This window comes from Talpa occidentalis, unplaced genomic scaffold (assembly GCF_014898055.3).
Source record: "Talpa occidentalis isolate TD23 unplaced genomic scaffold, MPIMG_talOcc4v2.1 talOcc4.9, whole genome shotgun sequence".
Lineage (NCBI taxonomy): Eukaryota > Metazoa > Chordata > Mammalia > Eulipotyphla > Talpidae > Talpa > Talpa occidentalis.
Genome location: NW_023605305.1, coordinates 20,762,090 through 20,878,168, shown reverse-complemented (window position 1 = coordinate 20,878,168; position 116,079 = coordinate 20,762,090). Strand labels below are relative to the sequence as shown.

At 40.0% G+C, this 116,079-nt stretch overlaps 5 protein-coding genes across 30 annotated transcripts; 4 read left to right on the top strand and 1 right to left on the bottom strand.

Moving 5' to 3' along the window:
* The first annotated feature begins 5,580 nt into the window (after positions 1-5,580).
* On the top strand, positions 5,581-13,297 carry SFPQ (splicing factor proline and glutamine rich). Its single transcript, XM_037500066.2, is given in 11 exon segments — positions 5,581-6,153; positions 6,156-6,487; positions 7,104-7,292; positions 7,581-7,882; positions 7,965-8,060; positions 8,998-9,194; positions 9,291-9,375; positions 9,664-9,781; positions 10,122-10,170; positions 10,249-10,370; positions 12,820-13,297. Coding segments are annotated over 11 exon segments (2,100 nt in total). The 5' UTR covers positions 5,581-5,681; the 3' UTR covers positions 12,958-13,297.
* Positions 13,298-17,533: 4,236 nt separating this feature from the next.
* ZMYM1 (zinc finger MYM-type containing 1) lies at positions 17,534-48,250 on the bottom strand. 15 transcript variants are annotated; one of them, XM_037500061.2, is made up of 12 exons: positions 44,622-44,734; positions 39,156-39,324; positions 37,856-37,928; positions 37,407-37,656; positions 32,855-33,029; positions 32,556-32,768; positions 30,363-30,516; positions 29,402-29,539; positions 29,198-29,235; positions 27,122-27,344; positions 20,255-20,341; positions 17,534-17,683 (listed from the first exon to the last, which is right to left on the bottom strand). In XM_037500061.2, exons 1-12 carry the CDS (start codon positions 44,624-44,626, stop codon positions 17,619-17,621), a joined length of 1,590 nt encoding a protein of 529 aa, XP_037355958.1. In that variant the 5' UTR covers positions 44,627-44,734; the 3' UTR covers positions 17,534-17,618. The 15 variants fall into 15 exon arrangements, with proteins under 15 accessions (XP_037355958.1, XP_054547499.1, XP_037355961.1 ...); XM_037500062.2 differs by having other exon boundaries at positions 17,650-17,683; positions 20,297-20,341; positions 44,622-44,732; XM_054691522.1 differs by lacking the exon at positions 17,534-17,683 and adding an exon at positions 19,322-19,623 and having other exon boundaries at positions 44,622-44,739.
* Positions 47,851-83,562, top strand: ZMYM6 (zinc finger MYM-type containing 6). Of its 11 annotated transcripts, none has more exons than XM_037500045.2 (18): positions 47,851-47,956; positions 48,608-48,872; positions 49,584-49,750; positions 57,149-57,233; positions 57,686-57,935; positions 60,872-61,046; positions 61,139-61,330; positions 63,301-63,451; positions 64,231-64,346; positions 65,178-65,453; positions 65,622-65,772; positions 66,311-66,483; positions 67,552-67,699; positions 68,872-69,012; positions 69,410-69,447; positions 77,404-77,496; positions 78,932-79,076; positions 81,331-83,276. In XM_037500045.2, the coding sequence occupies exons 3-18, from the start codon at positions 49,658-49,660 to the stop codon at positions 83,160-83,162; spliced, it is 4,059 nt and encodes a 1,352-aa protein (XP_037355942.1). In that variant the 5' UTR covers positions 47,851-47,956; positions 48,608-48,872; positions 49,584-49,657; the 3' UTR covers positions 83,163-83,276. The 11 variants fall into 11 exon arrangements, with proteins under 11 accessions (XP_037355942.1, XP_037355943.1, XP_037355948.1 ...); XM_037500046.2 differs by having other exon boundaries at positions 48,608-48,897; positions 49,657-49,750; XM_037500051.2 differs by having other exon boundaries at positions 48,608-48,897; positions 78,974-79,076.
* Positions 83,563-84,840: 1,278 nt separating this feature from the next.
* Positions 84,841-89,844, top strand: TMEM35B (transmembrane protein 35B). Of its 2 annotated transcripts, XM_037498628.2 has the most exons (3): positions 84,841-84,981; positions 86,294-86,474; positions 87,902-89,844. In XM_037498628.2, exons 1-3 carry the CDS (start codon positions 84,853-84,855, stop codon positions 88,075-88,077), a joined length of 486 nt encoding a protein of 161 aa, XP_037354525.1. In that variant the 5' UTR covers positions 84,841-84,852; the 3' UTR covers positions 88,078-89,844. The 2 variants fall into 2 exon arrangements, with proteins under 2 accessions (XP_037354525.1, XP_037354526.1); XM_037498629.1 differs by lacking the exons at positions 86,294-86,474; positions 87,902-89,844 and adding an exon at positions 85,565-86,287.
* A 2,552-nt stretch (positions 89,845-92,396) lies between these two features.
* On the top strand, positions 92,397-93,401 carry LOC119236151 (platelet-activating factor receptor-like). Its single transcript, XM_037499825.1, has one exon. The coding sequence runs from the start codon at positions 92,397-92,399 to the stop codon at positions 93,399-93,401; it is 1,005 nt and encodes a 334-aa protein (XP_037355722.1).
* The last annotated feature ends 22,678 nt before the right edge of the window (positions 93,402-116,079 follow it).

The window sequence follows — 116,079 nt, the reverse complement described above, 5'->3', positions numbered from 1 at the left end:
TGAGAATTCAATATTAAGTACTACAGTGTCTAACATATGTGAAATGATCAATTAACTTTGACTATTAATATGTCATTGACTATTCTTGGAGGTAGCTATTTCTTTTATTAAAGAATTTTCCTTTGGTGTGGATATCAAACTTCTAACAATAGGGTGGGAATGAATAAGGTCAGATTTTACTCTAGAAATTTAGTCCTTATTTGAATCTTTTACAGTTAACCTGCATGTAGTTTACTTCTTGTGTGCAAAAGGAGGAAGTATAGCAGAAAGAATGTGAGTTTGCAATTTAGAGTCAGCAAGAGACAAATCCCAAGTCTTTCATTCATCAACCATGTAACACTAGAATTTACTTTTCTTTTGTAAGCTCCTTTCCTCATCTGTAAAATGGTAATCATAATTTCTAATTCATGGTTGTTATGAAGATTAAATAGATAATGGAGTGCCCTGCATCCCTGGTAGCCTAGGGGTTTGTCTCAGTGCTATCACTGCCACTGCCTGAGTTTGATCCCCAGCCAGGGAGCTGACCCACATGGTGCAGCAGACCTTTCCTGTCTCACCCATGGCTCCCCTCAGCAGTGTATTTCAGTAGATCTGCCTGTTCTGATCCCTACTCTGTCTCTGGTGAATCCTCACCCCCAACCCTGCACCTCTGGCCTATACCCCAGTTCTTGTATGCATAAATAAAATAAACCTTAAGAAAAAAAAAGAATTGGAATAACCCTTTAAATAATAATGTAGCAAGTAACATTCATTCATTATTTGTAGCATAAATTAAAAAAAAAAGTGGAACTGGAGAGACCTGGAATGTAGACAACTTGTTTTAGTCTTGTTACAAGGAAGAAATGAGATAGGATAAAGGGCAAGTGTTTGTGGTGGTGTTATTTTCGTTTCTTTTTTTTTTTTTTTTTTTTTTTAAGATGGTATAATGATCAAGGGCCTCACTGGTGGCGCAGGGGTTAAGAAACAACCTATGACGCTATCTGCAGCCACTGCAGCACGAGTTCAATCCCCCACCAGAGAGATACCCACATGGTGCAGCGGAACTCTCCTGGCTCGCCCGCTGCTCCCCTCAGCAGGGTATTTCGGCCCATCTGCCTGTACTGCTCCCCACTCTGTCTCTGGTGAATCCTCTTACCCCCTGCACCTCTGGCCTGTACCCCAGTTCATGTATGCATAAATAAATAAATCTTTAAAAAAAAAAGATGGTAACGATCCAGAAGTAATTGGTGAAATAGCAAGGAAAATCCTTGAGAAGACAAGAGGGGTAAGATCTACAAAACTAGGGTAAGGGGGCTGCCTGGTGGTGCAGGCGGTTGAGCCCAGCACTGTGAGGCTGTCTGCAGCCTCTGCAGCACAGTTTCAGTCCCGGCGGGGCGCAGAGATACCCACATTGCGCAGCAGTGGGTATCTCTCTTGTCTCGCCTGCTGCTCCCCTCAGCAGTGTATTTCATCAGTCTGCCTTTTCTGTTCCCTCTCTGTCTCTGGTGAATCCTCTCACCCTCTTGCAAATCTGGCCTGTACCCCGGTTCTTGTATAAATAAATAAATAACCGGGGAAGGTTTTCCCTTTGATAGGCATATCTTTCATGTTATCAGAAAAATAGAAGAGCATAAGTACATGTAGGCTTCTGGCTTCCCAGCTAGATAAGCAAGTTGCTCTTTTATGATTCTCCCCTTCTCAAAGAAATATATGATGAAGTCAACAGTTAATGTGGAATGAGAAAGTGTAGGAGTTTGAACAGAGAAAAAGTATAAAACATACTACTCCTGAAAGTGAAGTTACTAGGAAATTCAGTTAAGATTGCCAGGAAAAGTCTAATGCATTTTTTTTTTTTTATAGAGGCATGTTTTTCTTTATTTATTTGTTTGCTTGTTTGTTTGTTTTGTTTATACATGCACTGGGTACAGTCAGAAGCGCGGGAGGGTGAGAGAATTCACCAGAGCCAGAGCGGGGAGCAGAGCAGGCAGAAGGACCGAAGTACACTGCTGAGGGGAGCAGCGGGCGGCAGGGGAGGTCTGCGCGCCATGTGGGACCCTCCTCCGGTGGCTGGGGAGCAGCCGGGGATTGAACCGGCGCCGCAGAGGCCGCGGGCAGCTTCGCAACCCAGCGCTCTACCGCTGCGCCACCGGGGAGGCCCTCTAATGCATTTTTGAGGTGGTTAAGAATTTACAGTGAAAGCCTGAGCCCCAGTTAAAGAAGGTGAATTGTTGGGCTCAACTAGAGTTGAGATTTTACCAGGTGAGTAAAAGTGAGAAAGGAAAAAAAGTTATATGTGTTTGTGGGCAATTGTAACACCTAAACTGGGTGACACAAGATACAAATACAACAACAAGAGAGAGTGAAAAGCAACTCATCTACTGGTTTGGAGTTTTTTTTTCTTTAAAGATTTATTAATTTTTTTATACAAGCACTGGGTACAGTCAGAAGCGCGGGAGGGTGAGAGAATTCACCAGAGCCAGAGCGGGGAGCAGAGCAGGCAGAAGGACCGAAGTACACTGCTGAGGGGAGCAGTGGGCGCGGCAGGAGAGGTCTGCGCACCGTGTGGGACCCTCGACGGCAGCCAGGGATGGAGGCGCCGCAGAGGCTGCGGGCAGCTTCACAGCCTAGCACTCAACCGTTGCGCCATCAGGGGAGGCCCTGGTTTGGAGGTTTGTTTTTTTTTTTAATATTTTCAGCTGTTGAATTTCTTTTTTCTTTTTCTTTTTTTAAGATTTATTAATTTATTTATACAAGCACTGGGTACAGTCAGAAGCACGGGAGGGTGAGAGAATTCACCAGAGCCAGAGCGGGAAGCAGAGCAGGCAGAAGGACCGAAGTACACTGCTGAGGGGAGCAGCGGGCGGCAGGAGAGGTCTGCGCGCCGTGTGGTACCCTCCTCCGGTGGCCGGGGAGCAGCCGGGGATCGAACCTGCGCTGCAGAGGCTGCGGCCAGCTTCGCAACCCAGCGCTCAACCGCTGTGCCACCGGGGAGGCCCCTGGTTTGGAGGTTTTGATGAAGTAAAAGAATAGGAGTTAGTTACTATCACATGTGAACCAGAAGGAAAAAAGGTGATCAGTTGGGATATTTGAAACAGAAATTTTGCCAAATTGTTGGCAATAACAAACACAGAGATGACCACACTGAGATTGGGATGGCTACTATAGCATGGAAGGAAAGATTGTTGGAGAGAGGAGGCAAATATGTTGAATGATGTTGATGAACAGTGAGCCATGAGCTAATATTAATGGAAGAATTATTTACCAAAGGTAGGTAACAGCAAGTAGTCTTCTTTGTAACAAGACTGAAGATTAAAACAACATCCTGTTGGTTCTCACAAAGTGTGCTTCTCTGGGGGGAGCAGGCTGGCACTGCAACTGAACTCAAATAGCTTTCTTTGGCTTCCCTTTTTTTTTAAAGATTTATTTATTTATTTATATAAGCACTGGGCACAGTCAGAAGCACAGGAGTGTAAGAGAGCAGGAGCAGGGAACAAAACAGGCAGACTGAAGAAGAAGTACACTGCTGAGGGGAGCAGTGGGTGCCACAGGAGAGGTCTGCGTGCCATGTGGGACCCTAGCCTGGCGACCGGGGATTGAACGGGCGCTGCAGAGGCTGCGGGCAGCTTCGCAGCCCAGCGCTCTACCACTGTGCTACCAGGGAGGCCCTGGCTTCCTTTTTTTTTATAAGATTCATTTTTTCACGTGTACAAGAACTGGGGTGTAGACCAGAGGTAAGGGGGTGTGTGTGAGAGGATTCACCAGAGAGAGTGGGGAGCAGAACAGGCATATCTACTGCTGAGGGGAGCAGAGGGCCAGACAGGAGAGGTTGGCTGTGCCATGTGGGCTGCTCCCTGGCTGGCTGGGGATCAAACTCATGCTGCAGTAGCTGGTGTTAGCTTGATAGCAGTGTGTTTAACCCCTATGCCAACAGGGAGGCCCTGGCTTCCATTTTTTTTCCTGATCATTTTCTTTCACATGTTTTAGTAACTATCTTGGCTCTTAGAGAGTATAATATTCTCAATACACACATCAGTGCTCTTGGCAAGACTTTACCCTTAACTGTTTGTTTACAACACTGCCCACTACATGCTGGGTAGTATTATAGACTCTTCCGGTTTTGCCATGGTAACATTTGTGGGGCACTCCTTTTTGAACAGTGCCCATTCTATTGAATGGGCTATCACCTTTCTTATAGATTCTCATGGACATGGCCAAAGAAACAACTCAATATTTTCTTAAAGATTTAGAGACCATCTACATGTGCCTCTTTTCTTTCCCTTTATGTTGATCATTTTGGTGATTTACTGGAAGATGGTGGTTCTGGTTGAAAGGCTGATATTGCAATTTTTAAAAAAGATTTACTTATTTTATACAAGAACTAGGGTACAGGTCAGAGGTGCCGGAGGGTGAGAGAATTCACCAGAGACAGAGCGGTGAGCAGAACAGGCAGATGGACCGAAGACTCTGCTGAGGGGAGCAGCAGGCGAGGAAGGAGACTTCCGTTGCACCATGTGGGTATCTCCTTGGCCGGCTGGGAATGGAACCTGTGCTGCAGAGGCTGTAGACAGCTTAATAGCGCTGCACTCAACCCGCTGGGCCACTGGGGAGGCCCTGCAACTTTTTAAAGATTTATTTTTATTTATTTATGCATACAAGAGCTGGAGTGCAGGTTAGAGTGGCGGGGGTGAGAGGATTCACCAGAGACAGAGTGGGGAGCAGAACAGGGAGATCTACTGAAATACACTCGGGGTGCTGCAGGTGAGACAGGAGAGGTCAGCTGCGCCATGTGGGTTAGCTCCCTGGCCAGGGATTGAACTCATGCCATAGTGGCTGGGGATAGCTTGATAATGCTGAGACTTTAACCCTTGTGCCTCCAGGGAGGTCTGATATTGCAATTTTTAAGAATGTGTTCATAAAATGCTGAATGGTAGTGAAATTAGGGGAAAAGGTTAGAGTCCTCTTGTAATTTGTGTTTGTGTATCAGTCTGCAAACAAAAACAAAACCAGGATCTCTGTTCTGTTTGAACTGAGAGTACTCATATAAGCCTACTGGGAAGTTTATACTACTAGAACCGACCTGTACTCCCATGAGGTGCCAAAATGAAATCAATTTATAACTTGTACTGTTATAAATCAGTACAAGTTTATAGCTCTAATTAATATTGGCTCAGGTAGAGTAGATAGCAGGAACTCAATTTATGTCTTTAAGCTAAAGACCATCTGTTCTTTCCAGGAAAGGATACCAGCAGAGTGCTTATAAAGGCAATCTAGGAAGAAAAAGAGCCCTCCAACAGCTCTCCCCAGGAGCTGATAGGGCCCTGGCTATATGCTTTCACGGGAAAATTGATCTGGCAGACCCATTCAAATTTCTCCCAGCGAATCACAGTGGCCTACAGCCAACTCCTTTTGCACTCATTGGCCAAGTGGAAGCCTCAGCGCCTCCAAGCCTCCCGCCTCTTACTCGAGAACCAATAGGAAAGAGCAGCGCTTCGTAACTTAGTGTCATCCAGCATCGTACTTGCAATTGGCTAGGGAAGCGATCGATCGGGAAGTGGGCGGGGCCACGCCAGCTGGCTTATATAAGAAGAGGACAAAGGCGGCGCGCCGCCTGTGTCATCCGCCATCTTGTGCGAAGCAAGGTGGCCTCCACGTTCCCAGCGCGTCTTCTCCGCTTCTGCCTCGACCGCCCTTTGGTCCCAGACATGTCTCGGGATCGGTTCCGGAGCCGCGGCGGCGGCGGCGGCGGCTTCCACCGACGCGGAGGCGGCGGGGGCCGCGGCGGCCTCCACGACTTCCGCTCCCCGCCGCCGGGTATGGGCCTCAATCAGAACCGCGGACCCATGGGGCCCGGCCCGGGCCAGGGCGGCCCCAAGCCACCCATCCCACCGCCGCCTCCGCATCAGCAGCAGCAGCAGCCGCCGCCGCAGCAGCCGCCGCCACAGCAGCCGCCGCCGCTTCAGCCCCCGCCGCATCAACAGCCGCATCCGCAGCCGCCGCCGCCACAGGACTCATCCAAGCCCGGGGTTCCTCAGGGGCCCGGCCCGGCTCCCGGCGTAGGCAGCGCGCCTCCGGCGTCCGGCTCGGCGCCGCCCGCCACTCCGCCGACCTCTGGGGCCCCCACGGGCCCAGGCCCCACCCCGACTCCGCCGCCCGCCGTCACCTCGGCGCCCCCGGGGTGCCGCCGCCAGCGCCGCCGAGCAGCGGCGTCCCCACCACACCTCCCCAGGCCGGGGGTCCACCGCCTCCCCCCGCCGGCGGCCCGGGGCCCGGGCCTAAGCAGGGCCCAGGGCCCGGCGGCCCCAAAGGCGGCAAGATGCCAGGCGGGCCGAAGCCCGGCGGCGGCCCGGGCCTGGGCGCCCCCGGCGGCCACCCCAAGCCGCCGCACCGAGGCGGCGGGGAGCCCCGCGGGGGCCGCCAGCACCACCCGCCCTACCACCAGCAGCACCACCAGGGGCCCCCGCCCGGCGGCCCCGGCGGACGCAGCGAGGAGAAGATCTCCGACTCGGAGGTGAGCGTCCTTCTCGGAGCTACGCGTCGGTTCCCCTAAGATGGCGGCGGCCCCCCTCCCCCGTCCCCTTCCCCGCTCAGGCCTCCATTTTGTTGGAGGCCGGCAAGCGCGCCTGCGCGCGGGCGGCGGAGGGCGGGGCTGCAGCCCCCGAGAGGGGCAGGCGGCGTGGGTCCGCGAGCCTGCGGCGGGCGGGTGGCCGGGGGAGGCCGCGCAGAGACGCTGTGGCGGACCTTCCTTTCCAGCCAGCCGGTCCTGGGAGCGGGGTGGGAGAAGGGAGTGAAATAGAGGGTTGGTAGCGCAGAACATGTCGGCGATAGCTGCGTTTTTGTGATTTAATACTTCGCTTGCGTCGTGCAGTTTAGTCTGGGGCACAGCATTTGTGTTTGGAGAGGCTTGTGTTAATTCTCGAGCATTCTGGATGGTTAGGTCAGATTTGATGTTAGTGTAGTCATTGTGTTGGACATCTTGCAAATGTAGTAGAGCCCTTGACTTTATCTTAAACGAAACCGATGAGGGACCCTGTCGGTAAAATCCATTTGAGAAAAGCGCGTATTGATGGGTTTGTCTTCTTTCGAGAGGTTCTTGAAATCTCAAAATTACTTTTCTTTTTCATTAGGGGTTTAAAGCCAACTTGTCTCTCTTGAGGAGGCCTGGAGAGAAAACGTACACTCAGCGTTGCCGGTTGTTTGTTGGGAATCTCCCTGCTGATATCACAGAGGATGAATTCAAAAGACTATTTGCTAAATATGGAGAGCCAGGAGAAGTTTTTATCAACAAAGGCAAAGGATTCGGATTTATTAAGCTTGTGAGTTCGATTTTTATGTAGACGTAAAAGCGTCTTTTTCTTTGTTGCTGTGAACCTGTTGGTTTTTAAACTGATACGTTAATCTTTAAAATTTTTGCAGGACAGTTACAAGTCCATAATTGCTGGTATCTATAAGAGGAGGTGGGGGTGGGTGGGAGGGTTCAAGCATTTAACTGCCTACCCTGAATGCCAGGGAAGTTTTCTTGGTGATGCTTGAACTGAGTGGGTGGGCTTATGGCAAAAATTAGTCAATGTGGAGGTCATTAAAAGTATGTCTGATACTTTCAGGAATCCAGAGCTTTGGCTGAAATTGCCAAAGCTGAACTTGATGATACACCTATGAGAGGTAGACAGCTTCGAGTTCGGTTTGCCACACATGCTGCTGCTCTCTCTGTTCGAAATCTTTCACCTTACGTTTCCAATGAACTGTTGGAAGAAGCCTTTAGCCAGTTTGGTCCTATTGAAAGGGCTGTTGTAATTGTGGATGATCGTGGAAGATCTACAGGGAAAGGCATTGTTGAATTTGCTTCTAAACCAGCGGCAAGAAAAGCATTTGAAAGATGCAGTGAAGGTGTTTTCTTACTGACAACGTAAGTTCTTGTACTTTTTCTAATTACTCTGAGGAAGTTTAACTTAGAACAGAATTAAGATGGAACCATTTTTTGTTAATAGAACTCCCCGTCCAGTCATTGTGGAACCACTTGAACAGTTAGATGATGAAGATGGTCTTCCTGAAAAACTTGCACAGAAGAATCCAATGTATCAAAAGTAAGATTTTTTTTAAAGATTTATTTTTATGTATTTATGTATATAAGAACTGGGGTGTAGGTCAGGTGGGAGGGTGGTTGAGCAGATTCATCAGAGACAGTGAGGAGCAGAACAGGCAGATCCACTGAAATATATTGCTGACGGGGGGGGGCAGTGGGTGAGACAAGAGAGGTCCACTTTGCTCTGTGGGCCAGCTCCCTGGGCAGGAATTGAACCAGTGTTGGAATGACTGCCTATAACTTGATAGTGCTGAGACTTAACCCCTTGTGCCACCAGGGAGGCTCACAAAAGTGAGATTGATTATACTTTATTTGTTTTTTTAAAGAATTATTTGTACATACAAGAGTTAGGCCAGAGATGTGGTGGGTGAAAGGATTCACCAAAGACAGTGGGGAGTGGAACAGGTGGAACGCCTGAAATACACTGCTGAGGGGGAGCAGTGGGTGAGACAGATCTGCTGCACCATGTGGGTTAGCTCTCTGGCTGGGGATGGATGGAAGTCATGCTGCAGTGGCTTCCAATTGCTTGATAGTGCTGAGACTTAACAGCCACCAGGGAAGCCCTTGAGATTTTAAAGATACTATTTAAATGCTTAGTGTTTGTTTCTGAAGTTGGGTCCATTTCATATGCAATCTTGTTTTTTGCCTTACAGCAATTGTGTAATGTGTAGGAAACCTCACTTTTAAGGATGAGGGAAAAATACAGGAATTTGGCTGTAGGGAAACAGAATTGTTATATTGTAATAAGAAAGGTAGCATTTATCTTTATCTAGTGCCTGTTTTTTACACTATTCTGGGATATAATTTTTGCTTTCAAGATATTTTTATAAATGAAGGTGGTCTTTGCCTTTTTGGTATTCCTTCTAAATGATAGAGAGTGGAATCAGGTAATATTTCTTGTGTGCATCCACAAATTATTCATGTTTGTATATTTTCAGGGAGAGAGAAACCCCTCCTCGTTTTGCTCAGCATGGCACATTTGAGTATGAATATTCACAGAGGTGGAAATCCTTGGATGAAATGGAAAAACAGCAAAGGGAACAAGTTGAAAAAAATATGAAAGATGCAAAAGACAAATTGGAAAGTGAAATGGAAGATGCCTACCATGAGCATCAGGCAAATCTTTTGCGTCAAGGTAAAAAAACCTGTGAAGTTTGCTGATATGATCAGTTGATTTTTGAACTTAATAGAATCACACTCATATGTTTTCAAAATGTTTTTACAATGTTAGATCTGATGAGACGCCAGGAAGAATTAAGGCGTATGGAAGAACTTCACAATCAAGAAATGCAGAAACGTAAAGAAATGCAATTAAGGTAAAATCTTGTTAATCTAAACTTTCTGCACTAAATATAGGGGAAAAGGTATACTTAATTTGCTAGATGAGTCAGATGAAATATAGAGGTTAAATATTTAAGTATTAAAGTGGAATTAAGTGTCAGATTTTCTTAGGGCTATTCCATTGAACTCACTCCTTAGGGCCTTTGTGTTGGTTTGCTGCAACCTTGCTTTTCTAGACCTCTTAAAAATGACCAGGTTTCTTCAAACTGAATTTAATAAAATGTAGGTAATATTTTGCTTTATGTGCTTGATAAAATTTATAGACAAGAGGAGGAACGACGCAGAAGGGAAGAAGAAATGATGATCCGTCAACGTGAGATGGAAGAACAAATGAGACGTCAGAGAGAGGAAAGTTACAGCCGGATGGGCTACATGGATCCTGTAAGTAAACTTTTACTGCAGTCCAATTGGGAGTTGTCTAACAAAACTTGTACGTACCCAAAATAAAATTTCATAGTTGGAAATTACATTTCACCTTACTGCCATGTTTTTTCTTCTTACAGCACTATGCTGTGGCTGATACACCTTGGGTTTTATCTTGGTTGTGCCAAAAAGTTTCTTGGGAAGGAGTTTTATAGATCTGATGATGAGTTTTAACTTGTGTCAGAATATTCACTTTGTAAGGTTGTCCCTTGTTTTAGTTCTGGAGATTTCTTCGTGCTCAAGAATGCTTGGTATGAGTATAGTACAGATATATGAAAGGGTTTTTTTTTTCTTCCAGAGAGAAAGAGACATGAGAATGGGTGGTGGAGGAGCAATGAACATGGGAGGTAAGCGTGAAAATTTAATTAGCGATACTTTGAGAGTGGTATTCTGGTTGAGTTGTAATCAGCATTTTTGTTTCCTAGATCCTTATGGTTCAGGAGGCCAGAAATTTCCACCGCTAGGTGGTGGTGGTGGCATAGGTTATGAAGCTAATCCTGGAGTTCCACCAGCAACCATGAGTGGTTCCATGATGGGAAGCGACATGGTAATGTATCCTGTGGGACGTAGTACAAAGGAAATTCTCATTTTCACCCACTTATGTGTGTGTTTTTTGTTTTTTTTTTTTTTTAAAGTAGGTGACTGGACCTTTTTTAGTTACCCTATCATGTAAATCGTAATATTGAGGAATACTTTGGCAACATAGAAGAACTCATTGTGTGGTAACCTAACAGATATGGTTGCCAATGAGAAGTCACTGCTGTTAGCAGTATGTGGAGTTATCTTTGGCAATAAGTAGAATTAGGTGTTGCTTTCCATTATATTGCTTGTGTACTCTTTTGCACTCTTGTGCATAGCAAATCCAAATTCCCAAATATAGATAACGTACCTGATTATTCTACACCCAAGTGAGAGTAATTAAATGGCAAACTGTCATTCATTAAGCTGGTATTTGCCATAAGTATGAGTCAGGCTTGTAGTTTGTAGTTCTAGACATGTTTTAGTGATGAGTAAGTCTTTGACCTGTATTGGTGTGGCTTCTACCCATGAAAAGGAAATTGTTTAGTGTTTTGACTCGTCGTTTCCCATCTGTTGGGCCTGTCTGTAGGTACACCTTCAAAATAAACGGACATCTCTGTTTTGCTACAGGGTAGCAAAGATCAATGACGACTTTAAGCATACCAGTTGTGTGCATTTCGATGTAAATCTTCTTGATGGTACCATGTTTTGGCTGTACAGAGAGCCTGTCAGAATACTTTAGAACAATCCAAGTGAAATGGTCTGAGTTGGCTGTGTTAGGGCTTTACAAATCTTAGGAGAACTGAATATTGGTTTTAGAAGTGGGTTTAGAGAAGAGTACATTTTCATAACTGAATTGATTCTGATTAGTTCTCTTACAGGCTTTTGGCAAAGGAGGGAAGATGCAGCACAATATATGTAGTTCACTGGATTTATCTTACAAAATAGGGCCATAAGAATTTAGCATGGGGCCTCATCTATTTAAAAATCTACTTAATTCTTAGAATATCATAAGTGGTTGGGTTAAATATGGTATTGGCTTTCTTCAAGTTGAACTTTAAAAATTTATGTGGGTAACATTTGGTTTATATGCTTCTTAAAAGGCAAAATTGTAGGTATGTAGCTAACCTGTAAATTTTGACTTCGCATAATGTTCCCACAGTAAAGGTTCTGTATTTCATGTAACATAGGTAGCTTTGGTTCTAAGATTCAATAACATAATCATGAAATCCTCAAATTTTTCTTTGGAGCTTTTTGAGATTTAAAGTACATTGCGCTCTAAAACTTTAAAAATTTTAAGATTTTGAAAATTCGTTTACAGGATTGAGATTTAGTCTTTTCAAGTAGTCCTTACACTTTTTTTTCAGAAAACATGTTTAAATTATGCTATAGAAACATTTAAACCCCATGACATTTAGACTTTTGTATTTTGTGTCCCCCCCCTTTTTTTTTGGTCTTATGAAGTAATATGCTCAGTAACTATTTAAAATGGAATTTGAATGATAGTTCAAGCTGCTATGCTTGCATATCTGTAGGGGCCTTCTTTGTGGGTACATAGGTTTTTCTAAGACCAGAAGTACCACTAGACGGTATTAGGAAGTCACTGCTTTATTGCAGTCTCTTAGGCTTGGTGTTATGTTGCCTGGGGAATAGCCCAAGCTTGGACTCATAGCTAAGTGTCAGTGGGCTTTTCAGACTCCTACAGGGAAAAGTTGGGCTGATGATGAGGGTGGGCTGTATGTTCAATTTATTACAATACAGAATAATACTGTGAACATATAATTGGCTCTGGTTATGTAGTGATGGCTCTGAAGGTGGTATGTACCTGTGAAAATATGGCAACACTATTTTAATCAAGTTACTGTGCTGGTAAAGTGACTAAATCATTTAGTCTTTTATGCTTTTTCTTTTTGTAGTCTGGTAGCATTTTATTAAAACTTTGAACCTTTTAAGATTTCTGCAACTTAGCAGATGTGTCTTAAGATCTTGAAAAGCACAAGGTTTCTAATGCAGCACATGCCACTAACTGGTGAGTAGGTCTTTGTCACTTCATTGAGTGAATTGGATCTGTCTGGTTGGGCTTCTTAAGGCTTACTTGGAAATTAAATTTCCTGTTCAGACTTTGAGAAGTTTGTAAGCTTTCCAACGGGTTAATTTGATGTGAAATTTCTTAAAACTCATTTTGGAATGGGTTTTCACATCTGTACTAATTCTTAAATTTTTTAGCACTACAGGGAAGATCTGTTCTTTGAAACAGGTGTATGAGAATGGCTCAAGTGGGAACATACCACAAGGCATGTATTATCGTAAACTAATTTTCAAATTACCCTTTTTTCCTTTCTATGTTCCCGGTACCTGTGGATCGACTCATTGGTGATTGTATCGACGAACGTTGACTACGGAACCTTCTAAAATATTTACTTAACACACATGGACATCAACTACATATAATGAACTGTTAATTACTGTTCCAATAGCGTACTGAGCGCTTTGGGCAGGGAGGTGCGGGACCTGTGGGTGGACAGGGTCCTAGGGGAATGGGGCCTGGAACTCCAGCAGGATATGGTAGAGGGAGAGAAGAGTATGAAGGCCCAAACAAAAAACCCCGATTTTAGATGTGATATCTAGGCTTTCATTCCAGTTTGTTTTTGTCTTTTCTTGTTTAGATACCAATCTTTTAAATTCTTGCATTTTAGTAAGAAAGCTACCTTTTTATGGATGTTAGCAGTTTATCGACCTACTATTTGTAAATGGTCTGTTCGGGGCAGGTAAAATTATGTAATGCAGTGTTTGAAATGGGAATTTTTTTTCCTTTTTATTTCCTTTTTTTTTTTTAAACTGTATAATGTCCCTCAAGTTATGGCAGTGTACCTTGTGCCACTGAATTTCCAAAGTGTACCAATTTTTTTTTTACTGTGCTTCAAATAAATAGAAAAAATAGATATTGATCTTCAACTTTGCCATTCATGCTTCTATGCACATTAGGCTATAGGTATTCCACTTTGAAAGCATGAGAGTGTCTAGGCGTTCGAATGGCATGTGCCATTTCTGGGAAATATTTGTAGGCTACGTATTGCTTTCTACAAATAAGTACCCCCTTGTTTTTAAAAAGAAGAAATGCATATTGAAGTAGTTCGATGATTGATTTGTTTGGCATTAGAGGAAGCAAGTTGGTGTTAAGTATTTTTAAACAGTTATGTAAGCAAAGCTGAACTGTAAATCTCCATTCAGGAATGTGTATTAAGATTATGGAATGGGTGTAAGACTGTTGGTAGAGGGAGAAAGCGGGTATGACTAAATGGATCTTTTATTGGCCTTTTGACCTATCCTTTCCTTAAAAGTTTTGAAGAAAAAGCGGGAAGATAATTTTGTTGCATTCCCCCATTCTTGTTTTTTAAAAAGAACAAGTCCCAAGCCCTACAAATGGCTTGTATTGAACCTTCACATTTGAATTAAAGATTGTTAAACATGAAGTCTTTTCATGTATTACTTCCAGCGATTTATAAAGATGGAGTTTAGTCCAGAAAATTCAACTTGAAAATAAGTCTAGTAACAAAGTAGATAATACATTTGCTAACTTTTACGTCTCCTTGTGCTATCTCTGTTGGGCGACATTGTAGGACTATAAAAATCTATTTCCTTTTCGAAGAGCTAGTGGTGATTGTTAATAAATAGGGTTGCAGGTGACCATTCTTAACTGTAAATTTGTTAGTTTTTCCATAGTTTCCTTTTTATGTCGCACTAAATTTGGAGATAGTTGCTTATGCCACACTGTACAAATATCTCTTCTTCCCACCATAAACGAGTGTTTCAATGGTGTTGTCAATTTATTGTCAACTTCATTGACTCTCCTTCAATTAGAATAAGATTTCGACTTAATGTTAAGTAGATCGGTATCGTTGTCTGTGGGAACCTGCTTTCCCAGTGTAAATTTGTTAGCAGAGGAACAACTTACTAAAAGTAGGTAAAGTGAATGGTTTGGCTTTGTTCTTAGTTATGTTTCCATTCAAATTTGTACATTATAGAATTCTTACTATGGAATGTGTCTTCCTCTTTTTCACCTCTGTTGTTGGTGCTAATTGGCAAAGTAAAATTCTAAATCAAATCTTTGTTAAAATGCTGAAGCTAGTTTTGTGCCTGATTACAAAGGGATACCTATTGTTGAAAAAACAGCACTTTCTGCATAGGAAACTGGATAATACTAAAAGTAAAACACTAGTGGAACATAAGGCATGTCACCAAAATACGGTGGTTTGACAGGTATATGGTGTGCTAATTAAGGGAGAGAATCTCATTAGAAAATGTTCATTATTTCTGTTCACCAAGAGACTTGGAAATATGGGTAGCTCTATAATTGTATCAATGAGGAAGTTTTGTCCCAAGTCATTTTCTGTATTGGAAACAAGGGTCTTGATAAGAAAGGAGTCTTGCTACAATTTGATTGAATTGTATGGTAGGGACTCCACTAACTATAAGAAAATAAGGGGTGTTCATGGGACACCCACAGAGGGTGAACGTGAATGTGGGGGTGGGGGCTGGTGGGGAAATGGGAAAATCTGCCTATAAAATTAATGTTTCAGTTTATTTTTCAGATTACATGCCTTTCTTTATAAGGGATGCTGGCACAGACCCCTAAAATAAGCTTTTGGTAGTACTGTACCTTTGAAGAGTGGTGAAAGGATGCTAATGGATAATCTCCTGAAAGTTGTGTCTCTTGATAGCCATACTTCCTGTGGGCTGTAGAATTGCTGAACGTTGTTTAGCAAGTTTGCTTAGTTTCAACTAAGTTTTGATTTTCATCATCACTGAAACAGCAGGGTACCAAGGGTTGTAAGCTATTCAAATAGACTTTCAATAAGTCTTGGCAATGTATATGATTAGGTTTTAATCTAATGTGAACTCAGATCATCTTAAAAACGCAGTTTCCTAAGCTGACATAAACCTGGGTGGGAAAGGGAGAGGAGTACTTTTGATTGAAGTATTTTAGCCATTTTTTCCCCTCATTTAAAGGAACTACCTGCCCCCAAATCCCCCTCTTCTCCCCTCTCACATAATTTTGTCTTAAGAGGAGCACTGATTATTTTAAAACTCACTCCTCCTAATCTTTAAAAACTATATTCTCAGAGACCCCACTGTATTTAAGAGGTATCTTACAAGCTTAACCCATTGGCTATTGGCTCACAGTATTTAGTGAAATGATCCTCTTGGCTTAGAACACTAAACAACTAGTACTCTAAACCCCACCACTCTATAGATGTTTTATACCATTAATAAAAAACAGGTAATTTGGGAAATTGTAATGTTACGCCTGTGCAATTCTAATAAGTGGCATTTTATGGCAGATAAAAATTCAGATACTTGGCTTTTCTTGGGCAAGCCACTAAGTAGTGGCGGAATGTTTTCTGGTGTTCTTGGACTGCAATTATGCACTATTAAAGTAGTGGCCTGCTACATAACTGCATTTAGCCAGCATTTCTGCAGTGCGTAACTGTGAGGAACGTAGTACCGCAAATGGCAATGGACATTAGGACCCGGATGTAGTATTCCTGCTTGCTCCAAGATTCTCATTGCCGACTGCATACAGGTAGGTAACAAGCAATATAATCTAACTTGGTGACTTGCTATGTACTTTTATTCCGTGGGCATTCTGACATCACACTTCTGACAATGAAATTACAGTGCAGCGCCTAACACTTGTATGGTAAAGCTAGCATTTATCAAAACTGCGTGGGTTTGGGTTTAGAGCTGTAATTTGTGAGGCAGAACACAGTGCTGTTGCAGTTCTCAGATAAAAAGTGCAAACTTGATTCTTCCGTATATCTGACTCAGTTGTGTGGTTTTCTTTAGTTGCATTGTAACTGAAGATAACATGGAGCACATCGATGGTGTGGGGTGGGAACCAAACCATACTTGGGTAGTGCTTTTAGCATCTTGACATGGACTGTATAGCATGTGATAATTAGTCTCTGTTGTAGCAAACTGACCTGCCCATAGGTCAGCAGTTATCAGTAACTTCAGAATGCAATATTGGTAATTCTGCAGGGGGAGTGAATTAAGACTAAAAGGTACAGTTTTTTGTAATGTGAGTTTAAAAAAATCGACTCATGGGAACACCTTTGTTACTAACTTGGGCCTAGATGGGAATCTAACGTGAATAGTTTTGAGTTATGTGATTTGTCTGAATATGTCTATATGCTCTAAACCTCTGGGGGAAAGTGGTGTGGCACGTTGACTTGCCTACAGTTGTATACATGTTGGGAATCATTTCCCAGTCATAAGACCTCGTCGTTTTCTGTAGGGTCACTGCAAATGTTCAGAGTAGCCGTTTGATTTTGGTTCCCTTAGCCATGGGGATGTGACATTATGATCCAAAATGTTTAATTATCAAAAAATATCTTCAAAAGCACCTTCTTATGTTGCTTAGGACTTTTAAGGTTGCATCACCTGTTGTTCCAGACCTCAATTCAACTTAACTTGGGTCTCTGAACTGGTTTGAAGTTAGCATGCATGAGAAACAGCTTTCATTATAATGTCTTCTGCTCTATAATTGGAAAGTTTGGTTTACTTTGCATAAATGTTGGTGAAAACTCTTCATGAATGAGAATTTTCTTCCATTGTATCCAGAAAAATGGCTTGCTCTTCGGCAAGCAATTCACAAGGGTGGGGACAGAGTTGTACTTTAATACGTAGTCCATTCAAGCAAATGATACTTTACTCTTCTGATAGATGAAAGAGCAAGTGGTAACTAGTTTAGCTATATACTAATAACAATGCTGATTAAATACAATACTCAGTATTGGTGACACACGTCACTAAATTGGCATACAACCGAAGGGGTTTTCTTGTGGCAAAAATGCATTAACTCAATGGCCAACTGTTGCCTACCGTGATTTAGAGATTGAGTGTTCTTAGAAGTAAAAGCTCAGGATTATGTCTTCACAGTCATTAACAATTTTAAGAGAATGTACTTTGTAATGTATGAACTTCAGGAACATCATTGGGGGTGGGGGTATAATTTTGCTTCATTCTGCTTATTTCAAGATAGACTTTTTGCACTTTCAAATGAGAAACCTGTGACTTGGGTCAGTTCTTACTAGTTATAATTTGTATGTAGCTACAATTTGTGAATATTAGTGCAGAGGGTTTTCTAAAAATCAGTCAAAAAACGGAATAAATGGGTTTCAGTAATAACACTATACCGAGGTGCCTGCATTGTATTTCATAGTCTTTTTCTTGTTACAAGCCAACGTTATTTTTAATGAGAACTGTCTGAAGTTCAGAGGTGTGATGCCAGAATGCGTTTTCGTACTGTTAGGCCCTTGGAACAGATACCGGTGCTTTCTGAAAGATAAAAGAAATGCAATGGGTGCTCTTCAAACAAGGTTGCAAACCTGCAAGAATGCATAATAGTCTCACTTTTCCCCAATATAAGAGATGCGTGTGACTAGTTTTGGACGTTTAACCTTAATGGGGGGTTGCATGTCTCCTATTGTTAATCATTGTCAGCTGCAGTGACATGATCCACAGTCCTGCATTTACTGTCTTTCCCTTAATGATTTTGGACAGGTTTTAGAGAGCCGGGATGTTGTTCTGGGCCTTTATTTGGTTTTGGCTTTAGCTGATAATGTTTCAGTGCTCTTTTAGCTAGTGCAGTTCTCAAATGGCTGCCTATTAGGGAAAGAATTTAGAGGATTTGACTGCTCCTAATCATCTGTCATTGCTGCTAGATAATGATTGGCAATTTTTAAGATTCAACTGTGGACATCCCACAGTTGCTGGTAAACCATCAAACATTAAAATAAATGTTGCATTTGAACACCAGTGCTGAGATTTTCTTTGGAGGGTGAAAAGAGGGGGCTGGATGCAGAATAGGACAATCTGGAGAAATGGGTAAAAGAATGCAAAACGATATAGTATCCCTTATGGATGGTACATGTGCAACAGGGCACTCTATTCCTATACCCTTGGCAGTAACTGATAAGCAGGGAGGAAGAAAAACCTGGAACTTGAATTAAGGCTGATCTTTCTGGTTTTTGTGTACAGTGGCCCTTGCCAGGTATATATAGTGAAGGTGAATATCTTCTCCCTCTGAAAAACTTGGTTCCTTGCTGTTCTGATAAGGCATAGTTTCCCTGCCCTAACTAAAAGCTCAGTGAGGACTTAGAGGGAAAGGAGGCAAATACGAGGATAACAACTGCAGTGTTGTGTACTGTGGAATGGGGAGGGCACTTTTGGAGGACTCCTGCTGAAGGTGGTTCAGTTCACCTGAAAATGGAAGGCATTCTTGAATGGGGAACAGGGTATGTGCTTTTCATTTTAAAAAAAAAAAAAAAAAGCTTATGTTAAAACACATTGGGTAAGGTAAACGTTGTCACATACCTTCACATAAGGGATAGTATATTTGGGATTGCAGTCAAACTTCATTGTGCTCAGACTGGTGAAAATAGTAGTTAGGCTTTTGTAATTTAAAGACGATAGAGTACTCATTCTAATTCAGGTGACTATGTAAAATAATACTAGATTTTTTTTTCCACCCCATGAAGCTTCTTCCTATTTTTAAATGCTGTAACTTGCCCCCAATCTTTGTCTCTGAAATTTTACTCTTTAAAATTTGAAGTTAACTAGCATTTTCAATCCTTTCTACCCTTGTCTTTTGTATTAACAACTTCTTATTATTCTTTAGGTAAGAATGATTGATGTTGGCTGATAATGGAGTACTCATTTCACTTGAAGTAAGTTTAACTTTAAATCCATTTCAAGTTCAAGAATTTTTTTAACCTAATAAATAGAAGAATAGTTGTCAACTCATTGGTAGGAGAGAAAGTGCTATAAGTACACATAAGAAAATGGGAGACTAACTTTGTTGTGGCCTGGGTCTTTCTTAACCAATGACCAACCCAAAACAAACCACCCCCACTGACTTTGGACCTAATTCTGTGTTTCAAAATGTTAGCGTAAAATTGTAAAGCACTAAAAGTGAATAAAAAATACGTCTATTAGCATTTTATTTTAGTAAAAACTGCATTTTGGGGCCTCCCCGGTGGCACAGCGGATTGAGCACCGTACAGTGATGCTATCCGCAGCCTCTGCAGTGCAGGTTTGATTCCCGGCTGGCGAGGGAGATTCCCACGTGGCGCAGCAGACCTCTCCTGTCGTGCTTGCTGCTCCCTTCAGCAGTGTACTTTCGTCCTTCTGCCTGTCCTGCTCCCCGCTCTGTCTCTGGTGAATTCTCTCATTCTCCCGAGCCTCTGGCCTGTACCCCAGTGTTTGTATAAATAAATCTTTAAAAAATAATAAAATTGCATTTTTAATGATAGGTGGATATCTATTCTCAAGACATCACACAGCATGAATCAACAAAGAAGGAAAACGACAACTTGTTAGGCAGAAGAGGTGTCTAGGTAAGTTGTGTGATTTTTGCTTTGTAAACTGCCTTCGGAAGGACTCTTGTGTTAGTACAAAATTAACTACTTGTGTTGGAATATATATTTAGTGGAAATAATTTCAACAGCCTTCTGAGTTTGTGAGCCAATAAAGCTATTTTACAAAAAGGTAACATGAATATTAGGTGACCCTCGTCTAATAAAAATTTTTTATGTAGCGGTAGTTGTCACTTCAAACTGTCATGATAAAAGTTTGTAACATAAAAAGTAGTACGAGGGCTGTATGTTACACCTAAGGAGAGGGTGCCAGTTTAATTTGATCTATTTAATGTTAGAGGTCTGCTTTTTACAAAGATTCTGGTTCCTCCCAAAAGTTATTGTAGAAAAATGGAAGCCAGATTTAATCAGCAATAGCTGGGTAACAGGTGTGATGTTAAATTAATCTCTATCTTAAAGAAGCCTTAGTTATATAGATCATTAAATAGTCTTAAATATCATATTTCTTAATATTCAGTGTTAGGGAGCTTACTTGATGTTGATAAATGTTTGAAAACTGGTAACTGGTTCTTACATCTTTTGGAGTGATCATGTCCTTCACTTGGCAGGATGATGTGACCTGTCCAGAAAACCAGTGATGAGGAAGAAGGCAAAGAGGAACAACCAACCTAGTTGTCACTTATTAATAAAGGCATTTTTAAAAACGAGATGTTTGTTTTGGTTTTATTTCTAAGCAGGAATTTAATTTCTTAGTTTTTCTTACTATCAGCTGGTTTCTAGGTGACATGAAAGATGTTTCATGTACTAGATAGGAACCAAATTGGCTAATTTAGGACTCAATCCTTGATCATCTTAGCCAGAACTATTTTAACTTACTATTTACTAATCAACTTGTTCTTGACTGTCCCTGATTTAGTTACCAGTAATTTAAAACTGCTATCACTCTAGGTTTTATTCATGAAACCAGCGTGTTTAATTTAGCAGTTAGCCACATGCTCCTTCTTGATTAAGTGTAACAATTTTTGATCTTGTTTCTGTGTGTTACCAAAAGCATTACTATATAATAGTTATGGTCATTCTCAACACATAGCTTCACAAGCAGACTATATATTGCCTAATAACCATATTTTGGTTACCCTGAGTAGCATTTTTTTAAAAAGAGAGATTGATTTATGCATGTAAGAACTGGGGTACAGGCCAGACTTGCAGGGAGTCACCAGAATGGGGAGCAGAACAGGCAGACTAAAATACACTGCTGATCTCCACACACTCGCGTCCTCTCACCTCCCACACCTCTGGCCTGTGCCCCAGTTCTTACATGAACAAATCTTAAAATACACTGCTGAGGGGAACAGCAGGCAAGATAGGAGAGGTCTACTGTGCCATGTGGGTATCTCCCTGGCTGGCTGGGGATCAAACTCACGCTGCAGAGGCTGCAGATAGCTTCCCAGTGCTGCGACTCAACCCCTTTTGCCTCCAGGGAGGCCCCTAAGTGTAAAATTTTAGAAACAAAAACAGGAGGAAGACCTTTAGGATCTAGAGCTAATAAGAGTTCTTAATTGTGAGGCTAAAAGAACAATTCAAAAATGGAAAAATTAAGGACTAATATATAAATTCTCAAAGCTCAACAATAAAGCATTCAAATTTAAAAACAGGTAATAGGCAAGAACGTTTCACAAAAGCATCTACACATGGCCAATATGAACATGCAAATAATTTCAACACCTTTATCCTATGGGAAATGCAAATTAAACATGAGTTTTAACTACATACCTACCAGAATGGTGTAAAAGAACAGTGACCACCAAATGCTGGAGATGCAGAGAAACTACATCACTGATGCATTGCCAGTGGGAATGCAAGTATATACTCACTCTGCAAATAGTTCTTATAAAACCTAAACATGCAATTACCATACAACCCAATGATTGTACTTGAGGGCATTTAGAAAAATGAAAACTTACATTCACATTTAACATGCAAACATGTTCATAGTTTTATTTGCAATAGTCAATACCTACAAATAGTCTTTTGTGTTAACTGACACAGTAATAATGCTACTTGGATGAACAAGAATGAAGTATTTACTGAGCCACATAATTCAGATTCTAAGGATACTATGCAGAGTGAAAAAAGCCAATCCCCAAACATGATTCTGCTGATTTTTGGAAGGACAAAATTACAGGGATGTATAGATGAATAACTGCCAATTGTTAGGGACAAAAGGGAAAAAAGGTGGGTGAATTTTCAACAGTGCATCACAAAGGAAATTGCATAGGTGGAAATATTCTGTACCTTGACTATGGTGGTGGTTAAATATACACATGCACATACAAGTACCTGTAAGTCTGTCTGTTGGACTGTATCAATGTGTGATTTCATGTTGTGATGTTCTATTATAGTTATGCAAGATGTTACCATGGAGGAAAACTGGGAGAAATGCAACCTTTATATTTCTTACAACTTTATGAGAGTCTGTAATTAACCTAAAAATAGTTTAGTTGGGCCTCCTGAAGCTGTTTGCAGCCTCTGCCAGGGAGCAACCCACATGGTGCAGCAGACCTCTCCTGAATGACTCACTGCACTCAGCAGTGTACTGTCAATCTGCCTGTTCCCCACTGTCTCGTGAATCCTCTCACCCCTCCACACCTCTGGCCTGTACCCCAGCTCTTGTATGCATAAATAAATAGTAATAACTGGTATCATTCATAGCTTATTTCTGATATTTTGGGGAGTATGGTAATGTCTTAAGCATGATGTTATATATACTTTTGGATAGGGCTATACATATATTATTCTTACTAATAATTTCTTAAGGAAACAACCTTTTCATTTTAGCAAAGTTTTAAAATCAGGTGCAAATAATGCTTTACCAAATGCTTTTATAGTACATTTGAGATATAATTTTAATTTATTAGTTTGTTGTCTTTCATTAATAAATTTCCTAATACTGAAACACATATTCCTGGCATGAACTACAACAGGTAACAATCATTTAAAGAAAATGTTTATTAAGGAAACAACCAATATAAGTTGAGTAACAATACAGTGAACTCCCATGTACCCATCTACATTCAACAACTCTAACATGATGGCCAAGCGTGTTTCATACTGGTCTTCATAGTCCACCCTCATTCACATATTATTTAGAAGCCCCAGATGTTACCATTTTATCAATACCAGAGGTATTTATCTCTATAAAGGGCAGTTACTTAAAAAAAAAAAATGAACACAACCACCACTATATCCTCTTAACAATTGCTTAACATCAAATATCCAGAGTTCATATTTAAAGTGGGATTCAAACATTTCACACAATGGAACTGACATGACCCCCACTTTAATCTGTAGGATCTTTGCCAGGCCTATTTTTCCTTGTAAATACAAAGTGTTTATCCTCTGCACTCTCCCAGGATTTGGATTTTGCTGGTTACATCCCAAAGATGTTGTTTACTATGCTCCTCTATCCCTCTGTACTTCTAGTAAATGGGTTAGACCTTAGGATTAGACCTGAGGTCTTGACGACACTCAAGGTCAAATTATTTTGACAAGGCTACTTCATAGGTGTCCTATCTCGGAGTCCAGTCAGAAACCAGAAACCACTTCAGTTATTTGAATAGCAAATTGTTACCCAGGTACACTAAAGAGCTAAACAGAAAGGAAGAACCTGCATGATCATATAATCGATACTATTCAGTTAAAAATAAATTAGAAACCCATGTATAAATCTAAGAGCAACATTGAGTGGAAAAAGCAAATTGCAGAAAGATATACACAATGCAACTTCTATAAAATTTATAAACGTGAAACAAGTCTATGTATTGTGTGAAATGATACATGCATGGAATGATGGACACCAAATAACCATGGCCTTTGGGGAAAAAGAATGTTATTAGGATAAGCCATGCAAGAGAGATTCAACTCAATCTGTAATATTTTATTTCTAAAATAAAATTGTGGAATATGGCAAAACATTAGGCTTTAATAGTATTAAATCTTAATAAGCTCTTTGTATTTTTATGTGTTAAGGTCAGCCACAATTTTTAAAAAAGTAGAATTGATAAATCTAAAAGCGTGTCTGAAAAACAACTAAATGAAATAAATCACTAGGTTGGCCCAATCAAAAAAGAAAATGAGTATAGAAAACCGATGAAGAAAGTTATAGTACAGGTCTATATAGAGGAGATTAACAGAATATTTTTTGTATCTCAAAATACAGGTGAAATAAACCTTAATGAAACAGTTGCTCTTTCCAGAAAAAAAAGTTACAAAAATTGCTAAAAGAAAGAAACGGGAAAAGTGCCAGAGAAATATTTCTTAAAAAAAAAAAATCCAGGCACAAATATTTCTTCTACTAAATTCTTCTAAATCTTTGAGGAACAGATTTCCTTTGTTATCTAGACTTTTATAACATAAAAAAAGATAGAGTTCTTTCTCCTGGGGTTACTTGAAAAATAATCGATTTCCATGAAATAGATTGAGAATTCTTACTGTGTCAACAAAAAACACAACACTATTTAAAGTTCTGTTTAAAATGTGATGGTTCGGAGAAAAGGAAATACAAACAGTTCACAATCCCAAACTTATAAGTGAAAATATAAAATTCACTGAAATTTAAACTGTAGATTAAAATACCATTATTCAACTAACAGGTTGGCAAACATCAAAATGTCTGATAACACTGTTCAAAAAGATGCAAAGAAAGATGCTCTCATACTTTGTTGTTGGGGCTGTAAATTGACAATCTTTATAGAAAGCAATTTGCCAATATTTGTCAAAAATAAAAATGCATAAATCTGATAAAGCAATTCCAATTGAAAAAGTTATCTTGCATTAAATCCATCATGTGCAATATGACCTATGTATAAGGTTATTAGATGCAGCATTTCTTGTAATAGCTAAAGATGTAAGGAATGAAAATGTCAGCAGGGACTGCTCAAATACATTATGCTCTAGCTGTACAATGAATTGTATGCAATTGTAAAAAAGAATCAAAACACTCTTTATGTACCTATATGGGACAATGTCAAAAATACTCTGTCATGTAAAAGGTAAGTTGAAGAACAGTGCAATGTACACTATCATTTATGAAAAATATCTCCAAAAGGGTATTTAAGAAATAGAACACCTTCAGTGACGAGTAATCAGGTGTCAAAAAAGAAGACTTTTCATTATCATTCCATGTTTTCTGAATTTTGAACCCAATGAGTGTTACAGGTTCTGTTGAAAAAAATTTTTTCTTTAAAGACAAAACTTTGAAATAAAAACTGTGACCACTGAATACAAATTTCTTCTGGGTAAATTCAAATTAGCAAGCACTATATTTCTTTCATTGGATGGATAAATTTTTCCACAATTCCACTCAGTCTTTCTGGCTCCATCAGTTTATTTACCAATTCCTGTTCAACAGCCATTAGGGCCAGGCCACTAAGCTTCTGTTGTCCCATGGTATGACATAAATATGTTTTAAGACGAGGCAGAGTAGAAAATAAGTGTTCAGCACTTGCTGAAGTAACTGGCCAAGACAATGCAATATATAATAGCTTTGATATGCAAGGAATATTATTGTGAAGACCATGTTGAATAAACAAATAGCCAAGACTAATGAAGTTAATACAATCATAATCCATAACAAAATTGAGCTTTGCATACTGTCGGTAAAATCTAAGTTCTGGGATGATGTCTGCATCAAGTTTATAAAATTCTTGAACATGTTTGGCTGTTGTTTCACTTAATGGCTCATTCCATTTAAATAACAGTTCTGAAATCTGCTTCATTTTGCAGTAATCAAACTCTGAAAAACATAATTTTAAATTTTGTAATACACTATCCAATCCTTGGTGATAAATACTAACTTTATATAGCTCTTCTGTTGAAGTAGGGAAAAACATACTATCTGAATTGCCAAGTTCTATTGATTTCTGAATTTTTCTTCTTTTCTGACAAGAAGGTCTTTCAACTTCAAAACCTTTAGAGGTTATTTTTTGACATATTTCTTCTGTTCCATCCCAGATAGTTTTGAAACAGACATCATTTCTTTCAGATGCTAAACATTCCAAAATTGCTTCTATTTTTGAAGACAATGAAAAAATATCTATGGTTTCACTTTGAAGTTCTTTGGAAAGAATTCCTGTAACACTTAGCACTCGATAAAGAAATTTTAAACAAAAGATAAACTCAAATTTGGAAATCAATGCCAACAAATCACTCAGTTCATCAGCCAAACTTGTGTTTGAAGAGTGGCTTGATACAACTTCTAGTGTTTCAATAATCTCTGGAAGACCCTCAATCACAGAAAGTAATGTACGATCATGGACTGTCCAACAAGATTGTGATATATGTTTCTTGCATGTTTTGTTTTGATTTAGCTTACAAATCTTTTGAAAATTTGCAGACATTTCTCCAGACATATGAATAGTATTAAACAAGTAATTGAGAGTATTTAGAGCACTTCGAAGTTCTTTTACTTCTTTACAAAACCTAACTACTGTTAAATCCAAAAAATGTGCATAACAATGTACGTATAAAGCTCTTGGCTCTTCTTTTTTGAATTCTGCTGCAATTTTATTAAATTTCCCCCTCAAATTAGTGGTACTATCATAGGCCTGGCCACGTATTTTATTCAAATCAACTCCAATTTGCTGCAGGTAAGTTTTGATAGTCCTATGTAAATTGGTCCCAGTTACCTCTTCAATATCTATGAAACCCAAGAATCGTTCTTTAATTAAGATAGACTTTGCTGTTTTATGTGGATATCTGACACAAATTGAAAGTTGTTCTTTAGTGACACAATCGGTTATTTCATCACATATTATTGAAAAAGCTGAGGAGACATTGATCTCATTTACAATATCTTGCAATATTTCAGTCTTTATTATTTCAATAATATCATTTTGAATCTGTGCGCTATTGTAGAAGTCAACTTGTGAATTCATAAGTCGAAATATTTCTTCTCCTTTATCTTTTGCTCTGATTTCTAACAATTCTAAAAAATTGCCTTTATTCACAGATGAAACAGATTGGTCATTTCCTCTTAAGGGTAAACATTGCTTGCCAAAAAATAAGATATTTTCAATTATAAGTTTCAGGTACTTTTTATTTCCTTCTATCTGTTTAGAATTGATAGATAAATTATCATTGCCAGTTTCATCACAAAACTGGTATTCCCTCCAAAATTGTAAAGACTTCAAGTGAATTTCACTTTTTTCATGCTTTCTGAATTTTTCCAGTGTTTTTTTCCAATTAGAAATTCCTTGGGCTGCAAATGACTCTCCTCCACAGGTAAGAGATTTTTGGCAGAACAACTGGCACGAGTAACAGAATGTCACATCCTTTTTAGTACTGTTTTCCAAATGCTGAAAATTTGAACACCAAGATTTTTTAATACTTTGTGATTTACCTTTAAATTTTTGTACTTTGGACGTAAATTTTGGTCCATCACTTATTTTCACAGATTTCACACTGTGTGTAGAATTCTGGTTTGACACTTGATCTTTTTGTACTGCTAAACTGGAGCCAACTACATGTGGACTGAGTGCTGATGAAGATGGCGAAGGGCTTGATTGTTCCATACCACTATTAGGAATACTACCACTTGATTCACTGGGTGAACTCTTAGAAATCTTTAAGAGAAAATCATAAAATAATGTTTGCTTTAACAAATTTTCAGTATCAATTAAAAATCAAATACATCTATTCTAATAACAATAAAATGAATGGGTAAGTTACAATATAAGCTCCACTAGGGGGAAACATTAACAATTAATTATAATTTGCAACTAGATTTAGCATTAAATATTCAAAGGATCTTTTGGATGAAATTTTAACAATTTTTATTTCTCAGGTGACTAGAATTGCTTAAGAAACATTTAAAAGGCCTCCTTAATGGCACAGAGGTTAAAGACACAGTGCTATGAAGCCATTGTCAGCCACTGCAGTATGAGTTTGATCCCTGGCCTGCTAGGGAGCAACCCACATGGCGCAGAAGACCTCTCCTATTTTGGCCTCTGCTCCCTTAAGCAGATCTGCCTGTTCTGTTCCCCACTCTTCTCTGGTGAATCCCCTTCCCCCACACACACCTCTGCTCTACCCCCTAATTCTTATATGCATAAATAAAATCTTTAAAAAAAAAAAAAAAAAGAAGGGCCTTCCCAGTGGTGCAGCAGTTGAGCGCTGGGCTGCGAAGCTGCTCGCAGCCTCTTGCAGCACCAGTTTGATCCCTGGCCGCCAGCGAGGGTCCCACATAGCGCGCAGACCTCTCCTGCCGCCCACTGCTCCCCTAAGCAGTGTATTTCGTCACTCTGCCTGCTCTGCTCTCCCCTCTGGCTCTGGTGAATTCTCTCACCCTCCCGCGCTCCTGACTGCACCCAGTGCCTGTATAAATAAATAAATAAATCTTAAAAAAAAAGAAACATTTAAAATTAGTAAAAACCAGGCCTCCCAGGTGGCGCAGCAGGTTGAGCGCCACACTGTGAAGCTATCTGCAGCCTCTGCAGCAAGGGTTTGATTCCTGGCCGTCCAGGAAGAAAACCCACATGGCCTCGCAGACCTCTCCTGTCTCACCCGCCGCTCCCATCAGCAGTGTATTTCGGTCAGTCTGCCTGTTCTGTTCCCCTCTCTCTGGTGGATCCTCTCACCATCCCATGTCTCTGACCTGTACCCCAGTTCTTGTATGCATAAATAAATAAATCTTTAAAAAATTAGTAAAAACCTAGAGGAAGAACTATGATTAATAACATTTCTATTTAAATATTCTTATTAAAAATTTCAAGTCAAATTTGAGGATTGGGAAATTGAATGTGAACATCAAAAGATGTTGCTCTATTTTTTTGAGCTCTAGGATCAAACAGGAACAAATATGCTCAAATATGCATTAAAAGATAGTAGCAGGGGCCTCCCCTGGTGGCGCAGGTGGTTGAGCGCCGCACTGTGAAGATGTCCGCACCCTCTGCAGTGCCGGTTTGATCCCGGCTGACCGGCGAGGGGCCCACATGGTGTGGCAGGCCTCTCCTGTCACACCTGCTGCACCCCACAGCAGTGCATTTCATCAGTCTGCCTGTTCTGTTCCCTACTCTGTCTCTGGTGAATCCTCTCACCCTCCCGCACATCTGGCCTGTACCCTGGTTCTTGTATAAATAAATAAATCTTTAAAAAAGAACAAAAGATAGTAGCAGGCCTCCCTGTTAAGTCTCAGTGCTATTAAGCTGTCAGCAGCCACTACTGCAGAATTTCAATCCCCTGCCAGGGAGCTAACCCACATGGCACAGCACACATTTCCTGTTTCACCCGCTGCTCCCCTAAGCAGTGTATTTTCGTAGGTCTGCCTGTTTTGCTGCCCACTCTGTCTCTGGTGAATCCTCTGACCCCCTGCACCTCTGGTCTATACCCCAGTTCTTGTATGCATAAATAAATAAAATAAATCTTAAAAAAAATTAAAAATAAAATAGTAGCAAAAAAAGTTAAGAATAAAACTTACATCTGCAATGACATTTGCTGTTACTGAAGAAACTGTATCTGTTAAAAGAAATTATACATAAATTCAAGATCATGTAACAGTCTAAAAAAAGCATTCTAAGTTGTAATTGCTTATATCAGGCAACACAAAGAAAACAGACTATAGGCATATTCACCAAGTATGGCAAAACAGTGTCCATGTCAACTATTTTCGTATCAATTTTACCTTGTAAGACCTCCGAGTTCACAACAGGCAGGGCAACATGTGCATCGGCCAATGACACTATATTGCTTATAACTGGAGTTGTAGCTTCCTTTGGAGAAGGGAGCTCCCTTGAAGCATCCTGCACCATGGAAACATTTACTGATAAAAATAAACAGAAAGCGTTCTTAAAAATTAGACAGAACCAATCAATCAGAAAGCACTGTTTAATAACAAGTGTTTCAAAAACAATGCAACTACTCAATAGTAGGCAAGTGCTGGGTTTGGCAGTTGACTTTTATTAGTGCTTAAGGATAGACAGGTTCTTTAGGAGGACATCAGTAACATTAAACCGATAATTTACATTTCTCATTGTTTTATGTCTTTTACCTTTGCACACAATTTTCCAGTCCTTTTATACAATTTGCTTGAAATTTCAAGCAAATCTTTACTGTGAAATTACCCATGAAGATAAGAAAAGGCTCCTACAGAATCTCCTACTGGTATCATTTTTCACTCTTTCAGGAGTCACAAACCATAACAATAATGGAGCTAGAACCATCTCTAAGCTATACTGCAGAGATTCAATAAATAGCCAGTTTGCATGATGTAGAAACCTTACAAGCATCATTTAATCTATTGTCTATGTAAACATCTCTACTGGTCCTAAATGAGGTTCTTTGATGGAATACATGTTGACCCTGGTTTATTTGTGATCTTTAAAGTGTCTCCTACCTTTACTTTCTGAGAAAAATAAAACTAACAGTTCTGTATTTACAAAGCAGAGCCAAGTACAACATTCTATATTCTAATACAATAGTTTTTAGAAATAAATATCTCTGCTAGTAGTGTAGCCTTCTTTTTATACAGTACTGGGAAACATTTCCTTGCAATAAGTTTTGGATTATTTTGACTTAAGCCAAAGAAGAACTGTAAAGTTCTTCAAAAGTTACTAAACCTCTGATGACCGCTAAACAAACATTACCTGTAGAAGAAGTCATCTTAGCTTTACTGTAAGAAGAGAAACAAGTAATAGAGCAGAAAAGCTCTGTCTTCCCCAACTCGTTGGTAGTTTCAATCATTTCATCTGGGGGCTTCAATGATTTGCAAAGAACAGGTGTAAGTGTTTTGGCTGGCTTCTGTTTAAAGATTAAAATAATATTCATATTCCTGGTATATGACACATATTGTTAACATATTGTAAAAGAAAGCATATACCCATTACCATTATTTAGTTGAAGTATGACAAAGAAGCCTCATTTTTATACTTTTTTGCTAAAAACCAGAAAAAGGCATTATAGACTACAATGACTATAATGAAGGAAATTGCTCAATTAACTAGATAACTACCTGTGTTATTTATGAGATGTAATAATGCATATGCAAGAAATGAAGAAAGTTATGGGATGCTCATCTTCTCAATCAGAATCAACTGATAAACATCAATTCAGGATAATTTTCTATTTGCACTAATAAGCCAGAAAAGGGTGCTTCATACACATTACAAGATACTACAGGAATTGCTGTTTTTCTAGGCTAACTTCATGGTAAAAATTGCAGCCTACTAGGTATTTGTTCACAGTAAGTATTAAGTGTGCAAAGGAAAAGGGTATAAACTGTGAAGTTCATCACCTATTCTTTCTAGTGAAACAAGAATCATCACTTCTGGACTTAAGTGAAGACTGACTGCAATGAAGAAATACAACCGCTTTTGGGAGTGCAAGGTATAAAAATAAATGAAATTATTATACCTTTTATAGATTTTTTTCTATGAAATAGAATATTAGCAAAGGAACAATGAAACAAAAGGCAGAGTATAATTTTGAAAATTTCTACTCTCATCTGTTACTAGTTAAAATTTTTATATTTTGAAAATACCCTAACAGTTGACCAAATATTTAATATTAAGCAACAATAGTGGTATAATCTATAACTAATTTATTATCCATGTGCAAAAGCTAATACATAATTAATACATATTATTAAGATATGGTTAAGACAGTTACAATTATACCAAATAATTCTCTTTTAAAAATGTCATCCCATTCAGAATCATAAACATTTTTCTATTCTTAATATCTCACTAACAATATGTTGTTTTTTTTTTTTCCTATATCACAATCTCATGATGTCTGATATGCTGGACACAGGGTTATGTGGTACTTTTTAATTCATTTACTCAAATTATCCTGCCCTATCATACAGGCTGAATAACTGAGTATTCAACACAGGTTCTTAAAAACAGAATAAGATCTATGTATTGAATATGAGGGGTAAAGAAAAAATATAAGTAGGGCCTCCCCTGGTGGTGCAGTGGTTGAGTGCTGGGCTGCAAGGCTGCCCGCGGCCTCTGTAGCACTGGTTTGTTCCCCGGCCGACGGTGAGGGTCCCCCCCGACCCCACACAAATATATATATAAGTAATGGCATTTTTTGCCTTTGGAAGAACTTTCAGACCTTTAATTGTCCCAATTCTGGTCCCAGGGCAAGATATTCTCATAGTATAGATTTTCTGCCATAGAAAGGATGTGGCTCATGAATACCCTATTTGAGCTGTGGCTGACTGAGACTCCCATAATCCATTGTTTGTTTGAAAGGAAGAATTTATAGGATAAAGTTGGGTCTTTTTGGGTCACTTAGTCCACCAAAGCAGGTTCAGCTTGTTCTCAGATCTACCCAAAGTAAGGGGTTATTTCTTATAGTTTTATATCTTCCTATGACAGATTCAGAAAAAGCATGTGACATTTTTGATTCATCTTCATCTTGCTTAGGTGTAAGAATTAAATACACAGAATTAAAAATACTTGTGGTTGAGTCTTACTGACCAGTAGACTCTTGTATTTAGTTGTGATTTATAAACAAGTGTCCACCTGCTTTTCTGTTCTTCAAGGTAAGATGATCACCTTGAGTTTCTTTAGGAAAAATCTCTATACAGTCTTTATTATGAATTGTCCCGCAAGAAGAAACTGCCAGAAGTCTTTTATTTCATCACCTTTATCATCTTGCAAACTAAGGCTATTTTCAATGGCACTAAAATCTATATCCCCACATTTCCAAAAAGTAAGAGAATTCACAGTCCAACTAATGAAAGGAACTCAATCTTTGATTTGTCATGAGCCTTATGCAGTCAAACTCAAATGGAATGGTCCTTACTTTATGCAATAAAGCTTTATCCATACCTGCTTATATGCTGCTATAGTCTTTGAACTATTAAAGTAATGAGACTGTCCTTCCATCTGAAGTATATGAAATGGATTAGAACTAGTATAACAATAAGCTCCACAGTTCTCACAACAGTTCATGATGAGGTTGTTAACAGAGTGAAACTTTGAAAAACAGGCATTACTGCAAAGACTATGCTTCACATTCTGGTATTTGACTTCATACTGAATCTAGGATTAAAAAAAAATTCCATTAAAAACTGGTATTTAAGCAGATTAATCAGAGTTTCTAAAGATTAAAATAAACTGCAACTTACAACATTGGTCTTCTGACACATGCTGCATTTGGTTAAAATGCTACTGGTACATATAGTAACCAGTGGTTTTCGTTTTTCTTCATATGATGAAAGACAAGATTGGCTGCAAAAATTTTTGCTAGAGGTAGTATCTTCCAGCTGGACACTGATCACATCCTTTAGATTTAAAATGTCTCTGAAAACAAATTAACAAGGGTACCATTAAGTACTTTACCAACATTACAATCTCTTTTCATTGGTAAATTACTCCCTCAATGGATCTGCTCCCATTTGTTTCATTTAGCCTTAAGAACTATGACACACTGGTATCATCAGTCTTGAAATAAGAAAGCCAGAGTTTGCAGCAGTGTATTTCAGTTGATCCACCTGTTCGACTCTCCACTCTGTCTCTGGTGAATCCTCTTACCCCCACCCCCACCCAAACTCTGGCCTACACCCAGCTCTTGTATGCATAAATAAATAAAAATCTTAAAAAAAAAAAAGAAAGCCTGAGTTTGGTATCTACTTCCAGTAAAATAATAATTGGAAAGTCACTGAAACTCCTTAAGTATTAGTTCCTCTAAATGTCCCCCTACTGAGTATTAGTAGGAATTATAAAACACACAGAGGATGCAATTTTGAGGATTACCTAGCCTCTACCAATTGACATTAGGGACAACAGAATGATTACATGTTCATAAAAGACCAGCTTCAGAATTTACAGCACAAAGGATTTCAAAGTCTGAACTACAAATCCCCAAGATACTTTCAGGGGACCTTGAGATCAAAACTAATTTCATAATAATATTAAGATGTTATTTGCCTGTTTTAATGTGTTGACATTTGAACAGATGGTGCAAAAGCAACAATAGGATTCTATAATTCAACTCCCAAGTATATACCCAAAATAACTGAAAACTGGTACTCAACAGGGACATGTACATGCTTTCCTTAACAGCACCACTCACATTAGCCAAAAAAGGCAAACAGCCCAAGTGTTCATCAACGAATGAATTGATAAACAAAACAAAGTATGTGCATATATATGGACTATTATTCTGCTACAAATAATAATTAACCACTGATATATATGCTACAACATGAATGAAACTCAGTAACATTATGCTAAGTGAAGACGTAAGATACAAAAGGTGTGATACCATTTCCATGAAAAATTCAGAATAGGTAAACCGGTAGATAGAATGCAGATAGATGGTTGCCAGGGGTTGAGGGAAAGGAATGAGAGAATGGGTGTAAATTGCTTAATGGATAAGGTCTTTTACTTTGGAGTGATGGAAATGTTTTGGAACTTGACAGAGGTGGTAGTCATACACAATATAAATGTATTAAATGATACTAAAATAGTTTTTGTTATATGAATGTCACTGTATAAACTGGGAGGGGGGAAAAAAGGAATGGTTGGTAAAACTGCCAGAGCCTTAAAATAAAACAAGGCAGTGGTACCAAACTGCACTAATATTTGTGTTATTCACTACCATGTATTTGCTGTAAAAATTATTCACTTTATTATTATTTTTTAAAGATTTATTTATTTATGCATATAAGAACTAGGGTACAGGCCTGAAGTGTGGGGGGTGAGAGGATTCACCAGAGACAGAGTAGGGAACAGAACAGGCAGATTGACTGAAATACGCTGCTGAGGGGAGCAGTGGGTGAGTCAGGAGGTCTGCTGCACCATATGGGTAGCTCCCGGCCGGGGATTGAACTAGTGCTGCAGTGGCTGTGGATTTCTTCATAGGTTGAGTCTTAACCTCCTGCACCACCAGGGAGGCCCCAAAATTATTCACTTTATTAAACTTGATCCTTGAGTACATCTTTTAAATATTCTATATGATGAAATGGGACTGACATATAAAGTATTTCTCCTTCACACTAAAGTACAATGATTGTCTTAAGGAAAATATAATTTGGGATGTTATAATTCACAATCTGAGTGAGTTACTTTTCCATAGAACAGTTTTACTTAAAAGAACTATCAGACAAACCATTACCCAGAAGTGAGTTCAATCTATGGCCAGCCAGGGAGCTACTCACATGACAGCAGACCTCTTCTGTCTTGCCCGCTGCTCCCCTCAACAGTGTATTTCAATCAGTCTGCCTGTTCTGTTCCCCACTCTGTCTCTAGTGAATCCTCTCAACCGCCCCTCCCCACCCCCCACAACCTCTGGCCTGTACTCCAGGGTAACATATGTCCTTTAAACTGCAATTTTATGATCAGTGACTTGGGAGTTATGAAAACACAGACCATGCAACAATATACCTGAGTATATAGGGGCTGGATAATCAGAGGAGGGGAAAGAATGGTGTGGGAATAGACAAGAGGTACAGATATTTGAGGCAGACCTTGAAGATAGAAAGAAATTAGTCAGATGAGAGGAAGGCAGAAAAAACTACATCAGCAGAAGCACAGAGGTTTGAAAATGTTAACTGTTTCTTACTGCTATTAGCATGCTAGACTGCTGGCTTCTGAGGCCTTATAAATCAAAAAGTGCATTTTGTTAAAAGTGCCTAACATTAGCTTAAACAAGGGTTGAGCATGGATTTGAACAATTTTCCTATGGAAATATTATAGCATTAATACATGGGCCTATTTTGAATTGGGATACCACTATGTAGAAAGGATACTTCTTGAAGTCATATCTTTCTAACATGATTTAACACGTCATTTTCAAACTATCTTTCATTTAATTCATGAAGCAGAATAAAAACTGCACTAACTCAAAATAGATTTTAAATCATTGCTACAAAACAAACCTCAACAATAATTAGCTAAAGTCTTAAGTGTATATTATTTACTGTAAGAGGCTAATGAAAATAGAATCAAAAAAAGCTGTGGTAAAAAAACATAGATTACTCTGAACAAAGGAAGATTTCTCCCAGCATAAGCATTACTACCACCTTTCCACCAAGCTATAAAACAGTATTTTATATAAAATAAAATTTCTTTTTTCTAGAGGAAGTAAAACTTGTTTCATATTTTTGCTCATACTGAATTTCTTTGCCTTATAACACTAAATCTTTCCTGTTTTTAACCCTTTCAATCTGTCTGGGAGAACTGCAGAAGATGTATAGTAGGTAAACTCCAAACAGCAACATGATACCTTAAGTTCTCAGGGCCTCAGTTTCCTCAAAACCAAAAGAAAATGTTTGGACTGGATGATCTCTAAGGTCCCTTCCAGTTTTATGATTCTGCAGAGGAAGAAATCAGGCTGAACAGAGTGCCATACAGCCCAAAGCAAAAAAAGAGAAAAGACAAAGTAAGTACTGAAAGACTGAAAAAAGCACAAGAGCAAGGTAAATAGAGTTATAGGGAGTAAGACTTGAAGCAACAAATAACACCTAAAGCAGCAGTCAAACAAGGAGCTGAAGCAACCAGTAAAAAGGGGTTGTAAGTTTAAGAGATAGTGAAGGCTAACACTTAACTGAGTCTTAGTAGATGCCAGTGTTGTTCTGATAACAAATATATTACTCAATGTTCATAATTCTTATGTACATTTAACAAAACAGATCAGAATGCTAAGAAAGAAATTTGCAATATTTTCAACTTCAGTAGGTATGTGAATCAAATGGGGATAAATGCAGCTCTGATTCAGTACGTATGGATGAGACCTGACATTCTGCCTTTCTAACAAGCTCCCAGATGATACTGACATAGCTATTCAAGGGATTACACTTTGACTTGTACAATGTAACTCAAAATGGAGAAAGCAAGATTCAATTTATGGCAATCTGATTCCAAAACAAGACATTATTTGAAAGGAATTCATTATATTTAAAGTAAATTGGTAGCCTATGTGTTTTCTTGCTTTGAAACAAAGACATTTAAAATGCAGCATTACCATTTATGAGTACTAACAAATAGAATTATAATATGATAGGACTCTCAAGCTGCTGATCCTTAATACTTCTCAGGGTAAATTTCAAAGTTCTGGACATTTTTTGCATTTCATTTTGAAATAGCAACTATTTCTACTATAGTAAATAACTACTATTTACTTTCTCTATACCTATGTGACCTTACATACGTAAAAATTTAGCAACTAAGAGCTAAATAATAATAGCTCACAGCAATCTTGAAAAGATTACACATATACATCTATGTTTATCTAGGGCTATATAATAATTCGAAAGATTTAACCAACTTCATTTACCATTGTAAGAGACACATATATAATTTTATACCTTGCAAGATCCAAAATAACTACTTAAATTTTTAGTAGATTGCTCCTTATAGAGTTAAATGATAAAATAGAATGGACATACAATAATTCCATTCATAGAAAATTTCAGATGAAAGGAGTAGTAGAATAAGTTTAGGAAGTTACATTATTTGAAGTAGAAGAGAAACAACTCACATTTTAATTTCTGTAAATTTCTCAATAAACAAAGAAATTATGAAGAATATATAAGAGACTCTGAAGCAGGAAGAGCTTCTTTTCATTAAAACAAGTTAATACTTCTGAAAAAAGTGAAAATGTAGAAAATTATAACCAAGCCTCTCTTCAAGATCTATGAGGGAAGTAAAGGGGAAAACTCAATTAGAATTACATACTTTGAACAGTTTGAACACGTTCTCTTGGAAAGAGCTGGTAAAGTGGCAGATGAAATGTGTTCAGAGATGCACAGTGTAGAGCAGAAAAGCTGAGTAGATCCTTTCCTCTGATAAGCAGTTTGCCCCTTCTGGAGGATTTTTTTACAACCAGAACAGGAGACCTGAATAGTTGTGGTTGAAACCGAAGGAAGCATTTTATTCATGCCAGATGATGCCAGAGAAAGTTGAATGCCTGTAGTCAACTGTGAAGCTATATACACAAAACAAGAAGAAAAAAAGTGTTAATGTTTACATAGATTAAGTATGCATTCTTTCGTTTCTTTTCTAAGCTACTTCTCCTAAACTTGAAACAAACAATGCACTATTCAAAGGTATTCTAAAATATCAGAATAAACTAGCTCTCATATTGGTCAGGATAAATATGATTAACTTAAAAAAAATTCTATTACCACTGTCTGAAAACGTAGTGTTTATTTTCAGTTCATTATCCTGAGTTTTGGGCTGTTGGGCTTGACAATACTCCTAAAAAAAAGAGTTGAAAATAGTGAATACAATGTATTTAAGAAACCAGTCATTCAGTAAAGAGTGATAAATTATGCTCAAGTCTGTTGGGTGAATTGTACAATTGAATTGACGTGGTACACAGATAAGCATTCCCCTTTTGGTACCATTTGGCTAATAACATGATTAGTAGTCATACTCAATGAGATTTATTTTTCTTACTTGTTCTAATAATCATCTAATTATTACTTTATGAAGGTAACAATTTCATAAAGACCTTAAAACACAATAATTGTTAGTTTGGACTTTCTAGATGGATACCATTCCCCAGAGTCATCAACTCAATAGGAGTCATATCCTTACTTAATACTGATTTACTTAACGCCATCTCTAAAAAAGAATACTAGAAATAGGGCCCCCGTGGTGGCGCAAGGGGTTAAGTCTTAGCACTGTCAAGCTATCAGCAGCCACTACAACAGAAGTTTGATCACTGGCTAGGGAGCTAACCCACGTGGCGCAGCAGATCTCTCCTGTCTTGTTTGCTGCTTCCCCTTAGCAGTGTATTTCAGCGGATTCATCTGTTCTGCTTTCCACTCTGTCTCTGGTGAATCTTCTCACCCCACTGCACCTCTGGCCTATACCTCAGGTTTTGTATGCATCAATAAATAAAAATAAATCTAAAAAAAAAAAGGTACTAAATTTAGCCAAACCCATAATATCCTAAGTAACACTTTCATCAATCTAAAATTCCAATTTCAAATATAGCATTCTTCCCTTAAGTCACTTTTTTTGCATATAGGCTTGTTTTTAATGATACTTAACCCCATATATCTTATATTTTTTTATTAACTGCTTTGGGGAAATAAGGATTTAAGACTTTTTTTTTTTTAAGATTTATTTATTTATGCATACAAGAGCTGGGGTACAAGCCAGAGATGTGGGGGTAGGGAGGTGAAAGGATCCACCAGAGACAGAATGGGGAACAGAACAGGCAGACTGATGGAAATACACTGCTGAGGAGAGCAGTGGGAGAGACAGGAGAGGTCTGCCTCGCCATGTGGGTTGCTCCCTGGCCGGCCGGGGATCGAACTCGTGCTACAGAGGTTGCGGACTGCTTAATAGTGTGGTGCTTAACCCCTTGCGCCACCAGGGAGGCCCAGGATTTATGACTTTATACCAATTGAGTAGTAAATGCACAACTAAAACTTACAACACTGTTCTAGAAAAAAGAAAATGTCAAATATTTACCTGAGCGTTGTCCGGTTCCATCTTAATTTCATTCAGATTTCCCAGTTGTGGTGTCACTACCTTGTCACATTCACCCTCTATCAGTGATTCTTTCATTTTAGTATCTGATGCAAAGGAATCATCCGGTTTCAAACTAACAGGTGTCTTCTCGGGGAACAGTTTCCATATTCTTAAAATAAAATGTGAATTAATAGAGTCTGATTTACAATCTTTTTTTCTTTTAACTATGGTAATTTACTGGAAGCCCAAAATGTGTTTAGGCTAGTTCATGCCAAGATTCCTGGTTTCCTTTCCTTCATCCATTATTCCCCAATATAGTTTTGCATTATACTTCTCTGGTAGATTTATCTATATGCTTTCTTCTAGGACTAGTCTTCTCTTGTGTTAACCCAGGCATAAATATAGTATAAACCATATTGATTATATAAACCAATGCTTCAAACTGCATCACCATAATCTCAGTTCTTCTCCACTATGCATGTGCTCTTATTGTTCCTTCTGTGAAGTCATTTCTGTCTATTCAAATCCTATTCAGCTTCTAAACCAACTCAGTTCCAGACTAAAGAATAAAAGAATAAAAGACTGATAAAATTCAGGCTTAACAGAGTAGTTTTAGCATTCCAGACATTCTCCCTACTCAACTATAAAATTAACAAGCTTTAATTGGTTTTTTTTAATATCTTTCTTTCTTTTTTTTTTAAAAATATTTATTTATTTATTCATTTATTTATTTATTTATTTATACAAGCACTGGGCACAGTCAGAAGCGCAGGAGGGTGAGAGAATTCACCAGAGCCAGAGCAGGGAGCAGAGCAGGCAGAAGGACCGAAGTACACTGCTGAGGGGAGCAGCGGGCGGTAGGAGAGGTCTGCGCGCCATGTGGGACCCTCCTAGGCCCAACATGCTTTAATTGTTAATTAAAGCTGAGGGCACTTTCCAGGATAGAGCAGAGGGAAAAACCTCAGCCAGAAAGCTTGAGCAGGAGACAGGAGTCCTAGGTTGTCCAAGTAGTTTAGAATGCAAGAGGCACAATCTGGAAGAAAATGGGACAGAGAAACAAGGCCCTTAAGGCTCTGCATAAAATATTGCTCATTTCTACTTACTAGCTGACTCCTAAACTGCATCCTACAGAATAAAACTCCAAAAAAACCTAGCAGAAAACAGAAGTTAGGAGGCTAAGTTGCTGAGAAGAGATTACAGCAGAGCTAAGAACAGAGCTGAAATTGAAGTTCAGCAAAGGAAGAGGGTACTTGGTAAAGACCTGTACTTTCAGCACAGACTCCAAGTGATAGGAGAGAGGGTGATACCCCAGGAGTAAAGATCACCTTCTAGAAGATGAGGTCAACCAAAATACATCAGTCATCAGCGCTAACAAGGCTTAGTAATTTTAACCCTCTGTAGGATCTATGTAAGCTGCTACCTGTCTACTATCTGCCTGCCTAAAGAAATTTAGTCCCTTTGGAGGAAATGCACCCAGAATTTCTAAAATTATTCAGCCTGATGTCTAGTATACAATAAAAATTTATGGGGAAAAACAAAACTGACTAGACACCAAGGGGAAAATGAAAACAGAAACACCCATGGGTGGCTCAAATTGGTATTATCAGGTGAGGACTTTGATATGTTTGAGAAAATAGAGAAAAAGATGGAGTTGAGTAGAAAGTCACGTAAATTTGAGAACTGGAAAATAGGGTAATTAAGAATTCAACAGATGAATTTAATATCAAATTAGCAGACTAGAATTAGTAGAAAGTAGTCAGACTGATACATAAAAGGATAAAAATACATATAATTCAGGAAATTGGTAGGACATTTCAAAAAGATGTAATATATATGTAAACAGATTCCTAAAAGAAAACAGATAATACAGAAGAAAAAATACTTGAAATACTGGCAGAACAATTTCACACAAATGAAGAAAGCCATCAAACCACGTGAATTCTAGGAGCTCTATCAATATCCAAACAACTACAACTACAATATCCAAACATACAACTACACATGTCATAGTCACACCAGTGAAAAAGAAAAATAGAAGGCAAATCTTAAGAGCAGCTAGAGAAAAACGAGATATTAACATCAGGCAAACAAATATAAGAATGAAGCAATGGGGCCTCCTCGGTGGTGCAGCGGTTGAGCGCTGGGTTGCGAAGCTGCCCGCGGCCTCTGCGGCACCGGTTCGATCCCCGGCTGCTCCCCGGCCACCGGAGGAGGGTCCCATATGGCGCGCAGACCTCTCCTGCTGCCCGCTGCTCCCCTCAGCAGTGTACTTCGTCAAACTGCCTGTTCTGCTCCCTGCTCTGGCTCTGGTGAATCCTCTCACCCTCCCGTGCTTCTGACTGTACCCAGTGCTTGTATAAATGAATAAATAAATCTTTAAAAAGAAAAAAGAAAAAAAAAAAATGAAGCAATGAAGGCCAGAAGGCAATGGAGTATCCTCAAAAATGCTGGAAAAAAAAAATCTACCTAAAAGCCTGCAGTTCGTAAAAATATCCTTCAAAGCTGAAGATGAAGTAAAGATATTTTCAGATATATGGAAATGGTGAGGATTTGCCAGAAAACGTGTACTATTGAAATGCAAAGGAAATTCTTTAAGCTAAAGCAAAATACTTATGGAGATCTGGTGTAAAGACTGGAAAGAAAGAAAGGGCATCTCTGGTGGCAGAGACCATTGAGCTCAGCGCTGTGAAGCTGTCTGCAGCCTCTGCAGTGCGGGTTCGATCCCGACAGGCTGCAGAGATACCCGTACCCACATGGCATGACAGACCTGTCTCGCCCGCTGCTCCCCTCTGCAGTGTATTTCAGTCAGTCTGCCTGTTCTGTTCCCTGCTCTGTCTCTGGTGAATCCTCTCACCCTACTGCACATCTGGCCTGTACCCTGGTTCTTGTATGCGTGAATAAATAAATCTTTAAAAAAAAAAAAAAGATTGGAAAGAAAGAAGTAAACCATCTTTATTTGTGGACAACATAGTTGTGTATATAAACACCCCTAAGAGGGGCCACCCTGGTGGCACAAGGGGTTAGGCACAACACTGTGAAGCTATCTGCAGCCTCTGCAGCAAGAGTTTGATTCCTGGCTGGCCAGGGAGCTACCCACATGGCGAGGCAGACCTCTCCTGTCTCTCCCGCTGCTCTCCTCAGCAGTGTATTTCAGTAGATCTGCCTGTTCTGTTCTCCACACTGTCTCTGATGAATCCTCTCACCCCCTGCACCTCTGGCCTGTGCCCTAGTTCTTGCATGCATAAATAAATCTTTAAAAAAAAAAAAAAAAACCTATGAAATTCTCTCTTCTTCCCCAACAAAAACTACTAGAATAAGTGAATCAAGCAGGCTCATAGGAAAATATAAGGTCAATATTTAAAAATTTCTTCTCTTATCACTTCCCTTCATCATTGTACAAGAGGCTCTAGTCAGGTCAATAATGCAAGAATAAAGAAAATATAAATATTGAAAAGGAACAAGGAAAATTGTCATTATTTATAATGACATTTTATACATAGAAAATTCAAAAGACTCTCCAAATGTTGGAATTGTTTTTTTTTTTTTTTTTTAAGATTTATTTATTTATTTATACAAGCACTGGGTACAGTCAGAAGCACGGGAGGGTGAGAGAATTCACCAGAGCCAGAGTGGGGAGCAGAGCAGGCAGAAGGACCAAAGTACACTGCTGAGGGGAGCAGCGGGCGGCAGGAGAGGTCTGCGCGCCATGTGGGACCCTCCTCTGGTGGCCGGGGAGCAGCCGGGGATTGAACCGGCGCTGCAGAGGCTGCGGGCAGCTTCACAACCCAGCGCTCAACCGCTGCGCCACCGGGGAGGCCCCAAATGTTGGAATTGTTAAGTAAATTCAGTAGGGTTGAAATTTAAAAATTGTATTTCTCTGTACTAGAACAATGAGAAATAAAATTATTTATTTTAAATGATCATTTTTATAGCATTATAAAACATCAAATATATGGGAGCGAATCTAAAGAAATTTGTCAAGACCTGTGCACTGAAAACAAAAGAAAGCTGAAATTAAGGAAGATCAAAATAAATGGAGAGATACAGCATACTCAATATTGTTAAGTCGCTTTTCCCCAAACTGAGCCAGATCAAAATTCCAGCAGTTTTTGTGAAAGATGCAAGATGATTATAATGTATATAAAATATACAAAGAACCTAGAATAGCTAAGACAATTTAAAAAAAAAAGTTGAATTACTTATTATAAACCTAAGGTAATTAAGACTGTCTTGCACTGACACAAGTACAAATAAAATAGCTAGTGAAAGTGTCCAGAAACAAGTAAACTGACACTTCTTATTAGCTTTTCGGCTACCTATTTCTACATTATACTTGGCAAAGATTCTTTTTATTCAGCTGAATTCTATAAGCTATTTTATTGGCTGACAGGAAGCCTGGAGGCTTTTCCCAAAAACCCAAAATGTCCACGTTTACTTTTGTAGCAATGGGGAGCCACTAATTATTAAGTATTGGAGTTACAGAGATAATTAGGACACCCCCACATTGAAAATACTCCAGCCCAGAATAGTATAATTGCAAAACTATGTAAGTATATGCAGGTTACATAACAGAAATGAGGGATTATGGTCAAATAAATCTTTTAGAACGTTAAATCTGAACTAGGTTTTACAATGATGGGAGGTATTTCAGGTAAAGGGCCAGCATGTGCAAAAGTACACATACTTATTTTTCTGTAAGGAGTGGGGTTTTTGTTGGGGATAAAATGACGAGTGTTAGTGGCAGGTAATTGAAAAGGCAGAATCAGGAAGTCCCTGAACACTAAAAACCTTCCACTTAATCTTGTAGATCAGTAGCCTTAGGTATGCAGGGAAACATTTTATGTATAGCTTGTTTTTTAAATTAAAAATTACTTAAAACACACTTAACTGCCACATGCCAAATTTTAAGTATTATGGCGATCTCCCAAGCATTTATGCTAGACTAGCAAAAACCTCGAGAAAATAGTTTCTCCTGCCATCTGGGTGACTACAGTTCAATTCTTCATACCTGTGTCACTGATGAGGAAGGACAGATACCTTTCCTTTTGGATGCTGACCTTTATATGTGTTCACTCACAGAAAACCCTAGCAGCAAACCGACTACTTTAGCAAAGGCATCTCTAATGCGCTTTCTTCCCCCTACGAGTGGAGTGGGTAAAATGTCTAGTCAGGGCTAAATGTAATGGAGTGCTTGTTATCAATTTTAGGGGCTGTCTTAAACATTTATGATGAGGGCTACAAGTCATCGTCAAATGTTATCAGTGATTCAACTCGCAAAGAGACAATTTTCCACTTGTTGACTTTCAAGCTTTCGGCTCAGTTTAAACGAAAAGTATGCCGCGACTGCATACTGAGAAAGCTGTAAAAGCTACCGTTTGCAAACATAAAACCCATGCATCAAAAACTCGCAATCCTGCAACTTCAAACAAAACCCTGGACGTGAGGAAAGGGTGTAAGTAACTTCACCTCATCCCAGTTTCCAGTCCGAATTCATCCAGTCCCACTTTTATAGTAATTCTTCACTCCTAATTGAGGGGACATTCTGTTTGCAACCCTAGCTGCAAAAATGCTATGATTTTAAATTGGGGGGGCGGGGGGGGAAATCACTGCTCAATGAAGGCGCGCCACAGGTATTATCAAGATCAATGCTTTAGAGACGGAGGCCGCGTCGAAACCAAAGGCTGAAAGCCCAACAACCACGCAGGAGCAGAAAGCGGCGAGAACGCTCGAAAGCGGGGGGCACGGACCATGCCCTGCCGCGGCGGCCGGGGCTAGAGGGGGCGACAAACCATCCGGCGGCCTGACCCGAGCTCCCGACCCTCACATGGCGGAATCCGCACGCGGCGCCGGGTCTTTAGAACCCAGGCCCGACCGGACACTGCTTCCTCCCTACGACGGGCGAACACTCTCCGGCCCTCTCCGCTGAGATACAGAGAAAATAGACCAAAATCACGCCGCTGAAGTAGGCTTACTAATTTCTCTCATGGACGCAACCCAAGCGACACTTCTCACAGGAACTTCGGCGCTAAACGGTCTCGCAGGCCCCGCCCCTTTCCCGCCGTGCTGTGCGCCTGAGCATGCGCAGCACCACCGGCCCGCCTGGGTCCTGGTTGCCAGCTTTGGAAAGGGTGACTTGGGTTAGGGGTAGGTCAGGGGGCGTGTGTTGGGGGGTGTGTCTCTTAGGGGTGATTAACCTTTGAAGCCAATCGACAGGGTAGCCAAATTTGGACCCTTAAAGGATAGGGCAATTAGATGTTCTAGATTGGGGAGATGGCTTTATTGGCAAATGATGTGAATCCTTTGTCCTTTAAATGCTTTAAATGGTATAATTGCTATAGAGTAGTACATCGTAGCCTTAAAAAGACAAGAAAGACAATATTAGTATAATGCCAGGGACATAGTAAATTCCTAGTAAAAGGAATTATCCCGCAGAGGTAAGGGCTTCAGGCTTCTTCCATTTTAGGGGGCTCAGCATATTAAAATAATCGCAAAACAATGGCAAAAGTCATGGTGTATTTTAAATGCTGTAATTTTAACAAATTACACTTTTAAACACCTGAAGAAGTGTACAGTCAAATAATTGTGCTAGTCGTAAAGTCATAATGAGTCATAGGGCAAGCGGATAGTTTCTAGGGTCACAATAGAATAGGAAAAGCCTGGGAGGAATAAGGAAGGCACCAGAGATAAGGGCAACAAATTCCACAGGTAAATTGTTGCTAACCCACATGGCACAGCATAACTCTTCTGTCTTGCCTACTGTTGCCCTCAGCAGTGTATTTCAGTAGATATGCCTGTTCTGCTCCCCACTCTATCTCTGGTGAATCCTCTCACCCCCACCCCACACCTCGGGCCTACACCCCAGTTCTTGTATGCATAAATAAATCTTTTTAAAATTTTTATAAGGAAATTGTTGCCACAAGTGACAAGCTGGTTCTAAAATGTACATGACTAAGGACCAAAAACATTTAAGGTGATTTTGAAGAGTGGAGGTAGGACGGAAATTTTTTTCAAGCTTTATTATAAAACTATGGAAATTAATAGTGTGATATTAAAAAGAATAGAATACATAGACAAAAAGACTAAACCCATGCATTTAAAGAGAACTTATATATGATAAAGAGAGAAATACAGAGCAGCTGGGGAAAGGACAGACTATTAAAAATAGTGCTTAAGTAGTTTAACATTAACATGGAAAAAATGAAACCTGACTTACCTCACACTATGTACAAACCTCAATTTCAGGTGGCTTGTCAATCTAAATGAGAAAGACAAAGTAATAACACTTCTGGAAATTAATTGGTAGGAAAATATTTCTTAACTGGATACAAGAAACACTAAGTATAAAGATCTTCATTTTCCTCAAAAGACACTAATATTCAATAAAAGTCATCCATAATATATATGAAAATGACAGACAATCCAATACAAACATGGGGAAGATAATTGAACAGGCACTTCATGTAAAAGGATATCCATATAACTGAAAACATAAAAATGGAGTTAACCTTATTTGTAATCTGGAAAATCCCATTTAAAACATCTATGAATCCCACCACAATGGGATTAAAAAGATGTGCAGTGATAAGCACGGATATGGGGGCAAATGCAGCTCTCCTATGCACTGCAACTTTTCATATATGTAACAAACAGTCTCACCGCTAAGTATCAACCTAGCATATATGCCACAAAAGACAAGAATGTTCATAGCAGCATTACTCCTGAAAGCCAATAATTTGAAACTCAAATGTGCACCAACAGCAAATGGTTAAATTATAGCATATTCTTAGCACGGAATACTATATAGTTATCAAAATGAGCAAATGACAGCCTCATAAATCCAAACAATGTTGAATAAAAAAATAATAAATCTTTATATTGAACAATTAATCTTGTTTTTATCTCTGAGATAAAAACTTGTACCTCTTGAAGTTGTGGTCAGAAGTAAGTGTTCCCCGTGAAAGTTTCCTGTTTGACACAGGGTATCAAGGAGGGGCCTTGAAGACATGGACTCAACCATTGTCACTTGTATCCACTAATGCAATCCTGATGAGGACCTGCTTTTTGTTGTTTTCCTTTGAAATCCAACCCTATTGTATTTGTATTTAAAATTTGTACACATTTGTATGATAACCTGCACCTTGTGGTATTTGGTACTTACTCTAAGAAAAACCTTGGATTCAGACCTTGCAGTTTTTATATCATTGTATTGTTTTGTTTTTTTAAATAAATCCTAGCGGTTTGGTCCAAATCCCATTACAGTTGTATAAAGAAATAAAATTTTGTACTTATATTATTAAAAATCACATTTTAAAAAAAAAGAAGTGGAATGAATGCATGTCAAGTCCTTAAAAGCACTTCACTTAGTGAATGTCAGTTATTAATTATCGTGAAAATATCGTGAAAGGCAAATAATCCTTTCCTTGCCGTAGGGGTCTTGGGACGCATCCCCTCTGTCCCATTAGGTGTGTCCCAGGTGGCAGGAAGGGGCCAGAAGGTGAGCGCTGCAGGCCACCTTTCTGCAAAATTGCATTATGGAAATAAGCAGGACAATCACAGCCACATCTAGAAAAGGAATAGTGAGGAGAACCTCCCAGCCAATGGGGGGCGCTCACAGCCAACTCGGTGGTAACAAGTGGAGCTTTCCAGACTCCACCCACTTGACTCCTTAAAACAGGGGCTGCTGGGAACTAGGGGCGGGGCAGAGCTGTCACATGCACCTTAAAACGGCTGAGAGTGGTTTGTTGGGCCTCTGTTGGCTTCATATATCGCACACTGCTCTGGTCAGCTGATGTTACCTGCTGGTAGGACAGAGGGCCCCTGCCACCCGCTAGCCACTAACTGTTCTTCTCCCCTCGCTTGGCTCTCCTTTTCCTCACTCCCTATTTAAATCTACTTTTGGTTCTTGTTCTGTAGTCTTAAATATAGCGGTTGAGTACACTTACATAAACAAGATCACCCCCTTTCCCCCATAACAGCGTAAAGCCCCTAAAAGCTTTTCTCGTGCCCTTGGCTCTCCACTACCCTCAGCCCTTTCCTCTACCTTTTCACAATTGGGTCTCGGTCTCTTTAAGAAGGCAGCCATAATTGAGGAAAGAGGAATTCTGGGAAGCTCCACTCAGCTCTTGCGGAGCATGACGGGAGAAGAGGGCGGAGACAAGGGTTGCGCATGCGTATGGTTGCCCGAGTGGTGTTGGGTTGGATCAGGCCGAAGAATCCCCCTAAGAGCAAATAATCCTTTCCCTGCCGCAGGGGTCTTGGGTCGCGTCCCCTCTGTCCCATTAGGTGGGTTCCAGGTGGTAGGAAGGGGCCGGAAGGTGAGCGCCGCAGGCGACAGCAGGAGGGGCCGGGCAGGGCCGGCGCACGTGACGAGGCGGGCGGGGGCGGGAGCGCGCCCGGCAGGCTGTGCGGCGGCTGCTGACGGGGTGCTGGTCTCCCCGCTGGTCTCCCCGCAGTGACGCGCCGGTAGGCGTCCGTGCTTCGCGTGCTAGTGCTCCGCTGCAGCGTTGCTGCATGCTACTAGGTGACGGCCGCGGATTTGTTGGGGACGAGACTTTTGGAGCACAGGCGATGCTGGAGGAAGGAGCGCCCGTAGAGTGCTGCACCTGGGGCAGGCGGCCAGAAGTTACCTTCTTCCACCGGGGATTTTAAACCAGTTACCTGCTCCCATGCCTGGGTTCATTATGTGGATGAAGACAACTTTAGGGAGCTGCTTTCGTGGTTCGGGTTTACTATGTCCCTTTTAGTACGTTTACTCTTACTGGGGGGGAAGTCTGCTAAATACCTAATTGAGTTTCTTGTTTACAGGAAGGCTACTGTGAAGCAGAGCTCAGAGGGGTTTATTCCTGGGCACGACCGACCCCCCTACTCCTCACCCCCCACCCCCAATTTCCTAAACCTGAAAAGTGCCTGAAAGGAGCAGGCGTCCCTGTGGCTCACTCTTGATGGCATCTTTGGCCCTGATCTATCTATAGGCTAAGAAATAGGGTCCTATAAACGCCTCCAGTGAAGGCTGTTAGGAGTAGGGATGGGGAGCTTGGTGTGCCTCAATATGAAAAATAAAAATTGAGGTGGGCTTACAAGTACTCGTTCTCATGGAGTGAAAGTGTTTGAATCCTTTCTTCTAGCTTGGTGACTTTCCCCCAAGTCTGCCAGTCTAATTCCGTTAATGAATTTCAATATGTAAAAGACCAGAGTGTGTTTTAAAGCTATTGGGGAAGTGGGAGCTACTACCGGAAGACTTTTCTTAAGTGAAGATAGCTGCTAAGGAAGCAGAGGACAGGAAGAAGGGAGAATGGTCATGGCCCCAGAAGAGTTGTTTTTAAAATAAGCAGACCTAATGCCTGCGCTCAACATAAAGCTTTGTAGACAAACGTGGGGGGCGGGGGGGGGAAGGAAACCTGATTACCAATCCTTTATGTTGTGTTTTAGGAGTCCAGCTAGCCATTATCGTGAAGAAAATCTTTAGTTTTAGACTGAGTATTTCCTTTACATAAAAAATTAGAATGAAAGAACCCTTGGATGGTGAATGTGGCAGAGCAATGGCACCGCAGCAGGGGCTTCTGGACAAAATTAAAGAAGAACCGGATAATGCTCAAGTAAGCATTTCATCTTTACTTAAAGAAATTTTCTGTTCCTTCTTTTCTATCTGATGAGCTGAAATTTTTAGTTAGGCAGTTTGGAGGAAACTGGTTCCCGCCCCCCCCCCCAGTTAGATTATTAAATAATCCCTCCCCCCAGTAAAAAAAGACTTGGTTTCTGTGTATTTCTTTTTGTAAAAGTGTCTTGATACCTTGTATCTGGTAGTATTTTCTCTTGTGTCTGAGGCTCTGGGAATGTAGGAGTAAGCACAGTCAACTTAGTCTCTCTCCTGGTAGAGCTTACAAGTTATCAAGCAAGGGAGATATTACACAAGTAATTGGTTAAATAGTATATGTATTACATATATATATATAATATATAGAAAAAGGGACAAGTGGTCTGGAAGAAAAACCTAAGATGAGGGATCTGACCAGTTTTGAAGAGGGAGCTGGGTAGACTGTGGGAAAGCTAAGCAAGGGAAAGCTTCCCTAAAGGAATCTCTGTAAGCTGCATTGTGAAGAATGAATTGAATTGACTAGGCAAAGGTACAGAGGTGAATGTTCTGGACAGAGACATTTGCATATAAGAAAGCACTGAGTTGGAAAGGTGCATGGCTTTTGAAGAACTGCAAGACCAGTGGGCCTGGAATAGATATAAAAATGGTGAAAATGATGATGGTAACAACAATAATACATAATTTTAATGTGCAATTTATATATCATAATGTGACATTATCAATGTTATCTTATTATTTTTAATACTTGTATGTGCTTAGATTGTGTCAGACACCATTCTCACAATCATATTATTTCCACTCTACAGATAAGGACACCACAGTATGAAGAGGTCAAGCCATTTACCACAAACCCCACTGATCTTTAGTGGCAAAGACTGGATTCAAATCCAGGGCCTACACTATTCAACTTATAAGGCTCTGTAGGTAGTTTGAGGCAGGACGTTGTGATGAATTTTGCCAAGAGCAAAGGGAACTCATTGTAGGGTTTTAAGTGGGCAAATGAGATAAATGTGCAGTGCTCATTTGGAACCCAGCTTGGCAATCTGTGGAATCACTGTTAGTTGATCGTGTAACCTGGTAGTTGCTTTGGCAGAAAATAATTTTTTTTTCTCTTTTGATAATTCTTTTGGTTTATATGTGGTAGCATTTACTTTATTGCATAAGCAAAACAATAGTATGAAAAATATGAATGATAAATAATAAAGACAATATTTTATTTCTCAGACCATATCAAAGGTAGTATCATTTTAGGGCAGGGATGCCAAATACATTTTGTCTTACTCATCAACTCCATTTCTTCATAGAGTGCTGTGCTGAGAGGTGTACTGAAGTGTTTCTACAGAATGGGGGATGGAGAGGGGGGAATGACAGTTACTTTCCCTCATGATGGAAAATTCTTCCTCTGTCAAAAGTAACCATTTGTTTGCCATGTTTTGTGATTTCTGTCTTTTAAAGTATTTTTTTTACCCTGTCTTCCTTTTCTTCTCTCATCATTCCTTATTTTCACTTTTACAGCAGTTTCCTGCTTTTCTTCTTCAGTCACATACCCTATCAAAACACTGTATACTGATGCCATTATATTCTTTATAGATCTGATGACATCACTGCCTTTAAAGACCTTGCCCCTCATAAACTTTTTGGTGTGACATCCAAACTATGTTTAGGCCTTTGTTTGTCTCTTCTGTATAGTTAGTCATCCTTCTCACCTCTTCTAATCTATGTACCTGTAGTCTATTTGCATTTTATTCAAATATATGGTCTGTTGAGTTTTATTTCCTTTGCATTGCATATGCCACTTTTGTATGTGATACTCTGAACAAGATAACTTGGCAAAAGTTTTCTCCTCTCAAGATGTAATATAACTGTCACTCAGAGTTAGCCTTCTCTCTATTTTCTTTTATTGTGTAGTACTTTCACATTTATTGTGACATCCGGAGACCAATGAATTTTGTTTTTGTTCAAAGTCTGGTCTGAATTCTCAGTTCCTGGCACAATGACTGGCACAAAGTACATGCTCAAGAATTGGAATAAAAGCCTTTGTTTCATAGATGAGGAAACTGAGCCTGAAGAACAAGTGACTACATGAAGGTCCAATGGCAAAACTGGAATGCAAAACCAGTTTTTAAATTCCACATCTAATACTTCTTTCATTATACCTCACCGGTAGTATATAAATTTAGCAGACATTGTGTTATGAGTCAATTAAATATTCTTTCTGAAAATAAAAATAGCTTACATTGTAAATTTAAGTCTCTATGGGCTTTCTCAGCAATTTTTGGTTCATATATGCTTTTTCATAATTGAGAGTATGAGCTATGATTTAAAAAAGCCTATTGAGCAAATAGGATGTGCTATTTTCCATATTATATTTGGATATTGGAAAATAGGAGACATAATTTTTAAATGTTTAAAGTGTTAAATATTTTCTCATATGGTAAAAGTCTGTTGTGGATATTGAAGTTATAGTTGAACTCTCGTTCATCGAGTTTTTATTCCTGCTTACTATAATCCATAGCACTTTTGAACATTGTTATAAGCAGTTTACTTAAAGAATCCATTTGATGATCACAACCTAAAAGTTAAGCAGTGTTAGTATTCCCATTTTACAGATGGAAGCTGAGATGGAGATAGTAACTTATTAAAGGTTACACAATTAGTAGAGAGTTGAACTAGGACTTGAACCCAAACTCTTAACCAGGGTGCTAAGTTGTGTTATAACCAGGGTGCTAAGTTGTGTTAGCTATTTTGTATTCACAAAAGCGACAAAGATGAAAAGATCAGGTTTCTTGTCAAGAAAAGAGATAGTGTAAAGGGAGTAAGGTATGGGAATGAGAGAGAAAAGTACTTATTGGGAAGCCCTTTGGAACTAGGCTAGGAGGCTCTACTTCAGGATAGAAAGCTGGGAACTGGATTAATGTAGGGTTTCAGAGTGGCTTCAAAGTAGTGCCCCCATCAGCAACCTCCGTTTTTACCTGGGAACTGAATAGAACTGTGTTTATTCAGCCCTTCTCCACACTTACCAAATCAGAAAGTCTGGGACTGAAGCCCAACAGTCTGTTTTAACAAGACCCCCAGGGAGTTCTGATGCCATTGAATTTAGCAACCATTGGCTTTAGGGGTGACTATATAAGAAAGTTAGTCAAGGGCACTAAAAATGAATGTAATGAATTGAAATAATAGAACCAGAAGACAATGAATGTATCATCGATGTATCATCGATGGTGTTAGATGTATCAGAGTGACAAGTAAGATGAAGCCTAAAACTGTTTATTGGATTAGGCAATTGTGAGATGATTGATTATCTTAGAACAGTTTTAGTTGTGTGGGTTCAAGAAGGGAAAGTGAGGAAATAAAGAACAGAGTACCTTCTAAGTTTGCTTGAAAAGAGATGAGAGTGTCAAAGATTGCTTATCAAGGGCAGTTCCTAATGGAACAGGTTCCTTATAAACTGAAAGGAGGATATTAAGATAAAGGTGGAGAGAGGCTAAAGATATGCAAAGATAGTTATGAAGTGCTGAAATAAATGAGTGGCGTGGGAAAGGGCTTGTGAATGCAAGCACTCTTTTTAGTCGTGGCTAAGCAGATTGCATTTTCCTGCAAGATAGGCGGACTCTTTGCTGATCAAGTTGTAGATATGATGGGGGAAGAACTGGCATGATGAGGGAGTTCTTAATGCTTTTTTTCCTTAGTGAAATTGAAATATCACATGTGGGGTTGGTACTTGTGAGTGATAAGGTTTCCAACATTTGTGATGTAAATTGTCTGGGGAAATGTCATAAGCATATTAGAAAAATATAGTAATTCAGTGATAAAGCAAATACTTTTTTTTTGCCAGATAACTAGATAATTATATCCATTTAACATTTGACCCAGAAGCAGCAGAATACAAATTCATTTCAAGTGCAGGTGGAACATTCAGCTACTTTACTATATCCTACACCAAAAAATAAACCCACCAAATTTAAAACAATTGAAATCATACAGTGTAGTTTTGCTAATCATAGTAGAAATCAATAAAATAGAGACTAGTGGAAATTAAAAAAAAATAGAAATTATGCAAGGCACTTCTTAATTACTACAGAAATTAATGAAATTGAAAAAAGAAAGATAACAAATCAATTGAACCCAAAGATTAAAACAACAAAATAATTTTTTATTTAATATTAAGTGTTCTTTTTGTAAGTTGAAAATGTATTTGGATACTTTTAACTTTCCTCTTTTAGCAAGTGCCAATAGATAACTATTGTTGTTTAAGTATTATGTTTAAGAATATCCACTTTGAATTGAATGGACTTGAATTTTGAATTGAATGGACTTGGATCTATTCATTTAATAAATATTTATGAAATGGCATATTTATGAAAATGGTAAGAGCTAGCATTTTTGTGTGCATATAATATTTAGCTTTTGGCTAACTGTAAGAGACATCATGCCCCATACGTTATTTGTATTAAATCATTTGCCCCCTGCTCCCCATAACAACCCATAGGCTAGATAATATTAGCTTTACTTTATAGGTAAGGAAATAAAAAACTAAAATTACATAACTTATTTAAGAGTCAAGATCATGTCTGTTTCTGTCTGCTGTCAGAACCCATGGTGTTAGATATTAAACAAGTTACCACCCAGATAAGTATGAAATGATGTATTATGACCAGTGCCATGAGTGAAAGGAGATGGGTGGGACCAACAACAGGGGAACTTAATTCAAGTTAGAGGCTTGGGTTTGCTTTCATTAGAGTAATTATTATGTTGTATTTGTATGCATGAGATAGCACTGGGTTCACTTCAGAGATTTGATTCCAGTCTGTGCACTTAGTGTCTTTGTGACCTTGCACAAGTTACTGACTAGCTCTAAACTTCACTTTCCTCATCTATAAAGAAGGTGTAATAGGCCTACAGTATTGGCAGTAGCGTGTTTGGTGCCATAATGTACATGATGAAATGTGGTAAAAGAATGCAGTGTTTCCTAGTCTTTGGCATTTAATAGCCCAAAGAAATTTCAAAAACAACTTTGACAACTGATATATCAGTCATTTGCTTTGCTAAATATAGGGAAATTATTACCAGTTCTTATTACCCTTGTTTAATAGTAAGACCATTTATAAAACCTCTCTATTTTGAAACATGTCAGGCTGTTTTAACACCAAAATAAATAAATAAATAAATAAAGTGGGATTTGTTGTGATCTCAGAATAAGGGACAGTCTTTCTCAAGATAGGTGTATAAATTTTAAAATATTTTTGGAAGAACTGGGGTGTAGGCCACAAGTGTGGGAGGTGAAAGGATTCATCATGGATAAGAGTAGGGAGCAGAACAGGCAGATTTACTAGAATACACTGTAAAGGGGAGCAGTGGATGAGACAGGAGAGACATATGGTGTCCCACATACACCATATGTGGGACAGCTCTCTGGCTGGAATAGAACTCAGGCCATAGTGGTAATAGTGCTGTTACTTAAACAGATCTCTAGGCTACCAGGGAGGCACTGGTGTATGTATTTTAAAGTTAAATTTAATTTTAAAGTATTTTAAGGGGTGTGTGAAGAATTTATTTAGGTTTTGATATATTTTATGTGTAATGAGCAGATTTCTCTGAAACACTTCTGCATTTTCTGCCATTAATAGATATGACAGCTGTTGGCTAAAATTACTAATTTGATCCAAACTCAGTCATTCAGAGTTAATTTCAATTATTGCTCCCTTATAAACCTAGCCGTTAAAAAAAATTTATATATATTTTACATTGTTCTTCCTTTTTGTACAGTGCATGCTTTCTCTTTTCAGGTGTAGTCCCCACAAATTCCCATCACCAATTCACCAATGTACCATCACCATAGTCCGTTGTGTAAGAACAGATTCCCACCCCTGTTTTGATCCTTCTCTCCTCCCTTGCAGAGTGTCTCTGAATAATAGTTGCCTATTAATTTTGTTTTTTGATTTATTGTAATTGTTTTTTTTCCTGATCCCTTATTTGGTTCCCCTACATTCCTCCTGTGAGCGAAACCATCCAATATTTTGCTTTTTCCTTCTTGCTTATTTTACTGAGCATAATCCCTTCCAGCTCCATTCATGTTGCTGTGAATGGCATGAGCTTATCTTTCTTGATTGCTGAATAGTATCCATTGTGTATATATACACCACATCTTCTTGATCCAGTCATCTGTTTTTGGGCATTTAAGTTGTTTCCATGCCTTACTTATTATAAATAGTGCTGCGATGAACATAGGGGTGCAGGTATCCTTTTGAATTAATGTTTTTGTGTCCTTTGGGTAGATTCCCAGGAGTGGAATTGCTGGGTCATATGGAAGTTCCATATTTAGTAGTTTGAGGAACCTCCACACAGCTTTCCATAGTGGTTGGACCAGTTTGCGTTCCCACCAGCCCTGTAGGAGAGCTCCTTTTTCTCCACATCCTTGCCAACCTTTGTTGTTTCCTGTTATTTAAATATGTGCCATTCTCACTGGTGTATGGTGGTGTCTCATTGTGGTTTTGATTTGCATTTCCCTGATTACAAGTGATGTTGAACATTTTTTCATATACCTATTAGCCATTTGCATTTCCTTTTTGGAGAAGTATCTTTTTAGCTCTTCTTCCCATTTTTTGACTGGATTGTTTACTTTGTTTTTGTTGAGTTGTATGAGCTCTTTGTAGATCTTTGTGATCAGTCCCTTAGTTGTATTGTGTGCAAAAATTTTTTCCCATTCCGTATGGTATCTCTTTGTTTTGGTTAATGTCTCTTGCTGTGCAGAAGCTTTTGAATTTGATGTAGTCCCAGCTATTCATCTTTTCCTTCACTTTTTTTTTTTTTTTGCTTTGGGGGATATGTCTTTAAAGATGTTGCTGAGATGTATGTAATGTAGTGTTTTGTCTATATTTTCTTTCATATATTTTACAGTTTCATGTCTTATATCCAAGTCTTTAATCCATTTTGAATTAGTTTTTATGCATGGTGTGAGGTAGTAGTCTAGCTTCATTTTTTTGCATGTAGCAGTCTAGTTTTCCTAGCACCATTTATTGAATAAACTGTCCTTGTTCAATTGCATATTCTTTGAATCCTTGTCAAAGATTAGTTGTCTATAAATATGTGGGTTTATTTATGGATTTTCTACTTGATTCCATTGGTCTGTGTGTCTTAAACCCAGCCTTTTAAAAGCTGTATATTACTGCTATGTGTTAAGATTATATTTGAAAAGCATATGTTATAAAATATTCTCCATTTGTGAGAGGTCCTCTTTATAAAGATTAAATCTTGTCTAAAAACTTGTAAATTTTGACTTTTCAGGTATTTCTAGAGATGATTATCATTAGAATTAGAAGAGATGAGTATGACAATTATTTTTGCTTGATTTTCTAGAGTACTTGGATATACTGTAATCATTTCCCTTTCTTTATTTAAGGAATATGGACACACCCAAATACCAAAACCTCAAGAAAGTGAACTGAAAATTAGTGCTGTGTTTTCAGTCAGTGAGAGTCCTCTTGGTAAGAAATAGAACTGCATAAGTTCAGTGCAGTTAATATTTGTTATGTTTTGAAGAATAGAATTGAAGAAAGTAGCATCTCTTGTCTTTCTCTTCTTTTAAATATAGCAACACTATTTGAGGGGTGGGTAGTTTGGGCTTTATGAGCATTTTTAAAGTGGCATTGAATAAGGGATCAGAGTGTGGTGCATATAATAAGGAGACATTTCATGAAACTACTGTTTTAGTTATTAAAAAAACACACATATGTATGTGTGCATGTCGTGGTTTATATTGTGGAATATAGTTCTCACTATGGTTATAAAGTTTGAAACCTCCAGTTTTGGAGTATTTATTATCTCGTTAATATTGTACTTCAGATTGAGGGGATTTGTCTTAAGAAATAAGAGCATGCATGCGTTCCTGTTGATACTAATACTGGTTTTTTTTTCCTCTTACTTTTTGCTTTTATAGCCCAGCAGTTGACTCCTGGCTTTCAGTTTTCTGTTGCCTCATCTGCTCCAAATATATTGGTTCCTTCAGTTCCGGCTGTGGCTATTCAGGTTTTTTGTACTGGTTGTAAAAAAATGCTTTATAAGGGACAAACTGCTTATCATAAGACAGGATCCACTCAGCTCTTTTGTTCCACGCGATGCATCACTGGATATTCTTCACCAGTCTACCTACCACCTCTTCCCAAGAAAACCTGCACAAACTGCTTGAAGTATAAAATTCTTAATTACAATCCTTTTACTTTACTACTTTAGTGTGTATGTAGTTCAATTCAGACATGCTATTGCTACCTTAACACATTCCTGTGGGAATAGCTTTTTAGCTAATGGAGAAATTTTGAGAAAGTATTGCCTAAATCAGTTTTTCTATCGCTTTTATTTTAAATTTTACTCTGGAAGGAAGTAACAAGCCATTTGTCAACTTTGCAGAACCACTCATTTATCCTGCAATTGTAGATAACCACCATGTATAGTCATTTGTTACCTTGAAATTTTTTCAAGTATAGAATAAAATGAAATCACTCTTATAACAGTAAATGAAAGTTATTTAATTCTTTAAAAACAACAGCAAAAAAAAAAAAAACACCTCTGGCCACAAAAATTATGTGTTTATTTTTTAAAAAACTTTGTGAATGTTTGTTGGGGTTGCTTTATAGTAATGTATAGATGCAGAGGAGAGTGATACAGCCACAAAATCATATGAGCTTTTCTCTACCTTAGTATACTTGAGAGGAATTTGGCATTTTTAGCTTATTTCTGTGGTAGTCTAATTCCATGAATCCAGGGCATTGTCATTAGTCACTAATCTAGAGTTGGAAAAGTTAAGGGCTTGCTTTTAGATCATTTCTCTATCACTTATTAGCTCTGCGACTTTGGACATGATTTGTAACTTTTGTAAGTTTCAGTTTCTTCATTGATAAATATTATCTATTTCCTTGGATTTTAATGAGAGTGCTAACACAGGGCCTACCACACAGAAAATGCTTAGCGAGTGGGACCCTATTATAATAATAAAATTAATATTATTAATTTATTATTGCATATCATTACTGTATGATTTGTAGGCTCCTATTTTGTTTGTCTTTGGAAATATATGACAGTTCTTTATCTGCTTGGTCTGTTGGCTTTAGGTATCTAAAAGTAGATTCTACCAAACAGAACTAAGTCCAACTGAAAGGAAAGGGGAATTTTTAAATACTTAAATATTCAAATTTAGTTTTGTCTAGCATGCTTTTCTAATACCTTGCTTTGACTCTTTTTGTGTCATACTTATGAAACTTACCTGTGAGATTAAATTTAATTTTCTGTTTTTAGATAGCCTGTCAACATATCAAATAATAAGAAAATGAATGAAAATTTAAAGAACATAGCATGAGTAGCACAACTTTTATATCCAGATGTATTCTCTTAAAAATAGTCCCACTTGTCAAAGACTTTACCACAGTGGTGGTGGTATTCAATAAGCTTTTTTATCGCTTGATTTGGTATTACCTTCAGAGGCTCTAAAACATTTCTTTAGACTAGATTTGGTGACAAGTTTATTATTTTAGCATAGGTATAATTTTTGCAAATTGCCAAATTAGTTGATGCCTTATCTGACTTTTGTAGAAGATTAAACTGAATCATACTGTCAAACATGATATTTGACTATGAAATAAAAGTTTGTTCTAATTCTTATGAGTTAAAAGAGGAATTTGAAAAAATGTTTGAACCACGCTCTTGGGAAAAATATGGCTTTTCTAAGATAAATGTTACAATGTAACATTCATTTGAATGCCTAAGGTTTAGAATGCATTTATATTTTTGTGCACAGATTTTCATTACAAAGTCATTCTCATTGGTTTATTTGTATATACATTATGCCACTGGCAGATTTACCTTATTAAATAAAATTCTTTATTCTGTTTTTAGTAGAAAAGTCACTTTTCAAAATTAATACTTCATCTGTGTGTAAGCATATCCACTTGGTTCCTGAGATTCACTGTCATATTTTTAAGGTTAGGTGAGTTTTAGAAAATTAAACTTTGTTGTTGTTATTCTTTCATAGTTTACCATGGAACAGTTCTGTATATTAAAGGTACAGGATGGGAGGCAGTATATAGTGGAGTGATTAACTGTGTAGACTATAGAATCCAACTGCCTGATTTTGTGTCCTGGCTTCACTGCTTATCAGCTGTATGTCTTTGACAAGCTATTTTCTCTTTCTGATTTGGTCTCATCTGTATATTGGAAATTATAGAAATATGTAGCACATAGTTGTTGTGATAAATTGGATAATTTGAATAAAGGGAACAATGTCTGGCACATAGTAATTACCCAGTGTGCAAATAGTACAGTATATAGTATTATTACCATTACCATTTTTTATTTTGTGACCTACACTAGTGTTTTTAATGACTGTCTCATTCAGTTTTTATACTTGTCATAAGAAATACAATACTTAGCTTCTGTTTTTACTGTCAGTGATTATTAGCTCTTCAATGACTCTAAAATCTCATATAACTGTTCAATTATTTGCAGTCTGACTCATTCTTGTTTTCATCTTTTCTCTGATACCAAGACTTAGTAGTCCTTTTGTTGTCTGTTTCTTTGATCTCTTAAGTTGTAGCTAAATTTTATATATCATGCTAATTTTTTTCAAATCTTTGGTAATTTATTTCCCAGACCTTGTATTTAAATTAAAAAAAAAATTGCTCTGTCTCATTCATGTTTCTAACTCGTGGCAGCTACTGGCTAGTCAGAGAACATGTGTTTTATGGTCTGGAGTTGTGGGATGGCTATTTATTCCATTAGTTTTAGTGGATGAAACTTGGTTGGAAATGGAAGCCTCACTGTTTGTGTCATGAGCTTCTGGCTGAATATGTTTTAAGTACAATTCTCCCTCAACACATCTATAAATTAGGTATTATAAACCCCATTTAATACATGAAGAAATTGAGACAGTAATTGCCTCACTTGTCACTCAGCTGATATGTAACAGAATTAATCTTCAAGCCCTGGTTTCTAGATACCTTATCCAGGGCCAGCCATTTTCTGTCCCTAATAAACTATAACTGTCCATAATAAATCTAGTTATCTTAGCTCACAAAGAAGAAGAAGTTACAATTATGAAGAGCACATTTCATTTTTGCCTTTCTTATTTTTTTAGAGACATTTTAAATCCAAAGGATGTGATTACAACCCAATTTGAAAATTCCTCTCCTAGCAAATATTTCTGCAGCCAATCATGCCTTTCTTCTTATGAGCTAAAGAAAAAGCCTGTTGTTACCATATATACCCATAACATTTCAACTAAGTGCAGTATGTGTCAAAAGAATGCTGATGTAAGTTATATTTTACTTTTATTGGGATTCTGCTGAAAGGTCAGAGATTTTTAACTGGCTCTGCTTATTTTTTATGTGTTTTTGTTTCCTAGATTCGATTTGAAGTTAAATATCAAAATGTGCTACATGGTCTTTGTAGTGATGCCTGTTTTTCAAAATTTCACTCTACCAACAATCTTACCATGAACTGTTGTGAGAACTGTGGAAGTTATTGCTATAGTAGCTCTGGTCCTTCCCACTCCCAGAAGGTTTTTAGTTCAACAAGTGTCACAGCATATAAACAGGTATGAATATCAGTCTCTTGCATGTAGTTAGACTCACACCTTGATTGACTGCACAGGGATGAAATGCAAAATAAAAGCATGACGGCCTCCCCTGGTGGCGCAGCGGTTGAGCGCTGGGCTGTGAAGCTGCCCGCAGCAGCCTCTGCAGCGCCGGTTCTATCCCTAGCCGCCAGCGAGGGTCCCACATGGCGCGCAGACTTCTCCTGCCGCCCGCTGCTCTCCTCAGCAGTGTACTTCGGTTCTTCGGCCTGTTTTGCTCCCCACTCTGGCTCTGGTGGATTCTCTCACCCTCCCGTGCTTCTGACTGTGCCCGGTGCTTGTATAGATAAATAAATCTTCTAAAAAATAAATAAATAAATAAAAGCATGAGCTCTTCCTATCAGTTGATCCTGAACCTAATGTGTGATTTCCCCTCCAGAAAAATAGAATAGAATCTGATGTTGTAAATTGACTGTGGTGGAGAGGGAATATAAATGAACTACATCATTTTTTAGTTTCCTTCATAAATGTTATTTCATTATCTACTACTAGTGGAAAATATTTCATGATATATTGATAGTGAAGATAATGCCATTTTGTAAATTATGATGAAGAGTTAAACAATTATAAAATTAGTCTAAAGGAAGCGCTATTAGAATACTTGATAAATAAATTTTTATTTATCAATAATGGATTCATATGGTTACTAATGTGTCAATTATTGCTTAAAAGGATATAAATGATAATTTACATATATAGTTTATATATGTATATTTTGAAAAGGATACAAATGATAAACATTTTTTTCAGTTAGCAGGTTTATTAATTTTTAATTCCTCTGGATAGTAGGTAATTTACATTCATCTTTGAAAAGTATCCCGTGTCTGGGAGTTGCCACTTTTGGCAGCTGGTTACTGTTATAGGAAGAGAATCCAGGTTTTTTTCACATGTATGGTCCAAAAGTCAGTCCATTCCTAATTTTGTTACTGATTTTATACTCCATCAATTACATAAATGATATTTTTCTTTTAACCAGGAAGATTATGTAGTGAAATTTCACAATTTATATTTTCTTACCATTTACTTCCTCATATAATTTTTTTTTTAAAGATTTATTTATATACGTATATAAGAGTTGGGGTACAGGCCAGAGATGTGGGGGGTAGAGGACTCACCAGAGATAGAATGGGGAACAGAACAGGTAGACTGACTGAAACACACTGCTGAGGGAAGCAGCAGGCGAGACAGGAGAGGTCTGCTTTGCCATGTGGGTTGCTCCCTGGCCGGCCAGGGATCAAACTCGTGCTGCATAGGCTGTGATCGCTTCATAGTGTGGTGCTTAACCCCTTGCGCCACCAGGGAGGCTCCTCATATAATTTTTTATTGAGAAAACTTATATTGTATCAGTGGCAGCATACTGTAGTTGTTAGGACCTAGACTTTGGAGTCCGATGAAATAAGCTTAATCCTTACTTTTCCTTTTGTTAATTTGAATGTAAACTTTTTGTTCATATCATTTTTTATGTACCTCACTGTGTTGTTGGCCTTGCACATGGTAAGCACTCAGTAAGTAGTAATATTGGTATTTATATAATTTAAAGAGTTTCACCAGATGAGTAACCTTAAAGTTGGTAGACTCTCTTAGATTAATGCCAAGTATGTATTGAGGATGGCCTTTGATGGATGTATTACCTGATCTTCTTTGATTATTTATAAGAAAAATGTGTCTACTTAAGTCATTACTTTCAATGTGTATTATAGCTGCTAATATATCTACTTGAGTAGTTATTAATTTTCCTGAGTTCATATTTTTTAATTGTCCATATCCCAACTTTCAGAAAAGTCTGTACTTGGTGTTATCTCATTGTCATGCTCAAATATTTCAGGCAAAGCCAGTGGTTCTAGGTAGCTTTTCTTGTTTTTTTCCTTGAATAATATGTACACATGTATGATTGTACTAAATAGCTAAATGTTATTTTGTTTTCTTGATAGAATTCAGCCCAAACTCCTCCTTATGCCTTGGGGAAATCATTGAGGCCTTCAGCTGAAATGGTTGAGACTACAAATGACTCAGGAAAAACAGAGCTTTTCTGTTCTATTAATTGCTTATCTGCTTACAGAATTAAGACAGTTACTTCTTCAGGTAATGTTTAAATTTGGCCAATTAACCATTTGGTAATTATTGAAGAGGTATATAACTGATTTTGATATAAACTAAAAAAAAAAAAAGCCCACACAAAAAAACCTAAATTTATCCCTATAGTTAAATAAAATCCTAACATTGATTTAGTTTCTAAGGACTAATAAGGGGAGATATTTTATCACTGCTTTTCTTTTTTTTTTTTTTTAAATATTAAATTTTATTTTTATATTCCCCCATACAATTGCAAACGCCCCATTCTGACCCCAATCCTTCCCCTCCCGCCCCCCCACCCCCCAAAAAGTGTCTCTGGTTCATAGTTTTTTTGTTGATTTTGATTTTCACTTTCTTATATTCATTTTCCTGGTCCCTTATTTAAGTTTTCTAGATTCCTGCTATGAGTGAGACCATCCGGTATTTTTCTTTTTCTTTTTGGCTTATTTCGCTGAGCATGATCCCTTCCAGTGCCATCCATGTTGCTGCAAATTGCATGTGTTTATCTTTTTTGAATGCTGTCACTGCTTTTCTTGATTGGGATATTTACTTTGTGGTCTTCTATATGAAAAGAAAGAAAAAACACTTATGAGTTCCATGGTAATTTTTGTATAAGTTGGACTTAATTGAGATTAACTGTAGTTATCTTTACAGGTTATGGTAAAGTTCCTTGATTTTTGTTTTGTATATTATAGAGTTGTTTTTTTTTTTTTGTTCTCCTAATACATTTTTTGATCATTTGTTGATTTCTTTCACTTATTCATTGGTTTTTACTTTTTGTTTCCAAGGTGTCCAGGTTTCATGTCATAGTTGTAAAACCTCCGCAATCCCTCAGTATCATCTAGCCATGTCTAATGGAACTATATACAGTTTCTGCAGCTCCAGTTGTGTAGTAGCTTTCCAGGTATGATCTAAGGTAGTTTTTTGCCTCTGCAATTCTCTTAGGGTTGGTCTATGGAAAAGTGTTAACTGCTGAAGATTCATACTTGAAATTTAATTTTGTTAGAAAAAAGATTTCTGTTCAGTTGTGGTCCTTGAGTTTTTATATGCAAAATATCAGAGCCAAGGTTATGCTTTCTTTCTTTTTCAAAGTCCTCACCTAAACTGCCCTTCCATACCACTTTCTCCCTTGGCTTTATTCCTTTCAAAAGCATGGAAACTATGATAGGGTTTGGATAGATGATATGGCGATGTGATGATATGTCACTTCCTCTTATCCTGAGCCATATAAAAAAATGACTCCTGGCATGGAATTGTAAGCCTCTGTTTATTTGTCCCATTTTCTCCTCATTCTCTGCAGTACATGGAGAAAGAGTAGAGTTTAATGATTCTCCAGGATGGGAAGATGCTTGATGCAACGTCCCTGGTACCAGAGAGAAAGACTATTCTTTCTGGCCTCTGTGTTAATAGCCGTCAGAAGGTGGTTGGTGACGGGAATGCAGGTGGTGTGTATCGTGGTGGGAAAAGAGAGGCCTGCCCTAATTTATTGGAATTATAACCAGTGGAAAGCCTGAATTTCAGTCCTTAGCCTTTTAATGTTACCTTTCTCAGTCTTTCTATTCTGGACTGTTTTAATCCTTCCATTCTCGAAGTTTGCCATTTAAACCCTTTCTGTGAATTACTTTATAAATTTTAAAAAAATGTTTGGAGAATTTATTTATTAAAATGAGAAAAAGAAAATCACCAAGTTATGTTATTACTCAGTTGATAAAATCTTTACCTTATTTGTGTTCAGAATGTATTTAACAAACCAAAAGGAACAAACTCTTCAGTGGTGCCCCTGTCTCAGGGCCAAGTGGTTGTAAGCCAGCCCTCCAGGTCTGCAGTGTCAGAAGGAGGAGGTAACACCTCTGCCGTTTCCCCCAGCAACATCAGTGGCTCTGTCGCAGCCAGTGTCCAGCCTGTTGCTGCCCAATCCCAGCAAGTTGCTTCCACCCATACAGTTGTAAAACTCAAGTGTCAGCACTGTAACCATCTGTTTGCCACAAAACCGGAACTTCTGTTTTACAAGGTAAAGAGAGATCATAAAAGGGGTTGAATATAAACTTATCCATTAGAAACATTTTCATCTTTTCATCTTTGATGATTACCCAGTTTGCTTTGAAATCAGAAGGAAGAGGATTTCTTAAAGATGAAGTAACTGTATAGTTAGATCTTAATGACTATTCCTTCTTTCCAGGGAAAGATGTTTCTGTTTTGTGGCAAGACTTGTTCTGATGACTACAAAAAGAAAAATAAAGTCATGGCAATGTGTGACTACTGCAAACTGCAGAAAATTATAAAGGAGACTGTGCGATTCTCAGGGGTTGATAAGCCATTCTGTAGTGAAGGTACATAAAAAAACTCAGTTTTATCCACAGAACATAGTTTTTATGAAGTAATTTATGATGAGTTGGACTATTAATTCACAATTTTTTTGAGGTATAATTTGAGGCTTTTTGATTGAATTTATGCTTAATTTGCTTCAACATCTATCCTTATTAAATGTTATAATAACTCTCAATAAAGAAAAACTTTGGGAATATAATTGGATCAATGGTATCAGTATGGAGTTTAGAAAATTTCTTTGTGAGCTTAGCTGTGATGTCAGAGATGTTTTTGTTCTTGCACTCATCAGTAAAGAGGGTACTTAAGCAACTACTACTTTTTGGCTTAAGAAACTTATAGTTTTGAATATAGGTAGCCTATTATTTAGACTATATTTGAAAGGTGATATGAGTTTGTTTTGTGACTATAGACTGTCCTTTAACCTAGAGGCAAAGATTGATTCAGGTTGAAATGGTATATGAGACTGTAAAAACTCACTTAACCTCCTCCAAGTTAATGTAAATTTGATGGTTTTTTTCTATCATCCCTTTTGGTTCTCAGTTTGCAAGTTCCTCTCTGCCCGTGATTTTGGAGAACGATGGGGAAACTACTGTAAGATGTGTAGTTATTGTTCACAGACATCCCCTAATTTGGTAGAAAATCGATTGGAGGGCAAATTAGAAGAGTTTTGTTGTGAAGATTGCATGTCCAAATTTACAGTTCTGTTTTATCAGGTAATATACCTTTTTGATTTTCTTAAATTAGTACAAATCATTTTCTATTTAAAATACATTTAAATTATGTGAAGAATAATTTGGTATGTAGAGCTATGTAAAATAAAAAATGGGCTTTTCAAACAATTCAGTTGAATATAAACAGGAAATCTGAAGACTGTTGTTGTTTAAAGTATATTCCTTTTATTTTTATTTATTTATTTATTTTTTGCTTGTTTATAAAAGGCACATTGACCTTATTTATAATTTTGAGTTCTTTCAAATTAAACTTTGCCTTTAAGTGACTTACTCAGAAGGTTACTACTCTGAGGAATTTGAAGGTAGACCTTGTTCTTACTTCATAGGTCAAATGACTGTGATTGACCTCCTTATCCACCTCCTTTTTAAAAAATTACCTTTTTGAAAGGCTAATAATGAAAGCTATAACTAATTGAACTGCTAATGCATGTCTGGTGCTCCCTAAGTGTTCTTCACAACCCTAAGAGGTAGGTATATTGTTGCCAGTTTACAAATTAGGAAAAATAATAAGGTCCAGGGAGGTTAAATATTGTGCCCTTGAAGAAGCTGGTAGGTGACAGATGGATAGCACCTGTAACACTCCAGTGAAATCACCTACCCCCTAAAATATAATTTTCCTGTGGGAGGTGTATGTCATTTTATAATTATATGATGAGGATCTATCACAGTACTCAAGACAAGGGACAGTTAGATATTTGTTGAATAAATCAAAATTTTTATGACTCCAAGCTTATATTCTTTCTACCTCAATTATTGCCTCTTAACCTTTTAAAAGTAGATTCTGTCTTTAGATTCCTTTATTGGTAATTTTTCTAAGATCAACTTTTATATTTTCTTGATTGATAGCATTTATATGTAACAAATAAGTAAGTGTGTGTATATTTTAACCACAGTATTTTAAGTTAGGAGCCTTACATTTTATGAGCTCATTCATGTGAAATGATCTTATTCATATATCCTGTTTTCGTAGTGCCTTCTGGTTTTATGATTGTTCTCTTTTCATTATTTTATAGTTTTAAGCCTGTCCTGCCTTACAAATTTCTTTCTTAGATGGCCAAGTGTGATGGTTGTAAACGACAGGGTAAGCTAAGTGAATCCATAAAATGGCGAGGAAACATCAAACATTTCTGTAACCTATTTTGTGTCTTGGAGTTTTGTCATCAGCAAATTACAAATGACTCTCTTTCACAAAAAAAAGGTAAAGTTAAACTTGGCTAATGATATTCTTATGCCAGTGCTAGGAATATTATCAGTATACATAGTTCCAATAATATACTAAGAAGAAAATTTCACTGGCTTCAAATAATCTGAATTTCCTTAAATTTTTCTGTAAGAGTTTTTAAAGATTGTCCTTGAGAGAATAGTAATCCTATTGCCTTTTATTATCATAATGAAACACATCAAGAAATCAATGTGTTATAAGCACTAAGTTTATAGGAAAATTAGATTTGATTGCTTTTGATTGGATTTATCTGTACATCAGTAACTTACAATAAGAGATATATGCTGTTTAGTTAATAAACTAGATATTAAAATAGAAAATCAGGGCAAACAGAGGGGGAAAAAGTAAAATAGTTGTTGTTACTGGTGTAAGATTTGATCCATAGCTCACTTATAGCCAAGGGAAGAAGAATAACACATTAATTATAGCACAGAAAATAAAGTAGACCAGTTCTTCATGGGAAGCAAAGTTTTTCCTGGCTAAGAAAGAAATAATTTTGCAACTAGGACAGCTAATGTGTTCAAAATATCCATATGAATAGGTATGTGGCATGTTCTTAAAGTAGCTCCCCAACGTAGTACTTCTGTGAGTTATATTAAAAATACTTATGATTATGTTCTCCTATCAAAGCGTGGAGTGCTGCTGAATTGACAGAATCCACATGCTTTGGATCCTTACTACCTGGTCCTTGCCTCCCTTTGTAATAGTCTTATTAATAATCACTTTCATCACATATGTTGTATGCTAATCTTTTGTGTGGGCCATCCATTCCCAGAGACCTAAGATGGTATAATGTGAATTAACAAAACGGCTGCTTGTGTAGATGGGCTACTACTTCAACTTATTTATAAAAAATTATGTTAAATTTTTATTTGAAGCAACTTTAAGTATAGAAATTTTAATATTTATTAATAGAAAAACCCAGTTAATCCTGCAACTAACTCCTTTATTTTTACCTATTAAATAATACTTGAGGTAGAGAATCAGACTCTCTTTAGCCCTGATTAGCGAACACTAATATAACAGAATAACCAATCCCAATGTTAGACAGATGTTTGCATTGTAACTTGAAGACTTAATTGTTAGGAGTTTTTTTGTGTGATCCTTTTGCTTATCCTAGGTCTCACCTTTCTGTTTATTTTAATTAGTAAATATTTCTAAGCCAAAAATTGCTCCAATGGAACTCTCTCCTGCAACGACAAACACAACACCAGTTATAATCAATGTGGTGTCACTGGCAAAAGTATCTCCTGCCCAGTCCACAGGGAATACTAACAGTGTTTTAGAAGGTATGATTTGCTATAAAGGCATTTGGTTAGACTATAATGGTGAGTGTTAATTACATTTATATGCGAAAAAATCCCCCTTTGTCTCTTGAGGGAAGTGGGTAGCAAGCAGGGTGGCATTGGTAGTGAAGGAAGTGGTATGTATAGTTTATTTTTTTAAGAACCCACATGATTTTAATGTACGTGCCTTTGACAATGGAAATTCTAATACATTAGGATGGGATTGGGGCCTAGGAATTATTACCTTACCAAGCCCCCCAGGTCGTATTGATGCCAAGTTTACTTGGACCATTTTTTGAGAAATTCTGATCTAAGCTCTACTGAGCTTAGTGAGGGGAAAATAACTTCTTAATTTCTATATTTTCTGGGGACAGTAAATGTATATTTTAATTTATAACAGGAGCGGTTACTAAGGAGGCAACAGAGATCGTAGAAGATGTAAGTTTTATTGTTAATATTTTTCCTGATAATGACATTTAGGATTATTTTATTTTGGATACAGGCATACCTCATTTTATCGCACTTCACTTTTATTGCTCTTCGCAGATAATTGCATTTTTCATAAATTGAAGGTTTGTGTCAGCCCCGTGTTGGAGGTCTGTAGGAGCCATTTTTCTACTTGCATGTGCTCACTTTATGTTTCTGTGTCACATTTCGGTAATTCTCACAATAGTTCGAACTATTTCATTATTACATTTGTTTTGGTGACCTGTAATCAGTAATCTTTGATTACCATTGTAGTTGTTTTGAGGTGCCAAAAACTATGCTCATATAAAACAGAAACTTAATCCATAAATGTTTGTGTGTTCTGACTGTTCCAGCCACCTGCTCTTCCCCATTTCTCTCCTTCTCCTGTGGCTTCCCTAGTCTCTGAGACAACAATAATGAAATTAGACCTTTGGTAACCCTGTATTGGCCTCTAAGTATTCAAGTGAAAGGAAGAGTCACTCATCTCTCACTCTAACTCTAAAGCTAGAAGCGATTAAACTTAGTAAGGTCGGCTTGCTGCAAGCTGAAATAGGCTGAAAACTAGGCCTCTTGTGTCACTTTGTCAAGTTGTGAATGCAAAGGAAATCTTGAAGGAAATTAAAAGTGCTATTCCAGTAAATATATGCATGATAAGAAAGTGAAACACTGTTGGTGATAAGAAGAAAGTTTTAGTAGTCTGGATAGATCAAATATTCCATAACATTCCCTTAAGCCAAAGCCTAATCCAAAGCAAGTCTCCATTTTTTTTTAAAAATTTATTTATTTATGCATACAAGAGCTGGGGTACAGGCTAGAGGTGCAGGGCGTGAGAGGATTCACCAGTGACAGAGTGGGGAACAGAACAGGCAGACTGACTGAAATACACTGCTGAGGGGAACAGTAGGCAAGACAGGAGAGGTCTGCTGCGGCATGTGGATAGTTCCCTGGCCAGCCAGAGATCGAACTCATGTTGCAGAGGATAGCTTCACGGTGCTGTGCTGAATTCCTTGTGCCACCAGGGAGGCCCTGAGAGCATTTCTGTTTGCAGTTTAGTCTTTAAAAGAAGTGAAGTAATATGTTATGAACCAGCTAGACCCCTAATAAGAATGCACTCCTGATTTATTGTGTGTGTTCTGACACCTTAATTTCTTTAAGTACTTAATAATGCCATTTAGCTGCTTTTTTTGCCCTTTTACTATATCCAAGTATTTTTCCTTAGACTAGAAAGTCTTGAAAAGTTCAGTGTTGACATTTTATGCATCTGTGCATCATTTGAGACTGAAAATAGTGTAAAGTAAAAACATTTAAATTCCCATTTTATTTATCAAGTTGAAATATTGAGAAACTTTCCAAAATTAAAATTTTTTGTAGAAATGCATAATTTCAAATCTGGCATGCTGAAAGGATTGCAGCTATGTCATTGTTGTCCAGAGTCAGCATCATTTTAGCAGGAAAACAAAATTGTCAATATTATGTGAACCTAATATGTTGGATCTTGGATTAGTGTTATTGATGATTGTTGTGCTAGTCTCTCTTTTTTTTTTTTAAAGATTTATTTATTTATTTATACAAGCACTGGGTATAGTCAGAAGCTCGGGAGGGTGAGAGAATTCACCAGAGGCAGAGCAGAGAGCAGAGCAGGCAGACTGACGAAGTACACTGCTGAGGAGAGCAGCGGGCGGCGGGAGAGTTCTGTGCACCATGTGGGACCCTTGCCGGTGGCCAGGGATCGAACCGGAGCTGCAGAGGCTATGGGCAGCAGCTTCGTAGCCCAGTGCTTAACTGCTGTGCCACCGGGGAGGCACTGTGCTAGTCCCTTAACATTTACTTGTGTTACAGTTACAAGTGATTTTTTTTAATAACATTGTCATTCAAGTTCATTTCTTGGTGGTGCTAGTGCTAAAAAAGTATGCCCACAATTTAATAAATTTGGAACATAAGTTAGATGTGATAAAACTCTGAAGACCAGACCACTGCCATGATATTCTCTGCTGTTAATTTAGGAGCATGAACCTTGCTGAATATTAGAGATAATGCTCAAAAAAAAAACCCCCCCCAAAACAGCTTTAAAGTAGGTATACCCTTTAATTGCCAAAATTGTCTTATAAAACAGGCAAGGATAATGGAATGCATGAAAGAAAGCCTGGTAACCCAGTGGTAAGAGCAGTGTGCTATAATGTACCCTTCAGGTCACGCTGTCATCTGTGCTAAGGCATGAAGTATTTTTTGTGATTTGAAAAGAGGTGACATTGAGACAAAAAGGTTAGCTACAACTCACAGCTGACTTTCTAATTTTATTTTATTTTATTTTTTTAAAGATTTATTTATTTATACAAGCACCAGGTAGAGTCAGAGGCACGGGAGGGTGAGAGAATTCACCAGAGACAGAGCGCGGAACAGAACAGGCAGACTGATTAAATACACTGCTGAGGGGAGCAGCGGGCGCGGCAGGAGAGGTCTGTCGCGCCATGTGGGACCCTTGCCAGTGACTGGGGATCGAACTGGCGCTGCAGAGGCTGCGGGCAGCTTTGCAGCCCAGCGCTCAACCCTTGCGCCACCAGGGGAGGCCCTGACTTTCTAATTTTAAAGCCCACCAAGGTTTTAAGAGCTAACTCTGAAGCTATCAAAACATTTCAGCTTTACCATAATTTAAGGAGGTTTTAACTTGGAAGATTACATCTGCTAATAATCTGTGAAAGTGGTAAAGAAGTAGATTTGTGAAATTTGATGGAGGAGATTTTGCTTGAGTTGTGAATGGGATGAAAGATAAAATCTTGTTTGGGTTGTTTGCCATGGATTAATAAAAGAAGACTTGCCAAATTAGAAAAAACAAAGGTAGCTGGAAGAGGTCCTCTGCAATTAACCTGGCCTTCAGGGCATCAGCTAGTAGTGGTGACTGACAAAGACTTTTGACCATTTTTCATCAATAGTAGCTTTTTCTGGAGATTATCCAAATGCGGATTACTGTTCTATGGTGGCAGGGTGAGAGATGGGAAGTGTGTCTGCCTATCAAGAAATCTTAGTGAAAAAGAAAACAGAAAATCATGTCAGATTAATTTGTTAGCAAAAGTCTTACAGTGAATTAGGCCACCGTTTACTATATAGAGACATAGCTTGTCCTAATTTGATACCACTTAACTCTCCTGTTTGTTTTGTTTGAAGATGATATGATGATGATGATAACGAAGATGATAATGGTCACTTGTCTTATTTTCACGCACTTTCCTCATTAGTTAGTGAAATATTTTTAGCTTTGTAGTTATTTTTATATTACTTATTGTGCATAAATGATATTTAAAATTTATGCAGTTACTGTGTTTGCAGCTATCTTTGTTATTAACTCATAATTAAGGAATTGGTATATTATGTTTTATATTGATGTGTATTATAAAAATATTCTGTATTGCTTATAGATTTATTTTCTCCGAGAATGCATCCCTCCTCTGCTTTATATGTATGGGACAATTAGTCTTGAGTTATATTAGTTTTGAATTATTTAGGGTTTTCAGAAACAGCATCATATTAAATGTGACTGTCCTATATGTCTTCCCTGAGAACATCTCTAATTCACCTCTCATTTTAACTGTGTTACAAAATGGCCTTGATTAATATTTTCAGTTTAGTCTATAAAAAGTATAATAATAAATAATGTAGTACTCTTGTGATTAAAAAAAAAAAAACAGGGCCTCCCCGGTGGCTCAGCGGTTGAGCGCTGGGTTGCGAAGCTGCCCGCAGCCTCTGCAGTGCCGGTTCGATCCCCGGCTGCTCCCCGGCCACCGGAGGAGGGTCCCACATGGTGCGCAGACCTCCCCTGCCGCCCGCTGCTCCCCTCAGCAGTGTCCTTCGGTCCTTCTGTCTGCTCTGCTCCCTGCTCTGGCTCTGGTGAATTCTCTCACCCTCCCACGCTTCTGACTGTACCCAGTGCATGTATAAACAAAACAAATAAATAAATTTAAAAAAAAAAAAACAGTTTAAGAATCTTGTTTCTCTGGGACTTTAGTATGAATCTCCTTAAAGTCATTTAAATTATCTTAAATTTGGGGGAAATTCCCATATCTCCAAGAAAGTACAAAGAAGGAAATCTATAAAAGTCAGCAAGAACTTTTCCTTTAAAAGTCTAAATAGTAACTATTTTAGGCTTTGGAGTTATGTGATCTCTGTTGAAACTCCTCACCTCTGCCATTGTAAGGTAGAAATAACCATAGTCAATAAAAATGAGTCACTGTGTGCTATTAAAACTTTGTTTACAGAAATAGGTGGTGGACTGGTTTTGTCCATGAACCATGCATTCCAATCCCTGCTCCATTGGATTCTCACCATCTTGATATTTGGCTCATTTGCCCACCTCCTTTTTAAAAAAAAATTCTACGTTTTTTGTTTTGTATTTACTATCAGCTTTTCACACCCCTAGATGCCACTACTATTATCATTTTAGTGTATGTCTTTTCAGTCCATTTTTAATTTTTTACATTTATGTATATAAATCCATGGAAAATATTAATACTGTTGTTAAAAAAATCCATGTGACACTTAATAGATTTGGAGCATTCCTGTTGACTGCTGTATAGTATTATAGGTACCACATTTTATTTATGCTTTGTCCAATTGAGGAATGTTAGGTTGCTTCCAGTTTATCACTGTTAGAAATCTCTGCTACAATGAACATTCTTTTACGTGTTTTCTTGTGTGCAGGTGTTTGTAGTGTGGATATGGAAGAGGGGAATTTTAGGGTCAATGTGTATTTGCACTTTTAGTTTTCCTTCAGAGTTGTTTCTATTTTTACTCCCACCAGCAGTTTACAATTGTACCAATTTCCCACAGCAGCACCATCATTTTAGTGTTTGTCAGATCAAAGGTTGGTTTTTTTTTTTTGCCATTCTGTTTGATAACTTTCTATTTGTCTTATTTTGCATGTCCCCCTATTACTAGCGAGTTTGCTTATATTCCTGTTTTTTGACATTTGAAATTTTCTTTTCTTTGAATTTCCCTCATTTTTATGTTAAATTGTCTTTTTCTTATTTATAGAATTTGGCATATTCTGTGTCCCCCTCCTCCCTTTCTGTTCATCATTTTCATCAACACGGAAACAGTAAGACTTCTTATTAACACTGTGTGCTCCAGAAACTCTCTTATTTCTCTGCTCTCCATAATCCTTGCCTCTACTCACTGCTTCTCTTTTCTTATCTGTTACCTTTCTTTAGCTCACACCAAGCAGGCTTTTGTCTGGACAGCTCCACTGAAACTGATCTTTGTCAAAGTCATCTGTCTTATTTCGCTAAGTCCAGTGGTTAGTTTTCAGTTCTCATCTTGCCAGGCTTTCAGTAACATTTAACACACTGATCTTGCCTTTCTTCTTGAATTGTCGTCTTCATTACACTCCCAGACATCAGACATGGCACTTTTCTCAATTTCTGTAACTCCTAGGGGATTTTCACAGTTCTGTGGTTTTAAACACTATCTTGATGGTGGCTGGTTCTCAGATTTACTTCTCTTGCCCTGACCTCTGAGTTTCAGATTCATGTGTCCAACTGCCTGCTTGACATTTATCCTTAAATCAATAATAACCATCTCAAACAACATGTCTAAAATAGAACCTTTTATTTTCTTCAGACTCCTTTTTCAGTATTCCCTATTTCTTAACCACTCCTATTGCTACAACCTTAGTCAGAGCCACCGTTGTCTTCAGGATTATTGCAGCAACCTCCCCCCACCGTCCTGCTTCCATTCTTGCTTTTTGCAGATTTTTTCTCCATACTCTTGCCAGAATGATCTTAAAACACAAATCAGGCTGTGTAACCCCACCGCTTAAAGACCTTCAATGAAATTCTGAAGAATGAAGAAGGGGAAGAGCTATTTTCCAAAATCATAGGAAAACTACAAATTTTTATATTAAGCTACCTAGTTAAAACAACAGTACTGTAATCATGAGTAGACAAACAGCTCTAGAGAAGAAGCCCAGAAGTAGATCCAAATATATATATGAATATATGAAATATATATATGAATTTAGAAGTAATAAAGTTAGCATTTCAGATCAGTTGAAGAAATCTAGATTATTCAATAAATAAATTAGTATTGTGACAACTGAGTAGATATGGAAGAAAATGAAGTTGGGATTTCTACGTCACTCTTTAAATCAAAATGAAGTCCAGGTGGAGAAAAGAAAAGTGAAATGTCAAAAAAAAGAAAAGGTACTAGGAAAAAATATAGGAAAGGAATTTAATAAGGCAGAAGTGGAAAACACCTTTCTAAATATGTCATAAATTCCAGAAGCCATAAAAGATTTGTTAGGGAAAACCAGTTACTTTTCAAAGTCAAAAGACAGGTGAAGAAAGAGCTTGCAACTCTTGTCCTTAAAGGGTATGTTTTTCATATGTGAAGAACTTCCATGAATTAATAAAAAGACCTACCACCCAAAGGAAAATGGATCAAAGTGTGAAACACAGGTTTACAGACTAGGAAATAAAAATATTTCTTAAACATATGCAAAGCTATTCAATTTCAGAGTTAAAGAAATCCCAGATGGAATTACAGTTATATCAGATTGGCAAAGAGGAAAATGATGGATAGCACTGTAAAAACATTTTAATATATTGCTAATAGTGTAAATGGGTAAAACTATAGAGGGCAGTTTAGTAAAACCTGTTAAAATTTAAAATGTAAATATTTTACCCTAGAGTGTCATTTTTAAGAATTTACCCTTTATGTTTTACACATTTATGAAATGAAGTATGTATAAGAATATGAATTGTAGCATTGTTTATAGTAGCGACAGCTTGAAAACAGACTAATTGTTTCATTGGTGGTCCAGGACCATGGTGAATTCTGCCTGAGTTAATGTGGAAATTAGAAAAGGAAATAAGGGCATTCTTGGTCGTGCATGCGGTTGAGTGCAGTGCTGTGAAGCAGTGCCAGTTTGATCCCTGTTGGCCTCGGAGCAACCCACATGGCGAGCATACCTCTCCTGTCTCGCCCGCTGCTCCCCTCAGCAGTGTGTTTCAGTCACTCTGCCTGTTCTGTCCCCCCGCCCCCCAGCTCTGTCTCTAGTGAATCCTCTCACCCTCCTGCGCATCTGGCCTGTACCCCGGTTCTTGTATAAATAAAATAAAATCTTTTAAAAAAAATAAAAAAGGAAAGGAAAGGAAATAGCCCTCCCTGGATAGGTCCTGAAATGCACTCCTCTCTCCAGTTCCACCTGGCAAATGAAGTCCCCTCCAGAAGCATTCACAGTGGCTTTGTTGGAACTTAGTTCAACATGGTATTTTCATACAATGGAATGCCATACAATGCTCTGTATTTACAGGCATAGAGTAGTCTCAAATATAATAAGGGGAGGAGACAAAACCAAAGCTTGCTGCCATTTGTATTTTAAATATCCACACATACATACAAGGCACATGCTTGTACCTTTCTATAGAATATCTCTAAAAGGCAGTTAAAATAGATAATAGTGGCTGCTTCTGAAGAGGCCTGAGTGCGGGAAAAGGGGCCATTTCCTCCCATAGTTTGTTAATTTAATCTTTGAATTTCATCTGATATTACATCAATTCAAAAAAATTGCATAGAATTTTTTTTTTGCAGTATATTCATTTTTGTTAATATACTTTTGACCAACCAGTGTGAGCTCTTCTATAGAAGACCTTATTCTATAGCTATACTAGCACATGTAGACTTCATTTATGTGTAGGAACATTCACTATAGCACTGTTTATAGTAGTAAAAGATTTGTAATGTTTAAATGTTCAGCAGCAGAGACTCTTCATATTACCTATGATACATTGAATGTATAAGGCTGTTACTAGGCAACTTTATACAGTTAAGTAAATATACCTCCGAGACTGCTTGCTAAGTGACAGAGTAGGATGCTGAAGCTTGCTAATAATATGCTGCCGTTTGTAGTCAGAAGTAACTTCTTTAATTACACAGACCACCTCTGGAAGGATACAAGAGACTGGGGACAGTGGTGGTGTGTTCAAGGTTGAGTATGCCCATCTGGCAGAGGGGCAAAGGAAATTTCATGTATGTACTTTTATACCTTTTGAATTATTACATAATTCAGAGTTGTCACATCTATTACCTCTTTGAGAAGAAAATGTTAATATAACCTTCAATATCTTCCCATAAAACTAAAAATACAACTCTTATTTTTTTTTTAAGCTAAGACCTTCTAGAGCCTACACACTTTGGCTTCTGCTTACCTCTCCAAACACATCAATCTAGCCCTTGCTTACTCTTATTTTAGTCTCGCTCTTACCGATGTTCCTAAAGCTTGCCAGGCTCTTTCTGCTTTGGAGCTTTTGCACCTACCATAACTCTGTCTGAAATTCTTTGACCTGAGACCTTTACATGACTTGCTCTTTTGAATATTCAGAAAGTTTCTGTTAAAAAATTGACTCTATGTGCCTCCCCGGTGGCGCAGCGGTTGAGCACTGGGCTGCGAGGCTGCCTGCAGCTTCTGCAGCTCCGGTTTGATCCCCGGCCGTGGGCGGGGGGTCCCACATGGCGAGCAGACCTCTCCTGCTGCTCGCTGCTCCCCTCAGCAGTGTACTTCATCAGTCTGCCTGTTCTGCTCTCTGCCCTGCCTCTGGTGAATTCTCTCACCCTCCCGTGCTTCTGACTGTACCCAGTGCTTGTATAAATAAATAAAATAAAATCTTAAAAAAAAAAAATTGACTCTAAAGTTACCTTTATCCATTCCCTTACTCTGCTTTATTTCTTTCCAAGGTTCTTATCACTACCCAGAATTAAACATATTTGTTTTACTTGTTTATTTCCTGTGTCTCCCTCTAGAATGTAAAACCTATAAGAGCAGGACTTTGTCCTGTATTTTGTTGTATCCCCAGGGTGTGGAACAGTGCCTAACTTGTAGTAAACATTCAAGAAATATTAATTGAATGACGAAAACATACTTTAAATACATTTTCCCACCCCTTGACATTGTTTTATGAAGTCCTTTGCAAAAAATTTTGGGATAGTCAAATTGGGAATCTTTTCTATTTTGTTTTTAACTCTAAAGAATACCTTTTCTAAAGCGTACTTTCAGGTCATTTGCAAGTACTTCAGTGATTAAAGCTTCATTTTTTTTCATGTAGAGGTCTTTAATCAATATTGAATGTCATTTTGCATAAGGACCTGAGGTTGGATTTATTTTTCTGAATAACCAGTTGTCCTAATCAGTAAGATGTTTTTATTCTGAATAACCAGTTGTCCTAATCAGTAAGATGTTTTTAGTGCTAACTATAGACAGTGTTTTTTAAGAGTCAGTCAGTGGAATTGATGCTGATTAGAAGAATTAGGAATTAGTGTATGCTTTTCAAAGTGACTTCTTTATGGCGACCACTATTTCAGAATCATTCCCTTGATATATGCCACTTTTAATTAATAGCAATCACATTCAGTGATAAGATACTAAAAAACAAATTCCCTCTGATTTCTGAATTTGCTTTTAACTTAGGGAAGTACACAGACAGATGCCATGAAACTTACATCTTCCCAGTCTTTCAGACTTTTAAAGAACAAAGCAGTATTGTGCAAGCCGGTCACACAGACCAAGGCTACCTCATGCAAACCACATACACAGCACAAGGAATGTCAGACAGGTATGTGTTCTGTGCTTTCCACATGTAGAAAGTTTGTTTTCTGATTTGCTTGTTGTCTATTTTATTTTAAGAAAGGAAATGAAAATCTTTGACAGTGTTTTAAATGTAAAAACATTAATTCTTGGATCATATACTTTTAACATCTGATTTAGTCCTTTTGTAATGGTTGTCATTTACACTAATAACTGCTAAATTGACTCCATGTGCATACAGTACATTATTTGTAGAGGGGATAAACATTTCCTGGTGTGCACTGCTGTTTTTCAGATATACAGACCAGCTATTATAATTACTAAGATACAAATTTAGTTAAAAGGGTTAGTGATTTAACCTTGGTTCTTTTTTTAGAAAACATTAAATTGATTTGTTTGTTACTGAAAGTATCACCTTACGTCTGAGGTATTGATGATCAGGAAGATTATTTGAATTCATACTTGAAAAGATTATAAACTGTTGTCCCAATCCATGTTAACTCTTTTTAAACTCAGTACTCTTATATTTGCAGTAACTTCACAACCTACTCTGTCCAAAGCACTTCTAAATTTTTGTTTTTAATGTTTTATGGAATATGCTATATTTAAAAGCTAGTCTATTAACAAGTGATCATCAGGGGGCCTTTCTTTTGGTAGGAGTTGAGAAGCCTATTTTCTTTCCTTAGTAGTTTTGATTGTTTTATGTTTCTGTTAAAATGATACACTCTTTGTGTACATGAATTTATATTACATGCCACATGCCCATGTGGAAGGTAGGAAAGGATCCATGGATATCAATATGTGTGGGTATGTGTGTACTTAACATTTTTTAAATTTCTAGATTAAATATTGTTTTCTTTATGCTGTTGTAAACTACTTTTTCATTTGACATTGCGTTGGTAACATCACTCCATGTCAATATAAATTTATTTATTTAAGATTTGTTTTTATTTATTTATGCATACAAGAACTGGGCTGTAGACCAGAGGCACGGGGGGTTGAGAGGATTCACCAGAGATAGAGTGGGGAGCAGAACAGGTGGATCTGCTGAAATAGATCCACTGCTGAGGGGAGCAGTGGGTGAGACAGGAGAGGTCTGCTGCACCATATGGGTTAGCTCCCTGGCTGGGGATTGAACTCATGTTCCAGTAGCTGGAGATAATGATATTGCTGAGACTTTAACCCCTGTACCACCAGGAAGGCCCTCAATATAAGTTTAAAAACACATTGAGATGCTTAACCAATGCATGGATTCCAGTGTATGTAACATAATCTCTCCCCCTAAAAATCAGCAATTAAATTGCTTATAGATTTTTAATACTTTAAACAATAAGTAGACCTTTGTTCATTTGTCCTTTTATGTCCTTTGGATAAATCCTTAATAGTGGAATTATTGATTCAAAAACTAGAGTTTTAAGGCTTTTGGTGTATATTGCCTTCCTGAAAAGTTATATCAATTTATGCTCCAATCAGCAGTTTCATTTCTCTCTACCTTCACTGACACTGGATATTAGATCTAATAATTAACCCTTATTTTTTTTTCCAACTTTAATTTTGAAAATTTCAAAATTCAGAAAGATTGAACATAGAGCACAATGAACATTAATATATCCTTCATCTAGATTCATTGAATGCCAACGTTTTGCAACATTTGTTTTCCCCTTTTTCCAAGAGTCTTAAAAGTAAAATAATTTTATTTTTTAATAAGATTTATTTATTTATGCATACAAGAACTGGGGTACAGGCCAGAGATGTGGGGGAGGGGGTGAGAAGATTCACCAGAGACAGAGTGGGGAACAGAATAGGCAGACTGACTGAAATACACTGCTGAGGGGAGCAGCGGGCAAGCCAGGAGAGGTCTGCTGTACCATTTTGGTTGCTCCCTGGCCAGCCGGGGATTGAACTTGTGCTGCAGTGGCTGCAAATAGCTTCATAGATTGCATCTTAACCCCTTGCATCACCAGAGAGGCCCTAAATAATTTTATTTTTAATTTATCATATTCTGCAGACATCAGCCTTAATTTCAATAATCTGTTGAATATATAGCATTACTAGTACATGTACCACAGCCTCCAGTTTCACTACATTAGTAACCAACCTTTGAGTGAAGGAGAAATTCAGTTTTTAATGGCATCATGGAAGTATTATGGTTTGTGTTTAAACTTTAGTATGAGGTTCTTTTGAGAAATGTAAGTAGTAATGTACATTTTAAATGTTTGAGGAAAAGCACAAAGAACATTATTTATTTTTGAAAATAACAATGATTCAAATATTTCATTCAGATTTACCCATGCCTAATGAGAAAAATGATGTGGAACTTGATTCTCCACCTGCAAAGAAAAAAAGAATGGGTTTTTTCCATACTTATGATGCGGAATACTTAAAAGTTGGTTTTATTATCTGCCCGGGATCAAAAGAAAGTTCACCAAAACCACAGTGTATCATTTGTGGAGAAATCTTACCCAGTGAAAACATGAAGCCAGCAAATCTCTCTCATCATTTGAAGACAAAACATTCAGAGTTAGAAAATAAACCAGTAGATTTTTTTGAACAAAAATTTCTTGAAATGGAATGTCAAAACAATTCTTTAAAAAAGTGTTTACTAGTTGAAAAGTCCCTTGTGAAAGCTTCTTATTTAATTGCTTTCCAAATTGCTGCCAGCAAGAAGCCATTCTCCATTGCTGAAGAGTTAATTAAACCCTATTTAGTAGAAATGTGTTCAGAAGTTTTGGGTTCAAGTGCTGGAGACAAAATGAAAACTATTCCTCTTTCTAATAATACAATTGGACACAGGATTGATGAACTGTCTGCAGATATTGAAGATCAGCTAATTGAAAAAGTCAGAGAGTCAAAGTGGTTTGCCCTTCAGATAGACGAGTCATCAGAAGTCTCAAATACCACCTTTCTTTTGTGCTATATTCGTTTCATTGATTATGATTGTAGTGATGTAAAAGAAGAATTACTATGTTGCATTGAAACACTTTCTCAAATAACTGGTTTTGAAATATTTGAACTAGTAAATAAATATATTACTAGTAAATCTTTGAATTGGAAACATTGTGTTGGTCTCTGTACAGATGGGGCTGCAAGCATGATTGGCAGATGTTCTAGTTTAAGGACAAAAATTCAAGAAGTTACCAGGAGTACAGTGGCATTTACACATTGTATTATTCACCGTGAACATTTAGCAGCAGAAAAGATGTCTCCATGCTTACATGAAATTCTTTTACAGTCTGCACAAATTTTAAGTTTTATAAAGAGCAATGCACTGAATTCACGTATGTTAACAATTTTGTGTGAAGAGATGGGATCTGAGCATGTGAATCTACCACTTCATGCTGAAATACGTTGGATGTTGAGAGGGAGTATTTTAACAAGATTATTTGAATTACGACATGAAATTGAAATTTTTTTAAATCAAAAGCGTTCAGATTTGGCCAAGTATTTTCTTGATGAGGAATGGATTGCAAAGCTGGCCTACTTATCAGATATTTTTTCACTTATAAATGAACTAAATTTAAGTCTCCAAGGAACTATGACGACTCTCTTCAGTTTGTACAATAAAATTGATGTATTTAAGAAAAAGTTAAAGATGTGGTTCAAGCGCACACAAGAGAATGATTATGACATGTTTCCTTCATTTTCTGAATTCTCAAACTCATCAGACTTAAATATGAGACACATTGCAAGCATTATTGTTGAGCACCTGGAAGGACTATCCCAAATGTTCAATGACTGCTATCCACCTGAAGAAGACTTGCGTTCAGGAAATTTATGGATAATTAATCCTTTTACAAACCACCAAAATAGTAATCTCACAGACTTTGAAGAAGAAAAACTAGCACAGTTATCTTCAGATTTAGAATTACAATCAGTATTTAAATCAATGTCTGTAACTCAGTTTTGGATAAATGCAAAGACAAGATACCCAGAACTCCATGAAAAGGCAATGAAATTGCTACTGCCCTTTTCAACTGTCTATTTATGTGATGCTACGTTTTCAGCTTTGACTGAGTCAAAACAAAGAAATCTGTTGGTTTCTGGTCCTGCCCTAAGACTTGCTGTCACATCTTTAATCCCAAGAATAGAAAAATTAGTAAAGGAGAAAGAATAGCAAAACATGCAAAATGCTTATTATCAAAGTCTATAATTTTGTGTTAAATTTTGTATGAGATGAGTATCCTAAAATATAATTTCCTAATGTGTATATGTGTTTTCAGTGATTAAATAAGTGTTTTAATAATATTTCATTTTGTTGAGGAATTTAATATTTATGCATTGCATATCATTTTAATAGTCCAGGGCTGAGAATTTTACCAACTGATCAAATAGTTTGTATTAGTGGCAGAAGATAATTAAAGGCCCTATTTATAATGTAATAGCATACCTGGATTTTGAAACAGTTTGGCCTCCAGTAGCACAGGGGAGTTTTTAATCTTAGCCAGCCAGCCACCACTCCAAGAGGTTGTGGGTAGGTTGAGAGAAAGCAAAGATTTCAGCAGCTTAGTGAACAAGAAATGGAAGCAGCACAAGTGTGAAACCTTGTTAGGGTCTCACTGACCCACTAGACCTGGATTTAGCATAATTTTTTCATAAAGGGTCAGTCAGGTAGTAGATATTGTATGTATTTACTTGATTTTTTTAAGATTTATTTATGCATATAAGAATGGGGGTGTAGACCAGAGGTGTGGGGGGTGGTCAAGAGACAGTGGGGAGCAGAATAGGCAGATCTACTGAATTGCACTACTGAGGGGAGCAGGAGGCAAGACGGGCCATTTGTTGCCCCATGTGGGTCAGCTCCCTGGCCAGCATCGAACTCCTGCCAGTGGCTGGTGATAGCTTGATGGTGCTGAGACTTAACCCCTGCGCCAACAGGGAGGCCCAGGTAGTAGATATTTTAGACTACAGGGCTAACTACGCAGTTCTGTGGTGTAGCAGTGAACTTTTAATTTATGAACACTGAAATATGAATTTTATAATTTTCATGTGACATGAAAGTTGCTTAAATTTTTTTTTAGTATTTAAAAAATCTGAGCAAACATTGTTAGGAGGGGGAGGGAGTTTAAAAAAGCCAGATAGCAGACCAAATTTGGTCCGTAATTTGCTCATCCCAGGTCTAAAAGGTTTTTCAGTAAAACGCTGTCTTCTGGTTGCAAATTTCTGAATTTTCAAACACCTTTCAGTTACTAATTTTTGCTGAGAGAAATTAAGAGGGAAAATATATTTCAACAAAGACGTAAAAGAACAACATATTTTGTAATTATTAGTTACTGGTTTATTACCAATAATAAGCCAGTACCGATTTGCAAACAACTTTTTGAGGTGTCCCATGTATGTGCCAGTCGTTGTGCTAGGCCCCTTATAGATCTAAGAGCTGATAAGGGCCGCATCCCCATTTGCAGGAGAGAAACTGAGGCGCGCTGAGGTGAGGCGACAGCTCAGGACACTGTGGCCTAGGCAGGAAGGAAGTGGGTCTTTTGATGGTAACAGCCCTTCCGGGCATAACATCCTGATACCCAAGTTTGGCTCCACGCCGCGTTGGCCGAGAGACAGACTTGCCCAGAATCCAGAGGGCACGTTTGGTCGGGAGCCAGCGCGCCTCAGCGGCCCGATCTGTGAAATGGGCTGGCGCGCCCAAACGCCCGGCCTCCGGCCACCAGAGCTGGGCGGGGCAAGGGGTGGCAACCCTCGGAAGGCTCGGGAAACTGGCGGGGCGCGGCCTCCCGCCGTCTGGAGGGAGAAAACGAGCCGGCGGCAGGGGGCGTGATTTCGGCGGGTCCGCCCTGGGGACCCGCCGCGCGTTCATGGCGCTCGCCGCGAACCGCGCGGCCATGGCGCTCGCCGCTCTGCGCGTCCTGCTGGGTGGCTTCTTCTCGCTCACGGGCTTGGCCAAGCTCTCGGGTCAGATCTCCGCTCCCGCGGCCGAGCAGATGGTGAGCGGCGCGGCGTGGGCGGCGGCGGGGGGTCAGGCCGCGCGGCGGCCGGTGCTAGGCCCTGAGCTTTACCCGAGGCCGGGCGCGCCCCCGCCCCCACCTACCCCTGCCGGTACCGGGCGCACCCGCCTGCCTTCTGGCGAGAAGTCTCTAGAGCAGGGGGAAGAACACCTGGACCTCGACTCACGTGTGCACCCCTTCTGCAGAGTTTCTCTAGAGCTTACGTAGTCGATAGGGAACCGGGACACCCTCCACCAGCAGAACGCTAGCGCCCCAGGCGCGGGAGAGGAAGATGAAATGGAGAGGGGGCAGCGCTTCATCGCCACCCCTGTCGGCTTTTGCTTGAGTTCTTGGGAGGTTGGTGAGGCAGGGGGTTATTAATCCTTGCTTGCCAGGGCAGGAGACTTGCCCTGAAGAGGAAATTATCTTCTAAAGTTTATGCAGCCAGTCAGGAAGTGGAACCCAAATTGGACACTTGCCCAAATCAGAATCCTGAGAGTCGGAGCCTGGGAAGGACGCCTAGAAGTTTCCCCTTAGTTCTTGTCCAATTACAGACACAGGAAGTTCATGTCTTGCCCACCAGCCCCTCAGCTTCTCAAATAAACCGGACTTGGAGATCCTGGGCAACCTCCCGCTCCCGGCTTGGATGCTCCCTTTCTTCCCGACTGAGGGTGGTGAATTGTTTCGGCAGGTGTATCCCCAGAGCCAGGCAAGTTGGAGCTTCTTCCTGGCAGTGCTTAGTAGGGGAGGTAGAACTGAGGTGGGTTGGAGTGAAGTTGTCATGTGGCCCTGGACAAATTTATTCCTGGCCAGGGCAACTCCCCTTGTATCTGCAGCCGTGGGATCTAGGACCCAGCATGGGCTGGAGTAGGATATAATGAGCAACAATCTGCCCTTCCCACCTTACTCCACCACCAGACATTCTCTTCATAGTAGCCGGAAAAGGAACTAGGCCACAGAGAAAGAGAACCTGTGAGGTTCCCAAGTCCTTGGCAATCATGAGAAGCCCCAAGCCCAGTGTCCTCATCCTGGAATTTGGGGTTGGTTTGTAATCTGGAGAGAGGTGTGGTAAGAAAATCAGTCCATCTGTGCACCACTGCCCAGCCCTTCTCCTTGAAGCATAAAGTCTGTTCTTATTCCAGAGCTCATGGAGGGCCTCCCCGCTCCAGGGTGACCTCAGGCCTAGACCTGACCTGACCTAGGGGGCTCCTTTATTGGAGAGTTGAGGATGTAGGTACATTATGCCCTGTGGAGAGCCTGGGCAATGGATCCTTGGTGAGTGTGACTGACAGGCATTCCCTGCCATCCCTAGAAAGCCCTGTTCACGCAGTTTGCTGAGGTGTTCCCCTTGAAGGTTTTCGGCTACCAGCCAGATCCCGTGAGCTACCAAGTGGCTGTGGGCTGGCTGGAACTGCTGGCTGGGTTGCTGCTGGTCCTGGGCCCACCGATTCTGCAAGACATCAGTAACATGCTTTTGACCCTCCTCATGATTGGTAAGGGGGTAACTGGGCTGGGAAAGTGGCAGCTTCTAGGGGAGGATGCTGGAAAGACCTGGCTCTTACCCACTTTCCTTTTTTTTCTGTAACTGGGAGTACTTTCTGCTCTGGTCTTTAGGTCTTTAGAACAGGTACTTTTTAAACCTAATATATTTTAACATTAATCTGTCAGTATACTTTTTACCTCATCAATTGTATTACCTGCATGGATTCCATGATTAAGATATATTGTAACTTAAAAGCCCCTACCCCTGTGTCCCCACCCCTACTCCTAGGATGGAAGAACAGCTGCTACTTACTTATGTGTCTGGCAGGTGGGAGCAGAAAGCAGGGAAACTGGGCCCCTGAACAGAAAGGCAGAAAATTTCCCTGGGGCAGACAGTCCCAGCGGGCCCCTTCATAACAGCTCTGCCCATAGGAACTGCTGATGTAGAAAAACAGCTGTTGCCTCAAAGGCCAGACAGCTTCAGGCTCTTCTGTATCCCCTGGCCGGTGTTGCCATGCTGCCACCACCACCATCCCTCCCCCAGTCTTCTAGCTCTAGTTTCATTCATTTTCATATCTTTCCCACATCACTACCAACCCCTAGGACTCCTCTTCAGTAGAATTAAGAAAGGAGAATCCTGGGCCTCCCTGGAGGGGTTAAGCACCGCACTATGGAGCAATCCACAGCCTCCGCAGCACGAGTTTGATCCCTGGCCGGCCAGGGAGCAACCCACATGGCACAGCAGACCTCTCCTGTCTCGCCCACTGCTCCCCTCAGCAGTGTATTTCTGTCAGTCTGCCTGTTCTGTTCCCCATTCTGTCTCTGGTGGGTCCTCTCACCCCCCTACCCTCGCATCTCTGGCCTGTACCCCAGCTCTTGTATGCATAAATAAATAAATCTTAAAAAAAAAAAAAGAATCCTGGAGAATTTGTTCTAAAATGCTTACCTCAGCCCCTATTTGGCTGGATTGTTCCTGTTTCTTGCCCTCTTAGAGGGGCTACATTAGTCCAAGTATTTTCCTTTTTTAAAGATTTATTTATTTATGCATAGAAGAGCCGGGGTGCAGGCCAGAGGTGTTGGGGGGTGAGAGGATTCATCAGAGACAGAACAGCCAGATCTACTGAAATACACTGCTGAGGGGAGCAGCTGGCGAGTCAGGAGAGGTCTGCTGTACCATGTGAGTAGCTCCCTGACTGGGAATCGAACTTGTGCTGCAGTGGCTGCGGATAGCTTTATAGTGACACTTAACCCCTTGCACCACCAGGGAGGCCCCCAAGTATCTTCTGATTCCTGCTTCTTGCTTCCACTCTCTGGGTGGCCAGGAACAAGAGTGTATGTAATTTACAGTGTTTGTGTACGGGGGAGGTGGTGTTTAATGGGAGGACTGGGCTGGAGAGTTGCTTCCAGGGAGCTTCAGGGATCTCACTTTCCATTCCAGGGGCTGTCTTCAATTTGGTACTTCTGAAAGTGTCGCTGAGCACCTACGTTCCTGCCATCATGTGCCTGGGGCTCCTGCTGCTGCTGGATATCGGCCAGATCTTTGTCCCAACAAAGAAGGTGGTCAGACCCAGTAGGAAGAGGACTTCAAGTGTTTTCAAGAAGTTGAGGGAGTAGAGTGTCTCTTGCCTCTGCTTGCCATGCTGCCATCACAGCAGGAGCACGCAGAACAAAGTCTCCTACTCCCTTGTTACTGATCTGTCCAAGCTTGAAATACGGCCAGTGCTGAAATAGACATCCTGGTCCTGGTTTCTCAGACATTTACTCTTTAACATACTAACATTCTTCACGTCATGTAAAAATAGGAAAGAAATGGAAAAGAAATTCAAGTTACCCCAAAATTTAATGACCCCAAAGAACTTGTGATTCCTTTGTATAACTCTACCTCTCTATTTTTTCTATACCTTAATACAGATTTTTTAAATGAAAATAAGATCATATATACTACTTTGTTTGCTGCTTTTTAAACACTAACATTCCATGTATATTTTACCTCATTGATGTTAATGACTACATAGTATTCCACTGTAAGGATGTGCTGTAATTATTTGCTCAAACTCTCACTGAGGAATATTTGGATTGCTCTCAATGTTTTACTGTTACTTCACAGTAGATCACCTTTGCATACTTATTTTTTTTTCTCTAGAAGTGAGAGTGCTAGTTCAAAGGAATGTACCTTTTAAAGGGCTTTTATTACATACTTAAAATTTATACATGGCGTATGGCAGGCTATAAATGCCTGCTGCCTGTATCCTGAGCCACATGAGGTATTCCCTCCCATTGCTTTCTGTCTCTGGCACTTCAGATTTGCAGAGCTAACAAGGATGAGATTTTAGTAGTCATTTTCTAGCACCTGAAACCGCCAACCTTGGGTGGTAAGGTGGGACACTCAGAGCAGTGCTCCTTGACACTTGCGTGGAGTACAGGGATACAACCAACTCCATGCTAAAGTAGGGCCAGAAGCCTGGGATGAATCCAGAAGTCCTAGGGTGTTGGAGGGTGTGTATGTGTGTGACAATTCTCAAGGGAAAGGTGACCATGTTAGGCTACCTAGTAAGGGATCACCAACCATCTTTCCCTCAGTGGGGGGGGGGGCATTTTTGGAAGTGATGTGCTTCCCTTAGGGAAAATAGGAAAAAGCTCACTGATTTATGTATCTACTCTAGCTTCCAACCTACAGACTGCTTTGAGGGTAGGAACAACACCTTCAGAGGTTCACAAGAGTGAAAGAAGCCTGTATTATGCTCCATTTCAACTTCACTACAGAATGGCAATTCTTGCTCTGACACTGACTAGCTGTGAGCCTCAGATTAGTTGACAAGTTAGATCTTCTTGTGTCTGAAAGCACAGTGATGTAATTTACCCATAGCAGGTGTGTGTACATATATGTATACTAATGTGTACACACTAGTATATATAGGACTAATTTATGTATAGTACATAAATATGTTGGCATGTGTGTACTACATAAGACAGAGTGTCAAACAATAAGGAAACTTCCTCCCACAAAGAAGGTCCAGAGATAACACCCAGTTTCAATGGGTAATTTGGCTGCTTAACAACGACATCAGACACCGTCAACTTTCTGCTCTGTTGCTTTCAATTTATTGGCTGCTACCCTCAGGGTTGCAAAATAGTTGCATCAGTTCCAGACGGCACATTTTGCACAATCCAAAGGTGAAAAGAGTGAAGAAAGCTCTCTTAGAAGACCCCTATTTCCCCTCACATCCCACTGGCAAGAATTGTGTCATTCCCATTCCTAAGCCTGCTATTGGCAAGGGGAGTGGAATTCCGTCATGGAATTAGACTAGCTAAAAATTACCCACACTAAAATCAACAAGCAACTATAAACCAGAGACACACTGCCAGAGGGGTGGGGGGGGAAGGAAGGACTAGAGTCAAAATAAGGGGGGAGGTACCATTGTATGGGGAATATAACCAAAACGAAAATGCATACATTGTGCAAAGATGAAAAAAGATGTAAGAATTATATAAAATAAAATATATTAAATAAACAAAATTACCCACACTGGTTGTCAAGGAAGAAGGGAAGAGGTAGATAATGGTTTCTGCCACTTATTACTTATTTACAAAATATAGAAAATGATAAATACATCATAGAGTTTTTGGAAGGTTTAGTGAGGATTTAGTGAGTTGAGGTGCTTGCAGTAGTGGCTAGCATGTGAGTGAGCTCTGTTACTAAATGCCATTTTGTTCTATAGATAAATGGATTCAGAAGGAGCCTACATGTCAGACCTGAGACTAAAATTAAGACCTGATTGAGTCCAGAACCCATATTTTCCACTGCACCTGCTGCCAAAGATGAACTCGGGCAGGCCTGACACACCCACTTTCTTCACCTTGATGGTGAACAGGATGATTGGTCCAGTGTGATTAAATCAGCTGCATTTCTCAGAATGGCTGCTCTGCATGAAAATTCTGAAGCCCATGAAAAAGGGAGGATCTTAGCCTCTTACTGTCCCCATCCCTTCCAGGATGCCACAGCCAGCCTGTCTCCAGCCAGGACTTTGAGTAAAACCTCACAGCTGGCATTAGCTTGAGCACTCTTGTTTACCAAAGCTTGGCCTATAGGCTGATTAGCACTAAGGGCCCCCAAGTTTGACTGTAGGGCCTGCCTAGCAGCTGCAGGAAGATAGGGTGCTGGAGGAGTGGGCTGGCCAGCTGGTATGGAGGAGCGGTTGGGATTGACAGCAGCAGGAGTATTCTGAGCTCCAGCAGTGCCTCCTCAGTCCAAGGAGAAGCCAGGCCTTAGGAAAAGTGCCTCCCCCCAACACCCCCAACTGCAGCCTAAACTTAAGTGAGGTCAGCACAATGACATTCAGCTGTCAGGCTTTTCTTGTACTTTCTATCTCCCTCACGCTGCCCCTTTGCCCTGCAGACACTCCCTTCTCTTGGGGCCCTGGCCGCACCCCATAAACCCAGCTCACAGCTGCCACAGGTGGGTCCCAGCCCCCTCCAGCTGTTAGGCCCATTTTTCATGTCACATCCTGGGATTGGTCAGTTGATGGGGAGGTCTGGGATATGCGGTTGGGAGTGAGTTCTGCCCTCAGTTCCTTAGAGCCAGGCCCACCAAGCCCCAGAGAGAGCTGCGGCAGTCAGAACAGCAAGAGGTAAGAGAGGAATGATCTGGTGGGATGACAAGCGGAGGTTCAGGATGGGGCAGTTGGGGGCTACAGCCAAGGTGGACAGAGCTAAGACAGGAAGAGAATAAACTCACTCAGGGTTACCAGAAAGAATTGGAGGTGAGAGGTTTAAAGGCAGAAACACAAATTTTGGTATTAAGAACCAAGTTTTGGGATGCCCTAGGATTGTGCCTGTATTCTAAATATAGCAAGAGGACATTGTCTTTGTGTACTTACCCCGCTTGGGGAAAGAATAGGGATACACCCAGATGTCTTTGTGTTGTTTTGTTTGCTTGGGCTGTCTGTGTCTCTAACGCTGTATGTGTGCCTGTGTGGGTGTACACATTTATCTGTGTGCTGCCTAGAGGGGAAGAGAACTAATGGTTATGAAGTATCTCCCTAGTGTCAGCCACAGTGCTCAGAGTTTTACTTATGTTTTCTCATAATCCTCCCAAAAATCCTGTGAGGTAGATATTTTAATCTCCATTTTATAGCAAAGAAGACAAGCTCAGTGAAGCTGAGTAATTTGCCCAAGGTCACATGGCAAATAAATGCATGTATCTCAAATCTGTCTCATTCCCAGACCTGTGCCCTTTTTGGTTTGCTGCCCAAAGTTTTGAGTCAAGCTCAGGAAGTCTTTGTGGTCAAGAGCTGAGAGGGAATGAAACACACTGGAAGGCTGAGAGTTGTGAAGCCTTTCAGCCCTGCCCAAGGTGCTCCAGGCAAGCCCCAGAAGATAACCTTCACCTATGCAAGCCAAGATTACTGTGCAGGAGCCTAACCTCTGGGAGGCTGCACCATAAGACCCCTCTGTTCACCTACCCTCCCTTCTCCACTGGATGGTGTATGGAGGAGGCAGGTTTGGACTTTAACTGCAAAGGACTATAACCCCACCCCAGTTCCTCTGGAACTCCCCATTGGCTCAGCCTTACTTGGGCTTACTGCACAAATCTGAACCATACTCCATCAATGAGGGCCACCTCCACCCTTCCAGCAGCCAAGATCAGAAATTTTCAAGCAATCTGGGTCTGCTGCTTTTCCCTCGTTTCCCACAGCTTGTCATCAAACCCATTCTACTTCAAGTCACTGGCGTCCACCCCTGCCTCTCCATGGCCAGCAGCTGCTGGCTGGGCTCAGTTCTCAGCCCTTCTCACATGGACTACCTTGTCCTAGGGTTTCCTCCCAACAAGGGCTAAGGAAGACAGGGCTGGAGGAGGGAGGTGGCACAGTGGGATTCCTTTGTGGCTACCCCCCACGGTGACCTCTCTTCCTCTCCCCAGTCCAAGGTCCGAGATGAACAGCAGTGTTGAGGATCTGGGTGTTGGCGGCTGCAGCCCATGGGATGACCCTGCCCGCTTCATCGTGGTCCCGACAGCCTACACCCTGGCGCTGGGCCTGGGGCTGCCCGCCAACGTGGCTGCCCTGGCAGTGTTTGTCCGCAGCGGCAGGCGCCTGGGTCAGGCCCTGCGTCTCTACCTGCTCAACCTGGCTCTGGCTGACGTGCTCTTCACGCTCACGCTGCCTCTGTGGCTCACCTATTACCTCGGTCGGGCCCACTGGCCCTTTCCGGAGGCCGCCTGCCGTGCGGCTGGGGCAGCCTACTATGTGTCCACCTACGCGGCGGTGGCCTTCGCGGTGCTCATCAGCGTGTGCCGCTGCGGCTCGGTGCATCAGCCGGGGCTGCGGGCGACCACCCGCCTCGGGCTGAGCCGCCCGGGCCCTGCGCGTGCTGCCTGCGCGGCCGCCTGGCTGGCCTGCCTGGCCTGCGCGGTGCCCTCGCTGGCCGCGCCGCACGCCTTGCGCCCTGGCCCGGGCGGCGCCGCTCGCTGCCTGGAGCACGGCTGGGCGCGCGCAGGCCTGGCCTATGCCACCGTGGCCTTCTTCTTGGCCGCCTTCTTGCTGGTGCTCGCGGCCTACGTGAACCTGGCACGGGCGCTCGCCCCGCCCTCCGGCCCTGGCTCAGCCCCAGTGGGCCCGCACAGGCGCGCGGCCAGAACCATGGTGTTGGGGCTCCTGCTGGTCTTCGCCCTCTGCTTGGCACCCTACCACCTGTTGCTGGCGCCCTGGGTGGCCGGACAGCAGAGCGCCACGGGCGGCGACGGCGGCGGATGTCGTGCGGGCTCTACGCTCGACATCTTGCACACCCTCAGCCTGGCGCTGCTGAGCCTCAACAGCTGCCTGGACCCGCTCATCTACTGCTTCTCAGTGCGCCGTTTCCGCCAGGACTGCTGGGCGCTGAGCTGCCGCCCGGGGATCGGGGAACCCCGGGCACATGGGTCCTCCTTGGCCTCCTCTTAGAGAGGTCCTGGCATCCCGCAGGTTTCACCCCTGCCACGCTCCCAGTGGCATTTTGGGTGGAGAAGGCTCTTTGGAAGGATCGAGATCCCAATTCTGATGCAGTAACACACCGCCCCAAAGATGTAGGCCGTGTGGCTCCTGTGTAAAAAGGACACAGAACGTTCTTTGTAACCCTAGTGTTCTCTAGACTTAGCCAACTTTGGGATGCAAATAAAATGCCATAAATGTCAGGCCCTGCCTGACTCCTGTTTCCCTCCCAGCCTGCCCCTCTCCTCTGTTCCTAACCTAGATACCCCATCGGACTCCATTCCTTTTCTAGGTACCTTCAAGGCCTTTGCACCTGACCTTGCAAGAATGATGTCCTCCTCTCGCTTTCTGTGCGGGAACATCTCTTCATCCTCCCTTCCTCAAAAGTGACTCTTTACGGTAAACCTTTCGTGACCAGTAAACACACACGTGTTCGTGGGCACCCAGGACCGGATTAGAGCTTGTTGTTCCTTCAAGCTCTTTTCACAATTGTAATCAAGAAGTTAATTGGGTAATTTGTTGGCTTTCTTTTTCTTTTTCTTGTGCCAAAATGTATTTATGCTGATCCATAACAAAGTGCCATTTTTGGAGAACACAAAGATTGAATATTGGCAATTTTATTTTCATCCAATTCAACTTAACAATTTCCATGTTTACCGTATTCACTGTATTCTGAGTGCTCGCAACTGGGCTGTGCACATATCAAGTGGCTAATGAAATTTGGATAGCATTAGGTTAGGATGCTCAAGGACTCACTCAGATATCCCAATCTCTGGTAGACTCCCCAAGTGTTACCATGATGCATTCCACACCCCGTCCTGATGATTGATTCCTTTTGCTGTTGTTGAATACCTGCAGCCATTCCCTCCGTTGTACCAAGACTTCTGAGCCAAGACTTGGCGGTGACCAAGTTGGAGATCCAACCAGCTATTAACTGGGACAGGGGTGGGTCAGACTTGCCGCCATCCTCTTCATCTGAGCTGGGACACTATCACAGGTACAAATCCCTGCCTCTGGCTCTATCCACTAATGCTTTCCTTCCTGGTGCCTTACTGACTCAGCAGCTGTCCAGGGAAGGAGACTGCTCCCTCACTCTCATCACTGTATTGGGGGTGCCATAACACGGCTGCTTGGGTCTCGAGAAGTTAGAGCTAATGGGTTAGGGTGGATCTGCGAATCAGCCACCATGTCTAATTGACCTTCAAGTTCTAGTGTTGAATTTATCTTCTAATGATAAATTTGAGAAATTCCTTTTTGATAATTACCTTTCATTGGTCCCTTTTTTTCTGCTATAAATTTTCTTTTACATTTTAAACTTAACACATGTTCATGAAAATAAATTCAAAGTAGGGAGAGAAATGTTGAATGGAAAGTAAAGGTCCCCCAGCAGTAGCCACTGCTCACAGTTTATTGTATGTATCTTTGCAGATGTTTTCCATTGTGATACAAATATATGCATAGTCAATTTTCTTCAAAAAACCAGAAATGGAACAGTACTGCAAGGCTCTTCTGTAATTTTCTTTTCTCACGTAATGTATTTCTACATCTTTTCTAGCACATAAAGTTCTACCTCATTCTTTTTAATAGATGCAAAGTATTTCACTCATTTGATCCCCTATCGATGGGCATTTGTTTCCATTGTTTTGCTGTAGTAAACAATGATGCAGAGAATGTTCTTGTCCATGAATCTTTGCATACTTGTAAATCTGTAGAATAAATTCCTGGCAACAAAATTGCTGTGTCAAGGAGTATGTGTGTGCACTTAAATTGTTTGATTACATCACCAAATTGCCTCTGAAAATGTGACACCAATTACGCACCCACCTACAGCGTGTAATGGTTGCTATTTTACCACACACTCACAAGCGCTGGGCGTTTTCACCTACCCCTTCTTGTCCACATTCCAATGGTGAGCATTGTTATTTTTCTTCTTTCCTAGAAGACTTCTTAGTCTCCTCGATAGTTCCTTGAAACCTGGTGAGGATAGGAGTGGCCAGGAAAAGGATGTCACCTAAGACCTCACAGTAGTAGCCTATCTTGCTTGTTGGAGAAATTAAACAAAGCCCAAGTGAGAGTCACCTGCACATTAGCAGGTCTACAACTATTGTTAGTTCACCTTCCTTGAGAATTAGGCTGGTTTATCCCATGCACCGCTGACCAGCTTCTCACCAAGATCAGGAGGTTGCCTTGGCTTACATCATAAATTCCTTTGCTTTGGTGCAATGAATTACTTAGCCCCAGGGGGCATGCAAGGCTGGGTCTCTGAGAAATCATCTGGTGTCCATACTTGAGCCAGCTGACTCTCCTGAGGCTGAATTTGATTCTGCCCAAATAAAAAATGATTCCCTGTGGCATCATCCATCCTTGCAGTCTTGTATTATCCTGCTTTTGATGTGACTTTTCCCTTAGTAGTCAGTTTCCTTTGGGAAATGTCTAACTGAGTCTTCTGTGTCTGACCTGGGAAAAAAGAGCTTGAGAGTTGATTGCCTCTGGGAGGGCAGACATGTTGGAAAGAAAATCTCTATCCAGAGTTACAGTATGTGGGATCACCCCCCTCCCTCCCTGTTCACTCAGGAAAGCAAGAGCCTGGGGCAAGGACCCAAAAGCAAAGTCTGAGGGTTGAGAGAGAAGATTGCTTTGTACTATCAATCCTTTTGAGTTTGGGCTCCTTTATTTATTTCAGACCTTAAAGAATTTGATCCAAGACCCTTCCTCAAATCAGGATGGAGAAGAAGGTAACCCAGACTGGCGCTTGATTGGATGCTGGAGACCCTTTTCTATAAGATCCAGGGAAAACTCATCTGACAACTGTAGATATCAGTTTTTCTTAGATTCTGCCTTGCTCTTGAGAGAAAGGAATGTCCAATCCCTGGCCCTACCTACCCAGGTTATGCCCTGTGGCTGTAGGGTCTAAATATGGTGCAGGGAAGTGGCTCCCAACACAAGAAGAATGAAGGTTCCTTTCTCTACCTGACCTCACTCTCTCCCTCAGGTCAAACACAGACCAGTTTTCTGAATTCAGCCCAATCCCATCCCTGCCCTTGGCCACAGCTGGCCCAGGCTTTGGGCTCTCCACATACTTGCCTGGGCCTTTTGACCAGTCTTGCATCCTCTGTGATCCTGTCTGCTCCTACCTGAGTCCTCACCTATACCTGGGGCCTCACTTGAAGCAGATCCCACCTGCTTCCTCAGCCTCTGCAGGGAAGTTGGTCACACTTCAGCTTGATTTTTCTCTATGTCTTTAGGTCTCAAGATGCTCTCTCTGCAGCTGATTCTTTACCTTGACATCTGTTTAGCTTTCCCCTAGCTTTAGAAAGACAGTGTTTTCCCCTCTGAGTCCTTCAAATCCACCAGTGGCTGCTATCCTTCACTGACCCTGAAACCACCTTGAAGACAATACAGATTCAAGGACTTACTTCCCAGAAGAATCACTTGTAGGACTTCCTCAGGCCTGCATTTTCCTGCCATTGGTGGGCATTGAGGCCCACCACCACCGTGATAGATAAATTGTCGTTAAACCAGATTTTTCCTCTCCTGATTCTCAGTGAGCACCAGTTTGGCTCTGAAACATACCTATGGTTGGGGGTGCTGGCCTCACACTGAGCTCAAGCATTTGAGGGGACCCTGGACAAGAGTACAAATGGAGGACCATATGCTATATGTCTAAATATTTAAAAGTTATAAATTAAGCAAACACGTTATTCAATAAAATATGTTCCACCCTTCTACCTTGACAAATATACCTTTGTCCATAAATGCAGACTAGAGAAGTATGTGTAAAGTTATGGTTTTCAGGACAGAAAAATCAGCAAATTATCAAAGATGTCTGAATACAATGTTACATTTATTTTTTAAAAGGATTTATTTATTTATGCATATAAGAACTGGGGTGTAAGCCAGAGGTGGCGGGGGGGGGAATGAGAGGATTCATCAGAGAAAGTGGGGAGCACAACAGGCAGCTCTACTGAAACACACTGCTAAGGGGAGCAGCGGGCAAGACAGGAGAGGTCTGCTGTGCCATGTGGGTCAGCTCCCTGGCAGGGATAGAACTCATGCTGTAGTGGCTGGCGACAGTTTGACAGTGCTATCTTTAACCCCTGCACCACCAGGGAGGCCCTACATTTATGTTTAAACTCTGTGTTTGGGTCCTGCATGATGTATAATTATATAAAAATATTTTAATTTCATCATACAGATCATTATTGTTGACAATATAATTTTTACCATTTCATTAAGCTATTTCTATATTCATATAGAATTTAATTCTTATTCAATTTTTAAAATGAGATTATTATTTTAAAAGGAAAAATGACAGCCTATTGCTAAATTTGTTCAAATCTCTCTTTAATCAAGATTATGCCTCAATCTAAAGCAACCAAAAGTAGTCTCTATAGAAATAGTTTTGCAATTATTTGTCTGTGAATCTTGTTCATTGTTGTGTAAACATTTTCCTTTCGTTGTTCTAATTGCCTTATATTTTATTGAAATCTCGATTTGGTTGTATATTTTACGTAGAGTTTTTTTCAATTTTGAGAAACTTTTCTAATTTGTATAGAAATATATTTTTAGTTTTAAAAGTGAAATAATTAAAAGTAGCTAATTGTTTCTTCTTATAAGGGTTTACTATCATTCTTAATAGCAAGCATTAGTGCAAATCAAGAAACTGTTGATGTACTTATTCAAAATTAATATTTTCCATTAAAGACCATTGTTTGTTTTTCATTTGAAAAATTTAGTTGTTTCATTTAACTTTTCTAGTTCAAATCATATCTTGAGTGCAGTTAATTTAATAGCAATTAATTGGAATTCCTACCATGTGTCTGAGAATGTTTTCAGCACAATTGAAACCTGATCTGTTGGTAAATCCAAACTGTGTACAAAACACAGTCACAGAATATTTTGGATTTTTGACCAAAATTTGCCTTGTATACATCATTTTATTAATCATATTTGCACCAGACTGCATACTTGGCAATCTTTTAAATCAGTTCTGAAAAATGAAAGTTTGTTTTATTTCCTCATTCAAGTTAAACTTGTATTTTTGGATTCTCATTGTAGAGGATGTAGCACCCTAACATTGCAATGTAATTGTAATAATTAGAAAAAGCTTAATTAATCAAAAATAATTATATTTGAAAGACACTGGAGAGTTGGGGAGGCAACAATGACTAGAAGAATTGGAATTCAGACAGGAAGAATATCCTTTCTGAATGTTTTCTTTCCTGGGAGCATTTATTTATTCTGTGTATAAACTGAATATTGAAGTTGATCCATGCAGAGTCTTCTTTTAGTAGAAAAAGGAACCAGCAAGTCTTCTGGAAGTTAAAAGGAGGTGTTGTGAGAAATTAGGGTGTCTAAAATACAGCTGGTTGAATCATGGACATTTCCTGATTTCTGAGACTAACTATGGAACCCTGAAAGCTACACTGAGGATTTCTAAAAGGTAAATTTAAATTTTTCATAATCTTGAGACGCTTAAGACACAAGTCCAATTAGAGAAAAGAAACCAGACACAAACACATAGCTAGTATTCCCTTTAGGGAATTTTCTAGATTTTGAAGCTGTGAGGGTGAGGAGAAGGTAAGAAAAAAGTGAAAGCTGCCACATAGCTCTGTCTCAGCTAACTCCTAATTGGATTGGGAGGATCAGTCCCTTATTTTACCTGCCTAATGGAGGAAAGGTGGCATTTTCTCTGGTGGGAGATACCATATAGTGCTTCTACATGTCTTTTATATGTAATTCCTGGCATATAACAAAAAGTAAGTAGGAAAATGTGATTGATAATCAAGAGAGAAAACAAACAATAGAAATAGACCCATAAATGATCCAAATGTTGTAATAAGGACTTTAAATAATTATAATTAACTAAAATGATTAAAGACTAGAGGAAAATATGGACAAGATGAATGAAAAAAATTGATATTTTAAACAGAGATTTGGAATTCACAAAAGCAATCACATGATCAAGTTAAGAGCTATAGAGAAAATAATATTAGCAGAACTTGGGATTCTTTTCACATAATTCACACTTATATAATTTCATGACAAATATTATATGTATAAGCCATGTATGTCCAATATATAAAAATAAATGAATTAATTGGCCTCTTGCTGGAAACAAATCTATCAATAAAGATGAGTAATTAATCCTACATAGTAAATCTTTACCATGGTAATTTTTCTGGGAAGGAAGAGTCATTAACATTCAACACTGATGGAAACAAAATAAGAAAGTCCGTTACCAAATACTTTACTGGCTTCACACAGTCAGGAGGATGAATGATTAAATAATCTCAGTTCTCCAAATTGAACCTACAACCTCTCTTTATCTAAAACACCCAGGCATCACTATTTGATAAGAAAACAAAAATAAATTTGGGTTCCTTTTCTTCCCTTAAAAAACCAGAAATTGACATTCTAGGGTTGAAAAATATACCTGAAATTAGAAATTAATTGGATGGGTTTAACCGTAGACTGTTGTATAGGTTATAAAATTTATACATATATGTATATATAAATCTACATTTATACATATTTTAAAATTAGTGAGCTATAAGACAAATCAATAGAAAATATACAAACAAAAAAGGAAAATATCCAAACAGAAGTACAAAGGAAACAAAGAATAATTTTTTTTGAAGAACAGAATAGAAATGATATGTGAGATCAATCAAAATGCCAATATGCTCATGGTGGAGATCAGAGTTGAGGAGAAAAAAAGATGGATTAGCAGGAATATTTGAAGAAATTAAAGCTAAGAATTTTTAAAAACTAGTGAAAGGCATTGACCAACATATTCAAGAACACTAGTGAAACCCAAGCAGGATAAATAAAAATAATCCTCTCAATTGATGCAGAAAAAGTATGTGACAAATGTATGACCCTTTCATGATATTTAACAAACTAAAACTATAGGAAACTACTTCAACATAATAAAAACCATATATAAAAAGCTCACAGCAAACATACTCAATGGGGAAAGACTAAAGCTTTTACTCAGAGGTCAGAAATAAGACAAAGATGAATGTTTTCACCACTTTTACACAAGTAAACAGCATAATTCTGAAAGTCCTAGCCAGAGCAATTAGAAAGAAAAAGAAATAAAAAGCACACAAATTGGAAAGGAAGAAGTAAATCTATCTATGTTAATAAATGACATGATTGTATACGTAGAAAATGCTAGGACCTCCCTGGTGGCCTAGGTGTTAAGTCTCAGAACTATCACCACAATGGCCCTCCACAATGGCCCACCACGATGGCCTGAGTTTGATTTCCGGCCAACGAGCTAACTCACATGGCACAGCAGACCTCTCCTCTTTCCCCTGCTGCTCCCCTTTGAGTATATTTCAGTCGATCTGCCTGTTCTGCTCCCTACTCTGTCTCTGCCCCGACCCCCACCTCTGGCCTACACCCCAGTTTTCTATGCAAAAATAAATAAATAGATAAAATCTTTGGAAAAAATCCTATAGACCCCACAAAGAGGCTGTTAGGACTAACAATGAATTCAGCAAAATAAAAGGTACAAAATCAAACACATAAAAAAATCAGTTGCTTTTCTACATACAGTGAATGGTCAAAAGAAAATGTAAGAACAATTCCATTTACAATAACATCAAAAAGAATAAACTACTTAGAGATTACTTATCCAAGCTGGTAAGAGCTATACAGTGAAAATTACAAAACAGTGCTAAAAGAAGTGAAACAAAATACAAATAAATGGAAACATATACCATGTTAATGGATTAGAAAGACTTAATATTGTTAACATGTCAATACTATGTAAGACAAGTTATAGACTCAGTGTAATCTCTATCAAAAATCCTAATGCCTTTTTTTTTTTTTTTGCAGAAATAGAACCATCCTAAAAAGCATATGGAATCTTGAGAGACCCCGAATAGCCAAAACAATCTTGAAAAAGAACAAAACTAGAGGATTCTCACTTCCTGATTCCAAAACTTAAAGCACAGCTACAGTAATCAAAACATTGTGGTATGGCATAAAGACAGACATAGAGGCCATGGAATATAATAGAGAATGCAGAAATAAACCTTCACATTTATGGTCAAATGATTTTTTACAAGGATGCCAAGACCATTGAAGCGGGGAATGGATTATCATCTTTTAAACAAATGGTATTGTGAAAACTGAATATGCAGAAGAGTGAAACTGGACCTTTATATAACATATTATACAAAAATAAGTCAAAATGGATCATAGACCTAAATATGTGACCTAAAACAACACACCCCTTAGAGTAAAACATAAAACAAAAGGTCTATGACACTGGACTTAGCAATGCTTTCTTAGATACGACATCAAAAACACATTTAACAAATAGGCAATTTGGATTTCATGAAAAAAACAAAACAAAACAAAACAAAACTGCGTCCAAAGCCATTACTCACAGAGCAAAAAGGCAATCCATAAAATGTGAGAAAAAATCTGCAAATCATATATCTGATAAGGGATTAATATCCAGAATATCTAGAGAACTGCTTACAACTCAACAATAGCAAGCTATTCCAAAATTGGGAGAGAATTTCAATATATATTTCTCCACAGAACATAAATGAATGGCCAATAAGCACAAGAAAAGATGCTTAACATCACTAATCATTAGGGAAATGCAAACCAAAACTAGGATGAAATACCACCCCAATCCATTAAGTTGGTAACTATAAAAAGAAAACCTAGAAAATAACAAATGTTGGCAAGGATGTAGTGAAGTTGGAATGCTCGTTTACTATTGGTGGGAACATAAAACAACAGCTGCTGTGGAAAACAGCTTTTGTTGGCTAAGTAACAAAATATGATAGTATTCTTTTAAAGACACCATGTTCATCTTTGATATCAAAACATGTATTTGTGTATCAAATATGTATTTAATAATATTAATTGTTCTCTTTTTTTTTGCCTTTTTTTCAGACATAATAGTAGATGCAATTTCAGTATCTGTAGATGCAGAGTGACAGAGGGACCCATGTATTGTAAATAGACTGTGCTGTGTGTAATCTGTTTGTATGAGTGTTTCATGTGTATCTGTGAGTGTGTGTGATATGCAAGGCTCTCTAAAGCACAGGGATCAGAGATGGGCCACTTTTGCCTCCATTTAAGGAGGCTACTGCCTAGGCCCATCTGCTTTTTGCCCCTAGCACATGGTCCATATTCTCCCAATATTGAGAAGAGCTTTCATTTCAAATATTTGGTCCTATTGTACCCATAAGGAGTAGGTAATCTGTGTTTCCTATGTCCCAGGAACTATTCTAAGTATTTTATACTTATTTACTCAATAAATATTCAGTTTTTACTCACCAAGGTTGAGCAAATTGCCTAAAACATTGAAATATCCCAAGAGGTCAACACTTTGGTATTAAATTTTTCTCCTATCTGGGGGAAGCACAAAAATCCATTGCAAACCATGGTTTCCAGTTCTTGGTTAGAAAATACAGTTATCAGATCTATCTATCCAGTCCCAACCTTTCCCTGATGGTCTAATCCCAATGTTCTGAGTACTAGAAATAGTCTCCTGTGTGTCCCACAGATATCTCCAAAGTCATATTCCTGATTTTCCCCTCCAGTCTTACTTTTTCTTATTTCAGTGAAAAGCACCACAACCCACTCAGTCATCTGAGCCAGACGCTATGGAGATTTTGGGCTCTCCTTCTCTTCTCTCACCAAGTTCTCCTTATTCAAAAATACACTTTTGTGCTGTTAATGTGGAGTGTCTTGATGTGGATTGGTTATAGGAATATATTTACTTTGTGACATATACCTCAGGTGGTATACTTATTTATGCACTGTATGTAGGTATATACATATACATGTACATATAAAGTAATACAATTAAAAATAATTTATTAAAAAAGAAAATGTACAAAAAAGCATTTAAAAAACTGCTTAAATTACATAAATATAACAGAATGCTACGGTTTGGTTTAGATAGAGATTAGGTAAATCCTCCTTCCTGTGGATCCACTGGCATCTATGGACTCACACAAGGCACAAGGAATCTCTGAAGAGAAATTCTGAATCCTTTGCAGACATATAAAAACATAACTGATGGACTGGGGCAATATCAACAGAAACCTAATGATAGGAATGGCCACAGGAGACCATTGAGAAGAGCTCCCAATAAACAGAAAAGAAGTTGGTATGTGAATTAGCTCCAGCGATAGATCCTAAGAGTTGGAGAAGAAACAGCACTGGCTCCACATAAAGACAGTGGTTGACACAGGAGTGTGCCATCCTGGTGGCAGGGTGCATCCTTGGGAGACACAGGTTACAAGTTTGAATTGGAGGAGTTAAATTGCGATTTCTAAAACCACGGAGTTCTGTTAACCTTACTGTGGTTCCCCTCCTCTCTTCCACTAAACCTGTCTCAGGAATGTCTTTCTTACTTCTAAGGCACAAAGACATGGGATTCCTACCTTGAGTGTAATGCAGTGTCCAAATTTCATGGTTTTTAGGCTGCAACTTAAATCCAGCTTCACCAGCATGTGGTGTGGCTGAATTCCTGCCTCATTGGTTTCTAGTGGTGGTGATAGTGCTGATAACATCAGTAGGAATGAAGTTCCAGCAGGAGTATGACTCTTGTGGAATCATTAGGGCCTGAGGTTATGGAGTCCCTGCCTGGGTGTCCATGGCAATGAGAGCAAAAATGATGTAACGAACAGCACAAGCAATTTTACTGCATGACCTCTCCAACTGAGCATCACATAGAAAAAGCATTTTCTCTGTTTCACAAGAGATAACTGTAACTTCAGGCATCGAGCCAAAGCATTTCACTTCAACCAGCAATGGCACACAGCAGTGACGGGAGTCACTGCATGTAGGCTGGCACTTGCATGAATATTGGGTCTTTAATGTGCAGGTTCCTGCCTTGGCTAAGCCATGGCCGAAAGCCCCTACTTTTTGCTTGCCTGCAAAAGCTCTGGGCTTTAAGCTACCAAAATTTAGTTGTGAATGTTCATAGTGACATTTGTACTCAACAACCAGCAAAGTTTGAGATTTTTGGTTAACTTTGTGAGATTTTGTGTGTGTGTGTTTAAATTCTGGTCTTTGTCCAATGTGTCCATATTTGGACACATTGTTTCTTGAAAGAAATCTGATCATCTTGCTTTAAGTAAGAGTCTCTACTGTCTCTACATTGTTCTGAGTCCAGCTCCTCAGACAGTTTCACCATCAGACAAGATGCCGTCCCCCCCATAACTGACTCTTGTCTATATTGTTAATTTCTCCTGCTATTCAAATACAGCTTAACCATGCAGAATTCGTACTTGGAGTCCCAATTTTATTGATTCCCTTTTTTCAAATTTTCTACAATCAATTTCTATTCTTTTTTTATTATTTTTATTTTTAAATCTTTTTTTTAAAAGACTTATTTATTTATACAAGAACTGGGGTGTAGGACAGATGTGCAGGAGGTTGAGAAGATTCACCAGAGGCAGAGTGGGGAACAGAACAGGTAGACTCACTGAAATACACTGCTGAGGGGAGCAGCGGATGAAACAGGAGAGGTCTGTCGTGCCATGTGGGTATCTCCCTGGCCGGCCAGGATCGAACCTGCACTGAGGAGGCTGCAGACAGCATCATAGTGCTGCGCTCAACCTCCTGTGCCACCAGGGAGGCCCTTCTCTGAAATGTCTTTATTTCACAATGATTCTTAAAGTTTTTTTTGCTTTGTTTTGTTTTTTTACTGGGAATAGACTGCATGTTGACCATTTTATTCCCTCATTGAACATATCACTCCCCTGTCTTCTGGAAGTATGTGGTTGCGTTGTGAAATCAGTTGACAGCCTATGTATTGCCTACCTACGGCATCCCTCTCTTTCCTCTGGCAGCTTTTCAATTCTTTTTCTTTGGCTTTGCAGACTTATTTATTTATTTATTTATTTATTTATTTATTTATTTATTTTAAAGATTTATTTATTTAAAGAGCTGGGGTATATAGGCCAGAGGTGTGGAGTGGGGTGTGAGAGGATTCACCAGAGAGAGTGCGGATCAGACAGGCAGATCTACTGAAATACACTGCTGGGGGGAGCAGAGGGTGAGGCAGGAGAGGTCTGCTGCAACATATGGGTCAGCTCCCTGGCCGGGGATTGAACTCATGCTGCAGTGGTTGGCGATAGCCTGATAATGCTGTCTTTCCCTGCACCACCAAGGAGGCCCAGCTTTGCAGTTTCACTATGAAGTTGTAGGTATGGTTTTCTTTCTACTTATCTTACTTTAAATTTATTGGGCATCTTATCTTGGTATCTCTAATAAGTCTAGAAAATCATCAGTTATTTTTTCTCCACGGATTGATTCTACCCCATCCTCTCTTCCTCTTTTTTTAGGGGGCTTCTGCTAAAAAATGTTAGTCCATTTCATGTTACCCTTTGCATTTTTTAAAAGCTCTCCTTCAGAGTTTTCTCTCTCTATGATACTTTCTGCATATAATTTTCAATTTTTCTTTCTGTTCGTTGATTCTATTAGCACCTGCATTCAATTGAGTGTTAAACCCATTTATTGAGTTTCTAATTATACTTGATATATTTTTCATTTCTAGAGGTTATATTTAGTTTTTTTACTTTATCTCCTTGGTCATTCTTTAAAATTCCTTCCTTTTTGCGCATATTTCAAAACTGTCTTTTATTTTTTAATGAATCTGAGACAGGCTTTTTTATAAATCATGATCCTTGGCTCATGGTCACTGTCATCATTAGTCATGAATATTTTATCTTGTGTATATATGTATGAATGTATATATTTATAAAAGAATGTAATGAATACCTAAAATCTTATCATCCAACCCAAGAACTAGAAGACATGCCTATTTTCTTTTTTTTTTTTAAATACAGATTTATTTATTTATGCATACAAGAGCTGGGGTAAAGGCCAAAGATGCAGGGGGTGAGAGAATTCACCAGAGACATAGTGGGGAACAGAACAGGCAGACTGACTGAAATATACTGCTGAGGAGCAGTGGGCAAGTCAGGAGATGTCTGTTGCGCCATGTGGGTTGCTCCCTGGCCTGCTGGGGATTGAACTCATGCTGCAGAGGCTGCAGACAGCTTCATAGTACTGTGCTTAAACCCTTACACCACCAGGGAGGCCAGACATGCCAATTTTCTCTTCACTATTCTGTAACTCTGCTTCTCCCTTTCCAAATTTGTGATAATTCCCTTTCTTTTTTGCTTTTATTATTTTATCAAAATATACATGTGAATAAAAATATTATTCAGTTTTAGCTGTTTTTGAAATTAAAAAATTACATTATGTTAATGAAGACTTAACCAATTTTGCACACTCTAAATAAAATTCCATTGTATAACTATTCCATGATTGTTTATCCATTCTTCTGTTGATGGGTATTTTGGTTGTTTCTTTTTTGGGGGTGAGGGGGGCTATTGCAAACAGTCTTTCTATGAATATTCTTGTACCTATTCATGATAAGCATGAGTAGAAGCTTCCATTGGGTACATAACTGGGAGTGGACTGGTGGGTTTCAGTGTATGTAGGATTAGTAGTCAGTCAGTATACACCAGTAGTTACTGGCCAGGATTTGGTAGGATGTCTGTTCTGATTAGTCAGTATCCATTTAGTATTAGTTGGTAGAACAATCAGCAGTTAATATGATCCTTGAGGGCATATTAATGGCAATCTTTATAAACTAATGCCAAAGTACTTTAATATGGTTGTTCTAATATATACCTCCACCAGAAATATAAGAGACCTGTTGATCCACTTTCTCTTCAATGCTTGCAGATTGTCAGATATCTCAATTTTTTCCCATCAAATAAGAGCAAATTAATTTCTTATTCTGGTCTTGACTTGCAGTTCCCTGGTTAATAACAAAATTGAACATCTCTTCAAATGTATATTGGCCATATTCATTTCCTCTGAGAATTTCCTGCTCATATATCTTTCTCACTTACCATGTATTTTTCTACTTAATTGCTTGTCTTTTTCTTATTGATTTGGATGGCATTCATGTAAAGAAATAATAATAAAAAAATCCTTGATGCTAAGTCTTGGTCAATAACATATGTTACACATATCTCTTTCCTATTTGTTGCTTATCTTTTTACTTTCTTTAAGTAGACTAAGTTCCTCACTTTGATATAATAAAATGTACCAATCTTTTCTTTCTTAGATCCTGCTTTTGGTATGTCTTATTTAAGAATATCTTCCCTAATCCAAGGTCAAAAAATATCTACCTGTAGTTCTGTGATGGTTAATTCTATGTGTCAGTATAGTTGGATTGTAGGGTGCCCAGATATTCGGTTAAACTACACTTCTGGATATGTGTGAGGCTGTCTGGATGACAATAACATTTACATAGAGCATATTGCTCTCCCCAGTATGAATGAACCTCATCCAAGCTGTTGAGTCTTGGTAGAATAAAAAGCTTAAGAAGGAATTCGCTCTTTGTCTGACTATCTTTGAGCTGGGAAATCAGCTTGAAGATATTCTGCCTTCAGACTTGGACTTGGACTGGAACTTAGACCATCTATGTTCATAGTCCTCAGGATTTTAGACTTGCACTAGGACCTACCATTGATTGTCCTGGGTTTCCAGCTTGCCTACTGTAGATCTCAGAACTTCTCAGTCACCATTATCATGAGACAATTTCTTATAATAAATCTATGTATCTACCTGTAATAAATATATTAATTGTATTATGTAATTATTTAAATTATAGAAGTATGTGATTGTATTTAGAAATATATAATTATATATAGTATGTTTATTTAGAAATATATAATTATATAAATTAGAAATACATATTTAGATATTTAAGGTATGTTAAAATAGGTTTAAATATTTAGAGACAGATGTCTTTTATAAATTTAATAAACATTGCCATCTATCTATCTATCTATCTATCTATCTATCTATCTATCTATCTATCTATCTAGTTTATCTAATTTCCTATTGGTTCTCTTTCTCTGGAGAACCCAGACTAACACAACTTCTATTAAGAGTTTTGAATTTGAGGGCCTCCCCGGTGGCACAGCAGTTGAGCACTGGTTTGCGAAGCTGCCCGCATCCTCTGCAGCGCCGGTTCAATCCCCAGCAGCTCCCCGGCCACCGGAGGAGGGTCCCACATGGGGCGCAGACCTCTCCTGCCGCCCGCTGCTCCCCTCAGCAGTGTACTTTGGTCCTTCTGCCTGCTCTGCTCCCCGCTCTGGCTCTGATGAATTATCTCACCCTCCCGCGCTTCTGACTATACCCAGTGCTTGTATAAATTAATAAAAAATAAATCTTAAAAAAAAAAAAAGAAAAAAGAGTTTTGAATTTGATGTTTAAATTCTGAACCCAACTGGAGTTGTATTTGCAATTGCTATATGAAGTAGGGATCCAGTTAGTTATTTTTCTAAATAATTAATCATTGCCCTTCCTTTCCTACTTATCCAGACACAGCTTTTAGTGATAAAAGCATGTGCATATTTGCAAAACTGGGTTCTTTTTGCCCACACTAGTTTCTGCAAGCTACTCCAGGAGCCCCTGTACAGCTCTGCCATGTGATTAAAGGTGGGGACTGGGCAGATGCCCCTGCTCTAAGTGCTGAAATTGAATGAAATTAAGAGAAATTTACCACCAAAGTCTCCACCTGCTAGATTCAAGCCTTCAATAACCCCCTGAGTTCCAATATACAATACCAGTGGAGTTCTTTTCTGATGTGTTTCTACTCTTTGTTGTTTTTGCTGGTTCTTGTTCTTGGTGCTGTGTTTCCTTGTGAATTTGGTGATATTTGAATATGAGCTGTTCATTTTCTTTGGATCTTTATCTATGGAAATTATTTGAAGCCTGAGGTTGTGAATTCCTCTAGTAAAGATTTACATTTGCTTCTGCCAGGCACCTGGGGCATTATCAGTCTGGGACTATTTTCATACTAAATTCTTGGTTTGAGATTTTTCAGATCACCTAGAGAGAGTGAATTGCTAGCATATGGTGTGAGGTCTAATTTGTACTTATAGATTCTCAGGAGGTGCTTCATCACTATTATTAAGGTTTAAAATGGCAATTTTCCTTTCAATTTCTAGGTGAGGAAATGGGGTGAATGTTTTCTAGGTCACCTGTACATTAGAGTAGAGTTGTTTAGGGTTCTAAGATTTTGCAGAGGATTGTTTGCTCATCTTTGGCAGACCCTGGGTTTCCTCTTCATTCCTACATGTCCTGAGAGATCATGAAAATTAAAGTTCAATTTTATCTGTTAGCAAATACCCATGTATCAGTTATTTTTTCCATAATACAACATTCCATAACTTAGTAGTTTAAATTAATAAGCATTTATTATAGCCTGAGTTCTCAAATTATCTGTGCTTCCTACGTGTTTTTGCACGAGTCATGGACAGATACCTGTGTTGTTCTAGTCTGGGTGCTCATGTTTGAGCTTGGCTGGCTATAAGATAGTCTATGATGGCCTTGGTTGGGATGGCATGGCTCCGTTGTACCTTACCTCTCATCCTCTGGCAGGTTATTCCAGGCTTGTTCTCCTAGTGGAGACAGAAGACCAAGAGAAAGTAGAAGTTTGTAAGCCCTTTAAAGCTTAAGGTTAGAACTGGCACTCTAACATTTTCTACATAGTGTTGCCCAATTCAAGTCACAAGTCCACCCAGATTCAAAAACTGGGAAAACAGATGCAGGGAGTTACAGATTCACAGTGCAAAGGATGTGGATTCAGGGAGAGGTGGAGAATTGGTACCACTTTTGTAACTAATGTATCACAGCCCCCAAAACTAAAATTGCCTTCAGTACTTCACTTACTTCTCTGGTCTGTCTTCACTTAGCTTTTGGCTGGAGTAATTCTTATTTTCTTGCCAGCTCATTGGTGCATTTAAGAAGATTGAAAAAAATTTTACCTATCATTTTTAAATCATTTATCACGTTTTCAGCAACCAAGCACTCAGTTTGCCATCCTTATTGACTGATGTTTCTGTCTTTGCACTTGTGACTTTCTACCTGTAATTCTCTGCCAAACTAAAGAGATTCTACTCAAATGCCTCCTCTATGCGCTTTTCCTTTTTTTCCCAAAGAATTATTTATTTATGCATACAAGAACTGGGGAACAGGCCAGAGGCGTGGGAGGTGAGAGGACAGAGTGAGGAACAAAAGACAGAGTGAGGAACAGAACAGGCAGACTGACAGAAATACACTGCTGAGGGGAGCATCAGGCGAGTCAGGAGAGGTCTGCTGTGCCATGTGGGTATCTCCCTGGCTGGGGATTGAACTCGTGCTGAGGTGGCTGCAAATAGTTTCATAGGTTGCATCTTAACCCCTTGTGCCATCAGGGAGGCCCGCTTTTCCTTTTGATTGCCCTTCTTCACGCAGGCAGAGGTGACACTTGCCTATAGACTCTAAAAAGTATTTTGTGTTCATGTCTATGAAGGCATGGAATTCTCAATATAGTAATCATAATTTGTGGAATTCACACCTTGTTTAAAAAATGTTAATGTTAGGGGGAAAAGGGAACCCGTTCAATATCGGGGCTGTCCTATAACATTAAGACTTTTAAGACAGTGACATTAAACCAAGAGTGTGGTCCTTTAAATGTGGGACTCTGCAACTTCACGGGCCGTGCCTTTATGAAGCTGGCCCTGAATGTAATCATTGGTTTAGCTCTTCATCTCCCTTTTATATCACTGGAAGGGTGTGAGAGAACACTGACCACAATAAACCTGGCTGACTAATCTCGATGCCCCAAAAGGCTAGCAAGTGCCTGCTACAATCAGGGTGAATGAAAACAGGGTGAATGAACAAATGAAAACTTCACTCTTTTCAATTCTAAAACACAACAATTCTTTGATAACAGCTTTAAAAGAAAAATAGAAAACTGTGTTAAAGGTCCTCATCTATTGTAAGATGCTTTCCAGTTTCAGAATAGTTGCAGAAATGTACATCTGAGAACTGAGAAAACATGGTGGTGCCTTTTAGCACCCTAGGTGATGGCTGGTCTAGCTTCAGGGAGAAGGAGATGCTTCTTTCACTACTAAAGTGGGTTCCTGGGACCAACTTTCTATCTTATTTTCTTTGACATCTGCTCTTGGCTGAAGCCTGGGCTGGGAACTGTCTGCGAGTTTAGCTCATGATTGAAGTCTCTGCTGGACCCTGTAGCATCAGGATAGCTGACCTATCACCAGCCTATCCCCAGACTTCTGGGTTTCCCTGGCGGGAAGGGCTCTCCAACCCCCTTTAAGTCATCTATGCAAATTGGTATCTTTAAAGATCTCCCTGGGGGAAGGAGAGAGGATTTGGCTTCTAGTTCTCTCTTGGGCCTGTGGCTTCCACTTTCTGTGCCTCAAATGCATACAGAGAGAAGGGGAATCCTTAGGTGGGTGTTGAATCGGAACTACTGGAGGATCTATTGCTAGAGAGGTGGTCCTTCTCTTCCAAGCCTCCCAAGTCCGCGCCTCACCACCCCCAAAGCTTTCAAGATCAGAAAAGGTGGAGGAGGGGCAGAGAGGAGGGCTTTAAGGAAGCACACCACTCTTCACCCCAACTTTCAGCGCCTGAGGCGGCGTTCCCTTACACCCACTCAGGGAGGTCAAAATCCCCAGGCCCTCCCCCGCACCCTCAGCCCCTCCCCCTGCGGCTTCCCCAATGCGCCCCCCTCCCCCCTATTACAGCATCGCTCTGGGCGCCAAGACGGATTCGAGCCAGGGACTGCAGCAGTCAGCTCTCCTTCGCCTTTCTTGGCTCTCGCAGCCTGTGTCCTGGCTCTGCAGCCTCGGGCTGTGCCTCGGACAGCCCCCCTCCCTCCCCCACCCGCCCCCGCCGTGCCACCAGCCCTGGCGCGGGGCCTAGAGGTGGGCGGACACAGTGGGTACGAGCGGGGGCCCCCAGTAAAGTCGGCGTGTGTGGCGGGGTTCTCCCTCACACCGGGGATACCTAGGCTGTGCGGACTGTGGGTGGGGGATGCCTGTCAGGGTTGCGGCCGGGCACAGCGCCCCGCCCTGGCAGGGGCTGGGGTCGAGGCCGGGGGCGCCCTGAACCCAAGCCACCGCTGAGGTCGGGGAGCCGACCGGGAAAACCCACTCAACAGTCTCCCGAGAGGATGCGCCTGGGGGGCTGTGCGTGACATTCGGGGTGTGCCTGCGCCTCGGCGGGGCGTGAGCCCGTCTGGGCGGCTGTGACTGTTCCCCCAAGCGCCCGCCCGGGGCTGGGGTCCCTGCGCCCAGGTCGGCCGCGTGTGGCCGCGGCACCGCGCGCGCCCGTGCTGGGTCCCCGGCGGGCACCCGCCTGGCGGGGGTCCCCGGGGAGGGGCTGATTCTCACGCCCCCCGGGGCCTCCCCAGCGGGGCGGGCGCTCCCCGGCCGCGGGCCGCGACCTCGGCCCCCCAGGGTCCGCGGCGGGGGCCGGGCGCTGGGTCCCCTCCCTCTCCGGGGCTCCGGGCGCCACAGCCCTGCGCGGGGGTGGGGGCGGGGGCGGGGGCGGAGCGCGCGGGCGGGATCCCCCCGCCTCCCCTTCCTGGTCCCCGGGAAATCCAGCCTCCGTGGCTTGGCCGCCTCCCGCTCCCGCGCCCGCAGCCGCTCGGCGCTGCTCGGGGCTCCGCAGCCGGCGCGGCTCCTCCGCCGGGGGCTCCGCAGTGCCGGGCCCGGTCCCTGCCCGCGCGCCCGCCGCCGCAGCGCCCCGGCCCGGGCCGCCGGCACCATGTAACCCGGCCGGAGCCCGAGCCGGGCCAGGTAAGCCGCCCGGAGGGGTGGGGACGCGGCCGCGCCCTCCGCAGCGCCCCCCAGCCTCGGCCTGGCCGCGGCCCCGGCGCCGCCCACGCCCCGGGCTCCGGCTGCCTCGGCGTCGGCTCCGCGGGGAGCGGCGAGGGCTGGGCCTCCGCCGTCGCCCCCGCCCGGGCCTGGTGGCCCGCGGGCCTGACCCGAGGACGGGCGGGGGCACCCCGCGGAACGGGGACGGGCTCTGTGGGGTCGAGCCTCGGGGCCAGGTCAGCCCCGGCCCGGCCCGGCCCGGCCCTCGCCGGTCTGGAGGTTCGGGTCTGGGAGGGAGGAGCCCGCTGGGCTGTGGTGGTTTCTGGAGATCCGGAGAGAAGTTTCCTAGGCAGGTGTTCGTGAGTGTGAGTGCGTGTCACTGTGTCCGTGGTGAGTATGCGAGTGTGTCACCCTGTGGGTCTGTGGGTGACTTGTTCCAGTGAGTGTGCAGTGAGTGCGTGCGTGTGTCACTGTGGGTGAGTGTGTGAGCCTGTCAATGGGTGTATGCGGTGTTCTGTGTCTATCTGTGAACCTGTGTCTGTCTCTGTGTTTGTGAATGAATGTGTGTGTGCTAGTGTGACGATGTGTGCGTGAGTGGGGCCAGGTACCTGGCCTCTGTGTGTGGCTGTAGGAGAATGTACCAGAGCAGGGTTCACTCTGTATCACCCACATGTGGGCTTTGTTCCCCACCCTCCCCCAGGGGATTCCTGGTGGTGGTAGGCTTGGGACTGGGAGCTCAGACTTTTCAGAGGTCAGATAATATCCTTTTCCCAGGGTCTCCTCATCCCTAACTCAGCCTAGAGCTACCTACATCACACTCACCACCTTCATCCCCACCTTCACCTACCGAGGGGCTGTGACCTTCCTTCCTGCCTGCTGCGGCCCCTGGTGCTGTGGGACCTGGAGTGAACTGGAGTGTGTGTGCTTCTTCTTGGGGCCTGAGAACTTGTGTCATCCCAGTAATGCTTTTTTCTAAGGGCCCTTATGAGCCAAGAGCTGAGGCCAGGTGGAAGCTTCTGCCCTGTTTTTAGTCATCAGAGCAGGTGGTTGCCTCTCAGACTTCCAAGCCCTAAATCTCTAAGTTCTGGATCATTAGTTTAGCTCACTGCTCCAGGTGGGTCTGTACTAAAACTCTTTGAAGTAATAATGATGATGATGATAATGACGATGATGCCCTTATATCAGTCCAGGGCTTTTGGAAAAAAAAAAAAAACTCCTTTCTAGACACTTCTTATTTCCACAGCCTCAGGAAATTGGAAGGACAGATTATGTCATATGAAATTGCCAGTATTCAACTGTTTTTGTTTTTTACTTACAAAACCAGCAATTTCATGTGGTTCAGCCTAATACAATGCCAATTTAAGATGAGGATGTTGAGGCTTGACACATAACCGCACACTTCTAGTCAGTTTACAATTCAGGTGTTTTGGTAACCCGAAGAGCTGGACTGGGCCAAGGTTAAGGAGTGGTACTTCCTTGATGTGTTCTCGCTGACTCTGGGGATAGGATACTGCCCTCCACCTCCGGCCAGCATTCCCTGAGTACTGGGGCTACTTCTACACTCAGCTGCCAAGGCCTAAAAGGGAGAGAGGGGGAGAATGGAAGAGGGAGAGAAGGGAGAGGCTTCGTGAGTTGGCAGTGAATCAGGGTCTAAAAAGGGAGCTGGGAGGGCTAGGGTGGCAGGTGTTTCTAAAAGGAACATGAACATAGGATGAACAGCCTCAGATACAACCCCCGCATCTCCTACCCCCACTGCCCCACTGATCTGGCAGGGAATGCCCACTGCATTTTATGCCAGGGGGCTCATGTCCAAAAAGTGAGCTTGTATGTGTCAATAGAATGATGGCCAAGGGAGGAAACTTGCAATTGACTTGGTCCAACCTCTTATAAAGTGAGCAATGATGCCCAGAGAAGGGAGGGGACTTGCCCAAGGTCACACAGCAAACTTATGGGTTCCTGGTTCATTTTAGCCTGGGGACATTCCCATCCTCCATGGGCCTTTCCATTCCTGGAAACCTCTCCGCCAGCCCTCTCCCACCCCCTGCCCACCTTGCTCATTAGAGTTGACTAGATCAGATTTTGAGAGAAGAAATGAAGATTCAGTAAACCTAAAGCTGTTGCTCTTTTAACCTGGGACCTCTTTCTAAAGAGAGGGATTCCTGTTGATGAGGGGCTGGAGCTGCCGCAGGCCAGACTCAGAGGTTTGTCTATGGCAGTACCTGCTTTCAGCTGCTACCTGGAACCTCATATCACCTCTGCAGCTGATGTTGGTGCTTGAACTGGTTAAGCTCCATTTTCCTTCATTCCACTTAGTTTCTGATACATTTCACCTCTAGCTGACCTGACAGTTCCTTATTTTATGGGTTCCTGTTCAGTAGAGAAACTTCTGGGGCTTGTTTGATTATGGAAGGGTCTGTAGTTATCCTTAAGCTCTTCCTAATTAAACCTTCTAGGAGTCCAGGGTGAATGATAAAAGAAAGTATTCCTATTTTGCAGATGGAAAGACTGAAATTCAGAGAGGGTCCTCTTATTTGATTGGATTTTCCCTTTAATCTACTAAGATTAAAGACGCTCTTGGAGTGAGGGAATGAAGGGAGCAATGACAACGGAAACTGTGGTCTAGAGGGAATTCTAAAGATCCCTTCCAGTGAGTGTCTTGCCATCCCCATGGTCAGGAAACCTTTCCAGAGTCTGATTTCATTCCCATGCAGTGGATTCAAAGCTTTGTCTCCCAGTGGGGGCTGGAAGAACAGCTGTGTACCCTCCACTATACAAGCATTATGTCCCAATTCCCTCTTTACCCATCTCCCCCCTTCTCCAGTCTGAAGGCTGCTGGCTCAGCGGGCCTCCTGCCGTCTGGGGAGTCTGGGTTTGAGCTAGGGTGAGGCAGTGGCACCATCGTTATGGTAACGAGCTGCCAGCTCATCGTTGCTAATAACTTGTCAAGTCCCTGGGCTCAAATGCAG

Bases quoted from the DNA above. Each gene is read 5' to 3' on its own strand.
- ZMYM1 (XM_037500054.2), bottom strand. The intron at 37,929-39,155 runs GTAAATATTTGA...TCTTTTTTTTAG, and splicing joins TGGAACCGGACAACGCTCAG to GAGTATTGTCAAGCCCAACA. The intron at 30,517-32,555 runs GTATGGATAAAG...ATCTTTAAACAG, and splicing joins CTATAGCAGCATATAAGCAG to AAGCCAGCCAAAACACTTAC.
- ZMYM6 (XM_037500048.2), top strand. From the start codon at position 49,658: ATGAAAGAACCCTTGGATGGTGAATGTGGCAGAGCAATGGCACCGCAG. The intron at 61,047-61,138 runs GTAAGTTATATT...TTTGTTTCCTAG, and splicing joins TGTGTCAAAAGAATGCTGAT to ATTCGATTTGAAGTTAAATA. The intron at 69,013-69,409 runs GTATGATTTGCT...AATTTATAACAG, and splicing joins TACTAACAGTGTTTTAGAAG to GAGCGGTTACTAAGGAGGCA.
- TMEM35B (XM_037498628.2), top strand. From the start codon at position 84,853: ATGGCGCTCGCCGCGAACCGCGCGGCCATGGCGCTCGCCGCTCTGCGC. The intron at 84,982-86,293 runs GTGAGCGGCGCG...TGCCATCCCTAG, and splicing joins CTCCCGCGGCCGAGCAGATG to AAAGCCCTGTTCACGCAGTT. The intron at 86,475-87,901 runs GTAAGGGGGTAA...TTTCCATTCCAG, and splicing joins TTTGACCCTCCTCATGATTG to GGGCTGTCTTCAATTTGGTA.
- LOC119236151 (XM_037499825.1), top strand. From the start codon at position 92,397: ATGAACAGCAGTGTTGAGGATCTGGGTGTTGGCGGCTGCAGCCCATGG.